This window comes from Neovison vison, chromosome 8, assembly GCF_020171115.1.
Source record: "Neovison vison isolate M4711 chromosome 8, ASM_NN_V1, whole genome shotgun sequence".
NCBI classification, from domain to species: domain Eukaryota; kingdom Metazoa; phylum Chordata; class Mammalia; order Carnivora; family Mustelidae; genus Neogale; species Neogale vison.
In genome coordinates, this window is record NC_058098.1 from 139,573,912 (window position 1) to 139,699,895 (window position 125,984).

Genomic DNA, 125,984 nt, shown 5'->3' on the forward strand with positions numbered 1-125,984 from the left:
AGGGAAACACAAATCAAAACCACAGCGAGATACCACCTCACACCAGTCAGAATGGCTGAAATTAACAAGTCAGGAAATGACAGATGCTGGCGAGGATGTGGAGAAAGGGGAACCCTCCTACACTATTGGTGGGAATGCAAGCTGGTGCAACCACTCTGGAAAACAGCATGGAGGTTCCTCAAAAGGTTGAAAATAGAGCGACCCTACGACCCAGCAACTGCACTACTGGGTATTTACCCTAAAGACATGAACATAGTGATCTGAAGGGGCACGTGCACCCGAATGTTTATAGCAACAATGTCCACAATAGCCAAACTATGGAAGGAACCCAGATGTCCATCAACAGATGAATGGATAAAGAAGATGTGGTATATATACAGTGGAATACTATGAGGCAATAAAAAATGAAATCTTGCCATTTGCAATGACATGGATGGAACTAGAGGGTATTACACTAAGCAAAAGAAGTCAATCACAGAAAGACAATTATCATATGATCTCCCTGATATGAGGAAGTTGAAAGGCAGGGCAAGGGGGTTTGGGGGGAAAGGGAGGGAAAAATGAAAAAAGATGAGATCAGGAGGGAGACAAACCATAACAGACTGTTAATCTCATGAAAGAAACTGAAGGTTTCTGGGGGGTGGGAGGTAGGGATAGGGTGGCTGGGTGATGGACATTGGGGACAGTATGTGCTATGGTGAGTGCTGTGAAATGTGTAAGCCTGATGATTCACAGACCTGTACCCCTGGGGCAAATAATACATTATATGTTAATAAAGAAAAATAATTCAGATCCTGCCAGTGTCCCTGTATTCTCAGGTAGGACGGTGGCTGGTTTACCCATAGATCCCATTAGATCTTGAGTCCCATGAGGACAGGGCCTAGGAAGCTCTGCATCTCCTGGTGTTCCTGTTATTGGTGACTTCCATAAAGCAGGTGTCCAGGGTAGGAGCAATAGCACCGTGTCTGTTGCGTTTCATCCATGACCTGCAAGTTCATACTTGGCCTTCGGCTACAGTGAATCTCTTCCAGAAGGTCCTGAGTAGCCTTTGTCAACATTTACATCTGTGGTTTTCAATTTCATCCTTGTTCCTCTTTTGATTCCATTTCATACCATGGGGAATGTCTATTTCCAAGGTGATCCTGTCCTAGGATGTACTTTACCATCCTAGAAGCCCACTTTGGAAAGTCCTCATGTTGTTGGGAATTCCTCTTGATCCCAGAAAGGTGGCCCTATTCCCCCATCTCTGAAACATTTTCTGAGGAGAGGTTCCCCTGCTCACCATGGGCCCTTGCCCTTGACATGGCTCTTGGGGTCTTGCTCAGGTCCTGATTTTCTTTCTATAAGACAGGAGGTGGGTCTCTGCTCCACAGTCTACTAGTCACTGTTATTGGGCCCATTCTTAACAAAAGCCTTAGTTTCCCTCACCTAATATTTTCTTTTCCAGGGTTGTTATGAGAATGAGTTTCAGCTGTCCACAATGTTGATCTGGAAGGAACAGGATCAGATCCAGAGACCCTGACAGGTCATGGTGTAATAAATGGGGGGTATTGGTGAGACAAGTTTTCTTCAGAGTATCTGAAAACATCTGAGACAGCCTATGTGCCTCTAGAGGAACTATTTCCCCCTTGAGATTCCCTGGGGCCCCTATTCTTCCTCACTGAGCAGAATAAATATCTGTAGGATCAGGATCTTCTGCCTTCAAATGCAATACTATCTTCAGACCCAGAGTTCCACCTCTCCAAGGGACAAGACAAAAAAAAAAAAAAAGCCCCCAAACACCTTGGAGGGATGTCACTGCACATTGACAAGGGCACACCTTGGAGGGATGTCTCTGCACATTGACAAGGGTGGGTCAGAAAAGGGAGGACTGGAGGGGCACCTGGGTGGCTCAGTTGTTAAGCATCTGCCTTCAGTTCGTCATGATCCCGGGGATCGAGGGATCATGTCATGATCCCGGGCATCGGGTTCCCTGCTCAGCAGGAAGTCTGTTTCTCTCTCTCCCACCCCCGCTTCTTGTGTTCCCTCTCTCACTGTGTCTCTGTCTGTCAAATAAATAAATTTAAAAAATATTTAAAAAAAAGAAAGAAAAGGGAGGACTGGAAAACAGTGTAGTGGGGGCATGCTGGCCCAGTAGGCAGCCCAGGGTCCCTCCCCATGTGGCTACTTCCTGTTGGTGTCACTTGTGATCATGACTCCCCAAGACCCCGTTTCTTCACTGTAATATGGAGACAATTGTCTTGGCAGGTCTGTGAGCATTCAAATTAACCAATGTAGGGCATAAGCAAAGTTCCTGGCTCATAAGAGGTTCTCAATTAATAACAGTGATTTTTTTACACCTTTAATGAAACATCTACTTCTAGACTGTCTATATACCTCTAGCTCAAATTTGATGGTTGATTTCTTTAACCAAGTGACCCCAAGTGATTGACCCTCCTTCCTCAAAAACACACACCCACACATGCACGCGCACGCGCACACACATGGCAACAGCTGAAACTCCCTTCATGGAACAAGCATTTAATAGATCCCTACTGTATGTCCCACCGTAGTAGGAGTTGTTGATACAAACATAAACACCTCCTATTAATAATGTTCATTTCCCAAATTCCTAGATAAAATGGAGTCCAATTGTCAGAGCCTCTCAAAATTTATTCTCCCTTACATTTTGAGCCTTTCATAAATGTTGTGATAAGTGGAGGTCCCAAGGAGTGGAAACAGACTATGCCCCGCAGGGTCCTTCGAGTGTGATGGGGAACACAATTATTTATATTCTGTATGGATTTTCTAAGTCAGGGACAAAAATGAGTTAATAGAACAAACAAAACTATATATTTAAAAAGACCCAAATAATTGCCTGGGGAAACAAGTGAATGACTTTTGAGTTTCCCATATGGAGAATTTTGCCCCATTTTCCTTCATGTTAACCAGAGCCCTGCATAGCCATGCATCAGTGTCCCAGGTAGTGTGAACCAGACGCAGGCAGGCAGGAAAGTGGTCAGACCCCATCTGAGTCATGAATTCAGGAAAGAGAACATTTGGGTGAGTGATGTTTTGCTGTTTGGGAGTTAGAAGAGGTGAGTGGGCTTTCCTGACAGGACCATCATCCCCATCACTGCTAGGACTCATTAATGGCTTCAGATCTTACCACTCTCCTGTGCAATTGACTTGACCCTCCCCATTTATCCTCAGAAGGATGCTGTGAGGTATTGTTACCTGCGTTTCCAAGTGAGGAAACGGATGCCTCAAGTGGTCACGTGCCCAGATCATAGCACGTCTGGGACTTGTTTCTGGCTGCTAGAGGCCGCACCCTGGAGTGGGGAAGAGGGGAGAGGGGGCTTCAGCAACAGAAGCTTCTGGACCCCACCTGGGCAATCCTTCACATTTTGTTCTCGTCTGCCTTCCCTGATTGACCTCGTCAGGGCAGGACGGTCTACACATGGGCCATGCTTCCTGTTATGGACTAAGTGGTGTCCCCAGAAAAGATGTTGGAGTCCTGGCCCCCAAGACCTGTGAATGTGAAATGAGGCCTTTGAAGATGATCATGTTAAGATGAGGACATCATGGACTAGGGTGGGCCCAGATACAATGACTGGTGTCCTCATAAAGAGGGAATTTGCACACAGACATGCACACAGAAAGGACACCAGGTGAGGATGAGAGAGATTGGGATGATGCATCTACAAGGCAAGGGACGTGAAGGATTGCCAGCCCACCAGGAGAAGCTGAGGAGAGGCCAGGAACAGATTGGTCCTCGCGGTCCTGCAACACTGCTGGCACTTTGGTCTTGGACTTCCAGCCTCCGAAACCACAAGAGAATAAATTTCTGTTGCTGAAGGCTTCCAGTCTTGACAGCCTTCTACCACACTCCCCACAGCTTTAGAATGAAGGCCAAGTCCCTGAGCTCTGCACACTGTGCCCTTGAGCTTGGTGGACTCCTGCTTGATGGACTGACCTTTCTTTCGAATACCCCTGCCCTGCGTTTGCTTAGCTGATATCTACTCGTCGGCAAGACCCAGGTCACATACGGGGTCCTCCCAACAGCCTCCTCTGATGGGCCCCCTTGACTGAGTGCTGTGCAAGTGCCCACCAGAGCACCTGCCACACCTTATTCTCCTCACTGTTCTGCAGATCTGCGTCCCCTCCAGACCGGGAGCTCCCAATGACTAGGAATAGTGTCTTTGTGGTCAGCCATGAGTCACGGGCTAACAAAACACACCTCCTCTGATCTGCACCTTAGGATTCTAAGGATGGTTTTGAACATGCAACCATAGGACCAGGACCAGGTGCCTGTTCCCAGCCTGCAGCTTCCTGCTAATGAATAAGGTATATATTCTCCCATGAAGTCTAAACGAAGGAATGAAAAAGAAGGTGAGTTATCAGAATTACTAGGAAAGCAAACAGCATCAGTGTCTGTTCTTCGTTCCCCCAGTAGTAAAAGGATGCCCACTGGTCGTCATGACGTGCCCATCAACTCTGATAGGGTTGTAAGTACTTGTCTTGGACTGGGAGGCAGCCAGGGTAGAGATGCTTTCCGATGCCATGTTACCAGGCTGACACCACGGGGAGGAAAGGAGGACGCATGCCCCTTCCCCAGCCACTCAGATCCATCTGGCACCAAGAGTTGAGAACACTCCCAGAAGAGGAAACCTCAGAACAGAAACGTGTTTCTGCCGGTGATGGGAGATCCCTCTCCCATGGCCCCTTCCGCTCCTGTCCCCTCCAATCATCGTATTATCAACCCCCCAGGCCAGGCATCAACCAAGAACATGCAAAAGATGGAGCCAGACAGGATTTACGAAAGTAACCTGTATTCCAGCCAAAATCTCTTTTAAAAAGAAATCCCTTCTAAAGGGGGACAAACTACATAAGACACAATACATTTAAAATATGTATTGAAATTACAAATCAAACTTTTCCATGGGATTCCAAAGTACAAAACACAACATTAAAAGGCATTCAAACAGTTCTTTTATACATCACAGTGTTAGTGGCACAGAGTGGACTGACGTTTCAAAAAACACAAACCGAACTTTTGTGTTTTACCACCGCTCGTCAAATATGTACTGTATACATGTGCGTGACCCGTTCATGCATAGGTTTATACAAGATTAAAATACACCCATGGTAAAGTGAGCAAAGAATGAAGGAAAGGCTGGGCGTGTGGCAGGCGCCTTGCCCTCGCCGAGGGCTCCCGAAGTGTGGAAGACAGGAGTACACAGACCAGAGGAAGGACGGAGCTCTCCTGGGACTGATGCTTTAGCAACTATATCTGAGTGCAGGCCCTTCCTTCCATTTGGCTATTTTGGCAACACCAGCCAGAATCTCTTCATGTCATGTATTTTCAAAAGGGCTTAGAGTAATTAGAAGGAACAAACAAGCTTTGGTATTTTTTTAAAGAGACCTTCATGAAGCTTTATACATGCAAAATGTTTTCCCTTGATGATTTTACTGTGATTTACATATATATATTTATATTTATATACAGGGGTATTTATTAATAAATGAAAATCTGAGAAATATACAAAAAGCCCTCCCTGGTTCTTTCCAACCCACTAAGTTTTAAAGACCACCAAGGGAAAAATGTCCTCTTCGAACTGGTTAAATAACTTTTAACTCTGCATTATAGACAAAAAAGATAGACTCATCTTGGAGTAAGTTTTGCGTAGCTGAGACTCCCTTTCTCCGTGGGCCCTGTGTTCTAATCAGGAATCGGCCTGGTTCCTAAACTGGTTTTATAAAATAGTATGTCATAAAGAGACTTTGTCCCCCTTTTAAAGGGTGTAACAAGGTGACTCCCCCAGTCTCTGGCAACTCCTGGAGGGGGAGGAAGAACGTATCTGGATGGCGGCTCGCGCAATTGAAGGATTTGATTATGGTCAGACCCGGACCCAGTCTCTGCTGCATGACCATCCGTGGGGCCTCCTCCTCTGAGGGCACCGGCCTCTGGCGACCAATGCAAAGCTCAAGGGCCGGGCTTCACAGTGCATGGACAGCCGGACCGAGAGACCAGGCACGTCCACTGAGACAGCATGACGGCTCAGGGGGACACAGAGGACCTAAGGTCAGCTGCCCCTCCAGCGACCCCAACCAGACACCAGTTGAGTCAGCCATGGTCTAACGTCTTCGCTCCCCTCCAGGGTTCCAAGGCCTCCAAAGGAATAAACATGCATGTGCTTTCAGAAGGCCAGCACGAAACCATCCGTGAAAGCGAATGCAATTTTCAACTAAGACAAGCCCTGCCATGGGACAGTCCCCCTACGAAGCATAGACACCCCCCCGCCCCGCCCAAGTTTCCCCTGGGAGCGATGGTAAGGTTAAAATCTAAGACACGGGCCTGCATCCCCATGAACGATGGGGATGGAGTTCCCTACCGAAAGTGAAGTAGTCAGCAGGGGAAATCCAAGTTTACGTAAGACCTCAATGCAGTCCTGCTGGTATCTTCCTAAGAACGGAGGAGTGTAGTTGTGTGACTATGAAAGCAAAGCAAGCGGACGGAAGCAAGGTTGGTGCAAAGACTCAGAGCAGGCAGGCGTGACTTTGGCTGCGGCCGGCCCCATCTCTGTGGTCCCCTCCTGGCTTGAAACATGCGTTTGGGAAACGTGTTGGAGGGGAAGGCACGAGGATGGCTGAGGCTATGGAGGAGTGTGATTTGCTTGTGGGTTTCTCCAGGCTACACGGAAGGCCCGATCCACTAAGACATCTGAGCTCCAGCCCAGAGAACGCCTCCTTTCCAAAGGGTCCAGTTCTACCCCCCATGGAGAGGGGTGCTACTACGGGCGGACTTGGAGAACGCACAGTGGGAGGCAGCTGGCACGGGAAAGAAAGGTGGACCAGGATGGGGCGAGGCTGGCCCGTGGACACTGGAAACAGAGCCACAAGCCTGCTGCTGTCTTTGATAGGCGTTTGAAAGGGTCTGGCTACACAAGTGCATCCATGGGTCCCGGTCTCGGCCGCCAACTCGATCCTAGGACTCCTGGAACACCACTGTCTCCAGAAAGCCATCTACCACCAGACCCTGTTGCAACAGTTGGAGCTGCAGAGAATCACTGCCCAGGCTCCCCTGAAAAGATGATCTTCTGTGCGTTCTTGTTTCGTCACTGAATTAAAAATTCAACCGTGGTCGTAAGGAGAATGTTCTGAATGTGATTTTGACACGGACTAGTTTCCTAACGGCTTCAGGTCATAAAGATAATAAACACTACAAGTGGAGGGTGAATGGATACTGTGTCTTCTCATCTATCAAATGTTAAGAAATAAGGAAGATGCTTCTATACAGGGAAGCAAACCGGGACCCGAGGCCAACGCACAAACATAGAAGTCAAACACGCCCGGAAAACCACTGCATTTTACAAATGTGCTTGCAATGAGCAAACTGGTCTGATTTTGTTTCCATTTCCCTCCTTTGTGGAATGTCTAGGAAGTTTTAAAAAGCGCCACTATAATAAATCTGCATTTGCCTTTCTATTAGTTCTGAAGTCCCAAGTTCAATGCAGTCAGTTTGTTCCTTAAAAGTGCAGGTGGCTTTGAACGTCCTATTCAAGCCCGCTCTCTCTAAAGAAGACGGTTTCTCCGCCTTTTAAACATCGACGGCTGCAGCGTGCGTCTTACCGACCCACCCATTCCGCTGCTGGGGGAACAGTCACCCCCAGTCCGGGAGGGGCTGAATGGTAAGATCTCCTAATCGAAATAAGTGAAATGGAAGGTTTTTTCCAGTGGGGCAAATGGTTAGCAACAGGGCTTGGAGCTGTGTCAGACACAGATTTCTCCAAAGTAACTTAGTCATTTAAAAAAATTGAAAATCAGGAAGCTTCTCCCCCAGCTCCCAGGGGTCCTCCAGTCTTGCCAGGAAGCCCTACTGGTGAGGACCAATAGCACTGCTCTCCTCCCGCTGTCTACACGAGGAGGCGGAGGCGAGCGGCCAAACCACTGTGACTCCCAGCAGAGCGAGTCCCGAGTAAAGCCCTTGGTTTCCAAAGACATTAAAAAGTATTTGCTCATACCTGCATGAGAAGAAAGAAGCCCCGAGAAAGAGGGAGAGGGAGAGAGGAGAGAGAGAGAAAACAAGAACAAAAAAGGAAAATGTAATGATGAAGATACTCCTCTTAAACACACTGGTATTTTCTAAGAAAAACAACAACAGAGGAACCCACGTTTACAACAGTATACCACTTGTCGTGTTCGAAACGTCGTTACAAGTTTCAAGAAAAACACAAAGAGCGCGTAAGGCTTTCTAAATCTCCTGAAAATTGGCCGAGCCAGAAAAGTCGTTTAACGATATCTTCCTAAAATGCACATTTCCAGAAAGGCATAGGATGGTGTAGATGCACCTTGTTGATTTTCCACTACTCAGTTGGAAGAAGGAAAAACAAAAAACAAAAAACAAACAAAAAAAAAAAGAACGCCTTCTAAAAAAGGATTTTACTAAATGCCATTAGTAATAAAAACAGTTGTCATAAACAGAGTGCTTTTCTCAAGTCAGAATTATCGGATTCTGTCTGAAGTGAGTTGCAATCCTCAAAAGAATTCTTCTCCCAGCAACATGGCACCATCTTGACGCCGAGGAGGAGACGGACACCAATTGCAGGAGAGGGTCTCTTAAGCAACCATCAGACACTCCTAGTCTATCCCCACTGGGAGAAAACCGCCCGGTACGCTCCGTGCCGCACCTCCCTTGTCAAGTCGGCAGAGACGGATTGTGGTGACGTGCCCTCCCCACGCCAGCCTGCCTTCCCCACACCTGGGTGATTGCCCCCAGGGCCTCAGCAGAAGTTCTGACATTAGTCCCTGAAATCACGGCATCCAGCGTGACACTGTGAAGCTCAATGGGGCACATAAGGCAAGAAAGATGTTTAGTGAGAGGGGACGGTGGGGCGGGGTGGGGGAGAGCCACGCTTCCCAGAGGCAGGGTCTTGTTCCAGCATCGCGCCTTCCTCTAGGTGGGTAATGGGTCGTCGTCACCTTTACTGCACTTGCACTTGCAGCAAAGTACAAATGGAGTGGCCAAGAGCAGGAAAGGCGAGGCCACCAAGAGCAGGAGCCCAAATCCAGCAAAAATGCCCACGACCTGCAAGAAGGAAACACAGGAGCAGAGGGTAAGGTGGTTCATCTGCAAGTTCCACAGCCGAAGCATAAGCCACACAACCGCCCACCCACCCATCCTCTACCCATCCATTGTCCGTTTATGTGCCTATCCGGCCACCCGTCTACTCATCTATCCGTTCATCCATCATCCATCATCCATCCATCCATGAACCCATCATCCAGCCATCCCTCACCTGCTATTCATCTACCACACATCCGTTCACCCAACCACACAGCTATCTACCCACTCAGCCACCCACCCATCCACTCAGCCACCCATGCATCACCCATCGCTCATCATCCATCCATCCATCATCCATCCATCCATCCATCATCTACCCATCCATCCATCCATCATCTACCCATCCATCCATCCATCCATCCAACCATATCTCACCCATCCATCCATCCATCCATCCATCCAACCATATCTCACCCATCCATCCATCCATCCATCCACACATGCATCCATCCCCCATCATCCTCCTATCCACCCATCTACCCACCCCCCCATCCATTCCTCTACCCATCCGTATCATCCATCCCGTCAAGCTCCCATCCGTTCCTCGACACCGCCACCCAACCGTATCACCCGTCCATCCTGCCGTCTACCCACACGTCATCCCCACGTCATCCACCCCCATCCTCCTCATACAACCATACGCCCCCCACCTACCTCCTACCTATCGTGCATCCATCAGTCACCCACTCACCTACCCGCCCATCCACCAATACTGCCTGCCCTTACTGCTTGCCCCTCACTCCTCCTGCCCTTTCTTTTTCTTCCTCTCTCCTCCCCCCTCCTTCTATCTAAGCACCCAGACCACTATCTATTTAATATCTAATTAGCCAACAAGTCTCCCTGGAGCCAGACACTGCGCTGGGTATTACAAATACAGAAACACATCAGACCATGGATCCTAGAGGAGCACCCAGTTCACTGGAAATACACTGAGATTTAACTGATTGCCAATACACTGCCATCACGTTCCAGGTATAAAGGGAGCCCAAGGGCCAGACATTTGCTAAGAGGAGGGAGGACTGAGATTACGAAGAGGAAGGGGTAGCTGATGGACCAGAAAGACTAGGATCGGACGTTCCAGATGGGAGAACAGGAGAGACCCAGGCGCAGTGCATCAGGGAGGAAGCAGACCCATGACACTTCCAGAGTTTGAACCCAGGACTGCTTTCTAAACTGTTACAAGTTCTGGCTCTGTTTTATAACGCATGCTTGTGCCAAGGGATGAGTAAATGTAGACATGTTGTCAGGGAAGTCGGGCAGTGTGGCTGGTCAAAAGAGCTGGGTGTTTCCTCTTTGAAAGCCTCTGGCCAGGGCGGCACACCCCCCCAGGCCGAGGGCAGCCCCAAGGGCCATCTGAGGGCAGAGTCAGACCGCCCCCTAGTGTTCACAATGATACATACACGACTGCCCAGGCACGCGGTTCTAAGCCAGACTCCCCTGTTGGTGCCTCATCACTCTCAAACACAAAATAAACCCTCGAGGTACAAGATCTCTAAGGGCCGTTATCGGCTCTGAAGCTGGATACCAGGCCAGGGCACCCAGATGTGTGGAAGAGAGGACACCTCCGCTTAGACCTCCGCCTGGAAACTGTCCTGCAGGCACCTCATGCTTCTGCAACCACACGGCTCACGCCAGGAGCCGGCTCTTCCGTCTGCGGACTCCGTCCGTCTGTCTGGAGGTAATGTTGATGGTGGGTTACGGGATGTGAAATCAGGTCAGGCTTTGTTAAAATCATGTGCACACCAATGCTTCAGAAGAGATGAAAATGCCAGCAAGGGGTTATTTCGAGGGCGCTCGCGCCATCCCCACCACTTGGAGCGCACGGCCAGCTCGCGGGCACAGCTCGCGGCCGCAAGCATACCAAAATCCTTGACCAAACGCTCCCATTCTTGGGCAATAACACGCCTTCGCTTTCACCCTCTCTTGCCTCTTACTCGGCCTGCCGTTTCGTAAGCAAGGACACCCATCTCTTGCCGATGTTGCCAGCAGGAAAACAGCCAGAGGTAAGGAGTGACATAGGGAGCAAATGTCGCAAAGCAAAACCAGCCAGCCAGTGAGCGGGTCACAAACGTGTGTCAGGCGCTGGGTCCGTCGCTGCAGGAGACACGGGGGTCCGGGGGTCCAGGCTCCGCGGGTGTCACTGCAGCTCAGCACCGCGCGTGCTGGTGATCTCGGGGCGTCCACGGCCCGGCGGGGCTTCTCTGACCGCACGCGGCCCCCTGCGTCTCCCACAGTAACACGTCATGGATGTTCAGGAGATGAGCCGGCTGCGGGGAAACCGGAAGGCTCTGAGTCACCTCCCCCGGAGAGTTCTACAAACCACACTCCGGTGCTGGGGGACAAGACGCCAAAATCAAAGCCATGTGAGGTGGATGCGCGGAACGTCTTTAATTCACTGATGCCGGGCACGTGCCCCCAGCATCAGTGCCTGCCCAGCACGGGCTAGATGCGGCAGAGGCTGGGTGACAGGGGTGAGGGACCCAGGGCTGTGGCCACTCACATGGCTCATCCCAGTTCCCCTGCAGGGACAGCACGGAGACAGCCTGAAAGAGCCACCGCGGGAGTATTTGCACCACGCAGCGCTGCAGACTGGGGAGTCCCCTGCCTGGGAGCCAGCAGTTAAATACCAACCATGGCACTGCTGGGGTGTGCGCTTGAGGTGAGGGATTCCAGGAGGTACGAGAGCCGGCAGTGACCGAGCCTACGCCGATGCCCACCAGGGGACAGCGCCCACCTCTCTCCTGCCTGCCTTCGGTAATAGCTCCTCTTTCCTCTGCTGGTGAATATTTTTTGCTCTAAACTCCTTAGGCTCCTCTCTGTTCTCTGAAAGAACGGGTTCTGGTGCGAGGACAGGAAGACACCAGTTGTGACAAAGGGGTGCAAACGGCCCAGACACAGATTTGAGATGCAGAAAACAGGTGCTGGGAAGCTCAGGGGGCTTCCCTGGGGAGGCCGCAGCTCCAGGCGGCGTGAGCCAGGTGCAGATGTGCTGAGGCGGCCGGACGAGAGCGTCTCAGACAGTCTGGCTGAGCAGAGGGAACACAGATAACCGGACGTGTGCAGGCAGGACACCGGGGCGGAGTCCGGCAGAGCCAAACCAGGGAGTGCAGGGTCACCGCTCGGAAGCTGACCGTTTGTCATGTTGAGAGACTAGGGAGCGGGTGAGTTCCAGGGCCTTTGTGGAGGATGGCCCACAGGAAGGAAGACGGAGCCAGGAGACCCTTCCGGGACTCCCAGCAGGCCAGGCAGGTGGAAGGGAGGAGGATGATGGGGAGGAGAGGCTCGGACCAGAAGACAGTTCAGAAAGCAAAGTCAGCAGGACGCGAAGGGATCCAAGAATGCTGCGCTCAGTTTTGGCCCGAGGGGACAGATATGCGACCTCCGTAATGGGAGAAGAACGGTGAGTTCCACTCGGATGTTCTGAGCGAGAGCGACCGGCGGGTCCCCACGTGAAGGTATCTATGAGGCAGTCGGTGTGTCCATGGGTCTCGAGCTCGGGGAGGAGCCAGCAGATTGCAGGACCATCAGCACACAGATGCTCATACGAGGGACTGCCTCCCAGGGAGGGAGCACAGATTGCAGAAAACAACCAAATTAAGCCATCCCACCATCTGTGTGCAGAAGAGAAGGCCATCTAGAAAGCTCTCATCAGCTCAGGCCACCAGAACCAAGCACCACAGACATCTGTCTTTTCACCATCTTTGGGGGCGCGGGGTCTGAGGCGAGTTGCACCCTCTGCACATGGCTGGCCCTTTGCACTGGTCTGTGCCCTCATCTTCTCAGAAGGGCACCGGTCACGCTGGATCAGGCCCACCCAGCAGCCCCCTGGTCACGTCATCCCCTTTCCGAGGGACCCACTTCCAGATACAGTTACGCTCGGAGGCACTGGGGCTTTGGGCTATAAGACGTGAATTCTGGGGGTGGGGGGCTAATTCAGCCCCTAACAAAGGAAGTCCCCTGGGAGGAGTATCTGTGTACGTGTATATGTACATGTATATGTGCTGCCAAAGTGAGCACAGGATTACAGGAGAGTCAGGTAAAGCTGAGCATCCGGGAAGCCCCCGGGTGGGGTGGAGTGGGATCGGGGGCTGACACAGGTATGACAGGGACGGACGCAGGGACTGATGGCACCCCTCTCCAGGAGACTTGGATCCCATGTGCTGGTTCTTGGGGGCCCCCAATGGGCTGCCCGCACCCTCTAGACGAACCTCTCCTTAACTCCCTCTACTCCTATCCAGGCTCCCGAGGACTCTGGGGCACCCACATTCCAACTCTGCACCACGAGTGCTCTGGGAACCCAGACAATGAGGTACCTGCAAGATGGGCTATGAGAGCCATGGGGCAGACGGCCGGCCTTGGCCGTGCAAACCACTGCATTTCCAAGAGGGTTGGGCAGTGGTGCTGCCTGAGGGGAAGCGGGAAAGGGAGCAAGGCCAGGAGTGGGGTTTAGGGCACACAAAGGAGATACACTGGCTGCAGGGCCGTGAGCCCGGGAGGAACTGGGGGGGTCTGGGTCACCCAGGCTTCTTGTCTGAGTGACACGGAGGCTGGAGAGGCACGTCCCCAAATGGGGGGCACGTGGAGGAGAAGGGGACCTCAAGGGAGAATCCAAGTCCCACTCATACATGTTCTGTCGCGCACACGGGGAGAACTAGTGGCAGCTGGGAGCCGAGGGGGGCTATGCGGCCACAGGAGGGACCGGGAGTGCACAAGGAGAGCTCCCCCATCACTGGGGTCACACGGGCTGGTCCCACCTCCCTATGAACAGAATAAGAAGTCATTGGTGACCCTCTGTCATAGTCCACTCCAGCATCCTTGTTTCACTGGCACAAAGTCTATGGCCCGAAAGCAACGCAGCTGTCTCGAGATCTGCTGCAGACCGAAGGCACGGGACACCCTGGGTTAGGACAAGAGACAGCGCTTGTGCCCGTCCCACGGAGCTCTGCGAGACACACCCTCGGGCGGGCTCCCGCATGGACGTCCAGGATGGGCTGCCTGGGGCACGCTCCCACCCTTCAGCCTGGCCCCGCGGGTGCTCGTGGACACAGGTCCAGGCACGGGTGTGCGTCCAGAGCCCGGTTATCCGCTGGAGCCCTTAAATGCCATCCTTTGGCTAAAAGGGAGCTCCCCCTTCACTGCGTGGGGGGACGGCCCGAGGGTTCCCTGCTCAGGAGCGAAGGAAGAGCCAGTGTGGAGCAGACCCTCGCCCACGGGGTAACGGAGTCCTCTGGGAGGAGACGGATCTAGGGCGGAGGCCATGGACCTCCACCCCTGACGCTGGACGCCGACGCTGGATGCCAACGCCGGACCCTGGGCCAGCACCAGAGACAGCGACCGCGTCTAAGAGACGGTGTCTAAGGGGGGGAGAGGGGCAGAGGACGCACAGACAGGTGAGCATCTCCTGCCCCCATTGAGCACTCTGTGCGGGGTCGGGGGACGGCAAGCTGGACAGCTCTCGCACCTGCAGCCAGAGCCTCCCAGACCTCCCTGCGACTGCTGCCTCCTGTTCGCAAGACCACGTGTCCACAGAGACTCTGTGACACCGGATAAACGAAGTGGCGTCACTCGGACAGAATGGAATTGTGCGAAACTTTTGCGTGACAGACCCTTCTGCTCACGGCAGGACACCTTGTGAGAAAACTCACAGCCGGGCTCTAGGTAGAATGTACTTGGCACGTGATATTTTTAGTCCCACAAAAATACGGGGAGCAGCCTACAAGGATCACGAGAACTCACGCTAAAATTCTCCAAAAAAAAATCTCCTAAAACAATCTTATCTAACTTCGCATCTAAAATTGGGAAAGCGAAGGCGCAGGGACTTTGTAACGTCAACAAATGACACACAGTGATCGATCACCACCCCTAGAAATGGGGAGTCACTGCGGGGCAGCTGCCGGAGGAGGACCTGACAGCCCTGCCGGGCACCTCAGCAACTCCACCACGCGGGCCGTAGAGATGTGCTTCAGGGCACTTCCGGGGCCTCTGCCCCAAGACCTGCTCTTCCAACCCCTCCCTGGGCAGCCCCACCCGCCTCAACCAGCCACACAGGGGCGGTGAGCCTGAGGGCAGATGCGCGCTGGCCTCTCATACCATCTCTGACTGCTCTGCTTCACCCCTGCTCTGTCCCCCCAGACCATCACCCCATGGTTCTACCCCCAACCCTCCCTGTTCCCTCTGCCTGTCTCCCCCCATCTGCCCCCCCGCCTGTCTCCCCCACCACCTGACTGACTGTCCCCCCTCGGACTGTCCCCCCTCTGCCTGACTGTCCCTTCTCTGTCTGACTTCCCCCTCTGCCCCATCCCCCACTGCCACAGCCAGCTCCTCCTTGTCACTGTGAAAATTACCCAAAGGAAACCTCATTTAAAATGGCATCAGGGGGTCAGCAGGTAGACCTCAGCTGTCCTCAGGGGGGATACTACTTTAGCGACTCCTTTGCTTCCTCAGCAGGAGGAAGGATGGTTTCCTCCTCCCCACTTCCCCCAGGAGCAGCCCAACCACGGAGAGACGCTCACAACTCAGCCAGGGAGAAGCCACTTATTCCAAAGGACTTCTGATGTTTGTAACAGCCTTCCCTACGGCTGCCTTTCTTCTATCAAAGGGACTTGCTCTCCTTTGCTCTCCAGACCTGCCTATGGTTTGGCTGTAGCTCGCTTGTCCCGAGTGGCATTCCTATGCTATTCCCCAGTACAGCCGTTTTTGCCAGGACAGCCGCTGGCCACTCAGCACCCCGCCGCGGACACCACTTCCCACGGCCCTTCCCGGCCAGGCTCTCCCGACCCATCTCCTCTCCCAATGACTCCTGGCACCTGTTATCCCTGTCCCTGCACGGAACGTGGGTCCCGCAAGACAGGGACACATCGGTCTCATCCCCTGGAGTATTTCCAGCCCCAGAAGAGGGCCTGGCGTGCGGGAGGAAATGAATGCGAGTTCCAAGTGTGAATGAACATGAATGCACAGGCCCTGCGGAAACCCCGCCGACCGCCTAGACACTCCCAGAGCGACTTTTTCCATTCTCTCTGTCCCCCTTTCCTGGGACTACCTTGCTTACCCCAAGGCAACTAGAGAAAGATCCGCATTAAGGGCCACGCAAGGATTAAGCCACCCAGAGGCTCACCATCAAAGCCGTGGGTCAGAGGAAGCCATTCTGACCTTAAGGAGCTCTCACGTGCTAAACACAATGCATACTTACTGCCACGTCAGGCCAGGGCTACCTTGGGGGTACCCTGCACACCTAACCCTTCGGTACCCTTAGGGCTATGGTAAGCATGATCTTAGACCAAGAAAGTGAGGTGGGACCCAGGCCGACCAGCTCTGCTTTTCCATACAGCGTGTCTCCAAGCCCCTGGCGCACCGGGTCTCTCTCCCGGAGACCAAAGTTCCAGGTGAGTCATCTCCTACCTGTGTCCGATGCCAGATGACAGACGCCCTGGAATGGCCCAGCTTATTCCGGCAGGGTCCTTTATCGTAATGGATCAGGAGGAAATCATCCTGTGAAGACGAGAGAGAGAGAAAGAGATCAGGGCTGATGGCAGGTTCCTCTCCGAACAGTGAGTGAGTCCTGCCAGGGCCGAGTTTCTTTCTTTAGTTCCAAAGCGAGTGGGGGTCTGAGAGGGAGTGGGTGGCTGAGGAAGGATACCCGCGGTGCTGGGCAGCCAGTGGGATCTCAGTCCTCATGGTCCCGGGAGCATCCCCGGAGGGAGGCGGCTGTGGGCACTAGAGGGAGCCCTGCCCCAGATTTCCGCCTCCTGCTTTTGCAGACAGATCATCTCTGGGATGCGGGGCTTATGAACAAGTAGGTCACAGGCTCCTGCTACCCCAGGAGCGGCTCGGGGGCCCTGGCTGTGTTTGATTCCACGGGAGCAAGTCGGCTTCACATCTTCCTGCCGCCTGCCTGCAGGATTACCCCTGGATTAGAGGATTCCCTTGATCTCTGGCTCGTCCTCCTCCATTACCGAGGGGCTTGTCACCTGTGAAGTGCCTCTTCCTTTCAGCTCAGACCACGAAAGCAGACTCATTACTCAGCACAACTGGGTCGGCAACCACCTGCCACCTACGGACCCTCCAATGGTCTGAAGTGAGTTCTGACTCACGGAGACATCCTGTTCCTGCTGCTCCCCACGCCCCCGAGCTCTCTCCTCCCATCCAACCTCCGGTCGCCCTCAGGCTCTACGAGTTGGGCCCCCCAGCTGAGGACAAGCCTGAACTATGTGCTCGCCTCTGTGCGTGGCATCCCAGCCCTGAGCAAGCCCCCGCTGAGCCTGCGGGAATGGGGTTTTCTACCCAAACCCTCTGCTCCCCGCCCTCTGAACAGGAAGTACCATTTTCTCTCCCGTTAAACAGACAAAGACACAGTTCCATAAACAGTACCCAGGAGGGGCTGACGGCTGTTTACTCACTCAACCAACGCCGTAAACAGACAGCCTCATCCTGAGAAAGGAATAAATAAGCGACCAGAACCAGTGTTACTGAAGGCAGGGAAGTCACTCTTCCAAGAGTCCCGGGCTGCTGCGCATACAGCCTCGAGTCTGGCCCTTAAAATCAGCCTGGCTTGAACCAGACTGGGGGACCGTGTTCAGCGAACCTGCCTCGCCTCCGGAGAACGGCGCCGGCCTGGAGTCTGTGGACCGTCCAGGGCCTCCTCCTGGGGCCAGGCTGCACCGTGTGCATCACAGAGCACTGGTCTCTCCAGGGTCGCAGTGGGAAGCCTTTGTGGGAGGCTGGAAGGCCCAGCCTGCCACCACCTGCCTCCCGCCCTTCCCTGAGTCCCTTGGACGGTGGGAGGAAGCCCGGACATAAATGAAGAGGAAGCCTCTTCCAGCCCGAGCTTCATTGTCTCTGAAACAATTTTTGACATCTGTCCACTGTGGACCTTGCTTCCTTGAATTTCTAATTAAGATTTTATTTATTTATTTATCTATCTATCTAGAGAGCATGTAAGTCGGGGGAGGGGCAGACGGAGAGGGAGGCTCGCCAACAGACGCCCCGCTAAGTGCAGAGGCCAACAGTTGAGCTCTATCCTGAGATCACGGCCTTGAGCGGAAGCCACGAGTCAGTCGCTTAACTGAGCCACCCAGGCGCCCCTCCTTGAATCCTCAGTTCCCTTTCCCTTCTGCTGACATCATCGTACGCTGAGGTTAGCGCATTCTCCGTGCCTGGGTCTTGTGCTCCCAGGCTGCCTATCACAAAGTTTCGCACCGTAGGCGAACAGGTAGCTTCTGAATTCGTTTTCAAAAACAAACTGGAAATGTGTCCGGGCGACCCCAGCGCCTCCTGATCGGGGGCGCTGCTGCTCCGAGTCCCGGGGCTGAACGGAAGCGCGTTCACACGGTACCTTCCACTCAAACACGCTTTTTACAAAATATAAATGATTTCCTCGTGACTTGAAGTATATTGGCAAAGGCCTTGGGCAGAACAGCCCCCGGGACCTGCCAGGAATCCAGGTGTATTTCTGTACGGAGACTGTTTGTCCTGACTACTGTTCAGGGAGGTCTCATGAAGCCCCTGGCTGGAAACAAAAACAATGCAACGCAGCAGAAAGCTGCCATCGCAGAGATCTTCAAAGATAAAAATAAATCCCCTCGGGCCTTTTGAGTCAAACTCTGGCCGGCGCTAGTCTAACCCCAAACTGTGGTATTTTTCAGAGACTGAAAGATGAAAGAGTGGATGCGGGTCATTCCTCACTCCTCCGGTGCCGGTGGGAAAGGCTGTTAAATCTTCCTGGGTTCCCCCTGGGAAAGGAAATACCTCCCACTCTCACAGAAAGAACGCACGGATCAAATACGATGGGTGTGTAGAGCCAATCGCACAGGGTGGGCACTAAACAATTACCCTCACAAAGATGATCTAGGTCCTCCCCGAAAAAACAGAAGAAAGAAAGAAAGTGCGAGGGTCCCTTGCTGGGAGGGCATCCCAGAGGGGATGTGGGGGAGCGCTACGGGCGGGCCCTTGAGGACCCGGGACAGGCACAGACCTGGGAATGAGGCACATATGCTGGGAGGAAGCAGCAGCACAGGATCTAGACCCCCCCGCCGAGTGGACAGGCGCAAGCAAGACAAGGGACAGGCGTTCCTGTTAGAAGCCCAGCCCGCCTCCAGCCAGGCGTTCGCACTTGTCTTAAATCATGGTGATGGCCCTGGGTGAACCGCTCCACAGCAGACTCCCTTTCCCTGACAATCTGCGTTCTAAGGCCACAGGGTCATTTCTCAGCAGCTCTTTGTTTACAAACAGGAAGCGCTTGGCCTTGGGGATGGATGACTTTCACGGTGGAAAAGGGCAAGGCGGTGCCTGAGTCCTTCGTTCAGGCAGAGTAGGGATGGCGGAGCTTCAGAACTCAGACAGACAGACAGACAGACAGGGTGCTTCTCCAGGGACCAGAGCAGGGTCGACAGCCTTGTGTTCCGTGAAGACTGCTCCCGTTCCTGTAGCTTCATCAACGCAGGGCAGTGATCACGCCCGAAACTATACCTCCTGCTCTGTCAGCCTGTTTCCAATACTTCCCCCCAAAATCTCTTCAAGGAGACTGGGCAACACAGAGTAAAATGGACACTTCCCTTCCACTCCCCTTTAGGAAAAGTCATAAGGAGTGGCAAATCACAGACCAGACACTAGATGATACATCCTAATTTAAAAATCAGTTTTCCCCATAAAATTGGAACATGGTATGATACAAAACTATATATATAATGTAGAGAAAGACCATATATATACACACACACACATATATTATATCATATATATACTGTATACATATGTAGTACACAGATCTGAAAACTTCAAGGCCCTAAGGACTTCTGAGCGCTTGAGACAGGCTTCTAGATGTCTCTTCCCACCACACAAGGTCACAGAACACACTTGCTTGGATCTAAGATAAAGAAGATTAATCTTGCCAAACTGATTTCTTAAACTTGACCTTGGATAAGATAATGAAGCCTCCAGGATAGCAAAAGGGTGTTATCTTCCCAAGATTTGTTGAGCTAAACATGGTTCTACTATTGCTTTAGTAATTTATAGTTAATAAAGGAAAAACAGACTTCTCAAAACAAACAAACCCAAAAGAAGCAATCTAGCTAACACCTTTAAAGGTGGCCTTCAGGTTATAGACCTTCTTTGAGATTCCATCTCAAACAGGCATTTACTTTCTTCCTGATAATCTGTAGACCCATCCTGAAGACAACAGGCAAAGTTTCAAAGTTACTCCACTTGACCCACTTTTAGGAACACTTCTTCCTTCACCTTGGCAGCCCTGAGATGCTGGCCCCTTCTTGGCCCTCAGGAGCTAAGCTGATTGCTCTGATGTGGGCCCTAGGAGGGACACTTCCCCTGAAAAGTGCTTTGATGTCACAGAGGGAGGGAAGCTGGGGTAGGCTGTGGACAAATTCCTAGAAAGGTAAAGCAGGGATCTGTGGCAACCCTCCTTTATTTCAGTTATATCTTAATGATTTTTAATACTATTTTTGGAAGAACTGGACGGAGTTGTCCTGCTGTACAGGACAGACATATATAAATACATAGGACACATGACTTGATGTGCTTTGACAGTCATTAAGCACAGTCATTTTAACAGATGACCATCTCTGCTACTTAACTGTGGTTTTAAAAACCTATGTACAGGGGCACTTGGGTGGTGCAGTCGGTTAAGCGTCTGACTCTAGGTTTTGCCTCAGGTCATGATCTCAGGGTTGTGAGATGGAGCCTGGTGCCTGGTTCACACAGAGCATGGAGCCTGCTTAAGATTCTTTCTCTCTCTCCCTCTGCCCCTCCCCACAGCATGCACTCTCTCTTTTTACACTAAATAAGTAAATCTTAAAACAAAAACAAAAACCTAGGTACAAATAAACTCTTGTAAAACTAAAGTCAGAATGTCATCACTTTGGCAAAATGCCCATTTCCCTAAGAGGAGTGAGGAAGGAGACTATGGAACTGAAAAGAAGTGTTCTTTGCATCTGGCCTTGAAACTCCAGAAAAACAAACAAACAAACAAAAAAACAACCAACCAACCAACCAAACAAAGAAAAACAAACCAGGTGCTTCAAGAGGGGAGAGCCAGGCACTCCCAGCAGGAAGTGCAGAGATCCTGGGGTACAGAGTGTTCCGGAAGCACTCAGCACAGGGCACACTTGCGACGAGGTGGCCCTATGAGGTTGGGAACTTCCACTCTGCCAGATGGCTCAGAGTGTGTGTTTTTCTGTCGTGAAGGTGACAGAAGGTCCGCAGAGCAGCTGTGTCCCCACCACCCCAGTTCCCGGTCCCCTGCCTCTGTTTACCCTTCCCAGTGCACTGACAGCCCCTGCTGTGCTCTCTGCTGTGCACTACACATTTGCATCCCCCCAGACTCCTAGGTTGAAGCCAAGCCCCGCCCCCCACCGTCCCATCCCCTGGGATGCTATCTAAAGTGGGATCTTTGGGAGGTGATTAGGCTCAAATGAGGTAATGAGATGGGCAGATGCCCCATGACGGGATTAGTGCCCTTGTACAATGAGGGTGAGACACCCATCTCTCTCTCTGCCACATGAAAGTGGCCATCTGTAAACCAAGAGAAAGCTTCCCTTGTCTCTCTTGGTACTGGGTCCGATGCCAAGAACCGAATCTGCTCGGATCCTAATCTTGGGCTACCCAGCTCTGGAGCATGAGCAATAAATGTCCTGTTTCAGCTCCCAGTCTCTGGTGTTCTGTGACAGCAGGCGGAGCCAAGACCGTCCCCACAGACCAAACCTGCAGCCCGAAGACCCCATCCACCTGGGCTGAATCCCAAGCGTGAGCTGACCTTCTGTTTCAGGGAACTCCTCCCATCACGGCACTGATGAATCCGCATTTCCATAAGCACAGAGAAACACCCGACCTTCCTTCTGTTCCCAGACGCACTCCCGAAGCTCTTTAGGAAATGGCTGGTGTGTTCCCCCCCTCCCAGGCTGAAGTGCAAAGCGGAGCTCGGAGCTGTACTCACGTCCAGAGACTCGAGGCAGTACCAGCAGAAGGCGTGTTTGCAGTTCTTACACATCATCTGGGCGCACCCCTCGTCCCGCTCGATGTAGACCTTGCACTTGGGGCAGCGTTTGATGGGTGCGTCGTCCTCCTCCAGTTTGAAAGCAGAGCTGCGGGGGGAGAGTCCATCAGTGGGAGGCTCCGCAGGGCTGGGTGGGGTGGGGGGTGCCGTCAGGATCAGCGAGGCTGCCACCATTAGTGTGACTATAGGGGCCCAGGTGACTTGTAATTAAATGTTATAAAATGAAACTAAGACTCCGTAAAGCATTTACCGAACAAACATGAGGATCAGCCAGTTGGATTTAAAAGCAATTATCAGTGTGTACTTAGGTCTAGATGTGTGCAGACAAAAGAAATTGTGGCAGAGGTTTATAAGGAAGGTGTCGGCATCATGGGATGATGGTGAGATTTTATGTCTTTATTCATGTATTTGTCTAATTTCCAAAGGATCGAGGAGAATTTTTTACGTACTTTGCTATTATCAGGAAAAAAATAATAAATGTCAAAAATCCGTGCTCATCGATGAGTTAGATCGACTGGGCCTGTCTTGACAGAGTCACTTTCCTGACAAGTCTGCTGAGGTCTGCAGTGGTTGGCGTGACGGGCCATAAGCTCGGGGTCACGGCTGGCGTGACACAGACCGGCTGTAACAGCCGCACCGGGCCTCGGGCCTCTCCGGGTGGGCACACGCTGGAAAAACACATGGGACGGGAACACACGGTCGCATCGAGCACGGGTGAACCTGGCCATAAACGACATCAGTCATTCTATGTTGCCAGTAAAGAGAGGACAGAGACATTTTGCTGTGACCCCAGAAGAATGTTCATCCCGTGCCATTAAATTTAAAGAGAAAGCTAACAAAACGTGCATGGAAACGTCTGGAAGAAAAAGTGGTCAGCAGCTACAAGCAGTTATCACCGACCGTGGGAACGATTTGTTGTATTATTTGAGCTCACTGCATCAGTCCAACATCTGCAGGAGAAAAATGATCTCCCACTGGAGTGAGCCGCCTTCCAGAAAGTAATGCTTTCTGGAGCATATGCTCACGGACAGGGAGCAGATTCTAGCATTTGGAGTACATTCTGGAGGAAGAACCTTCCACAAGCATCAGAGTAAACATAACGATTCAAATCATTTTTCTATAGGATAATTAGGAGGGGCTCCTCCTCAGTGGGATCCCGCTGAATGTGGTTCTGTGCTGGTCAGGCGGATGTTCAGCGGGACAGCCCCGCAGGCGGCAGCGTGTCCTCAAAGTGAGGAGCACGGGGTCTAGAGACAGGTCCTGACCATGTGGCTTGGGTATCAGCAGACTGTCCCCTGCTCCTGGCGAGGCTATCGGCCTCCACCTCGGGGTGCAGCGAGGCCGGAAAGGGTTTCTGTGCACGTGGTACACACACCCAGAGCCCGGCGGGCAGGCAGTGGGCACTCAGTGAGCGGCAGCTGTTATTCCAGTCCCCCTGAATGGTAACAGCCTCTCCTGCTCTGATTCTTGTCCAATGTGAAGACAAAACACACAGCAACCGGGCTGCACAGGACGGGCTCGAACTGAGCCAGGGCGGTCACACTCAAGGGCCTCCAGCGGGCCCAGGGAACACAGTCAGCTCTGCGCAAACACGAGCTGTGCCCTCCGGATTGCTGCAACGTGCCCAACAGTCACGGGCACCAAACCCAGAGACCGAGGCTGCCTATCGGGTTAGATAACACTGCTTCGGTCTGAAAGCCAGTTGTGACCCTAAAGTAATGGAACTAATTTCCTCATGTAATTCATAAGCTCATTTGGAGGGAAATTCCATGAACGGGGACAACATTATCAGTGGAGAATGAAGACTATGTCTCAGGGAAACTTTTAAATGGGAACAGTTGAAATATGTAAGTTCTAGTGTGGCGCGGGTGCCTAGAAATTCACGTGGTATGGACGATGGTTTCCAAACACCTCCAGGCACCTGAATTACATTTCAAATTATTATCGATAACAACCGTTACTATTATAAACTCAAATTTATGAAAGTAGATGGGCATCTTCGAACGCTTCCTCGCCATCTGCCCAGGGGAAACACGCCGCAGTCATCGGAGCTGGTCAGGTGCTGGACGGGAACATGGGCTGAGGGAAGAAAGAATGTAACGCAACCCTACTGCATGGAAAAGGAGGAAGCGGTTCATTCCAGCATCCGAGTGCCGGCTGGATGCCAAGATCTGGGGTGACAAAGGCCCAGCAAGCCCAGGCCATGAGGTGGGGAGCTCAGCTTAGTGGGAGAATCAGCTACACATGCAGGTGAGCTCCAGCAGAAGGCGCCTGGCGTTCCCATCAATATAGTATCTGGTGGGGGCACACAGGTGTGGTCAGCAGCCCTGCCCCGGGAATGGGGTAGATTGATGCAGGAGGGATGTGAGCCCACCTTCACCTGTGGCGAGGGGTCTCCAGGGAAAGAGGGGGCTGGGGGGCACGCAGGCACAGGTACAAACGTGCTGACCCGGGAGAGGAAGGATGGGCCGAGAGGTTCTCCGTGCAGGTGCAGCTGTGGGCAGTGGGGGAGCGGCGGCAGACTGGGGAGAGGAAAACAGGGAGCAGCTGGTGACCACACCTTTGGGTGGCCAGTGGGAGCCCCTCGATCAAGAACACAGCCTCAACAGGCACAGTGCCAACACCATCTTGGGGAACCATCTGTGCTACAGACTTTACAGGACATCAATCGCTGACTATTACCAACTGCTTATGACTCATCCGACTTAATTTCAGGGTATATACACTGATGCTGCCGTGTCTCTCTGGGCTTCGGCCTCAGGGTCTGACCAGGGGACAAGAGGGGGGAGATGCAGTCTGCTTCCCCGCCCCCCCATCTTCCCGTCAGCCCGCTCTGCTAGGGAAGTGCAGCCCCTTGCTCCCAGACGCCTGGAAACCCATTTTTGGCAATCCCTTTGGTATCTGCAACTGCTGACTACCTACCCTTGTCACTGTGCCCCTGTCTCAGATCACCTTACACGCGGAGGGGAGGTCTTGGACAACTTTAGGTACCATAGGACTTCAAACTCCTCATGGTAATAAACTGTCCATACGTTTGTCCTTCCAGACAGGCTGCGTGTGTCTGCTTCCTGGGCAGACAGTGCTGGCTTACTGCACCACTGCTTCGCACGGTATCTGACACATAGTCAGTTCTCAGAAATAATCAACCCACTCACCCACCCACCCAGGTTTATTAAACGAGGCTCAAGAGGAAGAGACTGATCCAGAAGCAGTCACATCTTCTGGACCCCCATTCAAGGAGATGTGGCTTCCTTCTCGTCCTTCTCCCCAGCCCTCTGCCCAGGCCTCCCACTGTAACTGGGCAGAGGGTACCTGGTCTCTCCTGGAAGGAAGGTGATTGGCATGGTCTCTGGGCAGCCTTGTCCAGGGTGCCAGCTGGCTTTGCAGGCAGAGCAGAATTCCATGGCACAGGCTTTGCACTGCACCAGCTGTGGGCTCTGCAGGCCCATGTCCTGGAGCTGGCACACAGCCTGGCAGGTGGACGCCGGGCACCAAGTCCGACAGGGGTCCAGGAGCACTTCTGGCACAGGGAGACAAAAACGGGCAAGTCAACATCTGCACACAGAGGCTCTCGGGGGTGTTTGGACTGAGGGATCACAGCAGCGTGTGGCTTCACATTTTTAATAGGGAGGGAACGTCCAGACCCTGTAGTTTTTCCATGTCCCTCATGACCCGGTGCCTGTCTGGCTCTTGGTCCACCCCTTCAGACGCTTCCCACTTCCAACCCCTCCCAAAACACACCCAGAGGCCTTTAGTAATGCTGCTGCCTGTGGCTCCTGGGTAGCACCCCCCCACCACACACACACCAACGGTTGGTCTGGGTTCTCTCTGAGTGCCCACAGGCCACGGTCCACTTCCTGGTCCACCTCCCCAGGATGCAGCTTCCTGAAGTCAGGCCTGTGTCTTTGGTTTTACGGCCTCACAACCTGGCCCAGGGCAAGGTGGGCAGCGGGTCCTTGGGCAACATTTGGTAAGGAGCACAGAAAGAAAGGAGGGAAGGAACATGGCCAAATTCTTCTCATCAAAGGGCTCATTTGCCTAAGGCTGTCCCTTCTCCCAAATTTAAATCTAAGCCATGAACTACTGTGTGAAATGGCCAGGTTGCCTCTCCAACGGGAGACCAAGATGTTAAGAAGCCCCATTACAGTGACAGATTTTTTCTGAAAAGCAGGAGACCCTCCTGTTTCCACTCCCGATCAGGCCCAAGCTACCCTTCCTCGCGAACCTGGGTGATTGCTTCATCCACAGCCTGTCGGGGTAACGCCGAGTCCTCAGGGAGGGGCAGCGGCAGTGAGGACCTGACAGGAAACCACACAGAACGCTGAGGCTCTGCCAAAAACCTATCACGGGCCGGAGGGCGATTTTCAAAGGCCTTCAAGTAGGCCACTGGTTTCTAAGCTTTCCAGCCACAGCTCTGGGGAAGTAACCGGAGACCACTGGGTTCTGCCAGGGAAACTTGGAAGGCAATGAAAGGACTTGGGAGCTTCCTGGCCGTGTGAGTGACCGACAGCCAGGGGTGGGTTAAGTTCACCTGCATCGCGGACAGGACGTGCGCACACTGGAACCTACAGCCGCCTGGGGGCTGGCCGGGGCTGGAAGTGCGCCCAGACTTCACCTACACAGGCTGCCACAGGACACGCGTAGGTGTGCCATGTTCCCCAATTAAACGAGAAGCCGGATTCAGCCCTCTAGGAATAAGCTGTGTCAGGTACAACCCTGAAAACGGTCTTCTATTCCAGGAATGAGCAGACATTCTCTGCAAAGGAGCAGACAGTGAGTATATTTTAGTCTTTGAGAGTCGTGCGGTCTGTCTCCACCGACTCTGCTCTGCTACTGTAGCCAAAAGCAGCCATGCTGATCCGCAAATGGCTGTTCCAATAAAACTTTATTTACAACGCCAGGCTGTGGGCCGGGCCACTCTGGGCCACTGGTCATGGCTGGCCCACTCCCGCTCTAACCTAACTCCTCCCCTGACCTGTTATTTAGAAGGGAGAATTAATCAATAGCAGGAAACTATCCAGTTGGTAAGTCTAGGGAGGATATAGTAGAACCTGCTAATATGAAGGGACTCTGGAATCCAGGAAAATGTGCTACTTTTTAGCTGAACTTCATTATAGTAATGTACACTCTTCAAGAGGTTCCTAATGGTGAGTGAATGAGGAGAACTGGTTCCTGTCATCAGCTGCTTTTCTAGAAATGTCTGTGGCCATGAGATCAGGACGGGGAGTGGTTCTGTGGGGCAACGTAGTGGTCACCTCCGAGGCACATGTGTGCCGAGCTCCCCTGAGCTGAGGGGACAGGAAGGAGGAGGAGGGAGAGTTGCCCCCCCACGGAGGTCCCCACCCTGGGGGATGAAGGCGAGGCAGGGGACCCCTCCCCTCCCCAGCCCTCCCCTCCCCAGTCTCACTGAGCTCCTCTTGACGGTCCCCACAAGACTCCCTGTCTTTGGCGCTAGTGAGTAGTCTGGCGGGGGCAGCTCCACCCCAGCTAGATTCTGGGGTCCCCTATGAGCAGAGCACCTGCAGAAGGGCCACGCGGGTCACTTAGCACACGAACCACCCCAGGGCACGTGGGGAGAGCGCCTGCGCCTGCTCTGCTCCTCCCCCCGGGACCCTGTGCTTGGTGCTGGTCCGGCCGGCCGGGAGCGTCAGTGCACCTGCTGCCTCCCACACAGCCTGCGGTTCCCACGGCTCTCGCCCCGCCTCTGCTGTGAGGGGTCCGGGGGCGTCCGGGCGGGCTGCGGGCCCTCACACACCTCGTGGCCGTGCCCAGCCTCCCAGTTACTCTCCTCACACAGCAAACACAGCTGCGAGGCGGCCGCATCGTCAGAGACCCAATTATACAGCGGAGCAGAGGCCAAGGAGACCCAGTGAAGGTTTCCATGGTCATGGCTTCAGTTGTGTGACTTTTGTCCTCATGGAGCTGTGACAGGAACTGCCTGTTCCTGGGGGAGAGATTCCCTATCAGAGAGGGAAAGGGCAAAGCGTCTGTCCCCGCCTGCCGAAGGCAAACACCTTTCCCGTGCCGCCAGGACCCCTCAAACCCCGCGAATACAGCCGGGGGCTCTTCTCGCGGCCTGGCACCGACACTCCCATTGCCGTGCCGTGTTCCGCCAGCCGGTGTACAAGACAGGAATCGATCAGGAAGAAAATCCTCACTGGGAAAAGAGAGCTCTTCTTTTGGGGAAGCATGTCAGTACTGACACCGAAGGCTATGGATCACATACATATATGTAATATACATGAGGCACACTATCTCTCTGATACACCGTATCTAATGTTTTACACACACATGTCTGTGTACAGCACAGGCTTTCAAGCAAGGCCAGTGGCCTACTTTCTTGCATAGCTGAAGAAAATATTCTCAGCTCCCATCTCCCAGAGACACATTAACCCTAGATAAAGGATGCAGGTCCCCAGTAGCTCTGCTTATAAAAAAGCCCAAGACTTTTTAAAAAAGGCACTTTTTTTTTTAAACATGGTGCTCCTGGAGAAGCATGCAAGAGAGTCAGGGTTCCGGCTTCCACCACGCGCCTGTCCAGGCTCGCGCTCCAGCCACACCCCGGCAGCAGCACATCCCGTCCGTTGCAGAGTCCTTGGCCCGGGTCAGGTCTGCCTACTGATGGGTCAGCTCAGCAAGTGGGTTCATCTGTCTGGGCTTTACTCTGGCAGAAAGCACCAACGCCACACAGGTCAAGACCTGACTTCAGCATTCATCGGACCTGTTGTCCCAAGGATAAAGAACCTAGGAGGTCACAGATCCTGCCCCTGGATGGCAAGAACTTCAGGAGCGAGGAACGGGGAGAGAAACACCTGCCTTCTGACTCAGTGGCTTAGCCAGAAGCACGGGTGTAGCACTGTGGGGTGTGCAAGGGGGGCAGCCCCCTGCAGTGGCGGCCCCCATTGGCCTCTGGAGTCTCCGACATGGAAAAGTGGGCAGTCAGAAAGAAAAACAAGCCCGCAGTCTCCTTGGCAAAGATCCCAACTGGAGGAGTGGCAGAGGAGATGAAAATCAAGCTTGCGATGCCTGAAACTAACGTAACATTGTGTCAGCTGCTTCCACTTCAATGAAAGATCAAGGCTGGAATGTGAGAGGACCCGTTCTAAGACACAACAGAGACAATGCCTACAACTTAGACTGATTAGGAACGAGGTGCTGTCAGAGGACCAGGGAGCTGGGTCCTCCTCCTGGGCGTCCTCGCTGAATGCATTTCAAAACGACAAACGAGGCCGGAAACTCCCCTTCTGATCGTATCTCAAAACTTGTTCGCTGCCGTACTAGCTAGAAGCTCCAACATTTTAACATTTCACTCAGACACGTCTTTGGTCACAGTAAGTCTGAGCTCATTGTGTGTTCTCACGTAATGCTAGCAAAATGTTCTCAAGTAATAGCCTTGAGAGATTTTGTTAACATAAGTCAACTTGGCTTCCTTTTTATGCAAGGTTAAAAAAAAAAAATCCTTGGCTTATCCAAAGCACTTGAAATTACAAAGTATTTGAAAGTACAAAGCTGAAATTATTAGGTAGGAAAGTTTATCCAGCCGCATTTTTACATGAAATTCAAGGTCAGAGAAAGTTAATTTTCTTAAAACCCAAAGAACTACCAGTTTCTGTCAAGATTCTCTCTGGAAAATATTTTCAGACAAGACTGAAAGTTTCAGAAATCCAAATTAATCAGTTGTACAGCTCCACACGCTGACTTCTATATCGCATGGTGTTACATTTAAACTATAAACCCAAAGGAAATGATATATGCCATTTAAATAAACAAGCTCTCGCAAACCATTTCAATGCCATCAGAATCCTGTTTGATTAAAAAAAAAAAATTTAACTTGGCCTCCCACTGCCTTTTTTCTTCCCCCAGAAGTAAGCCCCAAGAGGAAATGCAACTACCTTTAACATTTCTTAAAGAAAGAAAGACCTCTCCACACTTGGCTAAGCTAGCAATCGCTTGATTTTTTTCCTCTGCTCTACTCTGCTTTCTTCCCATCTCGAGTGTTTTCCTGTAAACACGCAGCCCAGGACTGCCTCTCAGTAATGCGCATCTGATGCAGAGGAGGCTCTCTCTGTACAGAGCAGGAAGAGGGGAGAGCACCCTTGAACAATTACAGTCTGAGCTGAAAAGGTCAGAGTTGGATGCACGGCAAAATCGTGCATAAGAAGCATCATCTAAACGTGTCTGTTACTCTGCTTCTTTTCTGGTGCGCCCAAGGTCCAGGACACATGAGAATGAAGCCAAACGGAAGGCACAGACTCTTGAGAACATAATTTTATGACCTTGGCACACTGCAGCGAGCCAAGCCAAAGGCCAGTCCTGGACATCCAACACATTTCAATGCTTGGCAAGGCCATCGTGGAAATGATGTCATCTCCGCTCTGCACGTGCCACACGATGCTCCTGGGAAACCCTGAGGTCTGTGGCAAGGCCTGGCTCCTGCCAAGTGGGTGTGCAGGACACAGATCTGGTCCACACTGCACCCTACGACGCATGAGAGCTGGAAGTCTGGGCAGGTCTGTCAGCCTCTGCAGGGGCCATGTTTACAGAAGGGAGCAAGCTGGCAGGGCCATCAGAATACTTACGGAGACAAGGGACGCAGGCCTGGCGCCCGCCTTTCCAGACCGGCCCCAGGGCAAAGGGACAGACTACACTCTCTGTCAAGATGCTGGTTGCCACATTTCCACCTATGGTGACCTCCCAACTTCCTTCTGCGCCTTTGGAACTTTTAAATTCTGCACCGTCTAAGAATTTAGTTCCGGTACTCTTAGCCCTAACCTGGCTGAGGAATAATCATGCCCCATGAGGGTCAGATCTGTTTAAACCATCCCCTGCACCCAAATCTCCCTAACGAGGTGTGTTTTAGGATTCCTTCTCATTACCACGCAGAACCCCAACAAAGACTTTTCACCTAGGGAGCACTGCAGAGAACTCAAAACGACGCAGACATTTCAGGAATCTAACTTACTTTGACGCTTTCCTTCCAATATGGCCAAACCAGGCACAAGGCTATCCACCGGACACACCGCCCCCGCCGCCCCCGCTCTCCGCCCCGGGAACCATGACCCCCTACCACGCCGGGCACCTACCTCTTTCAAACTGCAGCTTTTTGTATCTTTGCATAATTTCGGCGGCAACCATGCACTCAATCTAAGAAGAGAAAGAACACAAACAAGACCTTTAGTGGCTGTGGGCTGGAACAGAGCCCGGCCGGCCTGCGCAGAGCCCACGGCCCCCCGTGCAGCAGGGCACCCGGCCCACGTGCAAAACCCCGTCTGCTCAGGCGCTCGTGCCTCGTCCTCCCGCAGGCGGCCCTGTTTAGGGCAGGCGGCATCGGGGCAGCTGATTGCCGTTTCTAGTCCTTCCTTGATCAAGAGCTCGACGTACTGTTTCAGGCACTGAAAAGAAAAAGAACAGAGAAGCGTCTTTCAACACCTTGACCTCCTTCAGGGCGAAGACCCGTTGACGCTTAACCCGGCGCGCTGCCCCGCCGCGGCTCCCTGTCTTCACCGTGCGGCTCACAGCGACCGCCAAATCGGAGGTTCTGATCACTGGACAAAGATTTACGGGGCGCCCCCCCCCACATTCCAGGCCACAGAACGAAGGCGGCACGTGGGATCCGCATACACAACCTTGGCCAACACCACGCCGGAGGGTCTCAGGGTAGGAAGAGAAGCAGAGAGGAAGGTCGGAATCAGACCTCAGGCACTGTACCCAGTTCTTCCTACTCCACTGTTTCCTGCCCTGCTTAGATCATTCTTACAAGAAGGGGAGGACAGTTTCACCTTTTGGGTGTGAACACTGAGTCCCCACAGAAGGGGCCTGTTAGCGGACCCCGACAGCAAGGGCAGAGAGCCCTGCGTCAAGCCCGGCCTGGCTCGACTCGGAAATGCCCCGGCACCCCCCAACCATAACCTGTACATAGATGCCGACCCTCACCCCCGAACCCCACTTCCCCAGCAGTCACCGACTCCCACTGCACCCACAGAAGGACTGCTGAAAGTCACAGCCAGACAGATAAAGGGGGAGACACCGCAGACTTCTATGGAGGAGGAGGCCGTACACAGTGCCCATGCGCTCCCGTCCCGTCGATGAGCCTGGGAAGCCCTCCCTCCCCGGAAGAGCACAGTTAGAAGAAGGATGCGGCCTCCCGGGGTAGGCTCGTCACCGAAAGCAGCAAGAGAGACTGAAAGGTTCACAGGAGAACCGGCAGAGCACCGACACTGGGGCCTCTACGGGCAGAGGAACCAGCGGCAACCATCTCAACAGCCTCCCCACGTCAACTTCAATCACAGCCCAGTCCAGTATTTGGGGTTCATGATGCCGACACCACTGTCACAGTAATACCATTAAACGTTACCATGATTCGGAGCACCTGGGTGGCTCAGTTAAGTGTCTGCCTTTGGCTCGGGCCGTGATCTCAGGGTCCTGGGCAGGGAGCCTGCTTCTCCCTCTCCCTCTGCTGCTCCCCCTGCTTGTGCTCTCTCGTGCTCTCTCTCAAATAAATAAATAAAATCTATTAAAAAAAACAGTGTGTGTATGTATAATAATGCGACCTAAATGGGTAAGTTTCACCCTTCTGGCACATCAGAATATTTCATCCACCGGAGATGCAAGGCAGCCGTTTTGGCAATCCTCAAAAAGAGCCATTTCCCACAGAATGCAAGGCTTCGTGCGTCAGCAGCACGACGGGTGCCCGGAGCCCAGCCCAAGGTCAGCTTGCTATCCTCAGCCCTGCCCGGGCTGCCCGTGAGTGCAGAGGCTCCATGAACTTCCATGATGCCCAGACCTCTGACATCTCACCAGGGCGATGGTTATGAAGAGCTCCCAGAGGCCTGCGTTTGTGGTCTCAAAGGTACGCCATCAAAACCCACACCAGGACGAGGCCGGGCAGCAGAGGGGGGGGCTTTCCCACAGAGCCGCAGGCAGGCCTGGCTCCCACCCCCCACTCTGGCTGTGAGTGCCACGGCAGCTCTCTTGGGGAGACAGCCACACTATGGAGTGGTGGCCTGAGACCCTTGTGACTATGCTGTGTTTCCAGTCGGGAGCCACCTGGAATGTACCGGGGATGGCTGGACGACTGTGAGGAGGGAGGGAGACCACAGGCTTTGAAGCTAGACAGACTCATGGAACCGCTGTAGGCAGAGGCCACAGAAGGGCTCCCCAGTGAGTTCAGGCCACAGCTCCCTCGACCATAAAACAGGGATGGCCAACTTGCTGGGCTTCCGCGATTCTAAGGAAGAACGTAAAAGCACCCAGCGCAACGTCCATGACCCTAGCGACTGTTGGCGCCTCTAGTGTGTCTGTCTGCGTGGTAGGATTCCTAGAGTCAGACGCATAAAAATCTACAGGAACCTTAGCCACAAGATGATGATTTTACTTTTTCTCATCAGTTTGCCTATCTGGGATCTCTGGAGAATGATCCAATGCCCTCAACTCTCTCTTGAGAACGGTCCAATGCCTTCAACTCTCCCAGCACTGTGCGGGGCCGTGCACCACAGCACCCTCTGGGCTCCCCGAGAAGCACACCACCTAACGCCTGTGGGAAACTGCACGAGGGCCTCTCAACGCCCCCGAACATCACTGCTCGGAACGGGCCTGCAGCCCAACAGTGAGCGCGTCACGTCCGGCCGGATCGCTGGGAGGCTCCGCACGCGCACGGTGCGCGCAGCGACTGCGTTCTGGGAGCGCCCGTGTGTTCACCCTCTAAGAAGACATGCGGATCCAAGCGTCTGGCCGGCCCTCCCCGGAACACCAGCCCAGTCTCCTTCCAGATGTGAAGCGATCATGACTGCAAGCCTTGTTTCTCCATCTAATCGCAAGAAGAGATCTCAAAAGGAGGGCGAAAGAATGGGCTGAGGAACTTCTCTCAGAATAGAGGCACAGGGGCGCCTGGGTGGCTCAGTGGGTTGAGCCTCTGCCTCCGGCTCAGGTCATGATCTCAGGGTCCTGGGATCGAGTCCCACATCGGGCTCTCTGCTCAGCGGGGAGCCTGCTTCCTCCTCTCTCTCTGCCTGTCTGCCTACTTGTGATCTCTCTCTCTCTGTCAAATAAATAAATAAAAACTTTAAAAAAAAATTAAAACAAGAATAGCGACACCGTGCAAAGGCCGATGGATGGGTTTCCTGCTGCTCTCGGGGATCCAGTGGCCTCCCTGCGGCAAGAATCCAGCGAGGCCTCAGGGCTCCCAGCTTGCAGATGAGAAAACAAAGACTCGGGGAAGTGACGGATGGACCCAAAGACACAGTCCGTAAGTGCTGGAGCCGGGGCTCACTTGTGCCTGACTCCAAAGGGGGGGGGTGTGTTCTTTGTTTTTGTTTTTAATTTCTGCCTTCTTCCTCAATGAAGAACACTTTCATGGGCAATCATTTAGTATGAACTTCCAGCTCCCTCTTACTTTTTGTTTTTTAGTTGGACATAGAATTGTAGGTACTTTTTTTTTTTTTTTTTTTTTTTTGAGTAGGTTCCACACCCAGCATGGGGCCCAATGCAGGACTTGATCTCACACCCTGAGATCAAGACCTGAGCTGAAATCAAGTTAGACCATTGACTGACTGAGCCACTCAGGAACCCTGTTGGATGTACTTTAAGCTGGTGAAGTCCCAGTCACCCTTCAATGCATCTGTACACGTCCCTGATGCTTGGAGGCTATGACACCAAGCCTCCCACCGCCACTGCGGGGAAAGATGCTCCTGCAGGTTGGGATGGTGCCGTGTTCCTGATACCCTAATGGGGAGTAGGGCCCCCCAGGGGGTGGTCAGGAAGGCTTCCCAGAGGGGACACACTGGCCAGAGGGACAAGGACATCCCAGGAAAGGGGGCATCCGCCGCACAAAGGGCAGAAGGAAGGAGGGGGAGCGTCAAGAGCCACAGAATGTTCCAGGCATTTCATTTTCCGTTTTGTCTTCCAACTCTTGGAACCCAGTTCCAAGAGGAGACGGCGCTGCAGATTTATTTCAGTTTCCTGCCAAGGAGAAGTGGGCCACAGAGAACCAGCAGCCTTGCCTGAGATACAGCAAGTCTCTGCGCTGTTTTCTCACGGGAAGGTCTGCGGGCTGCTGCAGACCCAGAGAGCAGGAGAAAACCGCTCAGAAACTGTGCTTCAAGGAGCCGGAGTAGCTTACAATCCTGGGGGATCCACTCCTTAGGAACAGGTAGGACAAGAGATTGCAGTGCGACCCCAGCGGTGGGAGCCCAGCAGACACCATCTGAAGACCAGGGGCCCGAGAAGCACAGCCCTGGGTCTGACTCCCAGCCTACCCAGCTCCCAGCTGTGCACGAGGGACCACACCTCCCGGGGCCCCATGCCACGTGCTATGGGAGGAGCAAAGCCGCCCACCACTACCAAGCCTGTTCCAACCGCGAGGCCAACCCAAGGTGGCCACAGTCACATGCCCAGGCATGCACTGTGCGCCTTCTGTGGGTGTCAGCACGGCAGCCCCTATGGCTATGGCTGCCCCGAATATTAGTGCACGGTGGGCCGTGCACGCAGGTCAGGACCCAGGGAACGCACACCCCTCTGCAGGCTTGTGATTACAGATGCCCAGTAAGGATGGGGAGCCCCAGACCTGGCGTGAAACACTCTCTTTGAAGAGCACCAAGTCGGAAGTCCACACGTGTGAGTTTGTCGCCTGTTTGGGGTTTCTAGATTGGTTCAGCAGGCAGAACCTGCTTTTGAGAGAGGGCGTGCTGGAACCGTACCAGAGGCGGCAACTCTTGGGGGGGCTTCCTTCAGCACAGTCAAAGCAAAGAGAGAGACAAGTCAGCTATGGGTTACGTGAGGACAGGACTGGACGGGGGCGTGCCCGTTCAAGGAAGGCAGAGCACAGGGTGCTTACTCCCACATCAGGCCCACACAAAGCACAGCGACCCCAGAAGGGCCGGCTTGACCATAGGTGTGCCCAACAACGCAGCTGGTACCGGAGAGGCAGGAGGGGGCCCGGGCCACATGCAGCAGTGGGGGGCTTCGTGTGGGAGGTGGTGGGGACTCCTCCCAGTGTGGCTGGAGTGGATTTACCCCAGCAGAGACTGAATTCAAGAACTCAGCCTCAGCGGGGTGGGGTAAACCTGAGTGGGGCAAGGAGACCAGGTAAGCGGCTCAGGCCAACTGTCCCCATCAGGGCAGTGTGCCGCCCCGGCTTTGGGAAGTAACAGTGAGGACAGCTCATCGGGGGAACTGGACACATCCCACCGCCTGGCCTGGAGCCAGCAGGGACTGGAAAAATCGATCATTAAAATGAGGCGTCCCCCATGGAGTCCTGCAGGGGTCCCCGGCCCTTCTGACAGAGCGCAGGAGGACTGTTCTGAGAACCCGGCTGCGGCCAGTAACCGGCAGGCTCTGATGAGGCGGGACCAGAGCGGGGCGCAGGGTGAGGCTGAGGGAGATCTGGAGGCGACGGTTAGGACGGTCTGAAGAGGACTCAGTCCCGCTCTGAGAACTTGGGGGCTTTTCTGGGGACTCAGAGGCTTGGCACCACTGCTCTACACGGAATGAAGAGTCTGGAGTTGAAGCTGGTCTGCGCCTGCACAGAGACCAGGGAATCCTGGACCCCCTTCTCCTGGGGCCGGGGCTGCACTCGCTGGCTGGGGCAGGGGTGGGAGGAAATCCCAGAGTGTGAACCCCTCCTCCGAAGGGGGCACAAGCCCCTCCCTGGAGTGGGGGGCACGGCCTCCTCTTTGGGGGCCGATGGTCCTCCCTGGGGTGTGGGAAACACAGCCTAGCCTCCTCTGTGGGTTGGGGAGGCAGCCTCCTCTGCAGGGCGGCGGGGGGAGGAGGCCAGCACAGCCCCCCACCCCACCACACCTGGAAGCAGCAAATGCGGACAAGGCTTGCAATCAGCTGATGTGAAAAACCAAAGTCACAGAGCAGCAAAGATGAGTCTTGAAGCAAACCTCACCTTCACTGCAAAGACCTCCCAGCGGAAGGCAAGTCAGAGGCATTGTGGTGGGAGGGCGCTGACACAGACGTCAGAGGCAGAAACACGGAGAAGCCGTCATGTCACACCCTCAACAGATACCGATTTGCTCTGCACCCAAAGTGTAGGAGCCAACACTGTGGAAGGCAGAGAAGTCTCGGGGGAACTCGTGCTTATGGGAGAGTCAGTGCATTTCTGTGTGCGGCTCTGTGGGGTCTCTGTGTGTGCAGACAGAAGGGGACACAGATATGTGACTCTGAGGCCCAAGTGGCGGACAACATGAGTCCGCGCACGGCTGCTCAGAATCGGGACACCTGAGGGTTCCTTCTGTAGAGGGAGGCTCCACTCACTTCCCCTCAGTGCCCTAGGCTGTCTCGACTGTCCACAGAGCTGAGGACTATTCCAGCAAATGGAGAAACCAACGACGTGCTTGCTCGTGGATAAGAAGGGGCGGGGGCACTGCTAAGGACCTCCATCGGGGGACCTTGCCGACGACGGGGCAGGGGTCCAGGGCCCTAACTGCAAGAGACTTGGATGGGTCTCCTGGGTGAGAACAGGGAGGGGGGCTTTGGGATGGAGGGTCAGGTGCCCATAACAGGGAGAAAGACCCTGCGTGTCCTTCCTCGGTTGGAAGGTGCCAAGACCCAGGGGTGTATGGAGGACGGCTCCTGCCCCTGACCTGGAGTGGCCCACAAATGACTCCAGGGTAGCCCCCAGGCCTGTGTGTAGCTTCCCAGCAGAACAGATGCCAGGGGTCAGAGTTTTCTTAGGGGCCGCTAATAGACACGCTTCAGATCAGGACGCAAGTGCCAAGTGAGGGAGGCAACCAGAGAGCATTCTGGAGCAGGGCATTTCATCTCTCTGAGCTGCTGTGTCTCTTCATGAGATGGGGGAATTCTGCTCACTTCACAGGATTTTATGACAAGTGAGATGAATGTGGTATGTCACCAGCAATTAACAAACGTTATTCCCCCTCCTGTTCTACCCACAAGGCAGAGTTTGATGGAACTTGGAAGCCAGGAATAAAGACAAAAATGACTGTGGCGTGCCTCTGAGCAGTGGGGCAGAGAATCCGAGGGCCTGGGTGATGGCTTGAGACCATGCACATCAGGGAGCAGGTCTGCACAGGGACACAGAAAGGCCTTGCTGAGCTACGTGTCCATATGGCTGCCATCTTGGCAGCGGGAAGTCCCAGGCCGCTGGTCCATTCTCAGCCCTGGACCACAAGGTATGCCTTTCCCCATCGTGAGACCCAAGACTAGGACAAGACCCTCTACAGCACCGGGCCCCAGCCCAGAGAACAGAAACTGGGGAGCTGTGCCCCACAGAGGCCTAGGGCACTCAGAGCCCCCAGGAGCCAACGTGCAGGACAGATGACCCACCTGTGGTGCGCAAACCCTACACTGACAGAGAGGCCTGCTTTAACCACTTGACATAGTCTCCCCTGGAGACTTCATCTGAATGGACCCTGAGCTGAAGGACACTTTGAATACCAGCCCCCCGGCATTCCCTCTTACCGTGTGGTGAGCCCCAGCTGGCTTCCTCTTAACCTGAAGACACCAGGATTTCTTAGACACGGCTCAGATTAGAGGGAGAGGCGGAGGGAGAGCAGTTGCGATCGTGAAAGTAAGAAAAGTAAGTGTAGCATCTTCCTCACGCAACACAAGCTGTTGAGAACTCAAGCTCCGACCATTCCAGTGACAGACACTTTTTTGAGCGTCACTGTGTGCCAAGGCTTAGGGAACAATGAAACAAAATTCCTGCTCCTCCAGTGGGGGATATCGGTAAGGGGATGTTACAACACAGTGGGGCAGAAGGAACCAGATACAGTAAGAGGAGCTGGAAGCGTCCAGTAGTTCGGAGCAGTTGCGTGCAGGAACTGAGGATGGGGGAGGGAATAGGGAACAGGAGCTCTGAGTCTGGATGAAGGCAGGGACCCAATTACATGGTGGCATTTCCACCCCAAGGGCCCGAACTACAGAGGGTCATCTGAGCTAGCTATCGGAGCAAGTGTGAGCGGGTAGAGCCACGTGGACACACAAGCACAAGTGGGACTGTCACGGGGCTGAACTGGGAGGGTTTTGCTAGGAAAGGTTTCCACTGTGTTCTAAAGTGGCCCCTCGGAGCCAGCCTTGGGTCGTCAGCTGCCCTGCCAAGCCAGAGCCACCCAGGGGGCAGTAAGCTTAGGGGCTGGACCGTGGGTACATTTTCCAGTGAAAATGTAGGGCACCGCCCACCTCAGGAGCCACAGCGTGGCCATGGTGGAAAGAGCCCTTGACTACAAACCACCAGTCTCAGCTTCCCCCACCGTTAGCTACTGGGGGACCCGACATACAGAAGAGGCCTCGGAGGCCGTCGAGGTCAGAAACAGCGCCTGCATTTCAAGGCAGAGATGCCTGACCTCCCCGTCCTGGATTCCCCTTGGGCCCCTCCCTCTTTGAGGTCAACATCCCTCGGAACCTAACAATAATCGTCCCGTGATTAGAAGAGGGCTTCCTTCCTTCCAGACAACTTTCTCTCTTTTCTCTTTCCCACCTTCTCCTGTCTGTCCCCCAGGAAAGGGGCAGTTACGACGCCTCTGGCCGCGGCCCGTGGTGGCGTGCTGGGGTGACTTGAGGCCCCCACACAGGGAAGACATGGGGCGCGGGCACCTCCCCGACTCTCAGTCTGTCAACACACAGGTGCTTCCTCTGTTCTTGCTGCAGAAACAAGTGCAACTGTTTTTTCAACATTTTCATGTTTAATACCCGGTTGTAGAAAAAAAAAAATCTCCACTGTCCTGCTATCTCTTAGCACTGCAGACGCCCCTCTTCGCGGGGACCGCGCTCTCCCCCCTCCTTCAAAGTCGGCCCCCTTACATTAAGCACTTGATGTGTTAGAGTTGCTTAAGGTTTTCACTACAATTCTCTAGGAATAGAAAACCAAGACAACAACAAAGAAATGAGGAAAGGTGGGGGAGGGGAAGAGCCGGTGACTGAGAACCAGCAAGGTCGCCCAAGGGCACCGGACAGGTAGGACTGACTCCACCCCTGGAGGCCCCGGAAGACTCTCCCTCAGGCAAGAGGGAGGCAACCTACAGAAAGGAAACCTTTACTCTGTCCTGACTGCTCCCCCTCGCCAGCTCTTCCCATTGCCGGTGCGCATGGGCTGGGGGTCCCCACCTCTGCCTCCCCCGCTCCCCTCTCCCTCCCAACCTTTCCAGTCTCAGGAAAATGTCAAAAGCAATTTCCTGCCCTCCAGGCTGAAGTGACTTTCCTGAGGCTTTAAGGAGCTGCATTTCTCGCAGATCAACACCGAGGCAGACCCCCTGTGGTGTGGTCTAGTGAATTTTTAGTGCCGAGCAGCGGTGAGTCCTGGGTGGACAAGGTGTTTAAGGGGTACGGAATCCCGTCCCCCAGAAAGGCAGCGTCAGAAGATGGAGAAGTGAAGGTCAGCAAAGTTCATCTCCCCATCTCTGCAAGAGACGCGCCGTCGATCCTGCCCACGTCCCAGGGACATCAGGAGACATGAAGTCAAGTCTACGCAACAAGGGCAGGGAGGGAGGCCGCGGCTCCTGCAAAAGGGTAGGGAAGGCTGTCTGGTGACAGATTTTAACCTAGACATTTGAAAAATATACCGGCAGGCCACCCAGATGGTCCATTTATAACACGGTTAAATTCAGAAGCAACTTTTTGGGGTTTTTTATAGTTGGAAGAAAACATTCCTTTTTTTTTTTTTTTTTTTTCTGGACTTTCTTTTTTATTCCTTGAATGGGAAGAGAAATCAAGTAGAATTCAAGAAGATGAACTGAAAATAAACCCCATATCCTCATTTTCCCTTTCTGAGGGGTGACAGGCTGGGTATGAGTGAGGCCTGAAGGAGAGAGGTCCCTGGGTCCCTGTGGTCACTAAGAGCAGATCACTGGGCCCCAATAATGTTGGCTAAGGCACACGGAAATTTAAATGCGATTTCAGCATCCTCGGGAGCGTGGCGCAGAGCAAGCTGAGGGGAGTAGCCAGTATCCTACACGGTGTCCTCCGTGTGCACTCACTAGCTTAGCACCTTGAGTTACAATCTCAAAAATGCAATCATTAAATTTAAAATGAGGTATGGTAAAGCTTTTTCTTTTTGGAAAGGAAAGCACACGTCATGATCAGCTTTCCTCAGCTGCAATTCCAGCTTCTACAACTCTGTTTAATCTCTAACTTTTGCATCGCGAGCTCCTGAGCTGGAAATCTACTGGGGTGCCTGACGGATTCCAAGGCGAATTCTTCCAGGAACTGCATGAGAGACTCTGTCCCTGGCAAAGGTGGGGTCTACGGTCATGAAAAACGAACGCAAAGGCTCCTCCTGGAAGTATTTAACCACTGCTTTCTCCCCAAGGGACCAACCAGAGTGCAGAAGATGCACTGGCACTGGGCGATGGTCGTCATCTGCTCCACTGGATACTCCCCGAGACACAGCTTGCACGACACCAGCGGGTCGAGGGCCAGGTCCCACGTGGGCCGGTACCGCGCCGTGGTCATGGCAGAGCAGTCTGAAATGAGAGAAGCATGGGCCGTCAGACCCCCTTGTGCGAACTCACCGGCAGAACCGAGGCGGGGATCCCTTCCGGCTGCAGCGAGATCCCTGGGAAGGGGCCCACGGTTCTAGACAACACATTTGGGCCCCCTGGGTTGTAACCAGGGGTTCCTGACTTGGATCTGTGGGGGACCCCTTTCCCACACAGCCGGTATGATTGTGTCGACCCTCGAAATGGCAGATGACCCATCCCAGCCCTCCATCCGTCCATCCATCCATCCGTCCCTCTTTCCTCTGGGCACTGAGTAAGTCCTCTCCCGCCGACCAAGCACCTGGCCCAGGAGACCAAAACCTTCGCAAGCATGAAAAGGAAGCTTCTGCTGAAACTGTCTGGTACGATGAAGCTTCTCTCCGGTCTCTGTGTTGAACCATCCCGGGGGAGCAGTGGGTGAAGTCCCCTCCCCACGCTCACGGCTCTCCAAGCGGAAGGCACCTTTCCTCACGGGCTTCCAGCCATGCTGCCAGGTGTCACCTCACCCTCGAGGGTCAGCATGACACCTCCACCTCCTTACACACGCGCAGGTTTCCTAATATGTGAGCTTGAGGCCGGCAAGGGCCTTAGAGCAGACTTGCTCACGTGCGTGGGCCAGGTGCGCCTCACAGTGCCTGGTGTCTAGCAGATTCTCCCTACACACGAAGAAAAGCCCCCTTCACTTCCCCATCCTCCCCAAAGCCTCCCAACCTGCCACAGCCTGCCTCCTGACAGCATGTTCATATTTATCACACCGATTCCCACCGCTTGCTGCTTGGGGAAGGCAAGCCTCCGGTTGGTAGCTCAGCACCTGATCCACAGTGGCCTCTCCGCACCTGCTGGTTGAGTGAACGGACACATGCTTGCCTTTAGGCAGGCACATTCTCACCCTGAACTCCTGGAGCCTGACTGAAGCCAGTGAGGGCCAGTGTGCTCCTGCAATCAGTAAGCATGTTCCTTGCTCCCCAAACTCAGAACGGAGTCAGGTTTGCTAAAATCTCGGACACGGTCCAGGGCCATCTGAATGCTGAGAGGGAGCTCCAGCTACCCAGCTCTCAGGGTTCAAATGGACTTAGACAATGGGTGCCCTTCTCTGTCCAACCCCGCTTTTGAACTGGGGGACAGAAAGCAAAAGATAGCAAGAGACACCTGCTTTCCTTGCTAGTTGGCAAGGCCATGGCATCGGGATTTGTCTTGTCCAGTTTTCTACTTACAGCAAAGGCAGGTGTATGTTACAACAAAGATATAACACAGGAAGAAAAAACAAATCAAAACAACAACCAACGACTGGAAGGGACACAAAATGATTCTAGCATCTTAGAAAGACTCAGAGACGTAGGAGACACAATTTCCCGCCTTCGGGTCTTCAGATTCAATTCGGGAACTCTCTCTGCCACATAAAAAGCTAACTGATAATATAAAGGCAGGATGTGGTCGATGTGAGAAATCAGTGCTCTAGGTACGTGGTAAAGATGCAAGGAAGTCTGGGTAGAATCGTTAAAATAGCTTCATGAGGAGGATGAAGTTTGAGTTTCGAAGGGAGGTGCCATTTCACACGGGTCAAAGAGAGCAGCTATCAAAACGGAAGAGAAGATACGCTAACATCTTTCTGGCAGCCCATGGTAGGAAGAAAAGGAGCTCTCTGCTCTGAGACAAAGAAGACACCCAGAACCAGTATGGGCAGCTCTGTGCCCATTACTGGCCTTGGTGCACTCGTGGGGGGGTGGGGCTGATGAGCCCGTGCCCTGGGGATGCTGTGAGGACCTGGCATATACAGGAAATGCTCAGGAAAGACCAGGGAAGACCCCTACTCCCCCTCCCGAGAGGTCTCATTCAGCCATCCTTTTATGGATCTGCGAGAAAGACTCGGAGGTATCAGACATTTCCGTCATCTGTACCAGTTATCTCTAGGGACAAGGAACTGTCATGAGAACTTCTGAAAATGTATTTATATCCCTTTCTCAGGTTCTGTCAGTCGTAGCTCACTAGGTATCACTAAGCCAGTGTTCGGGCAGGACTCAGCTCTGTGGACTCTAAGCTGGGTGTCCGGATGGGGGAGAAGCTACAATCTTGAACACAGTCTGAGGAGATAAGACACAGTGACAAAGAACACAGGAACTTCAGTGGTGTGAACTAACAGATAAGCAGGGGAGAGCCTGACCTTCAAGAGCTAGGCAGATGAGGGCAGCTACTAAAGGCCGGCAGGAATCCCTGTGGGGAGGAAGGGCAGAGATCAGCATTCAGGGCAGGAAAGGGACAGTGGCCACGAGGATCCGGACTCCTCCCAAGACTTCTAACAACCAGGAACACCTTAATCTAAGGTGTACTTCCTGTTGTTAGAAAAGAACTCTTTGACACAAATTCAAATAACTTTTGGATTGGTTGGAGTCTTCGACGTAATTTAAGCAAGTTGTCCTTTGGCCAGACACCTAGGGGGCCAGCACTCACAATCTGGGGTCACTCAGCTATCTGGGGGTGCAGAGGGAACCAGATGTGCATTCCCCTAAGTTCATTTTAATTTGGAACATTCCTCCACACCCTGAATCTATCCATACTAGCATTATTATTACTAATTATTATTATAACATTGTTATTATTACTTTAGATGTTCACAAGCATTTTCTAGATCCTGGGCTCATGATTCAAGGTTTTTGTTTTGTTTTGTTTTGTTTTTCCTTCATATTCCTCTGTATCTTTTTTTGTTTGACTCCCTAAGGATTTTTTTTTTTTTCAAGTAACATTGCTTAAACTCACTCTTTAGAGTGAGGATTAGGTTTTGACTATGAATGTTAGCTGGCCCTATAAGGGATCAAAACCTATATAAGAGGAATGGCAGGCCTGGGCCAAAGGCTGTTGACTGGCTTGTCCCTCCCAGAGAGCACAGGGCAGGTGGCTGCGAGCTATGGCCCAGGCTCAGATTCTAGAGGGCACTGTAGCAGCAGTCTCAGGGGAAAGAGCTCCCCACTTTGGAAGGGAGCAGACCTGTGTTCAAACACTTGTTCTGCCACTTGATCACTAACTTTGGAGAAACATCATAACTTCTAGTAACTTTAGTGTTTTGACTTCTTAAAACTAAACACCACAACCTCCCTTGCTTGTTGTAAAGAGTGAGAAGAAATATATTTAAGATTCCTGGGTCTTTTTACCTGTTTGGTAGGTGGAAGTCACTATCATACTTCAGGTTCAAGACCCTGGACATGAACCCATGTGGGCTAATGGAAGAGACAAGCTGCTGAGCAGAGAAACTGTAGGATAAATTCAGTCTTTCAGGAAGCCCCCCGTGCTGGTGGAAATCTTTGGAAGAAGCAAACCAAAATGAAAGTGTCCTGTCTTTTTTTTTCCCTTAAAGATTTATTTATTTTAGAAAGAGAGAAAGAGAGAGAGAGCGAGCACACACACCTGGGGGCAGAGAGAGGAGAGGGATCTCAAGCAGACTCCATGCTGAGCACAGAGCCTGAGGCAGGTTTCAATCTCACAACCTGGGATTAGTGCCTGAGCTGAAACCAAGAGTCAGTTGCCTAATCAACTGAGCCCCCCAGGCACCCCTGAAGCCTCCTGCTTTATGGTCCACTGTCAGTATGGTCCAAATTTGGACCACACTCCAGGATGTGGCAAAAAAGCCGACATCTAGGGACAAACCTTCCTACAGTCCTCACAGCCCCAACCGCACATCCTGGGCAGACCGCGCATCACGGGAGCACTCGCCTGCCCCAGAAACCGCCTCTGCCTCCACACTAGACCACTTGTCCTCTCCTGGCTGTTCGCTCCCCGACACTCCTTGCTCTCCCCAGCCTCTGGGTTTGGCTCTGTTTCCCGTTTACAGCATCTCGGAAGACATGACCCTTTGCACAACTGCAGTCTTGACCCCTCACTTCCTTTCTTCCTGAACCACGAGTTCCACTTGACCTCAAGACAGTGCGGCTGCCCGCTTCCCTGTGCACATGTCAACCATGGCCCCTCACTTCCCTCCCTGAGAGCTGCTCTCGAAGCAGGTCAAATTCCGACTTCCTGGCTCCATGTCAGTATTCTTTCCCCTCGAGATTAGAGACTCTCCGAGTGCCCCAAATCAGGATTTAAAGGTATATAACAATGGAACATAATTTCAAAAAAAAGAAAGAAAGAAAGAAACACTGTTTAAGCCCGTCATGGGCCACCCCTGCACACAGGATGCACTGAATATGATTTTACAAACACTGAACAGCTGCAAAGCTGAAATAGGAATTTGCTAAGAAAATCACAATGCACAATAAAAGAAAAAAACAGTCTTTGTTTTCCTAATGGGAAGGTCAAGTCACATGAAGCCAACTATTTTAAGAACATCTGGTCAATTATGAGTATTACTCAATGTAAGGAATTCAAACTGTTTCTGAGGGAAGCGACTTGTCACTCACTGCTGGGTCACGCAGAGCGGCACGTGGTCTAAGAGGCGTGGCCTGAGGAGGACGAAGGCTGGAAGGGAAGGCAGGCTGCATGTTAACCCAAGCCAACCCTGGGGATGGGCCAGAGCCATCCCACCCCTGCGCTCGTGTCTGTGCTCGTCTGTGGGTCCCTATCCTCCCCACCTTCACCCTTGAAAAGATGGCCAAGGAAGGCAGGGTATCTGTTGGCCACTCACTGCCCACCTGTCCCTCTCCTAAGGACTCCAACAAGCTCACCTAAGCTGGCTGAGTCTCACCCATTTCCTCCCATCCTCACGCCTTCCCTGCCCCATCACATGTCTGACTCCTCCGAGCCCTCCATGCACACCATCAGCCCCTGGTGTTATGAGGGCTCCCTCAGTTCTCTCATTCTTTCGGCTGTCCCCCCTTCTTGGAGTCTCTGCTGCCTGCGGTCAATTGATTCTGAAAACCTGCTCCCCAAAACATCAGCCCCGGCATTGCCAGAGACTTGCTAATATGGGACTCCTTGGGTCCTGACCCAGACCTACAAAATCACAAACTCATGGAGGCAGGGGTGGGGCAGGGGGAGCAGGGAGAGACCCAGCAATCTATGTCCCCATGAACCTCCCAGGGATTCTCATCCACAGGGAGGTCTGAGAGCCGCTGTTCTGTGACACTCCGCCTCCTGCACTCCCCACCCAGGGCCACATGAGCTGAAGCTCCAGGAAGTTATCGTCCCTCAAACACCACAGCACAGCACCGGTGTGTGCCAGGCACCGGGCTAGACTCTGCATACTGACTTTCATCTATTTGTTTTTATGTCTCTCTCTGCGTGAGTGAGGCTCTCCAGGTCTGCTGCATGTTTCAGCTTATCTCACCAACTTGTGAATTTTTTTTTTTAAGATTTTATTTATTTGACAGAGAGAGATCACAAGTAGGCAGAGAGGCAGGCAGAGAGAGAGAGAGAGGAGGAAGCAGGCTTCCCGCGGAGAAGAGAGCCCGACGTGGGGCTCGATCCCAGGACCCTGGGATCATGACCCGAGCCGAAGGCAGAGGCCCTAACCCACTGAGCCACCCAGGTGCCCCATCACCAACTTGCGAATTTATTATCCAGGGCTGCATGCTGTTTTCTCTCCTCTCACCAGTGCCGGTCACAGGCAGATCTTCCTATTATATGTATGTGTGTGTGTCTACATGTATGTGTATATAAATACACACACATCTTGATTGCTTCATGACATCACGCATTTTGCGAATCCCTCCCATGTATCATTTCATTTATCTGCACAATGACTTTGAGACTTTAAAAGTTGCCATCATTCCACTTTTACAAATGAGGAAGTCAAGGCACAGAGATCGGGTAAGCCGGGTTACCCAGGGTGGGGTCACGCACAGCCACCGACCAGCACACTAGCCGTGTGTGCAAGACAGGAAGGCCCAGGCATTGAATGACCTTGCTCAAGCTCATTTTGATCTCCTTCCAGGAGACAGGAGAATGGGCCTCCTCGGTCTGCAAAGATACAAGAGAAAGGAATTTCAGTTCTGCCTCTGAGCTTCCCGGGCCTTATTCATTTTGGCGGTGGTGGTGGAAAGTTGCGGCCTCGTAATTTGGGGCCGTCATGGTAGCAGAAACACGAGAATGGTAGCTGAGTAGAAAGTTAACTGTAGAGATGCCGACTTATTCAAGCGCACGGTTTCCTGATCCCTCAGGAAGACACGCAGATGTTACTCCCTCCGGAGGAGAGGGCCACAGCTCAAGGGCAGACATTCACGATTTCCAGCCAACTGGGCTGCCAGGAATTTACACGAGTGACCTGAAAACCGCAGTCCCGGGAAAACCTGCACATGCACGTATAGAGAAGTTTCACGCACAAATGCCAACACTTGGAAGCACCCAAGGAGACGTCCTTCAGTGAGTGAATGAAATACACCAGTTTCTTCAGCTGGTGGGATGCCCAGACAATAAACTGTTATTCAGAGCTAAACAGAAATGAGTCAGGAAGCCATGAAAAGACACGGGGGATACGTAAATGCATATTCCTGGGGAAAGAAACTGATCTGAGGAGCCTGCATTCGGTGTGATTCAGACTACAGGATATTCAGGAACGCGCAGAGTTAGGAGACCCGTGATCGTGTGTGGGGGGAAGATAGCCGAGCTACGGAGGTTGTTTCAGGACAGTGAAATTACTCAGAACGATACTGCAATGGTGAATACTGTCTTCGTACCTTTATGGAAACCCAAATGATATGCAACAGCAGGTGTGAGCCCTACCGTCCGTGTTATGGACAGAACTGTGTCCTCCTCCCCAAATTCCAAAGTTGTAGCCCTAACGCTCCATGTGACTCTCCGTCTTTAGGAGGTCCTTCAGGATGCATGAGGTCATACAGGGCAGGGCTTACAGGGGAGGACCATCTGGGTCTCTCCCTCCCGCACTGTCTCTCATCTGCCTGTGAGGACACAGGGAAAAGGCGGCCATCTGTGAGCCAGACAGGGGCTCTCTCCAGAACCTGCCCACGTGGCACCTGATCGCAGACTTCCAGCTCCGAACTGTGGGAAAGACAGTCCTGCTGTTTAAGCCCTCCGCCCCCTCCCTCAGTCTGCGGTGTTTTTTGATGGAAACCTGAGCTGACAGGGTACATGACGGTCTTCGGGTGATTCTCATGTGTCCATACATGTTCATCCTGGGAACAGATGCCCTTCCTGGGGCGGGATGTCAACAGTGAAGGTGGAGGACGTTGTGCACGTGTGGGAACTCTGTACTTTGAGCTTGAAACCCGGAGAAAAAAGCTCTTCTTCTTCTTCTTCTTCCTCCTTTTAAAGGCTACATCCTATATGGTTCTAATTATACGACATACTGGAACTGGCAAACTGCAGATCAGCAAACAGATCAGCAATCCCAGGGGACAGGAAGGAGGAGGAGGACGGCTGACTAGGTGGGAGCAGGGGGTGTTTTAGGGCATGGGGATATGCCGCATAAAGCTGCAGTGATATAGTCATGTCACTGTGCATTTACCAAAACTTCACAGCACAGAGAATGAGCCTGGATGCATGCACATTTAAAATCAAAAAACACAAAAAAACTTTAGGAAGCCAGGGCATCCTGAGACAGGGGAGAGCGAGTCTAATTCTACCACAAACACACAAAATGACCTCACTGCAGGGGCGGGGCTGGTGCTGAGCCGACTAAGTCTGGGAAAGAGTCGAGTCTGGAAGACCGCAGGCACAGGGAACCGTCTACAGGCCCCGAGCCCCCACCGACAGAGCCCGTCTCCCCGGGAGGGTGGGTCAGCAGTGCTGAGAAGACCATCCGTGTTCACTGGAATCAACAAACAAGCAGGCGACGGCAGTGGGCAGGAGCCAGGTTTCTCACTGTTGGGAGTGGAAGGTCCAGGCGAGCCGCGGGAGGGGGCCCGTATGACCCGCGTGGTCCCGATCAGAGTGGGAGTCAGCAGCGGGAACTTGCAACACGCCTCACGCAGGTGCAGACAGCTGCCTACAGGACCACTTATGGACACGTGTGCGCGCGGGCTCCCAGGCACACAGCTGTCTCCACGCTCTGCCGGCTGATGGGGCCCAGACGCAGGTCACACGTACAGGCAAGGACACCCCTGCCTGCAGCAGGCACACCACGTTCCCAGACCCGGGCTCCTAAGGGCACACTCCAACCAAAGCAATGAGGATACGAAGGAGGCAGATTGAAGGACCTGCGCGGGAAATGTTCCCGCTGATTCTGGAACGTCCTGTAATGCCACAAAGCAAGAAGTCCTCGAGCGGGGCAGCCGGCCACAGTGCTGGGGTAAGTCACCGCAACACAGGAGCCAAACGCACCGGCCCTCAGGGCCTGACACAAAGTGTACGGATTACTACACAAAATAGAAAATAAAGGTCCATAAGCTCACACTGACATAAATTTGTGGCTGAATGAATGAATGAATGGATGAATAAATGAGAGAGAAAAGATACTTCTCTCATGCAGAAAATAACCCAAGAACTCTTGGAGGCTTCCCCACCAGAAGCAGGAGCCTAAGTCCAACTCCACGTGTGGCTGTGCAGGGTGGCTTCCTGCGGAGAGGACAGCGTGGACGTGGAGTGGGAAGTCACCGTGCGGTGGAGAAAGCGGCCGCACACCCGAGCCAGGCGACCCAGGCAGCCTGTGCCGTGGTGAGTCACGGCGACCGCGTGAACCCTCGAGTGTATGAGACAGACACGGCACCTGTGTCTCCGTGGTCCTCTTCCCCAAACCCACAAGCCAGCATCAGACAAACCCCCACAAGCCTCAGGGTCTTCCGAAGCAAGGAGAGTCAGAGAAACTGCCGGAGGCGCGGGAAGCCGGAGGAGAAAGGAGAAAGGAGGGCCCTGGGTGTCCGGAGGGGACGGGCTTCGGGACAGAGGAAGGACACTGGGGGACGAGTATGGGTGTGGGAATGAGGTGTGGACTTCCATCGCTCACGTTCCAGGGCCGGGTCACAAGCTGTGACAAGTGCAGCGGCCCCTGCGGACGTCACTAGTCAGGGGAGCGGGTGCGGGCGAGCTCCCAGTCCTTCCCGTCTGCGTCATTTTCCTAAACTGAAATCCAAATCTGCTAACTGAATCTAATCTAAGTCTGTACATCTAAATCTGAATGCACGAAAATAAAACGCTTATTAGCAAAAAAAAAAAAAAAAAAAAAATACACCGCCTTAACTTTTCCACTTAAACCCAAATAAGCCTCCTGAAATGCAGATTCTACTGGAAAGGGTAACATTTTAAGCCATTGCTTTCCCAAATGGCCTTATCAAGGGTGACACTAAAAACCTGAGAAATACATTTATTTTCATAAATGTCACCTGAGAAATATTGCGTGAAGTCTAGTTGGAGGGTTTGTTGCTTATTTTTACCCATTAGACTGTGTGGTTTCCACCTTTCTGGGCAGCCCAGTGACGCTGCAAGAAGGGTTCGAGTCCGAGTGGCCCCGACCCCACGCACTCACTCAGAGGCCACCACAGATCATCAGTGTGCAGCGGGCGGGGGACAGGGAGCTGCTCTTAGTTCTTTATCTGAAGCAGGCTTCCCGCCCTCGGAGTCTGCAGGGGATGGGGAAGGGCAGACGCCATCGACAGAGGAGGAGCCAGAGAGCGGAGACCCGTCCGGGTTGGGGCCGTGCAAAGCCCCCGTTCTTAACGGATCCACGCGAGAGACTGCCACGGACTGGCTGCGTGCAGCTTGGGTGGGCTTGGTGAGGACGGAGAGGGCTCCGCCGTTTGGAGCAGCCACCGCGGGACACTGAGGGCCCATGTCACGGGAGACATCTCCTGCCCCGAAATGCCACCCCGCATCCGTCCCGTCACAGCACACGGAACAAAACACAGGGTTTGAGCAGAGGCTGCTAGTCTGATGCCTTCTGTAGCGAGGCCCCTGGGAAGCCCACGCAAACAGGACAGATTCCTACAGAAAACCCCCCAGAGACATTTCCAGTGATGTCGGGGGCTGGGACTTGGAGACTCTTGCTCCCTGGCTGGGCGGATCTGCAGACTTGCACACCTGCTTCCAGAAGGTGCGACTCCGGTGGGCAGCTTGGCTTGGGACACGGTCGCGGCAGGGCACTCACTCTCACTGCTCAGGGGGATAAAATACTTTGCAGGCAAGCTGCAAATGAGCTGGTAGCTTCCATGGCCCAGCCAGCTTCCCACGGACGGCCCAGACAAGCCTGTGCCCTGCCCTCCGTCCAGGAAGGAAATGCAGAGGAGACACGAAGCACTTACTGTTTCAGCTCCAATTTGCAAATGCTACACTGTGGCTACCAGCAAGGGTCGCTTTAAAAGTCAAACACAGAACACCATTACTTAGGCTGGAGGAGGTCTCTGGATTATTTGTCCTCTTTTGCAAAATTTCTTTTTTTTTAAATTATTTAACAGAAAGAGAGTGAGAAAGCACAAGCAAGGGGAGTGCCAGAGGGAGAGGGAGAAGCAGGCTCCTTGCTGAGCAGAGATCCTGATGCGGGGCTCAGTCCCAGGACCCTGGGATCATGACTGAGCGGAAGGCAGACGCCTCACCGACTGAGCCACCTGGGCATCCCTGACTGTCTGTCCTCTCAGAGAGGAATTCCTCACTCTGAGCCATTCAGGGATTTGGTAAGAAGTCACACAAACCCCCACCGCCCCACCCCACTTCCTTCCACCCGAAGATGAACTCCCTAAAGCATTCTTGCCAAACCCCGCCAGTGATACCGTCATTATGTCCCATCTGATTTTTCCGGATACGGATACAGAGATGAGCTGCAGACTATACAGTCGTCCGTGATGAAGCCTGAACTGATCCTAACCACACTCTGACCCTAAGCGATCCTAACCGCCCTCGGGCAGACAAGGGACAGTGTGTGGGCAGTAGGAGGCCAGTCCACGCCGTGGTCTCCCTGCCCCTGTAAGTCGCTGCTGGGTGCCAGCACGTGTCTGGCCAGCTCACGGGGGTGGCAGGTCCGACACAGTGTTGCTTTCTTTGAGGCACCGGCAGAAGCCTTGTTGCTAGGACGACAAGCCTGGGAAATTCCTGTACTTGGGGCTTTGCCAACCCCTTGAGTTCATGCGTTAAGACATAATGGAATAAGGAGCAGGCAGGGGGGTGGGAGCAGGCCTCTGGGAAGAGTCAAGAAACCAGCTCTGTTGCTCACTGACCACGCGACCCTCACAGCCCGTCACCAGCCCTCCATGGACCCATGGCCTCGCCCCCACTTGGGCCGCGAGAGCTGGCCCCCAGGGTTCCTGAGTCCACGAGCCCGTGCTGCTCCGACACAGCGGAGCAGGGTAGCTCGGCTCCCGTGAGAGGCCTCCCTGCGGCGCTGCTGCCCCAGCAGCGAAGGTCTTCCCAGAGGTGGGCAACGGGCCTCAAGGAGAGAGAGCAGCTCCTGGATGCAGCCCTGCTACTACGGGTCTGTCTCCGAGCCTACGCTGTGCCTGCGTCCCTGAGTCCTGTTCCGTCAGACCCTGTAAACACTCGGCACCCTCCCGTCCTACCAACAAGTCCACCTCAGGAGGCCCTCCCCCTCCCATTCCCGCACCTGCACACCCCGACCCTTTCACTGGCGTCAGGGAGTTAGCCAGTGTTGGTAGGTTCCCACGAGTCTGAAGCACCGATCTAGACACGGGATGGAGAGAGTCAGACGTGCCACGCTGAGCACCGTCGGGTAACCAGAACCTTCCTTCCCTGGCTGAAGCACCTTCCCCAGGAGATCTCAGCCTGAAGGAAAAGGGATCAAATAAAGGCAGAAAATGACAAGGATTCTGTTAAAAGAACCTTCGGGGAAGGTGAGAGGAATCCTCTTTCATTATGCTGAGGTTTTAACATATTTGATCTACTCCAGCCAGAAAACTGAGTAAAATCTGCACCTTCCAGAGACATTTCACTGTACGGATATTCCAAGTTCGGTTATGTCTGGAGTGTGTCTTTGCCTTCTGTCCAGGAGCGGATGGGGAGGGTGATGGGGGGCCGGGGGCACTGGAAACACAGGACAAGGCAGGCACCGGCCCTCCTGGCAGCCAGAGGAGGCGAGGGGCTTGGGGCAGGGAAGCAGGCACCGAACTGGCAGGACCGGGACCCACTCGTGTGTCTCAAATAAGCAAGCAGCCTAAACGGCCCAGCCTGAGGTCCCGGTGGTGCATGGGCAGGCCAGGACCAAGAACACTCCAGAGGTCAGCAACATACGGGGTCTCCACACCTGGGCACGGTACATGCTGTTCACAAAAAGAAAGAAGCCCCAAATGGAGTCACGGGTCCCCAGCAGCCTCTCTCAGGAACATGACCTTTTGAAAGCCCTCCTAAAAGGTCCTGATGAGCTCTGGGGAAGCCATCTGCAGGATAAAATCCTGACTGCCAGGGCAGCTGGATGGCTCTGTGGGTCAAGCATCTGCCTTCGGCTCAGGTCTGTGATCCCAGGTCCGAGGATCGAGCCCCATGTCGGCCTTCTTGCGCAGCAGGGAACCTGCTTCTCCCTCTCCCTCTGCCTGCCTCCCCCCCACCCCGCTTGTGCTCTCTCTCTGTCAAATAAATAAATAAAATCTTAAAAAACAAAACAGAACAGCCCTGCTCTTCTTTCTTCCCTGAAAAGAAGACGCCCTGGCCTGAAACAAGCCCTTCTTTCCTGCTGCTGCTGCTGGCTTCTTGCCCACCGTCCCTGCCACCAACAGCCTCTCCTGTGACGCCCACCAGAACTGCTGCCCCTTGCTGGATGGGGATGCTGCCCAGCTCAGGAGCTGCTCAGGGAAGCCAGCGAGGTCTTCAAATTTACTTGGTTGGATTTCATTTTTTAACACGTGTACACACCCACTGGAATTTCTGAAATGCAGGTCGATGTTGCTGGGGTGGAGAAAATGTTACTCAGCTCACACAGGCTGCCACAGAGGGTGGGGACTCCCACCCACCCCGTTACTAACCGAAGGGGACCCCAGAGTGCCGGGCTCCAACACGGCTCCAGGCACCAGGAAGGTCAGCCCTGAGCAGATGGACAGATGGTCCCGCCCTCGGGGAGCTTACGCTCCATGGGGAGTGGCCGCAGCAACCCAAGTCAGAGGTCGGGACCCGCTGGCAGGACATGGTGACAAATAGGGCCGATGACAAGTGCCCACTTTCTGGACACCGAAGGAGAAGCTGCTGGGACGGCTGATGGTCGGGCGTGGGTATGAGCAAGGGCAGTCGGGGGCCCGGGCTCTGACCCAGCAGACAGGACAGAAGCCAGGGGAGGAGCTGGTCTGGGGGGTCTGAGTTTCTCCAGCACCTGCCCACTGGCTGCGGGAACATCCGTGAGACCCCCTGAGCCGCCCCCTCCTCCCCCATGAGGCAGAGAGTATTCTGGGAGTGGCAGACGAGGCAGTGCTGGGCCAGGCCGAGCTCCCCAGAGCCTTTATGGAGCCGGGTTTGTGGACCAAGGGCCAGGCCCTCTCCTCGGACGGCCTTCAAACTCAGAATACTTTTTTTACCCTTTTGAAGATCATAAAACCACCAAATCACAAGCCAACAAAGAAATGTAGGCCATCAAAACCTAAAATACTCACTCTCGGGCTCTCCCCAGAAAAGTCTGCTGACCCCCGCCCTATCGGTGGGCATCTCCGCTCCACACAGGGCCAACCCAGGCTTCCTGAACAAAGCTCACAAAGACCCTGAGAGTTGGTTCCAGGTCACGACCACAGCGAGGACTGGAGCAGCCGGAGTCCTGAAAACGCCAGGTGCGTGAGCAGAAGTGCTGGCCTGCACACTGCTCCCTGCACACTGCTCCCCAGTACGGGACCTGAGGGGGACTCGTGACAGCTTGTGAAGGACACGTCTCTGCTTCCCTGCACTGGTGCCCCAGACCACTGAGACCCTCAGGATCCCAGGATGTGTTCTGGAAAGAGTTCAGCACAGGCCAAAGGGCCCAACCCACACCCTTGAGCCAGGGGACACTTTCGTGGGAAAGCCCACAGGAGGCCTCACTGCTCTCGGGAGCGTGGCCAGGAGCTCTTCTCACTGGGCCCCCATGCAAGCCCTGCAGCCCACGGGGGAGTCAGGCCACACTCAGGCTCCACGTCTCTAGATCTGGAAGCCGTACCGTGGGCCGTCTGCCGATCCTGGCAGGGGACCAACAGGCGAGTCCCACCTGAAGAACAGGACTGGTTCTCCCTGACCTGGAACTCACCGTACCCATGACAGATCCTTCCTATGACATCTCCACGCAGATCTCTAACTGTGGCTATCATCAGAACTCACTGTTACCGACTAATAAATAGTGACCCGCTGTGCACGGGGCTGGGCAGAATCCACAGCGTTCTGGTCCAGGGACCTCAACTATCTTTCCAGTGTCATAAGAGTTTGAGAACCACCGTCCAAGGGCTCTCTTGTTAGAAAACAAGCAGGACAAGCCTTAAGAACGGTGTGTCATCCCCAGCGGTATGACGACTGGGTCAACCACGCTACTAACCTTTATGTTTTCCCAAACACAACGGCCCGCGGCTCATTACAGCCCCCTCTTCCTCAACCCTCTGATCCCCCACATGAAACCGCCCACACCCCAGCCGCCCACACCCATCACGCCCTGTCACCTTCCCCTCTCTGGCCCCCACGGCCATGTTCTGACGTGTGCAATGAACGCATCTTGATTTCTTTGCTCTCTTCCCCCTCAAGAATGCAGCTCCACGAGGAGGTCAGTATTACCATTTAACTGAAAAAAACCCACTCAAAGGAAAAAACGCCAAATTGTGATTTTGTTCTCTCCCTTACTGCCTCGTTAACTAGGTAGGAAAAGACCTGTCTCCTTGGGGCAATGTGGGCTTCCCTGGGGCGGAGAGGACAATTCCCTTCCCCAAGAGCCAAGAAGACAAGCCAGCGGGTCTCACTCTCCCTGCACAGACAGAATAGAGGCGGTTCCCCCAGAACTATCTTCTGATCGGAACAGCATCTCTTGTGCTCTTAGGAGAAGTGGCCTTGATTTCTGCCATCTCTGCCCCACCGCTGTTCTGTACTCCATCAACCAACACTGCAGGGGCAGGAAGTCGGCTCAATGATCTTCACTTAACACATTAAGAAGCAGGGCTGGGGAAGATCGGGGATTTGCCCGAAGTCGCACAGTAACAAGTGGCCACTCCCGGATTCTTCCCCTGCCATGGGAAACCCACGTTCCCTTCCCGTATCACACACCTGGGCTGCACCAGGTCCCAACGGTCACCCCACTGCCCTGCCTGCTGCAACCTGGGAGGGCTCCTTTCCCCACCAGGTCACCCCCTCCACAACACACAGGGGCAACTGCTCACCCAGTTGTCCTAGCTTCTAGAAAATGGAAGAGGCTGCCCTCTGAGGGCAGGTACTCCTGGTACTTTAAGTTTTCCCACCTGAGAAGAATATTTTTCATCACAGAGAACCTTCCGGTTGTTCCATTTGCATCTTGCTTCATCATGCGAACAATATGACTATTCAGTGGGCTACAGTGCAGGAGCGGACCCAGCACTCCACTTCCCCAATGAGAAGACGGTTCATCCCCCCATGAAGGCTCTTCTGTCTTGCCCAAAGTCAACGCCAAAGACTGTACTGCTAATATCTGGAGGGGAAAATCTCTCCTCTCACTGAGCCTCCCAAGCTCTCCATGAAGAAGGCTGGCCCTCGTTTGCCCTCACACAGGATCGCCCGTAGGTCTGGAAGCGCCCGCCCGCCGCAGCCCCGTCCCCCCACGTCAGAGACTGGTCCCAACGGTCCTGGCACATCCAGACCCTAGCCACCCCTCCAGAACTCACATTCCGGCAGGGCCTCCCCATCTCCCCCAGTCCCGGCCCTGGGTGGGGAGACCCGAAGTGCTGATGAGCTCACAGGACGGACACGGAGCCACCAAGTCACGACAGAGAGAGGTGACGGGGGCCGTGCTGGAAACCCCTTCCCGCCCCCCCGTTCCCGATGCCTCGCCCGCCCCCACGCTGCGGCCTCCAGCCAGACCACGCTGGGAGCTGTACCAGATGTTAAAAACAAACGGCAGAACTTACTCAAAATTAGCTCTGACATGGTGGCGTGGGTCCGCGGGACACCGGCAGACCTCTCACTCCAAGAGAAGAAAAGCCCTGGACGACCAGGGTCGGTGCTGTACCCGCCGCCCGCTGCTTCCTGAGCCCGGAGCTTCGTTTACAGCCCACCCCCGGGGACCGAGCATAATCAAATAAACTGATGCAACCTTTCCTGACGGGAGACGGAGACGCGAACTTCTGATTATTCCCAGGAAAACACCAGCCACAAGCTGGGAGCGGGCTTCCAAGGGGAAGCATTCCTGCTGGGAATGCCCAGAATAACACACGTCTCTGAACCGTATTCGCTTCCAGCGCGGCCTGACAGCCTGGGTGTTTCCTCCCAGGACCCGGGCGCGGAGCGCTTGGCCACGGAGAGCAGGCGTCGGTGTCGGGGAAGGACGGCGCTGCCGCAGCGTTAATGGGTCTAATGGGACCAGCTTCTCTTAGGGACGTAAAACTCTGGTCACTGGAGAATCATTAGCGTAGTCTGGCAGCACCAAAAATAACAGAACCCACTCTGTCCACCACTGTTTTCCTCACTCGCAAGTTAGCACCGGGCTCAGACACATCCACCGCGGTGCACGGATTTCCTGGCGTTCCAGAAGGAAGCAGGTCCAAGCTCTGCAGGGTTGCGTAAGGCCGAGTCTCCCCTCCTCTCCTGGCCAGCTCACCCCGCCCACCGCCCCCCGTGCCCCCTGGAAGAACAAAGGGATGGGCTGGGTGCTTTCTCGGGGTCCCTGCCAGCTGGGCACCTGGCACCACCATGACCACAGCCAGTTTCTCCCCCTAGAAATGGAGGGTCTTCTCAAGAGCCTCCCCACACACACATCCTCACGCCTCTCTGGGCTCCCCTCTGCTCCCCAGCACTCCTCACCATCTCGTTTACTTTACTTACGTGTGGACTCTGTCCCCGCTCCAGAGTGTGCTGTCGCGGACGCAGCAGTCTCCATGTGGTCCGCTCAACCCTCTGTCCAGAGACCCCACAGCAGCACTCCCGCGGCAGACCCACACCACGAGAGGAGGTCGGCACACTCACACGCCAGACAGCGCCTGGCCGGGGGCACGCGGGGACAGGGCGCTAAAAGGACCGCCCCGTCTATTACCTGAGGAGCTCCCCGAGTGACAGGGAGAATCCGACGCCCGTGGAGCATTGACTGCCTGATACAACGTTCGGCGTCACACCTGGTTCGATGTGCTCTACACGGAAAGTCAATATTTGCTGAGTGGATGGCTCAGTAACTGTTAGCAATTAAGGGTGATTTTCTCTACAGTGAAATAATAAAAAAAAAAAAAAAACCACTCATTTTGGCCCAATAAATTTATGTGGAAATTGCCCAAAGGACCATGGTGTGAACATGCAGAAAATCTGCCAAGCTTCTCTTCCTGGGAACCAGGGTGCTGGCTCCCGGCCCCAGCTCTGCCCTCAGCCAGCTCCGTGACCTTGGCAGATCTCAAGTGCTTGGAGCCCCAATGCACGCACGTAGAAAAGGATAGGGTTCATTTTCCACCTGTAAAAAATCAACTGCACATTTCCTAAATTACAGTAAGTTGGTTAGAGTTAAAGAGACACCCATCAATTGCATCATTGCAAGTGCAACAAGAGGCCTTTGGACTAGCAACAGGCAATATTCACTGACGTCCTTAACAGTGTTTAAATCCTTTGATCAGGAAGTCCCGTGTCTAGGAATCCACAGAATTGAAAACATTAGGGGCACGAAAATGCTCATTACGGTATTTCCCGTAACGTGGTTAAACGTATAGTACGAGGATAGGATTTTTTAAAAGACTGTCAAAACCAGGGACGCCTGGGTGGCGCAGTTGGTTAAACGACTGCCTCTGGCTCAGGGCGTGATCCTGGAGTCCCGGGATCGAGTCCCACATCAGGCTCCCAGCTCCATGGGGAGTCTGCTTCTCCCTCTGACCTTCTCCTCGCTCATGCTCTCTCTCACTGTCTCTCTCTCTCAAATAAATAAAATAAAATCTTAAAAAAAAAAATTAAAATTAAAAAAAAAAAAGACTGTCAAAACCAGCAGAAGCAGAAAAATGGAAAAGTGCAGACGCACGGGTTGAGGTTCAAAATGACACGGCAGGTGGAAAGAGGTTTAGGTCAAAATCTGCAAACTGTACCTACGTTGACCCACTGACCCAGAAACCCCACTTCTGGCCACAGGAACAGTATGTAAAGTCAGTCATGGGCGTCCTGTTTGAAACACCAAAAGATGGAAAACGATCCACGTCGGACACTGGTGGAATAAGCCGTGGGGCGTCCACGCCGTGGACACTGGGCCGCTGCGGACAGCGCGGACGGCTTGCTAGGCATGAGAATGGGAAGGTCTGCAGACACGTTAAGCAAAGAGAAAGCACACAGCGTACGTCCTGTACCCTGAACACTGTGAGCTTCATGTATGCTTGCACTTATGTTTACCTGCATGAAGAGACAGGGTGTGAGTACCCTGGATCTTAATTAAAACAGCCTCCTAACGCAGTGGACAAGGCTTGACGGTGGAGGGAATGGCCAGGCACAGAGGCAAAGAGAACTTCTCAATATTTATGCTTAAATAAGTCTGTTTGCAAACAATATGGACATCCCTATTTTAAAATCACAAGGTTTGGGGGGCACCCAGGGGTCTCAGTCGCTAAGCGTCTGCCTTTGGTGAGGGTCATGATCCCAGAGTCCTGGGATCCGGCTCCACACTCAGTGGGAAGCTGGCTTCTCCCTCTGCCACTCCCCTATTTGTGTTCTCTCTTCACTCCCTCTCTTTGCCAAATAAATAAAATCTTAAAATAAAATAAAATAAAAGTAAAATGTTTTGGGCTTCCTTCAGCAGCACATATATTAAGATTGTGATGTTCTAATAAACTGAATTCGAATGTTATACTCATGGTAGTTCAGGATAAAGAAAGGGTCTCCCTCCTGGTCTTCAGGCAGTGAAGGGTTAGCGCCTTTCCACGCGGCACACCTGCTGCCTACCTAGAGTTACGAAACATACATCACTATTACATAAATTGAGAGAAAAGTTCCCAATGATATTTAATAGCATTTTTCTCCTCTGGGCTGGCTTAGAGTTCCAAAAATGTCAGTGCATCTCTGCTCTCCTACGTGTCTCTTTCGATTTCAAGATCTGACATTTAATTTATCATTGACGGGTTTAACATCCTTCAACGGGCTGCCTGTCAGAGCCGAGATTTTGGACGAGCGCCTGTCAGCTTGAGGAGAAAGGCGTTCACAGGGCCAGGCTTCCCCACAAGGGGAAAAAAAAGAAAAGAAAAGAAAAGGAAAAAAGTGACATTAATTCAAATAAGAATTTTAAAAAATAATAATAATAGCTACTGTTTATTAAGACCTCCTGGGCCACCTGCCCTTGTCATGCATCTGGCAGAGGGGCCCAGGCACAGGGAGCCCGGCCACCAGTCCAGGCCCGCTCTCCTACCCACAGGGATCTCTCTTCTGAAATGACACTAGACTGTGAGAAGCCACAGGTGTCACAAGGCGGCGACCCCTCTGGCCACGTGTGGAACCGCGCTTCAAACCCGGTCAAACAACACCCGTGGAGAACAGGTGTGAGTGAGCTTCTGCCCCCCCTTCCGCAGGGTAGGATCTGAGAGGGAGCCGGTGACCGAGCCGTCCGTGATCCACGTGTGACCGAGCCGTCCGTGATCCACGTGAGACCGAGCCGTCCGTGATCCACGTGAGACCGAGCCGTCCGTGATCCACGTGTGACCGAGCCGTCCGTGATCCACGTGTGACCGAGACGTCCGTGATCCACGTGTGACCGAGACGTCCGTGATCCACGTGTGACCGAGCCGTCCGTGATCCACGTGTGACCGAGCCGTCCGTGATCCACGTGTGACCGAGCCGTCCGTGATCCACGTGAGACCGAGCCGTCCGTGATCCACGTGTGACCGAGCCGTCCGTGATCCACGTGTGACCGAGCCGTCCGTGATCCACGTGTGACCGAGCCGTCTGTGACCCACGTGAGACCCGGCAGAGCGCACGCGGCGGGCCGAGATCCCGCCGGCCAGCCCAGCCCCTCCCCTTCTCCACACGGTTCACTCACGTGACAAAGGTGCATCCCCCTAAAATTTCATTTCCACTCCAGAATGCCTGCGCCTGCTGGGAAGACATGTCCCAACCTCATCCTCGGCCCCCACACCGCCCTCGTGGCCTCCCAGGACTCGGACCCCCTCGGCATCGAGAAAGAACATTCCCTCTCGGCCACGCGCCCTAGTGCTTTTTGCCTGAAGAAGTTCTGGGCCTTCCCGCACACGGCCCTCGCTGGCCCCGTTTCAGCCGCACAAACACCTTCCCCTCTCCTTCTCCACGAGCCAATCTGCGTCCCTCCCTCACGAGCCTGCTGGTGGCATCGCCCAAGACCCCCCAGACAAGCAAGAGGACCCCGTGTGAATCTCGGGGGCCCGTGTCCGAGGCACCTCCCCCCAAGTTAACCTCCACAGCAAGTGGACAAGCGTCTCGGGGTCGAAGCGGGGCCACCTGGCCTCTCGCTTCTGACTCTCTGTAGCTTTTGTTCTGCAGGTTTGACGACAACATGGCGCCTTCCTACACCCACATCCTCACAGAGGCCCAGGACATGCCACAGGACGAACCCAGCCAGCCTGCGGTTAAACAGGGGATGTAATTCTGAGGAAGGAGCCTCAGTCCCTTTTATGCATGGAGTACGAGACACCATGTGAGCCTCACACAAACAATGTCCTTCATGGAAGGTGTATGTGGTCTCTGGGATCAGAGACTGGGTTTGGATCCCACTCAGCTGCCACGTTACCACGTCAGCCACGCTGTTACGGCAAGTTCTGCAAGGCCCATGGTTCCTGCGGCGCCAGATTGAACACGACACACATACCGCTTCACTTAACCTTCTCGCTGGCTGTGATGCACACTCGTATCCCCACTTTACAGATAAGAAGACTGAGATGTTCAAGTCCCACAAAGTCTCCCTGTTAAATATCGGAGCCCAGTGTCACCAAGGTAATGCAGCTCTCTCGGCTCCAGCTGGAACTCAGGGCCTTGTGGGCACCGCTGGCGGCAGGGTCTTCCTGCCTCTGATCATTCAGCATGTGCCTTTGGGATCTTCTGCCCCCGTGAGTAGAAGATGGGCACAGTCCAGCTAAGGTGAGCTGGAGAACTGATCTCACTACCTCTGTCCTGCCTGATCACCTGCCTTACAGCGGCAAGTGTCTATAAAACGTTTCCTCTGGAAGTTCCAGCCAGGACACAGCCCATGAATGGGACCTTGACCTTGGCCTGTACAGGAGCATGCACAGGTTGGACACATCCCAGAGACACAGCTGGTGCCTTGTCAGCCACGGTCATAAGAAACATCTGTAGCCAGTCTCTCAGACAGGGGTGTTTATAAGCTAGAGGGGCCAGGAACCAGGGGACCTAGAAAGGGAAAGGGGTGCCAACAGGAGTCTAACCCTACTTTTCCACCCCAAAAACTCACTATTAGCCCATAGAAGACACCACCTGGGGCTGCTTCTGCTCAGCCCAACCCACTCGAAAAATTCTTCTAAAGGTCAAAATAAGTTGCAGGCATACGAAGCTGTGCGGTTTAAGAAGACGAGTGGGGGTGAACGCCACAAGTTATATAATACCCCGGCTGTACGTCGGGCGAGTTCTCTCCCCAAGGTTGACAAACGAGCGAAGGGGCACGGCAGCATTTCAGACTGTCACTCAATCGCCCACAGAACCGCCCCGCACATGAGCGAGCTTGTGCCCACAAACCCTGCCTGGGACAAGGAGGTGGGGCGGCCGAGGAGGAGGGGGACCAGTTAAAATTAGAGTCTGCTCAGGGGGGTGCCACTGCTCGGACTTCCAAGGAAGAGGGTGGGAGCCGCTGGCTCCAACCTGGCCACCCGGTTGGCTTGTACTTGTACGAGGCGGTGGGCATAGGGTGGGGGAGGAGCCATCCCTGCCAGACCTCACTCATGACCCGGGCTGCCATCCCCCGACCCTTCTGCAAACCAGCGAGAAGAGATCAGAAGGAAAACCACATTCAGCTCAAAAGCAGCAAGGCAGGAAGCTAGAAACAGCTCTTCTGTACTCTGTTCATTTGCAGTAGGAAAGCATTCCCGGCCTCACTTCAAAGGTGGAGGTCCAGGGGCGGGTCAGACAATCGGGAGTTGAATCCACGCCAAAAATACAGTAAAAGAGCAAGGGAGAGCCTTGGGCATCCTATTGTCCACACTCTCGTTCTCTACCTCACTCAGAGATAAGTGACTTCCTCTGCAGAGGACCCAAGCGGCAGAATCAAACCAGGAGACAGGACGCCTGATGCCCAGATCATCGGTGTTGCCGGGCCGCCCCACTGAGACGCCAGGGCTGCCTACACTTCCTCTCCAGATTGACTGGCGGCCCCTTCCTTGCGAGCTATTCCCCGGGGCTGAAATACTGGGCTGAAGGCAGGAAGTCGGCCAGAGCGAAGGGTCAGGGAAAACACACCATCACCCTAAAACTACCCTGTCCTCAGCCAGACCCCACCTAAGAACCCCGTTTGTTTTTCAGTCATAACCATCCCATCCCAAAAGCTGCTGTGTTTATTTTGCAGCATTCTGGATCTTTCTGGTACCTGTGCCAAACGAGATCAGGAGTATCCCGTAGGGCAAACGGGCCGCGCAGCGGGGCCCTCCCCACTCCGTGCAAGTCTCACGGTGCCCAAGGAATCAGGCCGGCTTGAGAAACCAGACAACTGAAGGCCACTCCTCACAGCCTCTTAGACATCGAGGGAATGGAGAGAACTCCCGTCTGCACAGCCCTCCCAAAGGTCCCAAGTAACTTCCGGGCTGGGGCCAGCCTCAAGCCAGCTGGAGTTTCTAGAACAAGGACCGCACAGCGGGGCGGCAGGAAGCCCGCAGACAACAGCAGTAAAGCAAAATGAAACGGTGATCAGTGCTTCTGGCTTTCTACAGCCGCCTGATACTCAACAAGGTGTGTGCTCACCCTCCCTCATAATCAAACAGGTAAGAAAATGCGGCGATGGAAAAAGACGGAGAAGAATCCATGAAACAAGATGGGATAGGGAGGGAGACAAACCATAAGTGACTGTTAATCTCACAAAACAAACTGTGGGTTGCTGGGGGGAGGGGGGATGGGAGAAGGGGGGTAGGGTTATGGACATTGGGGAGGGTATGTGCTTTTGGGTAAATTGGAAGGGGAGGCGAACCATGAGAGACTATGGACTCTGAAAAACAATCTGAGGGGTTTGAAGTGGCGGGGGGTGGGAGGTTGGGGTACCAGGTGGTGGGTATTATAGAGGGCACGGATTGCATGGAGCACTGGGTGTGGTGAAAAAATAATGAATACTGTTTTTCTGAAAATAAATAAATTGGAAAAAAAAAAAAAGAAAAAGACACGTTTAGGAAAATCATGTGGAGCCAGGAGTGATTTCAGTGCACAAAAATCCAGATCCTTGAGGTTTACTTTCTTTAAGAAACATGTCTGTGCCCTCAGTTTTATGCAGGCCATGGCTTTGGGGGCATAAATGTAGCTCAAAATTTCCAGTGAGGATGAGGGTCTGGGAGGAAGCACCAGGCCACTGAGAGGTCACTGCAGGAAAGTTGTACATAAAGAAGGCTCACGTCACCCACATTCCAGGCCTGGACACCGAGTGCTGACCCCAGGGGCATCACATCACCTGGTCACAGAGGCCTGCAGCTCTCCAGGGGAACCTCGGCAAGTCACTCAATCAAGCCAGGCCTCAGTTTCCACATCTACAAAAGGAGGGTGACTCCTGTAGCTTGTGAGTTTGCCAGAACCAAGGACGGCAGACTGGGTGGCACACGCGATTTACTGTGGGCAGTTGTGGGGGCTGAAGTCTGAGATCAGGTGTCCCAGGGCTGGTTCCTTCAGCGGCTCCAAGGACAATGTGTTCCAGGCCTCTCTCTCCCCTGGCTCACAGGTGGCTGACTTCCTCCTCTGTCTCTTCCCACTGTCTTCCCTTCTGATGTGTCCGTCTCCAAACTTCCCCTTTTTAGGAGGACACCTGTGGTGCTAGTGCACAGCCCACCCCAGTGTCCTTGTTTCTATCAGATTCTCTCTAGAAAGACATTGTCTCCCCATAATAGCACATTCCAAGGTCCTGGGGACAGGACTCGGCATGGGAATCTGGGGGCACACAGCCTACAGCAGTACTCAGGGCCGTCGTGAGGACCAGACCCATGAACAGACATGACACACTGCTATGGGGCCTGAACTACGTCAGGGCTCTGCCAGGAAGGGCAGTTGCTGTGGTCGTGATGACGCGTGCTCTATCACAGATGATGGGCTGTCACCACGGCCACAGCCATGGACCAGGAGGCAGGGGAGCCGAGATGCCTGAGGCCATGGCCACCGTGTCCCTGAACCTGAGACCTCATCTGACCAACATGCTCCGCCAACCTCCTATTGTCACTGCCAGGGAATGGGACGGCTCTCGGAGGATGTGGCATGACAGTCACTGCCCGTTCCTATGTTTGAGGACAGTGCTTCTCTGAGGTGGTTGGCAGCTGCCCCACCGGGTCCGAAAGTGCATCCTTTGTCCTGATGAAGAGTTACTTTGTTTCTCCCCAGAGAAACTGGCTCAACTGATTTGTAATTGACAAATCTATAGGTAATTCTGGCTGCTACATTGTATGGCTGGAGAAAAGGACCAAGTTACCAAGGTGGGTTTATCTGCTGTGAGGAGACCAGGCTGGCCCTGAGGAGCGGAGGGGGTCCTCTGGCCCCAGAGTCCTGCTGGGAAGCCCAGAGCCTCATTCCCGCCGGGGCCACAGGCCACACTGTAATTACTGGACACTGTACCATGTTCCCAGAATAAACCCTTGGTTTGCCCTGGCCAAGGATATGACTAGCAATTGGCTAAGTTGGATATTGCCAACTAGAAGTTTGTTCTGGCATTAATTCTGACCTGCCTGCCTCCTGTGCCCTAAACGTTCACTGTCCTCCTCCTTCAACCAAAAAAAAGTACAAATGCCTTCTGCCAACATATTTTAACTCGTGAGTCATCCCAGAGGATATTCTCATTCTGTATTTTCTAATGCAAATAAGGAAAGCCAGAAGGTTCTAGAATGCATCTGCAGAGCGGCTGCCCGAGGAGACACTTGACAAAGGGACCCAGGCAAGGCTGGGCAGGCTGGCCCCACCGCTGTCCCCGTCAGCCTGGGCCCTGCGGTCTTAGCCTCCCAGGGATGGCACAGCGCCCTCCCCACAAGTCCCCTCTGTTCCACGTCACAGCTGCAGGGCCCCCGGCGACCAGCGTGGTAGAGCAGGAGGGGCCCACATTTAAAAGCAGCGAACAACAAGTCCCGGAGAATGCAGGTTCCTTTCAAGAGGAAACCATTTCCCTTACAGATGTCTGCGTCTCATTGCATGCAGTGACCCGTTTCTGGAAACCATCCGTGTTCCTTGAAATGCTAATAAGAGGCGCCCCCAAAATACAGGTTCCAAAAGCAAACAGATTTGTGCTTTGAGTTTAAAAGTATGTTCATGTCCTTCAACTGACCTGATTCTCCCAGCAAGCTCCTGGGTTTTTCCCTATTTCCACACATAGGGAAATGGAAATCTACGGGAGAAACGCACCTTGCTTCCCCCAGAAGCAGACCCTGAGACACTGATCGAGTCAAGTAGCTTATTTAGGAAGAGATGCCAGGAGCAGGGCCGTCGCTGCGGGGAACTGAGGTAGGCTGGGAAAGGCGAGCGGTAAGGATCTGTTCGCCAGCAATGGCCAGGGCGGTGAATGGAAGCTCTTCCCTCTGGGGAAGGTGGGGGGCCTCTGTCACTCCCTGCTCATCGTCACCCCATCCTAGAGGCAAAGGAAGCAGCTCTCCGTGGGCAGGGGCTGCTCCAGGCGGGGCTGGTGTGCTCGTCTCCACACCTGCAGCCCCCACAGGGGCAGGTCAAGGGGGCTCCTGATACTAAGTCCTCAGGCAAGGAGATGCAGGTGCCCACAGCCAGGCCAAAGGGCACTGGGGGGCAGGGGCAGGTCCTTGCAGGCCCCAGGTCTCCTGTCCTTCCCCTGGCTGGGTGTGCCTGAGCCCTGTGCTTCTGGGAAGCTCTCCTGTGGACAGTGATCAGGAGCCCGGCCCTTCTGTGGATGAGGAATTCCGTGTTCCACGTACAGAGCCTGGTTTGCGGCATCTGTCAGGCACAGTAGACTCTGACTAGAGGAGGAACAACTCAATGGCGCAGAGATGGGTTAGAATGTGTTCCGCTCCGCATGTGAACTGCTAAGAGCCTCTGGTCCTGGAGCGAACAATGGACCATTGGGGAGTCCCAGGAGGGTTGGGGACTGGGGGCATGCACGAGGACATGAGGATGGAGGGGCTCCCAAAATGCCCTGCAGATGGCTATAAACTCAGGACCCCATTAGCAGAAACCAGGCAGGAACTCAAGGGTCGATTTGGGGAAAGGCGTCTGTGCAGTGTAGACACATGCCCATGCAAGAACAGAGGCCTCCCAGGGGGCAGTGTCCAGGAGGTGGAATCCCAGGGTTGGCGGTGGGGAAGTGGGCCCTGTGCCTGCTGGGGATCAGGGCCCCTGCAGAATCCCAGCGCTCACCCACCCGTGGGCTCCCTCTGCATCCTGCGCACACAACGCCCCCCACGGTTCTTATTCTACTGAAGGAACGAGCTTCCTCAGACCAAGGGACCAGCTCCCCGAAACTATTTACTGTGCTGCGGGATGCCGGGGGAGGAGGCCCTCCCGGAGAGGGCATCGAGCGACGATGGACCTCTACCTTAGAATGTTCTTTTTATAACAGGCTGCTAGGGATATTTTGGGGATTGGGAATTTCAACAGTGGCAATTTTTCCTTCTCCCAAAACAAACCTCAAAGCACAGGCTTGCAGGTTCTGGGAAGCCGCTCCTGCCGACCAGAGAAGGCCCCCGTCTGCATCTCTGTTGTTTTGCATTCTGCTCCCTGGAAGGACAACATCCCCCACGTGGGGGGTAAGCCCAACGCTGCAATCTTCCAGAAACGTCAAGGCTAGCGTGTCATGGTGACACTCACAGGGCCGACCAAAGCACCTCTTTTCTTACTAAATACAGGACTTCAGAAACAAGGCAAACACAGGGCCTCACAAACAATTGTTTGCTGAGTGAATGCCTTCTCTTGGACTGAATGTGTGACTGTGGTGTTTGGAGTGTGTTTTCCTCTCTTTCTTGTTTCTTTCTTTCTTTTTATTTTTTTCTTTATTAAATTACACTAAATGTTTAACTCTCAAGACTAGAATGGACATCCTGTTTCAAGATGGGAAACAATACAGGAAAACCCCAGTGAACCTGTACTGACTGTCAAAATAGGCATTTCCTTTTACTATTATAAAATTAATTAGCAAAAATTAAAAAAAAATAAATATCATGCTTCTTTCACTGTTCACCCGGAAAGGACAGGGAAATGGCTTCATCTATGGAGCCCTGAAGACGCAGCCCTGTAATGTTCCCCAGAACCCGGGGCACGGGCCACCCGCCCTGCACCTCCTGTGAAGTCATACCCACGTGCACCTACTGTGGATGCGAGATGTTCACGCCCATGTCCAAGGGTGTAAGAGGGTACCCAACTCCTTGTAATGATCCCCCAAACTCATCAAACCCTAAACATACAGACCTTTCTGTAACTGGGTAATTGCAAGAAAATGCGTTCCCTGTAAGAGGGGGCCCAGGGCTGCCAACCCGCTGACCAAGTCCTCCCCCCAGACCCCACGAGCACGGCTCTGCACACACACCACTGAGCAGCTCAGCCTCCCGCCACGGCCACCAACACACCCCTTTGCAGCCACCAAGGATGTGTCCCATCTCCCCTCCCGGACACATCACAAACCACTCCGGGCAGAGTGTTTTATGCATCCTGTGATGCCCCCTCCCGGCAGTGCCCGGCCCGCAGAGCTGAGGGAAGCTCTTGTCCACGCACCCCTCCAAGGACGCGTCCCGCAGAAGTCCTCGGAGGACTCCTCCTGACACAGTGATCCGGCTTCTGCACCCACACCCCCCACACCCTCCTCCATCTCAAGCCACAGGACGGGGACTCCACGGAAGGGGAATTCGCCCAGAGGGCGACATGCTCTCTGGCTGTCGGTTTTGTTGTCTGTTCCTTTACTAAAGTCTCTGCTCCACTTGCAATAGTTTCCTCTTGTGGGGCCCCTGTTAGTCCTGCGGCAGCGCTGCCTCCGAGCTGGTTGTGGGGGCCAGTCGGTGAGCCAGGAGGCCACGAGACTCGACAACCGGCTCCCAGCGCGCCCCCAGACGGACGGTTCTCCCGGGCAAACCCCTACCGCGGGCACGCCATGTGCCTCGCGTCTTCTTCTCGCGTGCGGCTGTCTGGGGGCAGAAAGTATATAAAATTCATCTTAAAAACCCCGAACTGTCATCCCGCGACGGCACATAAAGGACATCTAACCCAGAAACCCTGGGTTTTACCTCCAGATGTGTCCTGAACCAGCAAGAAGGCCCCCCCTTCGACGGAAAGGAAGGACAGAAGGGAGGGAAGGGAGGTACCCTCCCGGGTCCGTCCGAGCCCCTCCTCTGGCCGTGTTCTCTCCTTCTGTCCTTCTGGGTGGAGGCCCCCAGGGGAACGGCATCTATGCGGATTCGGTTACACAGATTTGTCTGAGCAGGGAATGAAGGGAGACAAAGGGGCTTCGCAGAGAACAAGAGCCAAGTGGCAGCTCAGCCCATGGCGAGGCACGTCGGGCACTGGGGGGCCCAGGCCTCCCGGCTGACAGCACCGAGGCCTCAGTGGGGACGAGGGAGCACACGGAACCCATCCGACCGGTGGGCTGCGTGTTAACTCCAAGGCCCCAACCACAAACTGGGCGGATGTTCTCTCACCCCTAAAATGCATGGACACGTGTCCACCTGAAGGCTCCTTGCCTGGCCCGTAAGAGCGAACATCTGCCCCACCAGGTCAGGCCTGCGTTCTGAAGGAGCGAACATTCCTTCCCCTGGGAAGTCTCGATGGCACCTTGCCCCCTCCTCTCCAGGCCCCAGTGTGTCTCTGTGGAAGGAGCAGTTCAGAAAGCAGCGTCCTCACATGTCCAAACCCAGACACCGGATCTCAGGAGTTGAACTCCTTCCCCGGACTTGAGAGCCCGAGTCCAGTCTACGTACAGCTCGTCCCCCCCAGTCCTCAGCTCCCGTGCGCAGGACAGTCCTCTTACTCATCCACCTTTTAAATTCACCAGTATGCTCGGGCTCCTGGATGGTCGGTCAAGCTTCCAACTCTTGATCTCAGCTCAGGTCGCAGTGTCAGGGTTGTGGGATCGAGCCCCATGTCAGCTTGGTGCTGAGCGTGGAGTCTGCTGAGGATTCCCCCCCCCCACTCTGTCCATCCCCGCTCTCTCTCTCCCTCCCTAAAGAAAATAATAAAATAAAATAAAATAAAATCATAACACTCATGTGGTCTCTCTTCCATGGCAACCCTACCACAGTTCAAAGACCCCCAAAAGTTCGGCACCAGCCTCATGATGGCCCAAGCCAGAGGAAGAGCATGGGGCTGTCCAGTCAGGAACTGAAGACATCCTCTGTGTGGGGGCTGGGCTGGGTGCCGGCTAAGGACACCCCACCTCAGGAAGCTTGCACACAGCGATGAAATAACTCACATGCATAATTAACCACGTAATTGACTGATTGACGGGTATGACCTCTCCCATTGATGTAGTTGTCGCCACAGCCCAAAGCGACATATACGAGGTACCCTGAGTTTACAGACGAGGACACTGAGCTAGAAGGTCAGAGCTCACACAAAATGTGACACGTGTTTATAGTAAGTGACGGGGAGTTCCCAGAGGCCAACAGACACGACCAGTCCCACGTCCACTCTGCCGTCCAGGGACAGCAGCTCCAGGAGGCGGTGGCATGTCCCGGCGGCCTCACGGGGAATGCTCCAGGGGAGAGGGCACTCTGGGATCGGGGGGATGTCGCTACATGAGAGCAAAGCACGCCGGGCAGGACCACAGACGAGACACGGGCCCAGCCACGCTGTCCTGACAGAGCCCCCCACGGCACGATGGGCCTCGCCAGGGTTCCCGTTTACGGAAACAAACGCTAATGGCCTCCTGGCTGAGCACATCTCATCTCTCCAAACCCATGAAGATCTCTTTCAAGGCCGGATCTACGTCTCTCTTTGGATCCCCAGAAGCTGTACTCACAGAGCCCTGAACAATGTCAGTGCTTAACACAGAACTTAATGAACAGTGAGCATCCTGAGACAGACAATGCACTTTTATAGGAGTCCAATCTCAAAAATAAAATGCCTCCAACCCACAGAAAAGAATTCGTTCCTTCCCGGTCGGATCTGGACTGCATACATCATTTTAACACCTGAGTAGAGCTAAAAGAAGAGAGTATAATCTGAATATAGATCAAATACCTGCAGAGCAACCAGCCTTTCCGTGATGGGATAAGGGGCAGCAAGAAACCCATGAACCGACTGAACATTCGACGTAGGAAAATAAAGGCATTTATTCCTTCTCGTCCACCTGCAGAAGCTCCCGGGTCTCCGCGTGTCATCCTTGCACGGCTGCCACGCTCATCTTCACTGTGTGGTTCCAAATTTTTAGTACGTGTGCATTAACCCATGATGTTTTAAAAGAGAAAATACAACAAAAGGCATACAGAAGAAAAATCATAAGTCCACAAATCAAGAAAGACAGCAAGGGGACCAGGTTTACTTCAAACACCAAAGCATCACACACACACACGCGCGCGCACACACACACACACACAGATACACACACACACACACACACCTTCAGCTGGGCATTACGCTGACCAGTGACCTCACACCATCCCTTTGCTGCCAAGTTCAAAACAACACGCAGGCCAGTTCTTTCTTCAGCAGAAGGAAGTGCAAAAAACCACTCGTGGACGCGCTTCTGGGAGCGGAGCCAGGACCTGTGACACTCGCCGGGCACACATCGGGACCCACGTGGGCACAGACATCACAGGCATGACCGTATCCTCTGTGGACGAGGACACTTGGAGGCACAGCCTGTCCGCACACCAGCATTCTCTCACGTACACCCAGCAGGAGTCACGATTGCTTTCTCGTCACTTCACAGACTGGGCCAAGTTCCTTTAGCTGCGCGTGTCGGTCCTCACCTTCTAGAACATAAGCCGGCTGCTCTCATCGCCCTGAGGAAGTAGCATCTGGGATCCTGGCCGCCCTCCCCCCCACGCCACTGTTCTAACAAAACAAAAGCAGAGGTTCCCTTCCTGGCCTGTCTTCCATGCATCAGAAGCAAACCTTCGCTAGGTCGCGTTTGCAAAAGTAAGAACGTAAGCCGGACTCGAAGCGCTGCTCCGGAAACTTCTGAGAGGCGCGGCTGGGCTTTAAAGGTGTCCTTCCAAAGGTACAGACGTCCGTGCGGCACCTCCCAGCCCACCCCAGGAGAGAAACAGAAGGAAATAAAATCAAAGGGTTTCAATGACGAAAAAAACACCAAAACTCTGCACAGTTTACATTCCTCCTCGCGTGTTTCCATGTCATTTTCCATCGACCAGACACTACCGGCAACGTATGCGTTTGTAAAGAATAAGTGATTCTCAGAATCCTGGGGTGCGAGGTCTGGGGTGGGGTGCTCAGCAGACAAAGGGTCAGAGCAAGGAAATACAGAGCGGACTGGGTAGGCCCCACGTGAGAGCAGGCACCGAGGTCGGAGACCTATGTCATGCCAGACAAGCCCTGAGTGGTCCCAGGGGTTGGGGCCCCCACCGGCTGCTCCCCACGAGTAGTCCCAGGCCCGGGCACCCTGCCGGCTGCTCGGGCCGCCTACACTTCCCCGGGATGTGAGCGACCAATGGACCCCAGGGTCTCCATGTTCTTAACCATCAAACTCCTTCACAGACGTTCTCGGTCCCCGTCCCACCTCCCAGTCCCTCTGCTTCTTTCCACCTTTGCCCCCTGCCCCGACAGTCGTGAGCTCATGGCAGAGCTGAAGGGGACAGAGCTCGGAAACTTATTCCCAAAAGACAGACACCAGCGCTCCCTAACACTTAATGTAAAGTGTTGCGTCCTAGCAGCGAGTGCTTCCGCCGAGCGGTCAGCGGGGGGACTGCCTGTCCCCCGCCACCGTGCGTGCAGACAGAGGTCGCCCTTCTGAGCACACAGGCAAAGGCCACGACCCCGAGGGGATGCAGGCCGGGCTCGGCTCCCTCACAGCTTCAAGTCCACAGGGCTCCGGCACGTGTGAGCTAGTGTACATGGAGATTAAGCAGCGCTCACACAAATGCTGCCCGTGACCCTGGCTTGCGGCTGGAGGCCGGGGGCGGCACAGACCCAGGCCCTGCAGCGCCAGCAGGTGCCAGCCTCGGGCAGGAAGGTCCGCTGCGCCACGCAGCCTCAGCGAGCAGAGAACAGGGTTCTGGGTCCTCCACCCCAGCTCATACCACACGCCGTAGGAAGTTTGGAAACAAGAGAAAGAGAATGTTCTGCTGCCTAAACAGGAGCGTTCTGTGAGCATGGGGCCTGCACATGCTTAGGCCCACGCGGGTCTGAGACACCCGGACGGCGACCCCACAGCCGAGCACAGCCTCGCCCTCGGGTGGCGCCGCCTCCCCAGCCCTGCACACGAGGCAGGCAAGGAGTGCGCAGCATGCGTGTGTCTCTGACTTCGGTGTCCTCAGGCACATGCAGCAGAAACGGAGAAGCGCTATCAGTGACCCTGCGCCAGGCCCCGCCCTGCACGTCCCCCTGCCCACGTTCCCAGGAACCACTGCCCTACTGGGAAGGATCCTTTGGGAAGTCAATTATGGTCACAGGGTCGCTCCCAGAATAGTGGACAATAAGGCTGTGGCCTGGCACAGAAGATCCACATCAAAGCGCCACGAACGTGCCCCTATGATTCAGGAAAGGGTCAGCTGCGTGGCGGCTGAAGGCGCGGGTCACGGCTGCCTTCTGCCACTTCCCAGAGCACCTGCTGCTCCACTAGCCACGGGCTTCTGAGGGGGTGTCACACAGGTCACTCTCTGCAGATGTACACTCTCTCCGGTACACACAACTGGGCGTTTGAGCCTGGAACTTTCTCTTTAATAGGCTGCTCTACTAAAACTTTTCTTTCCTTCCAAACCAGGTGATAGCTAGAGGGATGGGGAATAAGCAAGGAGGGCTTGTCCTCTCTTCTGTCCGTTTGTCTGGGCCGTCTCTGTCGCAGCAGTTAGCAAGCCAGCGGGCTTGTCGTGAAACAGCCCTTTGACTCTCTGGACGTCTGGCCAGCCTTGCGAGGGGCCAGCAGGTCAGAGCAGTGAGGACGCAAAGGGAAGGCTAGGGCGAGGCTCAGCGGGACCGGTTCCAGCACCCCACGGGAGGCGCACGTGACCGCCTTCCATCTGTCACCTCCCAGAACAACGTGACAGGAACCCTGCGGTGGTCCATACGTTCCCTCCATCCTGACCACCCACTGGAATCCGTTATGGCCTCACGGGGCACTTCCTGGATCAGGGGGCCTCGGCGGCAGCCTCCGCACCCTGAGAGCCCCGTACCAAGCTGCTAAAACCCAGGCACACTGGGACCGGGCCGAACGGGGTGGGGTGAGGGGTCGAGACGCCCACAGCACTGACAAGGGGTTGTCGGGTTCAGAGACTGAGGAAGGGGTGCAGCACACAGGACGTGTCTTCTCCTTACGGACTTTGCAGGGCTGGATCTCCGATTGTACCCTTAGGGGTGCTCTAGGGTCTCAGAAGCCCAGAGCAGAAGCCCCAGTCAGTCTCGGTGTTTGGAGACATGACAGTGTGACTCGCAAAGATGCCTGGAAGAGCACGTGGTCGACCGCACAGGATCACCACCCCGGGGACTCCAGGGCACCCCGTGCGTCAGCCATGCGGGCCGGGACCGCGCCACGGCGAGCAGACCAGCCCCCCCCCCCCCACCGGCAGTCACGGCGTCGCAGTTTCAAGGGGACACAAATGGGGCTTGCGTCTCGGCGGCTCCTTCGCTCAGCAGCACTCCCGCGTGCGGCTGACCTCCGGGGCCTCTCAAAGCCCAGCAGACGCCAGGCCTTCCTGCGGAGCTCGCAGCGCACACCCGTCCAGCAGATCCGTGACCGCCGCCCCCGGGGCTCGGGTAGGGCGGGGAGGGGCTGCCACAGAAGCTCCGGCCGGAGAAGGGGCTTCTGCACCAGCCGCGGCCCAGCCCCAGCGTCCTGCAGGCGCCTGACGGAGGGGAGGGGGACGCCGTGAAAAGCGTCCGGCGGTCACCGGGCCCTGAGAGCAGGAGGCAGCAGCAGGCCAGGCGCAGAGTCTGACCGTGGCGGCCGAGGCCCGGGAGCCGCGGATGGAGTTCCGCACAGTGTCTTCACGTTTGTCCCTTTACACCCATCACTCCAGAGCCCGAGGGCGGAGAAACCAGCAATAATGTGGAACGGCCTCCGAGTCTTCTGTAGCACGTGGACGCTACCCGATACTAAGCAAGGGAGTGGAAGACACGCGACCGAGCCTTCCAGAAGTGACACGCTGAGCGAGGCCGCACACCGGCCCCAGATGCCGGAGACCCGAAACCAGCCGCTCCGGGGACCTGCCTGGAGACAGCGGAGAGACGGAGCGCGCGTCCGTGTACGGCCCAGCAGACCCGGCCTCCGGAGTCAACGGCCCGCGGGCCCCGGAGCTCTCGGACACTCCGTCCCCTCCCGACCCGCGGTCGTGCCTCCACCCGTCCAGGTGGTCATGGAGACGGTGAGACTCCGCGCGCCCGCGGCGGGGAAAACACCAGAGGCGCTCGGACGACAGCGGGGACGGGGAGGCTCTGAACACCTCTGGCCGCGGCCCGGCCGCCCACCGCTGTGCCAGGTACACGCGCGCCACCCACGGGCACACGGGGGACACGCGGACAGTTACGGAAGGTGCTGTCCTCAGGGACTTTACAGGAAAATAAACAGCTCCGCCTGCGTGTCTTACCTCAGGGAAACAGAAACCCGCAATCGGCCAGCGGGCAGCCGAGACTCGGTGGTACCAGACACGGTTCTCTGGGAATCAGAGCCCCCTCGCGTGTCCTCTGGGCTCTCCTGGAACAGCCACGAACCGTAACCAGGCTTGCAGGGACCACCTCACTGTCCACGGCCTCGGAGCATCCGCCACCCCGTGGTATTTTTACAGCTTCTTTTGGATCCAGGAGCTGCAGGGATCGTGTACTCGGAATTTAACTGGTCTTTAGTGCGCCCATTATAGCTGCAAACACAGCCTGTTCCCGCGTGCGGTTGGAGAGGTGGCCGGGAAGGAGCCCTGGAAAGTCACAGCACAGAAATAGCATGTGACCTGTCTGCTTGAAAGAACCAGTCCTCTGTGGCCAGCAGTGAGAAGCCAAGTGAGAGCCTGAAGCAGACAGAAGACAGGGACGAGACGAGTCCCCACTACAGGACACTCCGCAGGCTGCTCGGCCTCCCCAGGAAGCCCACGGCAGGCCCAGGGCTGCGGTTGAGGAGATGCGGCAAGTCTGGCTGGAAACCTGGGGTTCCCCAAGCAAAAGGGCAGGACAGACAGGAGCTGGCATTGAAGAAGTCATTCATGGTGGAAATGTGACCTCAAGTCCTGGCTGACTCCACAGGGAGCGGCTACGCTAGCTGTTTGGAGGAATGAGCTGGTGACGGCAGAAGGAGCCGTGTAGACCTCCTCCAGCCACCAGGCGAGCTGTGACCCCCTTGGAGCCCCTGGTTTCTCTTCTGCTGAGAGGGAGGGTTAAAGGCACAGGAGTGTTGGTGGGCTCTGCCGCTCCGCAGCTCTACCAGAGGACAGGGTCAGGAAGCCTGAGCTAGTGTGGGGTCAGGTGCCCCAAATTTGTTCCAGTCTGAGTCAGCTCTGACTTTTATTTCCATTTATTTTTAAGACATTGGCCTACCATGAGACTTATTGGAAGAAAGGGCCACCGCACCACCACCTCCCTAAAATAATTTTGGAAACTGCTACAGCACGGAGCTCCATGACTTCCTTTGAGCTGAAGGTTCTACGAGGTTACATCCAGACACCCGGGTGCTGCCATACAGGGAAACGTTCAGGAGGAAAGGCCCATCTGATGGGCCCTAACAGGGTCTGGCTCAGTGCCACAGACCTAATAAACACTTTGGAGAATGAAACCCCGGTGGGTCCCAGAAGTTCAAGTCCCTGAGAAAAACAGGGGACAAAGAGGTTTCTTTTAAAAATCTCTTTTAAAAGTCTCTATATACCATTGGCCTTTTCTTTTGCGCCCGGTCATGGTGTGAGCCCCCTTATATACATGTTGATTCTCTATAGAAAATAAAAGTAGAATGAAATCATAGAACTAAAAAGTCTACAATACCTTGCTGAAAATAACTAGTTTTGACAACGTCCTGTCCTTTCTTTATGTTTATGGTTGGACATTAATGGAGGAAGGAGCTTCTCTGCTTGCACTCAGGTTGGACCCGGATCATTCACTCAGTCCAAACTGACTGACGACCGGGCCTCCCAGTAACACTCGCTCGCTGTCCACTGACAGTCCGCACGGAGGCAGCAGCACCTTCCGGACTGAAGGTCAGCGCCCTCCGGGACACTCCCAATACAGAAATGGGTCTAGGACTCAGGAGACCACACCTTTAGTACCAACGGAGATGTGATGACCTTAACACCAAAAGGGGAGACGGCTACTCTTCTCAGCAGGATGAATTATTCCCTATGAAGGTCCCTCACACTAGAAAATAACCAAAGCCCAGTTAAAATATTGAACCAAGAAAAAGCGCACATAGCTTATAAATTTAAGTCAGTCGCAGTGCTCTCCAGCTTTGCGTATTTTAAAAACCAAGGAGTTACAATATTTGTCTTGGACTTTATGTATAGTATATGGTAGAATTTCAGCAACATCCACTAGGAGAAAAGGAATAGAATGTATAACTGTCCAATTATAAAAGGAAAAAATAACAGTAAGACTACAAAGAAATGAACATGTATTTAAAAAAAAAAAAAAAAGGAAGACGGGTGCCTGGATGGCTCAGTGGGTTAAGCCTCTGCCTTTAGCTCAGGTCATGATCTCAGGGTCCTGGGATCGAGTCCCGCATCGGGCTCTCTGCTCAGCAGGGAGCCTGCTTACTCTTCTCTCTCTGCCTGCCTCTGCCTACTTGTGATCTTTCTCTCTCTCTCTCTCTGTCAAATAAATAAATAAAATCTTTAGAAATATATAAATAGATAAATAAACAAAAGGAAGAAAGAAAATAGTATAAAATAACTTGGGAGATGAAATCCAAATATATTAAAGATCATAAGAAATAGATAGGTTATGAACTTGATAGCCAAAAGAAAAAAAAATGATAAAACTGACCTGTAAAGAGAGAGGGAGATGCAGAAAACCTTAAGAAATTGAAAAGATTGGAAGTCAAAGGGCAGAGAAAAGTGATCCAGGGAAATGCTAACTAAAAGAAAGCTATCACAAAAATTAGCATTTAAACCAAAAAACATAACTAGAAAAAAGAAATCAACTACATAAAAACAAAAGGTCCACTTCATTATTATTACTGAAATGTAGAATTTGTACATTTCTACAAATGTAGAATTTGTATCGCTTCATGTATTTGTATACATTGAATAGCTTCAAAACATAAAAAGCGAAATTGATAGAGTCGCTGAAAAAATGGCAGCTACACCATCATAGGGGAAATTCATTAGACATTACATAATACAACAAACATAGAAAATTTGTAAAACTATGGGAGATATAAGAAGCAGTATCAATGTAAATTTAATAAATACATAAACCTCATAATCAACAAAGTGAGAATTCATAAACTTCTCGAAACTATACAGAACTTACAAAACCTGAGACCACACAGGGGCATAAAAAAAAATGACCCAGCAAATTTCAAATCATAATATCACATGGACCAGGCATTCTGCATTCAGTGCAGTCGAGACAGACGTCAATGATGTGAAGAGTCCCCAGCTGTGAGAACTATAAAAGACTTCATAACTCACGGGTTCAGAAGAAAGTACAGAACAATGATAAGAATATTATTTAACCAAAGTTGAGATGCCATTAAAGCAGTACTAAGAGACAAACTGATTATCTTAATGCCTTTATTAGAAAAGAAGCCTAAAAGGGGTTGAGTTGTCTGAGGCTTAAGAAGTTAGGAAAGCAACGACAGAATAAACACAGAGTAGAAGGAAAGACCCATTACAGATAAAAATGAAAATAAATCACAAATAAATCTAAAGAGAATCAACAAAGCCAAAAGTGTTCTTCTTTGAAAATAATAATAAAACGGACACTCTTTGGCAAGTTGGTCAAGAAAAAAAAGAAAAGAAACTATATATGTAGTGAAACCTAAATAGCAGAGACTTAAAATTAAATGAGTAATTTTGCACTGATTTTAACTTGAAAAGGGGAATATTAAATAGACTCCTAGAAAAATATAATTTAAGAAAACTGTCTCAAAAAGAAAGGAGTTCAGAGAGCATGGATGGCTCATTCGGATCAGCCTCTGCCTTCAGCTCAGGTCATGATCTTGGGGTCCTGGGATTTGGTCCTGCATCAGGCTCCCTGCTCAGCAGCGAATCTGCTTCTCCTCCCCTCCCCACAACCCTCTGCTCTCCCTTTCACTCTCTCTCACAAAAGTAAATAAATAAAATCTTTTTAAAAAATGAAAGGACTTCAAATAATGTTATAAGCCTTGAAAAAAAACTGAGCAGATAGAAATCTCCCAACAAGGAAAGCGCTAGGTCTTGTTTTCAGTTGAGTGCAACCGAAATTTCAAGATAATTTAAATCATACACAACATCTTGCAAGGAATAGGAACAAAAGGAAAAAAAAATAAACCTCTTTCACAATCAGACAAAACCAGTTAGAGTACACAAAAATATAGGCAGACTCACTCATGAGTAAAGAAACAAAAATTAAACAAAGTAAGACCAAAGAGAATCCAGATGTGTATCAGAATTGTATTTAGGGGAGAAAAGCCATAAAGTTGAATGAGCTGGATTTACCTTAGAAGTACGAGAGACTTTGCCATTGGAATAACACCTGTAATACAGCACAATAAGAGGAAAACAGAGGAAACTACATGGTCATCCTAACAGATGCAGAACAGACTTTGATAAAACTCAATATGTATTTATGATTAAGAACATAAAACACAGCTCTGCGAAACAGAAGCATACAGGAACTTCCTTAACCTAACAAGAAACATTAAAAAAAAAAAAAAAAGCAACAATAACATCATTCTTAATTAACTTAGAACATTACTTAAAAAAAAAATCAGGAACAAGGAAAAGACATCTTCTATTATATCAATGAAACATTGTATTAATGGGCCAAACTCGACAGGAGAACAAGAAAAGAGGAGAACTGAAAAGGAATAAACAATATTTAGTCACACATGACTTTCTATATATGAAGATCTATGGACAAAATATTAGAAATACTGAAGGCTTAGTAAAACGGCTAAATGCAAGATCAACATACAAATGTCAACCACATTTTTATCCTCCAGCAAAGATGGAAAACCAGCCTAGACTAAGGAGCCTAGGACAAAATGTATGTACCTAGGAGAACATAGAAGATGGAAGACCTAGCTACAGAGAAGCATAAAACTACCAAAAAAAAATTTGTGAAGACAAATGTAAAGACAGTGATAGATACAATGTTCATGAATAAGACTCAGAAAAAAAAAAAAAAACACCCTAAATTCTTTATAAACTGACATACAGAACTAATGAAATTCTGCATTAGTTTTTACCTTAACAATGGCTGTCCTGTTGTTTCATAAATTAACTTTAAAATTTCTAAAGAAAAGCAAAGGTCGGAGTACAGCCAAATATCACTCAATAAGAGAAAAAAAGGTGAGGGGACCAAATCTCAAGTCTTAGTAGAGGCTACAATAATTAAGAGAATGATGGGGCCCCTGGGTGACTCGGTCAGTTAAGCATGTGCCTTCGGCTCAGGTCATGATTTCAAAGTCATGGGATCAAGTCCCGCCTCAGGCTCCCAGCTCAGCGGTGGAGGGGGGGGGAGTGTTCCTGCTTCTCCCTCTTCCCCTCCCCCCACTCATGCACACACTCTGTCCCTCTGTGTCTAAAGTAAATAAGTAAAATAAAATAATTTTTAAAAAGAGCATGCTGCAGGATGCCTGGGTGGCTCAGTGGGTTAAGCCGCTGCCTTCAGCTCAGGTCATAATCTCAGGGTTCTGGGATCGAGTCCTGCATCGGGCTCCTTGCTTGGCAGGGAGCCTGCCTCTCTCTCTGCCTCGGCCTGTCTCTCTGCCCGCTTGTGTCCCTTCTCTCTCTCTCTTTCTGACAAATAAATAAATAATAAATAAAATCTTAAAAAAAAAAAAAAAAGATCATGCTGCACTGATACAGAGGTGGGGAAATGCATGAACATGTAAATACAGAAGACCCGGGAAGAAACCCATGCACATATGGAAACCAGAATGCACGACGGAATGCATATTTCAGATCATTATTACTCAATAAATGGTTCTCAGTAAATTATTTTTCCTATGGATAAAGATCATATTGGATTCCTACATCACACACCAAAATTAACTCCACGTAATGTTAAAACTGGCAAAGGAAAATACAGAAGTAACTTCAGACCTCAAGATACAGAATAGCGTCTTAAATGAAAGGTCCCAGTGATAAACGGGCAAGGTTGGCACTTTATCAAATATGCTAAAATCCAGAAGGTCTATTTATCAAAAGACACACCTTGTAAAAATATATGGCGCAAACGGGGAGGTAGTAGTTTAACGCATGAAATGTACATTACTCTTCAGAATATATTAAGGATGTTTTTAATGAGAGGAACATACCCAATCCAACAGAAAATGAGACCAAAGAGAGGAACGTGTAGGGAATGTCCTGGGAATGTTCCTGAGAGGAACGAGGAAGCAGGTGGTGAGTAAGTGTGCAGAAAGCTCTGTGCTCCGGGCACTTCTGCTCGCTCGACTCGGAGCCGGGCAGAACTTAAGGAGCCCATGGACACGAGTGATGGGGTACGTCAGGCAGGGTCTTCCAAGAAACCTATTCAGTGCTGACGACGGCGCCAACGGGTACAATCACTTCGCAAATCACTGCGTTTTCTCCTGAAGTTGGTCATGAATTAGCCTTTCTTCAGGCCCAGAAGCTCCTCCTAACTATATAATCAAGAAAAAAATGCAAAGACCTGGGCCCGAAAATCAACAGTCGAATGTTCTAGGCCAGACAGTGAGATCACCCAACGCCCCCGGCAGAGAGACGCAGGGATTGCCGGGGGTCGACACCGTCTAGTACCCAGACCGGGAGGTCGGATCAATTCATGCACAGAGAGCCACAGAGAGCCACGCGGTGAAACCGCAGCAACAGCACTGAGCACACAGGTCTCCTCACAGCCGGAGCCCGTTTCTCAGAGTCAAATTCTACAGGGTTTAGCGAGATACACACCGCCCAGACTCACAAGGGAGTGTTAGAAGGTGGGGGGCGGGGGGTGGGGGGTGAGGGTGGACAGACGGGGGAAGAGCGTTCATAGGATGCCACGGTACTGACATCTTTGCATAGGACCCAGGACATCCCCTGCACGTGCTCCGTAACTCCCGTAACTCGCACACGCGAGGACATCTGTGTATCACATCCTACTTGACACTTCCTTAAAAGCCCTCTTTGGAAGGGTTCCAACGGCTTACCCGGTTTACATTTAAAAAGGTATCTTTTGGGGCGCCTGGTGGCTCAGTTGGTTAAGCAGCCGACTCTCTATCTCAGCTCAGGTCATGATCTCAGGGTCCTGGGCACAGCCCGGTGTCTTTAGGCTCTGCACTCAGCAAGGAGTCTGCTTGTGATTCTGTCTCTCCATCTCCCTCTGCCCCTCCTCACCCCACCCCTGCCACGCGCTTGCTTATACGCTCTCTCTCTAAAGTTAATAAATCAATCGTTAAAAGATAAAATAAAGATCAAAAGAGTATCTTTTCATTAGTACTACATTTTTCTAGATGAGTAAACAAAAAAAAAATCATACTGGTTTTCTCTGGGGAAATCAAAGAGACCATTTAAATTGGTATTTATTATCTTCTTTGTAGTTTTATTTTCATGATTTTACTATGTGTGTGTACTTATTTAAAAATTAAGGAACCAGCTTATCTGGCAAACTTTCAAAGTGCAAGTCTGAGGTTAAGAGCAAAGACAGATCCTGGATGGATTCAGAAAGCCCACTGTTGCCTCGCCAGCTCTGAACTTAAAGAGAACAGGATGCTCTAGCTGAGCCGGTGGCCGGATCTCTGAATGGAAATCTTGGAAGATACCCACGCCCTCCCCCACCTCCATCTCCATCACCAGAGATGCATCTCTGGGCTACAGAGGTCCAGATTCAACACCGGCACCAGCTCTTAACATCTGTGATGTCACGATCCTTAGTACAGAGGACATCCTTCATGTCCTGTCCGCTAACGGAACAAGAATCTTGCTCAGAACATGCACTTTTGATTTATTCTCTGTTCTATAGAAAACTTCTTGAGTCCTTTACAAAAGAAAGAATTTTGTGAAATGTTTTCTCTAGGCTAGCACCCTCTTCAAAGATTATGAAATATGATTTTTCCCCATCTTGAAACAATTTATACACAAAACACCCTGTTTCTGGTTGAACCTCACATTCACTTACCCATACAGTGGAAAAATCACAAAATGTTCCCCATTCCAATTTTTCAAAACCCCACATTGCCTTTGATCTCCTTGCTGGGGGGTTGAGAAGGTTATATTCTCTGGTGCTCTCTCCAACTCACACCACGGTGCTGCACAAAGAGGACCCAGAACAAAACTGCACGGGACTGGGTGGCCATCTTGCATGGCCTACACTTCCAGGGATAAATCCCCAAAGCCCCACTGGCACCCCTCCTTGCCTACACACCAACCCTGCCCATCCATGGTCTCCACAGTGATAGTCCCAAACTGCAAATAATGCCTGGGATTGCAGGACCTGTGGCCGCCCCCCTCGCTGGGCGTGGCTCCTCACAGAACTCCCATAAAGCACCAGTTCAAGGTCATGTTGTTCCTAAGGACATATATGGGAACGGATCATGTGTCTAAAAAAATGAAACTTCTTCCATATATATGCCAAAAATCACATAATAATCAAATAAAAACTAGCTTTAGTGATCCACCAATAATTTAATCACTGGATCTTCCTACAAAAGAAAACCTTGGGAAGCCACCTGATCTGTGAGAAAACGAATTACCACAACATCAGTCATGCAAGGCCCAATTTCTGGGAAGTACATCAATACAGTGGACGAAGGCTGTAGAAATGCTTTAATCGTACTCATTACTTTTCTCCTGGGGCACCTTGTTTCAAACAACATACCCAGAAAGAATTTGAAAAAAATATAAATTTTAATGTGCCCTTCCATGTAAAAGACTCTATTATAACAATGATTCAGTTATATATTTGTGCTTATTACTTGCATTTTTAGTTTGTTCTAATATCTTAAGAGACAAAGATCCTTTTCACTGCCAAACCAGTCAGCCAATGAGATGCCCTTTCTATCACCTTTGTATTTAATTCAAATAAATGTGTGGATAGATAGATAGACACTTTTTAAAATACGAGAAATAAATTATGGAACACACTTGTAAAATAAATTATTAAAATCAGTAAAGTCAGAATGAAAATGAGTTGAGGTAATTGAATTATGTTATCCATTTGACAATAAATTATAATGACCCAATACTAATGGTTTCCTCATTGATATTTAATCAAGCAATGTTAAATGTAGCTAAGGTCCTAAGTTATTTATGCAACTCCAAGTACAGGAGAAGGCATGAGATTTCTTTGGTAACTTTGTAAATGCAGGAGTCTATGAAGCTCTGTTGTTAGGCTTTTGGGCGCCTGGGTGGCTCAGTGGGTTAAGCTGCTGCCTTCGGCTCAGGTCATGATCTCAGGGTCCTGGGATCGAGTCCCGCATCGGGCTCTCTGCTCAGCAGGGAGCCTGCTTCCTCCTCTCTCTCTGCCTGCCTCTCTGCCTGTTTGTGATCTCTCTCTGTCAAATAAATAAATAAAATCTTTAAAAAAAAAAAAAAGAATAACCAAAGAAACTACTATATATATATATATAAAATTTTATTTATTTATTTGACAGAGAGATCACAAGTAGACAGAGAGGCAGGCAGAGAGGGGGAAGCAGGCTCCGATGCGCCGCTCGCCGAAGGCAGAGGCTTAACCCACTGAGGCACCCAGGCACCCTGATACTATTACACTTTTAAAATCAGGGAAAGTCCCTTGATTTTGTTAGGTCACAGGATCCAACTTTCCCGTCTGACTCTTTTCGCTGCTTCCAATCTTCTCTTCATATCGGAAGCACGATGGCCTCCAACGAATCTGCCCAGAACACTTCTTTTCTTTTTAATCCTATCATTACCTTTCACAAATTTTAGTGGCTCTCCATCAGCCACGGATTGATTCTGACTCCCAATATGCAGGGTCCAGCACAGGTGGCTGCTGAGACCTCTGTCCTCTCTCTCTGTCCCCGTCCCCGCCCCAGAGCCGTGCACAGGGTCTCAGTTCTAGGCATCCTCCCGGCCTCAGTGCCCACCCCTCATCACCTCCGTTGTGGAAACCGGAGCTGTACGCGGCCAGCTTGTAAACATCAGTCAAAGAGAAACATTAAGGCGAAACACCTGACCTCCCTGGTCCCTCCCAGCCCCACGCACGGCCTTGCACGTGACCGATGCCCACGGAGGTGAGCGGCTGACCCGTCCAGAGAGGCCCGCAGTCCCAGGGCTGGGTCCTCTCTCTCTCTCTCTCTCTCTCTGCCACTCACACCCTCCAACCCGGCAGATGGAAACCCGGTGCTTGTGGAGGCCAAGGCCAGCCTCACAGCGGCCGGCAGCAAGAGCAGCCCAGAGACCAAAGCTGCCCAAAGCTCTCCCACAAACAGAAAAGACACAAAAAGAAATAAAAAGAAACTGCAACTGAGTGACACACGGAAAATGTGCCTGTTAGGATTTATCTGAACAGAGCCTTCGGCCATGGAAACTCACAACAGCATCTCTAACTGTTCTCATTTCTAAAAATACCGCCCGCTTAACCCCCGCAGGCACTCGGAAACCGAGGGCACTACTGACGTTTTTTGCTGCTAGTTAGTGTTTTCAAGGACCTTTGCCCTAAAGCTTCACTAGCCCAGAGCAGAGGTAATGGGGGGCGGGGGGCCTCAGGGTGGGCCCTTCCTGGTGCTGGGTCACGGCCAAGGCCGGGCCGCAGCTGCTCAGCCCAAGACATCTTTTTTCACCAATGACATTCTCCACTTGACGAGAAAAGCAAACCAGAATTATCTTTCAGATTTAGCTACTTCAATCCCCAAAGTGTGAACTGGGGGGGTGGTTCGTAGTCCATGAAGACTGTTTCTCTTTCTAAATCCTAAACATTTAAAAATAGCTCTCTGCTTGGGCTGGAATGTCATGTTCTGGTATTTTGGCCTCTTCAACGTGGCTCTTTTGTGATTCTGAAGCCATTTCACCGCTCCTGGAATTTGCTGGAGACAGACTCGCAAACAGAACGTCCTGGGAGGTGGGTGTGGGCAGGAAAACAGGCCAGTCCACCCGGCCCCAAGGCATTTTCTCTAGGGAGCTTCCCTGCCTCCCTCACACCTGCAGACCCGCTCTCCATCTCCGCGCAGTACACGCACTGCTCAGAAAGATGCCACCACCCGAGAAAGTTTAAGTTTAGGTTAAAAAGCAAAAGGTTGGCAAGCACATAGCCTCCAAGGCACGTGAGGAATGGGAAGAAGCAGCCGCAAATGTCAACGTACGCATTTCCTCTTTCTTTCCAGGGTGCTGAGGTCCTGCCCACCTGCCCACACCTTCCTCTGCTGCACGAAGCACCGTGTGCTCCCAGCCCCACTCCAGGGGCCAGTCAGCTACATGGGCTTGCCCATCGGAGTTTGGGTGATGGTAGGGGTAGGCCCTGGGAAGTCAGGCAGCGGAAACCGGGCCTCAACAGGGAGGAACACTGGAGTTCAGGCACCTGCCAAGGCCCCAGATCCCTGGTTCCCTGCACAGCTGCAGCCCAGCTCTGGTGTTCCTCACCCAGTCCCACCAGGGGCCCAAAGTGGACAGCGGTGACCCTCCTCTGTGCCCCCCCACCCATCGTCCATCCAGCCCAAGCTCTTCCTCCCACACGCCTGCCTCACCATCTGCAGTTCCACAGGCCCGTCTCCCTCCTGCAGACACAGCCGACTCAGGTCACCCTCTCACTCTGCACCCTCTGCTCGGCCAAACAAGAATTCGATTCTTGACCTACTGGGTGCCTCTGCTCCCCAGCTGAGCTAAGGAAACACACAATCTCCCTGATAGGGGTTTTGCTCCAGGGGCACTCCCAATGCACCACGTGACCGCTCTTTCTCGAGGACTTGTCATTCCTTCCCCGGTCTCCCCAAACTCACAACCCCTCCTCCACCATGGCTGCCTCCGCTGGCCACCTTGCTTCCTATTTCGCAAGGAAAATAGAAGCAATCAGAAGAAAACTGCCGAGTGAGCACCACACCTGGGTCCCCACACATCTGTCACGAGCCTACCCTCCCCCCACTTACCTGCATGTTTCTTGAAGCAAGAACTGCTTGTACACAGAGGCACCTCTCGCCCGCTCCAGAAATGACGGCCACAGCCCCCGTCCCACATTATCAATCTTCCACTCTCTACTAACTTGCCACCAGCCTGTAAGTATAATGTTAATTTTTCCAACCGAAAATTAATGCTCTCAGCCTTATTTACCCTAAACACCACCCCATATTCTGCTCCCTTTGTGGCAAAGCTTCTCAGGGCGGCTGTCAACAGAATGCCTCCAACTCCTCCCCTCCATCCTTCCCGCTGAATTCACTCCAATGGCACTTCTGGTTCCCAAAGTCACCAGGCCCACCTGCCATTTTTCTGTTCTTCCCAAAGCCACCAATGACCTGCCCGGCGCTGACCCAAGACAACTCTCAGCCTCACGTCACCGCCCGTAGCTTCTGACTCCCTTCTTCTGAGGTGATCTCATGTGGCCTCCAACCTCTCTGGCGGCTCCTGCTTGGTCTCCTTTGCTGCCTCTTCCTTCTCTCTCGCTCTTCACAGAGCTAGAAATGTCGCAGGGCCCAGGCCTCACAACTGGCCTTTCCCTGGGGTCTCATCTGATCGTGCTCCTTGAAACACCATCCACAGGCCCCAGACTGCCACTGCGCCCCAGCTCCCGTCCCAGTCCTCACTAGGGGAACGTGCAGAACTGTCCGCTCACCGTCTGTCCCCCAGCCGCTCCGCGTCTCAGCCTGAGCTCCCAACCCTCCCGTGGCCCAGCTTTCTCGCTCCGCAGACTTCCTGTCTCAGAGGGGACGACTCAGTCTACTTACAGCAGCTGAAATCCCCGACGTACTTAGCTGTGACCCTTCCTCTCGCACCCCACACCCATTCTCCTGGGACATTTTAGGGACTCTGTCTTCAGACTAAGCAGAAGATGACCACGTTCACTACTTCCACTGCCACCAGCAGGGCAAGCCACCATTATCTCCTGTCTGAATTACTGTAACAGATTTCTCTGTGGACCTTTAAATGGTCTCTTCATCTACCCTCCGCCTCCACCCCTACATTCTGTATCAATACAGAGGCCAAATGGGTCTATCAAAATGGATGCAGGGGCCCCTGGGGTGGCTCAGTCAGTAAGTGTCTGCATTTGGCTCCGCTCATGATCCCAGGGTCCTGCGATCCCGCCCCTCGTCCCACCCCCTCTGCCACTCACCCTGCTTCTGCCCTCTCTGTCACACAAATAAATAAAATCTTAAAATAAAAATAAAGATAAAATGGAATGCAGACCGTGTCTCTCCTCTTTAACACCCTGCACTGATTTCCCATCATGAATTCCCCGATGTCTGCGTCGTCAGCTTCCTGTCACCTCCTGACCAATCCCTGCCCCAACTCGCTTCCCTCTGCTGGTTCCCCTCCAGCCACCCTGCCTCCTTGGTGTTCCTCCAAGACGCAAGGGAACCTCTGCAACCACCTTTTCTTCTAACTACAGCGCTCTTGTCCCAGACGCCAAGCAGTTAGTTAGCACAACTCCTTAAATGCATGTTCACATGTCCACTTTTTAATGACACCTTTCTAACCACGCCCTTTAAAACTGCAAGCTACCCCACCCTCCTAAATTTGGTCTGCTCTTTGTTTTCTCCACGACACGCAGGCCTTGCAACGAAACATGCAATTCCGTTCTTCGCGCCGTCAGCTGCCTGTGGTCTGTCCCGGTCCCCGGCCCGACTCCATCCTGTGAGTGGGTGCTCACACCCCCACTAAACTAGGATCCCCAGGAGAGCGGCGGTTCGCATCTGTTGTGTTCACTGTGGGTCCCGAGTTAGCACAGGGCCCGGGAGCACAGCCCTCTGGTTCTCCATGAATGAATAAATCAGTGAGACCCTGGCCACACTTTCAAGACCTGTTTCCCGATCTACCAAACAAGACCAGCAAGCTCAACCTCACAGCTTGTTAAAAGCAGTAAATGAGGACCCATGTGGAACTCTTCATAAAATATTAATTACTATAACAGCTGAACATAATATGTTGAGAAACATCCTTAAAATTAATTCAGGAGCACTGTAGTAGGTAATTGCTTACATGATGTAGCTTAAGAGGTACAGAAAAATCTACCCAGGCAGGATTACAGTCTCCCCAGTGGCCGAGATTCTACTAAGACATAAATGAAGGTTTTTAAGCCTTCATTTTCCAATTTCAAAATTACCTCCGAGAAGTCCTGAGGGGAGGTGAGGAACTGTCTTCTGCCAAAATCCCGGGGCCCCGACGGGCTTCCGCGCATTCAGCTGGTTCCTCCCTTCATGACAGGATGTCCATGCGGAGCCGTGGGAGGTGGTCTCGGGCACCGGGGTCCCTCCAGACCTGGGGACCAGGAGGGTACCAGACTCAGCAGAGGGCTGGCCACCTGGGGAACAAGAGGAGAGCACAGGAGCTCAGAGAACAGGTTGCAGGAGGACGAAGCAAGACCCACCAGGCTGACTTCCAGCCAAGCCAGCACTGGCCTCTTACATCTCCAAGCCAGGAGGGAAGGCGACGGACGGACCCACCAAAAACTGGACGGAATCAAACATATGAGAAGTATCACGGTTCACTGGAGAGGTCTGTGGTATAAACAGCCCAATTCCACCCAGAAGTTAACAGATAAATCCACCCACACAGATCATTCTCAGATAATAAACTATCCCTCGGCGTGAGCCTCTGGCCACTCCCTTTCCAGTCACAGCCACCAGAGTTCTCCCGATTGGATTCCTACAGGGACAGATTCAGGTCCAAGGAAAAGCGAAAAATAAGACAAGATGATGTTCACTGTAATCCCTAAGGCAACCACTCATAAAATAATTTAAAAACACATTTTAAAAAATGAATAATGGAGGGGCACCTGGGTGGCTCAGTGGGTTAAAGCCTCTGCCTTCGGCTCAGGTCATGATCCCGGGGTCCTGGGATGCGGGGTCCCCGCATCAGGCTCTCTGCTCAGCAGGAGGCCTGCTTCCTCCTCTCTCTCTGCCTGCCTCTCTGCCTACTTGTGACCTCTGTCTGTCCAATAAATAAATAAAATCTTTAAAATTAAAAAAAAAAAGAATTCAAAGACCTAAATAAATGGAAGGACATCCTGTGCACGAGGGTCAGACGACAATGTTGTTAAGACAGCAACACTCCCTGATCTCATCTTTGGATTCAGTGTCCTGTCCACTCAAATCCCAGGTTCTCTTTTTTTGTTGTTAGTTTAAAATTGACAAGCTGATTCTAAAATTCATATGGGAATGAAAGAGACTTTGAATAGCCAAAAGAACCTTGAAAGAGAAGGGAACTTGGAGTCATACTTCCGGACGTAAAAAAAAAAAAAAAACAAAGCCAAAGTAATCAAGATGTTGTGGGCTCGGCATAGGGACAGACACACAGATCACGGGATTAGAACGGACAGTCTAGAAATAAACCCATACATCAACGGGTAACTGGTTGTTGACAAGAATGTCATGGCATTTTAAAGGGTAAGTGACGGTCTTTTTGGCGCCTGGAATGAATCACAAGACAAACTTTATACCTCTCACAAAAATTAACCCACAACAGGCTTGACCTCAATGTAAGAGAGAAAATCATAAAACTCTTCAAAGAAAACATAGGAGTTAAATCCTTGTGACCCTACATTAGGTACCAGTTTCTTAGGTATGCTGTCAAAAGCACACACAATTAAAAAAAAAAAAAAAAGAAATTTTAAAATTTCAGGTGTCAAAAAAACATCATCGATAAAGTTAAAAAAAAACCAAATCACAGAAGGGAAGAAAATACATACAAAACATCCAACTGACAGGGGCCTAGTATCTATCCAGATTATATAAAGGACCAACTCAACTCAAGAGTAAAGAAGAGAAAAATAACCCAAATAAAAAATGGGCAAAAGTCTGAAGAGACATTTCCCTAAGGAAGTTACTGAAATGTCCAATAAGCACATAAAATTTTCACCATTTGATTCACACATATTTTGTATGTTAGAGGTACTGTATACTGTGTTCTTATGATAAAGTAACGTAAAGGAAAGGAAATGTTAAGAAAATCATTAAGGAAGAGAAAGTACGTTGACAGAACTGTACTGTATTTATTAAACGAAATCTGTGTATAAGCGGACCACGCGTTTCAAACCCGTGTTGCCTGAGGGTCAGCTGTACTTTAAAATGGTCAGTTGTACCTCGTGAAACTATTAATAAAAAAGAAACAGCAGGGGCGCCTGGGTGACTCCGCTGGTAGAACATTTGGCTGTTCATCTTGGGGCCATGAGTTCGATTCCCACATCGGGTGTAAAGATCGCTGAAATAAACACACTTAGAAACAAACAAACAAACATCAACTGAAAACGCTGGAGTAAGGCCAGATCGCCCCCGGATCTCCTACTCTCCTCTCAAGCGCGGTGCCTGCGCAGGAGTAACACCAACATCTGAACTTGGCTTATTTTTAGGCGTGTCTGCTCAGGGAGTAAAGAACAAAATCAATTCCGTCTTTCTAGTCACTTCAAAGAGGGGCATCCGAGAGCAGCAAATGTTTAAATGTGACGAGACACGAGACACGCCCCGGTGCCCAGACCCACAGCGACTCCTTCCTCGTGCTCTGTGGCTAAAAGGACAAGCGTTCTCACGCGCAGCCTGAGCCCTGCATCGCCCCAGACCCGCTCCTGGCTGGGAAGCCTCCCCGGGAAGGTGGGGGGGGGGGGTTCCACCTGCCGCCGGCATCGCCCGGCACAGGCCCAGCCTCTTCACCTGTGGAAAGGGGCCCCTCTTTGGTCCTGACACATCAAGATATGACTCCAGAAAACCTGACCGCATTTTTTGCAAATTTATTCTCTGCCTTTACTTGGCAATAAATTCAGACCCTTCCAACAAAACACAATACGATACCGTCTCTGACTGGCTGCTTGCGCCACTTCCCCCAGGGAAGAAGAGCCGGGCGACAGAATTAGCATCTTGAGCAGGAAAGAGAAGCTCTCTGCTCAGCTGGCGCACGGCCACAGGAGACTTTTCCAGCTGCCTTTTAAAAAGATGTATAAAGGGAAGCCACCTACAGAGCTCTGGACACAGAGGGCTGTGCCGGGAGCCCGTGTGGCTTTCAGGCTGTTGGCAGGTTGCAATGACCCTTGACCCCTCCTTTCCGGAGCCCCAGGGCCAGGGAGCTGCCCACTCCGCACTGCCCCAGCCCAACAACTGGGATGCAGCTAAAGTGTGGCAGCGTTTCCCGCCGGGCCTTTGCCATCCATGTGGAGTAAGAGCGGCGGCCTGCAGCCACGACCCGCCGGCCTGGCTACCCGGCGCTGCTCTCAGCACTGGCCGGCCTCTGAAGCCGCAGGGCACGGGAGCGGTCAGTCCCTGTCCTGACATTTCCCCACAAGCCCCGCTATTGTTAGCGCGCAGCTCTGCAGAGCGCCAGGAATGCACAGATGGCGGTGGAGCCCAAGGCCAGTGGGACGCGCTCGGCTGTCAACCTTTTCTGCCCTCCTCCAGCCACGGAGACCCCGGGTAGGAGTGACACAAAGATGGATGGAATGTGGGGCGCCCGGCTGGCTCAGCCAGAGAAGCATGTGACTCTCCATGGGCTTGATGTCAAGGTCGTGAGGTCGAGCCCTGTGTTGGGAGTGGAGATTACAAAAAAAAAAAAAAAAAGGACTAAATTGATAACCAGGAGTGGGAAAGGCCTTTCAAAGTAAACCTCAAAACTAAAGAAGAAAAAAGATGCCATCAGACCAGCAATGATTGAAAATTCAACACGGCCGGATAAAAGTCAATACTGTTGAGTGTGGTGTAATAGGAAATTTCATTTATTATTTTAGGAGAACAATAATGGGTGCCATTTTTAAAATGACTTGGAAATGGATCCAAATATAAAACATGCCGGGGCACTTGATGGCTCAGTTGGTTAAGGCTCTGACTTCATTTCAGCTCTGACTCATGACCTCAGGATCGTGGAATTGAGCCCCACATCGGGCTCTTCCCTGGGCATGAAGTCTGCTTGAGATTCTCTCCCGCTGCCCATGCCCCTGCTCACTCTCTCTCTCTCTCTCAAATAAATACATAAATCTTTAAATATATATATTTAAAAAATGCACACCTTTGGCCCACACATGCCACCCTATTTATTCTACAGATAGACTGGCAAAAATATCTCCTATATATGTAAAAACATAGTCTTGGTAGCATTCTTTGAAAGAGGAAACACTGAAAAGCTACTTCAATGTCCAGCAAGAGGGACAAAATGAATAAAGGACATGGTGTCATCCACGCGAGTCATGAATGAGCCAGCCCTGCATGGGTTGGAATGAAGAGATGTCTAAGACATAACAGCAAATAAAAAGACATAGTACAAGGCAGTTTATACAACAATCCAATATGTGAACATAAATTTAAGTAATACATTCACACATAATTTTTCTAGAAGAATGTAGAAAAAGGGAAAACCCACTGATAATCATTTTAGGCTAAAGGGAATTTTACTTTTCATTTTATTCCCAACTGAACTTTTTTTTTAAATTTCTGCATTTATAACTCTAAGGCTTTAGAGATAAAGATTTTTTTTTTTGAGCTAAAGATTTTTGATGTAGTATATTGCCCATGAAATAATACACACTGAGGAAAAAAAATTTTTTTTGTTTGGTCTCACAAAAGATCACATTAAGTGCAAAATATTGCAATTCTGAATTAAAATCCCACAAAAATGCCCCCTTGCTTTGCATTCTCAGGTCCCTGAAGTAAATCCTCAGTGTGGGGCCTGTTCTCCTTTCTAAACTAGGACTGGTTAGTGAAGACTCCTCCTCCTCCTCCTCGTCTCTCTCTCCTCTCCATGGTGAACACACTTTTAGTTTGGTGTCTAATGATGACCAGTCACCAGCACAGAACTTTGCTCATGAAGAAAAAGCGCCCCACTTCTCCCCCAATCTTTCAGTTTCCACATTGAGGACTTCTTTTAGCTGCTGCCCAACGTGCAAGCTTCTATTCCCCAAGTCAACACAGTTCTATGCATTTCAGCCTGAGCAGCCATGGTAAGTGGAGGTTTTCACATATGCGATTCGTTTGACTTTAATATGAATAGAGGTCTTGTCCAGAGTCAAGAAAGCAATCTCTGTCTACAGGCGTTGTGCACTAATGGTCATGCATGCTGGGGGACAGAGGGCCCCACGGGCTTCCCTTTAGAGCTGTCCTGCAGTTAGTTGTTCCACATTTGTCTTCTCTGGGGGAAAATGAAATACTTTCTCCAGTAATGAAGACATTTGTGAAATTAGCTATGGAACAAATTCATTGGCTCATTGACTATCAATTAATTAAATGAGTTGTTTTTTTTAATTCTCTTGCTATGATAAAAGGCATTTGGCTAATTCCACCATCACTCCTGATTCTGAGAAATGACTCATAAAAAATGAAGGTGATTCTTAGCTTTAAACCTCCCCATACAAAGAGCTGACTGATTTACCCAACTGGATACTGAATTAGACACAAAACAAGAAGCTTGTTAAAGGAGAAGCATTACCAAAGGGGGGGGGGCAGAGATTGAAATCGTGAGATAAAGCATACACCAACTTTAAAGAACTTGGAAAGTAATCCCTTTGACTATATAGTTTGAAGGTAGATTTTTATGTGCTGATAAGGGGGAAAAAATCTCCAGATTAAGTAGCAAAAAGCAATACGCAGTATTTCCCACTTACAAAGGGAGGTAAGGGGGGCAGGTGGGCAAGTATATGGAAGAAACTGATTAGAGGCTAAAGGCCTGGGACAGCAGAAAGAATTGCATTGCACTGTAAAAGTTTTTGTACTGCTAGATTTTTAAATTTTTAATGTAATATATATTTTTTGACGTGAAATTCACATGACATAAAATTAACCATTTTAAAGTAAACGATTCAGTGGCATGGATTACATTCACAATGCGCAATCAGCACCTCTAGTTCCAAAACACTTCCATCTCCCCAAAACAAAACACATCACTCATTAAACAGGGATTGCCCATCCCACCCCCCACCACCCAGTTCCTGAAAAACAGCAATCTGCATTCCATCTCTATGGTTTTACCTATTCTGGATATTTCATAGAAAAGGGATAATATACTAAGTCACCTTTTGTACTTCACTTTTAAAGACTACCATTTACATCAAATATTTCCTGGAAATATTTTATCCAAGTCACTCATTGTAATTTTTTTTTCAAAAATATTTGAAGGCCTAATATCTGTAAACCAATTATATCATGGTCCACAGATGACAGAGAAATGAAACAATCCATGCAAAGATTACCCAGATAATCATTTTCTGCTTACTAGGGCAAAGGTTATCAGTAGACTGAAAATTCTGAACACACAATGGCTACAGAATATCCTGCAAGCTTTTGTAAGTCATCTAGAAGAAAATGTTGGAGCCAAAGCTGGAAGGGACTGGACATGGTGTCATCCACGCAAGTCAAGAATGAGCCATTACATTTTACTCATTACATTTTACTTACAGGTTAGAAAGTCAAAGCCTACATGCACAGAATTGGCCTGCTTCATGCTATAGAGACAGCCTATGTCCACTACCATGGCTAGGCCTCCACAGGGCTCATAAGTGGACAAGAGCAAGGAAGAAGAGCACACATGGGTATAAAACGCAGGGTGGGAGGGGCCCCTGGGTGGCTCAGTGGGTTAAAGCCTCTGCCTTCAGCTCAGGTCATGATCTCAGGGTCCTGGGATCGAGTCCCGCATCAGGCTTTCTGCTCATCAGGTAGCCTGCCTCCCTCCCTCTCTGTGCCTATCTCTCTGCTTACTTGTGATCTCTGTCTGTGAAACAAATAAATAAATATCTTAAAATAAAATAATAGGGTGGGAGCTACAGGTTTCAGCACCAGCATGTCGCGTGGGGAAGCTAACTGGTCATCTCCTCATCATAAAATGCTGGACAAACCAACAACCCAGCCCTTCAAGTCACCATCAGGAAATGGGTCACAGGGCAATCCAACCCCCAAAATCCGGAGAGAGGTGAGACAGAGAGTAATAGCCAAGACCCATTCACGAGGAAGAGAATCTACCAGGGCCACACATGGGAGGAACACTTGCGTGGTAGTCTGCATGAGTTGCTGGAGCCACAGCCTTGAGGGCACCCCTACATGTTCATGGGTTTGACACCCCCTGTTCCCAGGGAATCCCACATGAGGTTCTCATAGCAAAGAGCCAAGAAAATCCCATTCCCAGTTGGGCCAGGGGAAGAGTAACCAAATGAAAGATGCCTAGAACGGTTCACAGGACAGAGACTCATCCTGCAGGCCTCTCCTAACCTGAGGAAGGGCAGTGGCCTGACTCTAGCCCTGCATCCTCCTCGCTCACCCAAGGAGAAACAAAATAGTTCAGAAATTCTGGAGAGGGCTGGGTACAGAGGCCTGTTGGGAGACAGAAGTTTCATCCTTCTGATGAAGAGAATACGGATATACCCCCTCTCAACTTACTGCCCATGAAGGGGCTCCCATACAATCACAGTGATTGACAGTTAGAGATCTGCAAGAGATGGACACAACTCAACAAGGAGAAAATGCTAAAGACCACAGGGCCCTAGAGGAACTGAAGCCTTGGGCACCTCCATATTCAGCACAAAATGAACACAATTCTGCTCCTAGCCAGATGATCCTAAAACTGCACCCTAATGGCCCTTTACCTTAGTTCCTAGACCAAATACCAACAACAACAAAAAATCCACACAGCATGCCAAAAGAAAAATCAGAATATGAAAGGACAACAAGTATCACAACAAAACTAAGAGAGGACACATACACTGGAATTATCAGACAATTTACAATAATCATGATGAATGTGTTAAAGACACTAATGAAAAAATAGAAAAAACGCAAGAACACATGGGTTCTATCAGCAGAGAGATGGAATTTTAAAGAACTAACCAAGGAAAATGGTAGAATAAAAACCCTACTAAAGAATGAAGAATGCCAGGGAGCCTGGGTGGCTCAGGTCATGATCCCAGAGTCCTGGGATCAAGCTCCACATCGGGCTCTCTGCTTGGCGGGGACCCTGATTCCCTTTCTCTCTCTCTCTGCCTACTTGTGATCTCTGTCTGTCAAATAAATAAATAAATAATCTTAAAAAAAAAAAAAAAAGAATGAAGAATGCTTTTGTCAGGCTTACCAGAAGACTGAGCACACCTGATGGAAAAAGCAGTGAGCCTGAAGAGAGTTCAACAGAAAGTTCCCAAACTAAAAGACGAACAGACCAGAACATCCAAGAACTGTAGGATAATTTCAAAATACATAACATATGCATAATGGGAATGCTACAATAAGAGAGAACAGGGGGATTTTTTTTTTTTGAAGTGAGAATCATGGTTGAGAATGTTCCAAAATCAATGACAGACATCAAACTGTGGATTCAGGAAGCTCAGAGAACATAAAGCAGAATAAATAACAAAAGAAAAAGAAAAAGTACACCTACTCATACAGCAGGGAGTTGGAAAAATTGAAGACAGAGTGCAATTCTTTAAAAAAGCCAGAGCAGGGGTGGGTGGAGGGTAGAACACTGTACCAAGACAGGAGCAAGAAAAAGAATCAGGTCTGATTTCCCTTCAGAAACCATACAAGCAAGAAGAGAGCAGAGTGAAATAGTTAAAAATTGAAAGAAAAATACCAACCTAAAATTCTATTTCCAGCGAAACTATCCTTCAAAACTGAGATAGAAAAACACTCCCAGATAAGCAAAAACTGAGGCAGTGTGTTACCAGCTGTTCTGCACTGCAAGAAATATTAAAAGTTCTTCAGAGAGAAAAACGATTTGTCAAAAATGCAGATCAATGTAAACACATGAAAAGAAAGAAGGAATAAATGAAGTTAAAATAAAATATTTTGGGGGCACTTGGCTGCCCCCAAGTAGGAAGAGAATGGGACTTTCGATCTCAAGGTCATGGGGTTCAAGCCCCATGTTGATTGTAGAGATCATTATAAATAAATGAATGAATAAATAAATAAACTTAGAAAAATAAAATAAATACTTTATTTTTCTTATTTTTAATTGATCTAAAAGAAAATTGTTTAAACACTAACAACAGCAATGTATTGGGTAATTATAGCATACTGATAAGAGAAATGAGCAAAGTCATAAGGGAACAGAGAGAAGACCCCACAATACTGTCTAAAGATAACATCATTACATATCAAGTGATGCAGTATTATTTGAAAGTGTGCTCAGTTTACTTAACAAACATCTATTGCAAGCTCTAGGGCAACCACCAAAAATGTTAGAAAGTTAGAAAAATGTTAGAAACTACCAAAAATGTGTAACTGCTATGTTAACAGAGGAGATGAAAAGGATTTATATACAATATTAAGAAGCAAAGAAGTCAGTGAAAGAAGGAGAAAAAAGACCAGATGTAACGACCAAAACCAATTATGGGACACCTGGCTGGCTCAGGGGATGGAATCTGTGACTCTTTACTTAAAGATAAAATCTTTATGGTACCTGACTCAGTCAGCGGTAGAACATGTGACTCTTGATCTCAGAGTTGTAAGTTCGAGTTCCACTTTGGGTGTAGAGTCCTGGGATCGAACCCAGAGTCAGGGTCCCTGCTCAGTGGTAAGTCTGCTTCTCCCTTTCTCTCTGCCCCACTTCCCTACTCATACTCTCTCTCTCTCTCTCTCTCTCTCAAATAGATAAAAAAAGGTCTAAAGAAAAATAAAATAAAATCTTAAGATTAATAAACACATAAAAATAAAATCTTAGGGACGCCTGCCTGGGTGGCTAAGTCAGTTAAGCAACTGCATTCAGCTCAGGTCATGATCCCGGGGTCCTGGGATCAAGCCCCACATCTCATTTCTCCCTCTCCCTCTCCCTCTGCCTGCCACTCTGCCTACTTGTACTCTTTCTCTCTGTGTCAAATAAATAAATAAAATATTATAAATAAATAAATAGATAGATAAATAAAATCTTAAACAATTATGAGCACTATGGATATTAATTCAACTATATCAGAATCACTTTAAATGTAAATAGTCCGAAAATGTTGGATAAAAGTTAAAAGAGGGGATTTTCAAGGTGAATAAATAAGCCAGACTCAACTATGTTGTTTAAAGAAGTCCACAGTAAATAAAAAGTCTCCATTTAAAAGTGAGAGCTGGAGAAGGATACAGCATGCTAATGCTAATCCAACGAAAGAGAGAGTAGCTATGTTAATTTCAGACAACACTAACTTCTGAACAAGGAAAATCACTGCAGATAAAGAGGGACATTACATAAGGATACAGGGGTTGGTTCTCTAAGACATAGTAACACTAAATGTATATGCAACTAACAACAGAGTATCAAAATACAGAAGCACAAACTGGCAGACCCACAAGGAAGAAATACACAAATCCAGAGTCCTATCAGACACACCATTCCGTTCAGGAACTGACAGATCCAGCAGGCAGGCAATCAGTCAAGACACAGCTGAGCAAAGCAGCACCAGCAAACAACTTTATTTATCTGACACATAGATTATTCCAAGAATAACAGAATATACTTTCCTCTAGCTAACAGGGAATGTTCTAGACCATTAAACCCACCTTAACAAACAAACAAAAATAAATAAATAAAATCAAAATCATTAAGCTATGCTTTCACATCACAATGGTCCTAAATTACAAGTCACTGACAGAAAATTGGAACATCCCCAAATATCTGCAGATTAAACAGCACACTTTTAGATAACATTTGGTGCAAGGAAGAAGTTTCCAAATAAATAAATAAATAAATAAATAAATTAAAAAAAAAACAAACATTTGAAATGAATGAAAATAAAAGTTACCAGATGAGTACAATATAGCAAAAGGAGCACTTATATGGAAATTTATAACATTAAATGCATAGATTAGAAAAGCAGAAAGATCTAAAGTCAGCCCTCCAAGCTGCCTCTTTAGGAAATGAGAATTAGAAAAGCCAATTTAAGCCCAAAGCAAGCAGAGAAAAAAAAAAAAAAAAAAGGACACAGTAAAATACTGGTGCAGAAATCAATGAAATCATAAACAGGAAAACAATAGAGAAAAACAACAAAACCCCTGGGCTGGTTCTTCAGAAGATCCATAAAATTGATAAACATCCAGTCAGGCTAAAATCGTAAGAGTAAGATGGGTCCAGATGTCCTGTGCCTACCGGCAATGTCACGTGGTTGGGCATCACCACCGAAAACATACAGCAAAACAATTAAAAGAGGAAAGATAGCGAAAGGAGGAAATACGGCATTATTTCATTTAGGTTGTCCTCATTTTAGCTGAAAAGTTAAAGAGTAGACATCCTGATAGATCTGATGGCTTTGGTTTTCGAAGACCAGAAGGGCAATATTTTATTCGACCAGGATGTGTTTTCCCGAGGGAACTTGGGTTCAGCAGGCAGCATTCCTCACTCCCTCATGCCTCACTCCCGTGAAATGTCAAGGGGTTACTTGTGAATCTGCCTTTTGGTTAGGCCTTCCACCGTTTCTCTAAGTTTTCTTATTCAGGATCTATTCAATCCCGAAAAGGAAGGAATCTGAGTACTGTTCCCTCTCTAGATGAACAAAAGGAGAAATTTACAGAGTCTCGAGGTTTGCAGAAGACCTAGTGGGATCTGAAGCCTGGAGCAGGATTTGGAGCCCCCACCCTGCAGTTTTGCAACCCTGCCCCCAAGCTGGGACCACACTTGCTCCGGGGTAAGGTGCTCGGCGGTAAGGTGCTCTGCGGGCCCCGCGGTCCATCATGCTCCTGACGTTAACTGCCCGTGGTCAGATGGGCAGGGCTGGGACATAAAAGCGCCCTGAAAGAGGGCCCTGCAGGAAAAACGTGGCAGTTTGGATGGCTTGTGTTATTTATCAGTAACAGGAGCCTTCTCCGTGTTCATTACCCATTCCTCTTCGAGCCCCCAGCAGCCATCAGCCGCTGCAGACACGGTTCATTTATCTGCTGGAAGATACCTTCGTCGTGTATGCATATACACGGGATCATGACCTGATTATATAAATAATAAAATGTGTGTGTGTTACTGGGCAAAATTTACAATTAAATGAATTTTAGAATGAAAATCATTTAGTTCACTGTAAAATATAACCACAATTTAAAAAAAAAGTAGGGGCACCAGGGTGGCTCAGTCAGTTAAACGTCTGACTTTGGATCTCAGCTCAGGTTACAGTCTCGGGGTCTAGGGACTGAACCCCATGTCGGGCTCCATGCTGGACCTACAGCCTGCTTAAGAGTCCCTCGCTCCCTCTGTCTGTCCCTCCTCTCTCTATGTCCCTCTCTATTAAAAAAAAAAAAATCAAAAACATTAATTGCCACAATCCTTAGGACTTAGGATCCCTTTTCCTCAGCATATTTTCTAGGTTTGAACCATTTGGCATATGACAACTGGGTCTCACAGTTGTTTTCACTTGATGATATATTATAAACATTTTCCCATGTCCACAATCTCCAAAAATCTTATCTAATTAGAGCAGGATATTTACTTAACCATACTTAGATGTTTTCCATTTGGGACTGTGTAGATGTTTTTCCATTTTACACACACACACACACACACACACACACACACGAGAGGCATTTGTTCAAAGCTTATTTAAATGCTATTTCCTTCTTTTTCCCTACACTGAATATCATATCCTTGAGCTAGATTCCCCCAGCTCAGCTGTCAGCAGGATCTGTGGTTGCAAATAAAAATCCAGCATTTATGCATCTGTCCTTAAGCCATCCCTCCTCCTCAGCCGGCCCCGGTCAGGCCTACAAACGTTTTCCTTCTGCGGAGCCAACGTGATTTACCCTTGACCACTTCCTGTTCTGCTGGAGCCTTCATCAGATTAGCCGTCCTATTAGCCAATGTTCCTTTAACCTAATTCCTCTTAGAAATCCTTTCAAATAACAATGTCATGTTTACCGAGAAAAATCTTTCTTAACTAACCAAGGTACTTATTATGGTGTCATGGTAGTTACATTGTAACCAGACTGACTGGAGATAAACAGAATGATATTGATAATGTACAGAGGGCCCGTACAAGGAGAGAGCCATACACAATTTAAACTAATATCATACAAGCCACGTTTGCAGCTTCCAGATGCTTATTCTGTCAGCAGCTCATTTAAGGCATTTACCATTTGGGATCAGCTTATAGATGTCATCGGGTTTAAAAAACACCCTGTGGGGATGCTTCAGAAAGAAGAACACATAACACTTCAGGCAGATCTGAAAGTCCTGTATTTATTTATTTTTTTAAAAGAATTGCGTTGAGTTAATGTTTAACACCCTGAAGCGGCGGGTACCAGGTCCTGTGCTGGGGACAGGAGGAAGATGTGTCCTTCCTCCAGGAACCCAGCCCGCTACAATTCACCCTAAGAAAGTGTGACAAACAGACGTGGACATCTCAGCCTCTGCTCTATGGCCCAGGAGAGCGACAAAGAGGACAGAAGCATGGAGGACAGTACTTCAGTCAGAGAGGTTTTACTTCCCGGAAAACAATGCCATCTTTTCAGGTTAAATGTTATTTCTATAAAATTGTGCCTTGAGTTTCTTTTGACTAAATGGCAGTTATATTTTGTTGACATAATAGGACACGTGTGTCAACATCAGTCCTCTGGGTTTTGGGGGGTATTTTCCTTTTAACACTCTGGAGCTAATACTGGCTTCCAAGATTTAAAAATATTTCATTTTGCAAAGCTCATAGGCCAGAGGCTCAGGGCCTGCTCTGTCCGGTGAGTAGAAGGATGCTCTCTCCGCACCACGTCATCCACAAAATGCCAGAGCAGCTCAGGGACTCCATGAGGCCTGAGGGGCCATGCGGAGCTCCCAGGAAGTGGCAGAGGGGGACTGGCAGGGTGCCTGGCAGAGAAGGAAGCAGGATGTGGGAGAAAACAGGTGATGTGGGGGCATGGGTACCCTGGGATGCCCTGGACCATGGGGGCATGTCAGGTGACAGCCGGAAATGCAGCCGGCCAGGGACAACAGGCCAGAGAATGGAACCGGCCAGCAAAAGACACAGGCTTCCAAGATGCAGGAGAAAACACGAAGCAGCTATGAAAGCAGGGGTTCAAGGATGAAGGCCCCCGTCCAACAGCCTTCACTGGGCCTGAACGTGTGGGACATGCGGTGGCACACTTGACGTGATCCCATCAGGCTGGTAGGGAGAGTGCCTGTGTATGGGGAAAATCACCGGTGAGGGCGGTGGGAGGGGGGCGGCTGGGAGACAGACAGGGGCAGCTGGGGGAGGGGGATGAGGAGGACCTATAGCAATTCATGCGATGTCAAGGTGAGAGTCAAGGCAAATCTCAAAGATCAAGATGTTGTTTGTCCAACCCGACCTCCTCACTTCATACACTGAAAAAAGCACAGTCCAAGGAGATTTCTAACTGAATTGATACCGAATTGAGCTCAGTCCCTTGAAGAGTCGACGCCGAGTAACACAGGCCACAGAGAGGGGTGTAGGGATGGGCGGGAACCTCAAGCATCAGGCCTCAGCTCCGGACACCCAGGGGGGCGTGACACCGAGACCACGGCCGGAGCAGCACCAGACGCGCTACTGAGCGGCCGCCAGTGGGTGACCCCTGCCGAGGCCTCTACCCGGGGGTGCGGAGGCTCGAAAGCCCAGTGAACCACCAAAGAAACATGTGGGGACCAGTCCCTCCAGACCAATGCTACAGCAAGGAAACAGATACAGCAAGGAGATACAATGCGGGCTGCTCCTGTGATTTTACATTTTCTGGCACTTTTTTTTTCTTTTTAAGATTTATTTATTTGAGAGAGAGAGAGAAAGCAGGGGGAGGAGCCGAGGGAGAGAGAGAATCTCAAGCAGACTCCCCAGTACGCAGGCGGCCAGACACAGGGCTCGATCTCAGGACCCTGACATCATGACCTGAGCCAAAATGAAGAGTCGGAAGCTTCAAGGACAGCGCCACCCAGGTGCCCCGCGCTACATTTTTTTAAAAAGTAAAAATAAGCAAGGGAAATTAACATTAGTAACATTTTATTTAAATAAATAATATCACATCAACAAGCAATCAATATTAAAGTTATTACTGAGGTATTTATTCTGCGTTTCTACTCTGTGTTTCACACGAGATCCCAGAAACCTGGTGTGCTTTCTACATGCACAGAAAGCTCCCTCGGGACTGGTCACAGGCTCAGGAGCCCAGGTAGCCAGATATTATGGGCTGGACAGTCCCGAACCCCCCCACCCCCCGGTGCTCTCCCCCTTCTGCCCGGGCTTGCTTCTGCCGCACCAGGAAGAGGTCCTGCCTTCCCCAGATAAACCCAGTCTTGTAGACAGCAGCCTTCCCTGCCGGGCTGGCAGGACACAGCCCAAGCCGGTCCTGAGCTGGTCCCCAGGAGAAAGCCTGTGCCCACAAGCCTGCACGTGGCCAGGAACTGAGAGAAAACAAGGTCACTGTCACGGAAGCAGGGCACTGGGCCAAAGGAGAAGGAGTCGGGGAGTGATTAAAGTATTAACAGATAAGAACTGTCCCCTCGGCCACTCTGTGGCAAGGGGACTGCTCATTGAAGAAGAAGGAACTGAAAACATTTCCTTCTGAAACATGCTCACGTTTGCCTATTCCAGAGCCCAGTCCCTGGTGAGGACTCCGTGACAAGTCAGCATTAAAAACAAAAGAAAAAACATACACACCTTAAATTCTAAGCTATTGCACAAATGGGAAAAAGCAGAATATGAGTGTCACTACCACCGGATACGGGACTCCTGGGTGTCCCAACCAGCCTTTTTTTTCCTGGAGTGAAACCAGAATTTACAAAATTCCAAAAGTCTAAGAGGGTCACACCTGCCCACTGATTACAGAACCCCGTACCCTGTCTCGTTCTGGAAAGGCCTCCCCAGCCCCCTTCCCTCCCTCCCTCCTTGTCCTCGCCCTCACTGCATATCCCTTCCTCCACCTTGGAACCGAGGAGGTTTGCCGGAGGAAAGGGCAGACAGGACAAGAGGAGGGAAGGAGGAGCGGACGAGCTTGCTCCGGGACTCAAGCGTCTTCGGAGGGGAAAGAGGCCCACGCAGTTCGGCCAATACTCATGGAGCACCTACTCGGTGCCAGGCACCGGGCTGGCTGCCAAGGGGCACAGAGATGAGCAGGACAGGGCGGGGATTCCCTGCTCCTTGCCGCGCCCGGAACAACAAATAACTGGGAAGGTTCGGATGTGTGCCCACGACACGGGCAAGACCCCGAGACCACCTGAGCCACGGGCACACAGGCCCGACCTCGCCGTAAGGATTCCCGCCTTTCAAAGCAGAGCAGGTGAGCCAAGCAAGCGAGGGCAAACCCACATGGGCAGCGGGCTTTGGGCTCCGCGCTGTCCCCACCGCGCCAGGACCGTTGTCCCAGCCCCCGTGGCCTCTCCCTCCCCCAGCTCCCTGGTCACCTGCAGCCACGGTGTGCTCTGAAAAGCCCGTTCCTCTTGGACAGAAGGACAAGTGTCACCACCCTCCTGCCACCTTCTTGCCACCTGAACAGCGAAGGGAGCCTGCGGCATCCAGTGCCATCAGGACCCCGGGGAGCCCAGCAGGAGGGCCGAGGGTGCCGCGCCAAGGACAGAGGAGCCACAGAGCAGAATGTGGCCCTCGTGAGCAGCCCCGAGCCGCCGAGCCAGGACCAGCAACATCCCCGCCGCCACCACCAGAGGAAACAGGAGCCCGTTGCCCTAAGTCCTTGCTCCTGAGCCTTCCGCGTGAGCCCCACACACGGGAGCACACAAAGACACAAAATTAACATGTTACAGGTCAAATCGTGTCCCCAAAGGCATGCTGGGCTCCCAAGCCCCTAAATCTCTGGCTGTGACCTCACTAGGGTCTTTGACAATGGGGGGGCCGACACCGGGACAACGGGTGACCGGCCACTGCCGCCCACCTGCGTTCATCAGAACTGCCACAGTCACCGTCCCAGCGGGTGGAACTGCCACAGCCACCGTCCCAGCGAGTGGGTAGCTTCTAACCAACAGACGTCCGTTTCTCACAGCTGCGAAGCCGGGAAGCCCAGACTCAGGTGCTGGCAGACTCGGTGTCTGCCGAGAGCCCGGTGTCCTGCGCCATGGGCCGAGCGTCCACTCACTGTGCCCTCACCGCAGGGGCGCTCGGGGGGCCCTCCGGGGTCTGTTTCTTAGGACACCCACCCCATTCACGAGCGCTCCCCACTCCCACCTAAGCACCTCCCAAAGGCCCCACCTCCTCACCCGTCCCACTGGGGATGAGGTTCGGGGGCGTCCGCTGGCTGCAGAGACGGCCCCGTGCCCGGGGACGGGGGCGAGTCAGGAAGGCGTCAGTGCCCACGCCGGGGAGGCGGATGCTCCACCCCGACATGGAGCTGGTTTCTTAGGGTCCCGCCAGCGGAGGGAATACAGACACCTTTCTTCTTTCCTCCGCTACATCCGGCCCTCCCGGCCGCGCCGCGGGCCTCCCACAGCCACACTGTCCCTGTTCCCAGGGTCTCCGGCTGACGCTTCATTGAGACGCGGAGAAGAAAGAAGCGACTGTGATCTCCGCAACGCGCCCGGCCTGTGTCATCCACACCAGGCACCGGGCCGCCGCGCCTGCCAAGCCAGTAGGAAGGAGACACAGTTTTAGCCAATAAATCCGCACCCTGAGGCACCAGCTCCGAACATCCTCTTTCTGGAAGCTCTTTCTCTTCCACAGATACCGAGTGCCGCTGCGTGTGCTCCCAAGGACCACTGCGCGGCAAACGGGGCGTCGGGAAAAATCACTTTCTGGGACTGTTGGCTTCAGGGGCCCCCGAGCTCCCCATAAGCCTTCGCACTTCGCGAAGCTCCTGGAGCACGCGGCCTGAGTGACGCGCCTGAACGGGAACTGGAACCAGAGACCGAAGGAGAGCATAAGGCGCTCAAGAAACAGAATCCACTGGGTACGCGTTACCCCGCACACAGGCTCTGGGATCTTTGCAGCTGATCGTTCTGGTTCCTCTGTGGGGAGAACCGCGTGACTCAACGGCCCACAGTGTGTCTCCCCGACCCTCTTTCTAGGAACCCCGACCACCTCTCCACCCAGAGCGCCTCAGTCTCCCACTGGAAAAACCCAAACGGGTAAGGCGGAAGGAGCCCACCTCAGAGGGTCTGACCACCAGTCGGGAGCTCAGGATCCTCTAGAACAAATCCCGCTGGGCCCGACCACGCGCCCCTCAGCGTGCGGCACGGGGGCTGCCTGGTCAGCGCCGTCGGCCCTCCAAGTCTGCGCTCACTCATGCCCGTCTCCAGCGTTTGCGTGACCCACGCTAGGAGCCACACACTGTGGTCCTCGTGCACACCCACAGAGCAAGGCCCACGTCTGCCCCATGGTCCCCAGCGTGACAGAATGCCTCCAGGCAGCCCGGCGAGCCCTTGTCTGAAGCTGGAATGGACCTGGTCTGCTGTCAACACAACCACAGGGCCCAGGACTGGCCAGGCCTTCTGTGCTGCACCCCTGACGCACGGGGCCACCTGCTCCGGCCTTGCTCTCCCAGCCCAAACCAACACTCCCGCCTCCTTTGTGCTCAGCGTCTTACGGTCCTGCAGGGTGCTGTTTAGTGGACTCGGCTCCTAGAGAGAACCCTCTGGAGCGGCTCAGATCAGAACGTAAACTCGAATCCCATTTCTTCGTTTCCCTCGTGAGCCATGTTTCCCGATCTTGTTTTCAATCATTTAACACACATGGACTTAGCAAGTGCAGATATGCACTAGGGGCATGCAAAAACGAGTAAGCTGTTGCCCTTGTAGGGCTTATGATTTAGCAGAGGAAATCAAACAGTTACATAAACCACTAAAATTAGAGGAGAGAGTTTTAAGTGCAGTCACAGGTTGTGAAGGAGAAGTTGCTATGGAAGCACCTGGAGGAGAGAACGTTTCGGCACCTGACGGGAGAGGGACAGCCAGGGCTTGGGAGGGAAGGGGCTGGCCAGGACCCGAGGCCTGCAGTTCTGGCCCGTGCTCCGGACACGTCCAGTGGCCCATTGCAGGATGCCAGCACCCAGGGAGTGGACCCAGCTCTAGCCCCACGTCAATGATCCTACAGCTTTGAGAGAAAGGCGGTATGTGTTCCCAGACTGGAAGGACCCCTGGGAAGGGGGCACACGGAGATGGCAGGAGGACGCCCAGGACCCCCGTCGGAAGCCTGCTGGGAGAAGCACCCCGGAGAGATGGGCTGGGGCCGCGCAGTGAAGCATCCCAAAGGCTCCACCAGGAGGCACACTCGGTACCCAACAAGCCATGGCGGTAGCTGAGGTGGTCCCAGCAGCAACGTGACAAGAGGTCCACGGAGAGACAAGGAGGGACTCCACTGGGGTTGACAAAATGCTTCCCAAGAAAGTCAGAAAGTACCTGTGTAGACTCTGGCTTCGGAACAGCTGTTGAAGAGAATGTTTTACCTCAAGGAAGAAGAGGGTGCCTGATACAGAGGTCTACATGCTTCTGGGAAGGGGACCTTTTCCATCACCCACAAGCTGGGGGAGAGGGCCAGCCTCTCTGCCCCGCCGGCTGCCCTTCCTGCTGGAGAGACAGGCAAGCCTGACGGGGGAGGGGGCAGCGAGGAAGGCAAGTGATGGGGGGGCGGGACAGCCCGCAGACAACCCAGCCACGGGGGGGCAAAAGGGGAGGATCAGAGCGCACCCTGTCAGTAGCCGGTTAACACATGTCCCAGAGGAAGACCATAGAGGAAGGGCTCCCGCACGGTCCAGAGACCAGCAGGAGGGCAGTGGAAGTCTGGGAGGCATCCTCTCCATGCTAGAGGCAGCCTGCACGGGCCCACCTCCCTCCAGAGAGCCTTAAAATGCTGCCTCCCCCAAAGTCACACATGCCCTTTCCAAAGAACTGCTTGGAGCCTGACCCTTTGGCAGCCATAAAGGGTCCCAGGAAAATCACATAAGTAGGAGGTGTTCCCAGGACAGACACAAAACCTCATTTAGCCAATAACCCTGCTAGAGATAGAGTCAATGGGAAGCTCCCCTCTGTTCTACTGGGCCTGGGCACAGGCTCCCCACGCCCACCCCACAGAGCTGTGCCAGTTGGGGCAGAAGCTACGGGAGCCGGCAGCTGCACTGCTGGGCCCGACTCCCAGCTCTGAGGCCCTCTGCAGCAGGCCCTAGGCCACGACAGGCCTAGGGAATCACAGCGGCCTTGCTCAGGGTGCAGCAATGCAAGAGGACAGGTTTCCGGATTGTAAAAATGATGGCGGCCGCCGTGGTTCTGCTCACCTTCTCGGAACCCAATCTCCTCCAGCACGCAGACCTGGGGCCGGGGTGGGGGCGGGGTGTCGCGGGGAGGGAAATGAAAGGACAGAGGCTCCAAAACCAAACAAGGAAAACCCCACACTGGCAGGACCTTTTAGAAGACACCAGCCATGAAAGCTACCGTTGACACTCAGGAATCCCGGTGGGAACGGCGATCAGAGACAGGCAGCCTCCGGAGAACAGGCCTGTGGCAGTGCGGCCGACCCTCAGCTCCCGGCCCACCCTGGCTGTGGCTTGCGGTTCCCAGACCCAGAATCTGACCTTGACCCTCCCATGTGGTCCAGCTGACAGGGACTCTGGCATCCCCAGCTCCAGCAGACAAATCCCGCACTGTGGCCCACGGCACGCTACACACCAACCCCCCATAGAACAGTCTGAGAACATGCGGGCCTCCCCGCCCCCAGACTGGGGCCGCCATAAGGTCACAAGATATACATATGCTTTCCTGAGTCCCACATGGGCTTCAATAGTTACCATGTGCCTGGCCTTGGACAACCCAACCACTCTCTGTTTCACCTCCGTCCTCTGCAGGTAGGGACAGGTACAGTGTCCGTTGTGGAGGGCCCTAGAAGAACGGGGGCCACAGCCAGGGCCCCATCAGACAACAGGACCTGCCACGTGACTGCTAACTGCTGTGACTGCCGTGTCCTCTCTGTCCTAACTGCTGTGTCCTCTCTCTCCTGCGGCCAGTCCTAACTGCTGTGTCCTCTCTCTCCTGTGGCCAACATTAGGTGAACTCAGAAACGTTGGCTACTACACTACTTCCCACCCCCGACGAACTGATTTGTCCTGGTAACACTGCATCTACCTTGTCAACTTGCTTCTCCAGGGGAAGCCCGGATCTCGGAGTCCAGGCCATTGAGGAAATATGCTCCAATTCAGATTTTAGACTCCAGGAGGGAAGGCAGATGGACAGTCTCACCCCCAAGAAGCACCACCTCCAAAGCCTCTCTCTCAGCTGGGCAGCGGGGCGAAAACACTCTTCTTGAAAAATCCCTAAAATTGATTGCATTTGGTAAGTTATCCTGCAATGCTGATTCTCCTGGGAACCACCGTTAACACAGCACATCATTATTTCTGGATCTTGGAAATCACTTCAGCCAACACCTGAGTTTTACAGTGCAATATCTGGGGCCACGCGAGAAGGCTAAGACCTTGCCATTGGTCCCTGGCTGGGTCAGAGGCTGTACAAGCTCCGTCCTTCCGGACTAATCCCCAGCAAGTATGTGAACAGTTGCTGCAATTCAATTTCTTCCTCTAATTAAGAAAAGCTATTCATGTGTGTCAGCAACGCCGAAACAGAGGACAGAGGAAGCCGGTCCTGAGAATGATCACCTCAGATGACTTTCCTAGCCGTTAAGGAAAGGCACCTTCAACTTAGTTCTTGGATCTCCACGGTAGGAAGCTATCCAAGTGAATAGGGAGAGGGTCCGTCCTCCTCGGAAGCAATCCATTCTGCTCACAGCCTCCTGGCTCCCTCTGGCATGCCACACCCAGAGATCCAGGGGCAGGGGGCGGTCCCTGCATGGTCAGATGCCTTGCTAGTGTCTGAGGCCTCAGTATCCCCACGAGTGACTCGAGACCCCCAGACCCCCCGGAGCAGCTGACACATCCCCATTCTCACTAGCCCAAGCACAGAGCAGGAGAAAGAACAGCTTGCAGTCAGGATCGCTGAGGCCAGGCCCAGGCCCGCCACAGCCCTGTGTGGGGGTGCCCAAGCTGGGGTCTCTGACCTCTCTTCCCTCCAAATCCCAGTGAGCAGCTGGACTAGGGATCCGCGGTGACCATCTAGCTCTGTGATTCTCAGTCTGCAAGGACATGCCTCCTCCGGTCTCACCACCAGAGAGAAAGGCTCTCAAGAGGAGGGGGAATTTGAACAAAAGAAGGCAGCAGGGCCAAATTATGAACCACAATGGGAAAAACAAGCGACGTGGCTCCCAGCTTCTGGCCAAGCCCCAGATTTCCCCACTAAACGTCAGCAGTTTCGACTGAAGAGTGTGTGGGGTCCCGTCCAAGTCCCAAACCGCACCAAGTCCACAAGAGAAGCACCGGCCTCTAGGGCAGATCTGCACGCGGGAATGACGCACTATCAGACCAGGGGCACTCCGTGTGCTCCTAAAGCACACGCGTGTCAACGTGCTCTGCCGGTTGTCCACCCTCCCCCCTCCGTGCATGGTCTGTGGGTGCCCGCCCAGGCGCTCCTCTCTGTGGCTCCGCTCCCGGCCTCTGAGTTCCTAGCTCTCCCAGGCTACTGGCATTAGAATCAGGGCCCCTTTAAACGAGTAAACCTCCAAACTCCAACTGTGATGGATCTGGAAAATTCCCATCCCATTAAAATTAGGTTATTTGCATCCCATTTTCTCCTGGGATCTGCAAACCATGCCTGACCTCTGGTAAGTGGTACAGGAAGCACAGGTCCCAGTAGGTGGGAGACGGGGGAGGGGGTCGGGCTCTAGAGGCAGCACTCGGCACAGGGCAGGGCACCTCCTTCATGACACAAAGCAGGGTTCAGCTCACTCATTCTCCTCTACTCTTCCACGATCATCAAGGGCTGCCATGGCCACCGGATCAAGACCCGAGTCAGCCTGCAGTTCAAAGACCGTAATTTGTCCCCATCAGACGTCTCCACTCACATTTCCTTTGCACTCTTTACAAAATAATAAAAACAGACATTATAAAGTCACTCTAGAAAACCACAAGGGACCAGGTCCCTCATCTCAGTATTGGGGAAGCTCAGACCCACAGGAAAGGTCCCGGCCCCACACACCTCCTGTTCCCAAGCCCTCCTCCAGCACGCAGTTCCCAGGTGCCCTTACTACCACACCTCACCTGCCCCACCTTCCAGCTTGGACTCAGGAGCCTGCCCTCACAAAGCAGCCCTGACCCTGTGTCTGCATGGACTTACTTTGTGTCCTGCCCTTGACCTCAGAACACAGCTCCTCCGCTGGCTGATCTGGGGCAGCGGGGTGGGGGGGCACCCCCCATACACCCCCCTTCACTAGAATATCTCCTTACCTATCCCCAGGCCCCACTCCCAGGGAAGAAGCTTCCCAGCAGAACTGTGCCTCAGGGCACAACTGTGCATCGCGCGGCATGTCCAAGTCGGAGGTCTTCCTAGTGCAGGGGCCACACGCCCCTTCCCCGAGGCAGCGGCACCCGCTCCGGATATCCCTTGGGGACTTTCTCTAACCCTTTTCAGACACCCAGACTTCTTCCCGGCACAAGACAAGCACAGGGTATTTGTTGGACATTTTTTTTTTTTTAAATTCACTGAAAAGAAAGGCAGGGAGGGAACTTTTAAAGTGACCATCCTAGACCTGACCACGGAGATCATGAGGGTACAGTTAGTAGCCCCTTCCTCCCTGTGACCCAAGCCTTGCCCAAGTGACCAGCGCTGGGCGCCCAGGACGGTGCCGGGACCTGGGGCAGCGCCAGAGGGCGGATGCAGAAACCCCGCAGGAGCGGAGGGCTCCGAGGGAAGGCAGCGGCCGCGGCCACCGGGCTGCGGGGATGGGCAAAGCGGGGGACGCGCGGCACCTGGCCGGGCTGACCTTCCCGCAGCCTCCGCGTCCGGGCGGTTCGCGCTCTCCAGACCCCGCGGCCCGCGGGCCTGCGTTCGCCCCCCGCCCGAGAGACGCCTCCGCCCGCCCGGCCGGGGCGCCGGGGTCACAGCGCCGCAGAGCGGGAGCCGAGCTTCCCGAGCGGCCGCGGCGCTGGGGCGGCCGAGGGGCAGGGCAGGGCCGGGCCGGGGTGGCGCCCTCGGCCGGGAGCCCGCGCGTCCCCGCCCCGCCCCCAGCGCCCGGGACCCCGGCGCGGCCCCGTCCCTCCGTCCCCGCTCGGCCGCGCCCCGCTCCCGCGATGCCGACACAAAGCGACGCGCGTCACCCACCTGGTCCCGCGCGGCCGGGGCTCCGGGGACCGCCGCTCCCGCTCGGCCGCGGGCGGGGCTCCGAGCGCTGCGCCCAGGCCGGGTGTGCGGGGCCGCGTGCGGGGCGCCCTCCCTGCCCGCGCCGCGCCCGCCGGAGCCGCCTTTTCTGCCCAGCCCGGCCTCCAGCGGGGCGCGCCGCCGGCGGGGGACAGTGGGCGGCGGCGAGCGGCACAAAGACGCGGGCGCCCAGGCTCGGCCCGCGCCCCCGCCCGCCGCGCAGCGCCCCCTGCCGCCCGCCGCGCGCCCGGCCGCCGCCCTGCGCCCTCCGCCCTCCGCCCGCCCTGGGCGGCGCCTCTGCCCGCCCCGGGCGGGGGGCTGCGGGGTCGTCGCTCGGCGGGGCCGCGGGGACTCGGGCCGGGACGCCAGCCCTCGCCGTGCGGGAGGCGCCCGTCCGTGGCGCAGGAAGCGGGCGGCCCCGGCGCTCCCCGCCGGCCGATGGGGGAGCCCTGGGCCGGGCAGCGCGGCCGGGCTCGAGTCCCCGCGCGGCCCCGGCCTGACCCGAGCCCGCAGAAGCGCAGCCCGAGCCCGGCGGTCCGAGGACCTGGCTGCGGGGCTGTCAAGGCGTCCCGGAAGGCTCTTTCCATCCCAGCACCTGGCGGCTCTGATGGACGGAGGGGAGCCAGCCGGACGGTCCGGGATCGGGGATCCGGGCGCAGCAGCCCACCTCCTGTTCTAGGCTTCCCGGCTCGGTGCGGTCCGAGACTGTGGAAGGCAGAATTCCTGCAGGATTTATTTTTGCCACTCCCTCTAGGAGCTAGAAGTTGGCCAAGTGTTGAATTGTGCGCCTCTCGGGCTTGCACCCCTGAACAAAACTTGTTGGCATGTATGAAACAATGCCGCCTCCAACGCGTGGACTCCACTCCCGAGTGACGGGGACGCAGCCGGGAGATCGGCCTTCCTCAGCACCATCCCCTCCTCTGCGGGCTCTGAATTCTAGTGCCTCCACCTGCCAGACCCGCTTAAGCGAGTTATGGCCCTGGGCTGCCCTGTTTCTGGCTGGGAGACACGGGTGATAAGAGAGCGCGTGTCTTCACCATCTGGGGAGGGACCAAGTAGGTCAGACGCGCACAAAGCGACATCGACATGGCGGATCCACCAAACTCTCGGGACTCGGCAGTCCTTACCGATTATCCCTCCCATTTCCGTCCGTTATACAAGGTTCTCAACTACCTGGAGGCTCTGTCGGAGTTCGCTTCCTCTGCTACATACTCATCTTTCTTTAAAGCATAAATGTGTCTCATCTCCACTGAGAAGTTGTTCTGGTCAATATCTCCCCTCTTCAAAGACATGAACAGGCGCCTGACCTCGAAGGTCTCTCAAACTCTTCACAGAAGTGTTATTATTGAAGATAAAGGCACCATGAGGGGCACCTGGGTTATTCAGTTACTTATCCGGGAGTCCTGGGGTCCAGCCCCGGTCAGGCTCCCCGCTCAGCAGGGAGTCTGCTTCTCCTGCAACCCCTTCCACCCCCAGCTGGAGCGCGCACGCGCTCTCTCTCTTGCTCAGTCTCTCTCAAATAAATTTTATTTTTTTTTTAATGAAAGATAAAGGCACAGTGAGAAAAATCCCAATACTCAGTTGTTCTGACCTCTCAACAGGAGATGCGAGTGGTTCCTCAGAGAACCAGTATTCGCCCCTCCTGGAATGTGGTCAGGGCACCAGGCGGGACCCAGCGATGAATGGGCAGATGGACGTATGTCTGCAAATCCACCAGGGATGGAAACGAGCCCACGGACTCCATGCCGGATGGGTCCATACTGGGTACCATTTCTACCGCAAACAGGGGCATAGGGTTTCTAAGGGAGAGAAGCGACAGGAACCGGCAGGGAGAGCGCTCAGAAAAACCATGCTCTCCGCCAAGTGCATAACTGAGACCGGGGTGTGCTCACGAGTTGACCTGTGTCTGACTTCATTCCCACTCTGTCTTCACTAATGACGTCAGTCAGCGAGCGAGGACACCATGAATGATAATTAAATTTACATACAATACATCTCAAACAATTGTTTTCTATGATGACCTCATCCCCTACCTCCAGATCTCTGAACTTGTCAAACATTAAGCTTGTTTCTGTGTCGATCACGCCTTCTGTCACACTTTATGTTTTGGATATTTACTGTCTGGTTGTTAGACCTCAAGATTCCGTAGAAGAGTGATGAAGTCATTTTTCTATGTGTCTCGCATAGGGCCCTGGACAGGCCAAGCACTCAATAAATACAGAGTGAGATCATCTACTGTGAGCTTTGCCTTGGAGCGACCATCCTGGTTCTCCCCAGGGATGAGCTGCCTGTGTCTCTCCAGGTCATGCCCACTCCTCAGTGCATTGCCTTCGGAGGTCGTGAGCTGGGGCCATCTTCCCCAGAGGTCTTTCATGTCGAGCCCATTTTAAAAGATACCCATTGTTCCTGTTTGTGACTCGTCGTTCCCTCACGGAACAAGTGTCGTTTTGATTACCTCCTAGAGGCAAGGTTCTGTGCTCGGTGGTTAAACAGACTGCCACCGTACATGGTCCCAGACCAGAGAAATGGAATTCCATTCTCAAGTTTCTCCTCTCCACTGAAAATGGGGGGAAGCTCAAGCTTCACACTCATGGCCTAAAATAAAAACATTTTAGACAGTTTGTATGAATATATAATCACACGTTCTATAAGTACAGAACATTTGTCGTTCCTTTTATTTTTAAAGTCCGTTTAAAGCACCGGGTTGGCTCAGTCCGTTAACCGTTGGCCTCAGGTCATGATCTCAGCGTCTGCCCAGGCTGGAGCCCCAGTCGGGCGCTCTGCTTCTCCCCTGCTCGTCCTCCCTCCCTCCCTCCATCTCTCTCTTTCTCTCTCAAAATGGATAAATAAAATATTTCTACAAAATTCAAATAAAATCAACTTAGATGCAATCCCTTGTTTCTAGAGAGCCGCCAGCCACTAAATGCCGGTTATTGTTCAGACTCTCTTGGCTGGGATACCCAGGAATCAGGAGGGTTTCATGGTTCTGGCGATGAGGGATGTGACCTGTATTCACCCCCAGCATGTGGCCATGTCCTCTGGCAGTCTCCTCCAAGCCACGCTATCCCTTTTGTTCAGGCTGGCCACAGTTTCTCATCAAAGGGCTCAGTTCCCCAGGGGGCCCAGGGGGCCTGAGAGGGACAGGGCAAAGCCAAGTCTCTGCCACTCTCAGAACTTCGTGGGAAAGCTCCCCAGATCCGCACTCCTGCTTTCTGCTTCTCAAAGGCCTCCTTGGGGTGCCTGGGTAGCTCAGTAGGTTGGGTATCTTCCTTCAGTTCAGGTCATGATCCCAGGGTCCTGGGATCCAGTCCCATATAGGATTCCTTACTCAGCGGGAAGCCTGCTTCTCCCTCGTAATCTGTATCTCTCTCCCTCTGTTTTTCATGCATAAATAAATCATATGTATATATATAATCTCAAAGGCCTCCTCTTTCTTTCCCAGCCTACACATCCCAAATAATCCTATCCATGCACAGAACGTCCACATAAGACAGGATGAAGAAGGATTGTCCCCAGGCAGCTCTGCCATCAGCTCTGCAAACACCCCTGGAGCTGGAAAAAAATGCAAGGTTACAGCAATTTTCCTAGGCAGTCCAGAGAGAAGATGCAAAAAAGGAAACTTACATTACTATCACATGAAATATGTGGTCAAAACAACCAGAGTAATAGCTTGAGGAAGAAAAACAAAACTTCACGGAAGAAAATACAAGTGAAGAGAAAAAATTCAGCCCTGCTGTCGTTTCAGAGCACTGCTGTGGGTTGATTTGAGTGCCTCCAAAGTCTTAGGGTGAAGTTCTAACCACCTCATGGTACAACCTTCTATGGAAACGGGGTTGTTGCCGATGTCATTAATTCAGAAGAGGCCATCCTGGAGCACAGCGGGCCCTAATCCAATGTGATTTATAATAAGGGTAGACAGACATACACCTACAGAGGATGCTCTGGAAGCTTGAACCCAGGGGCTTGGTGATGCTTCCACCAACTGGGTCTCCCTGAAGTTTGCCCGCAAAGCACCGGAAGCTGGAAGAAGCCTGGGAAAGATGGTCACTCCCAGCCTCAGCAGGAGCCAACCCGGCCAAGCCCTTAATCTCAGACTTCCGGCCTCCAGAGCTGCGAGATGATCCATTTCTGTGGTCTAAGGCTTCTGGCCCTGGTTATTTTGTTTCGACTACTCTAGCTGACTGATACATGCAGCTAAAAACATGCCCATGTGTGACTACAATGTAGGGAATAGGTGTCATGACAAAATTAAAATGCAATATACAAAGGTGGTAAAATAAACAGTACTGTGAAAATTAATAAGGGGATACCTCACTGAAGGGGCGTCAGGAGGGAGTTCTCAGACCCTCTCACTCCTGGTCAGTCACAAATCCAGCAGGAAGAGAGAGACCTTGCAGGTGGAGGCTGCTCTACTGCACACACGGGAGGAAGGAAGGCTCTCCTCAAGGCCAACAGCCCAGCCCGTGAGAAAGGGCCACAGCTCAGCCAAGGAGGAGTCGCCACATTCCAGCTCTCAGTTTATGCCAATGGACCTTCTGTGGGTAAGAGCCTTCCAACCCTCCCGGTCTCCTTCACAAAAGAGTGTTCCTCTCCTTTGCTGGGGGGACTTGTCTGTGGTTTTTGCCATAGCTTCCTTGTCCCAGATCGCAATTCTCTGCTATTCCTAATAAACTCATTTTGCAGGTAAAATAACCAGCAGCCTTGTTTTTAAGATTAATTAATAGTCATAAAGAGGAACGTCACTATGCCAAGAACAAAGTTAGATCACTTTTCTTGGCATCTTTTCCAGAAGGTAGAGACATTTTCTGCCCTGTTCGCCACCACACTGCTCAGGCAGGACAAGTTCTGGGCACTCAAAGAGTATCTGTTGAGTGAAGTAAATGCATCGTGTCTTCCACGATTCTTGCAAAGTAGTTCTTCTCTCTGACTCAGACGGAAATGCCGTCGATCCTCAATAGATGTTTAGAGCAGAGAGAAGGCTGAGTTTAAGCTTTTTGTTGCACATATAGAAACACTGAAGTTTAAAGTGTCCTTTGACAATTCTAAGATCACCGCTAGGTAGTGGCGTAAGCACTGCTATTACTCAAGGTTCTTGGCAGATTCAGAGTTCTTCTGACATTTTATTACACTACCTTTCTATAGCAATCAATAGAATATGGCCCTTGTGGCTCAACAGAATTTAGAGAGCCCTTTTCAGTTCTTAAGGGATGATTAAATTATATTCAATGTTAGTTGGACTTAATTGTGGGCAGACATTTAATGCTCGCTAAATATCCACGCGTTTCTCCACATTTCCAAGCTCGTTTGCAGTTAGGCAGTGACATAAGACTCATTTTCTTCAACAGACTGTGGGTGGGGCGGGACATCACTTCGGGGCTGAGGCAGAGAAGAATTTCAGAACCTGACTCGGCCAGCCCTATCGTAGTGATTCTAGAGCCGCTCCCTGAGCTGTCTGGATCACAACATCAGCCTGGGTCTCTAAGTTGCCTCTCCGTAGGACAGTTCCCAAAAGAATAGAAAACCCAATGTGTCGAGCTCCCGAAATTGCTAGATGTACTTGTTACCGCAGCTTCATGGAGCCTCAGCCATCGAAGGCATTCATTTTAGACACGTTTCAAAGAGCAGGGAAGAGAGTCAGTGTGCATTGCCAAGTATGGGCTGGTTGTCGAGTGTTCGACATGAAAGCTCCCCTGAGGCAGGTGGCAAAGGGCCTGGAAAATAAGGGAACCTGGAAGGAATTCAGGTATCAGGGCAACAGAGAGGAAACACAGTGTGAAAACCAGGAGTGTGTCAGGACAGGAGGTGGGGAGCCCAGAGCACATTCATCATGGCCGCATGGTATCGTGGCTTAGAGGTAGAAAGGATGGTGGGGGCAGCGCATGGTACCGTATCCACTGACCAGGCACTCGGTGAGGCGTCACAGCTGTAATGAATGAAATGCCTCATGCAGACCCATCCACAGAGTCAAGGCTCTCCCTCCCCCAGCTGTTGGGAGTTTGGGATGCTGACAGCTCACCTCCCAGGAACTATCCTCTCCCAGAAGAAGTTCCTGCACCAAATTTCTACCCCCTTTCTAGAGGCAGCTGCTTCCAATAGCTGGTCTGTCGTCCAGGGTTAAAGACCAGCTCTGCCACCTTACCCGGAGCCAGACCTGAAGGGCCCCAGCCCATGGCTCCCCATCCACCGATGAGCCACGGTAAATACATCCCAGACCCCTGCTCGCCACTCTGGTCTGACAGCATCCTGGCCACCCAACAGCCACCTCAGAGCCTGCTTCCCAGGGCCCCAACCACTGTACCCGAAGACCAGAGAAGAGTTCTAGCCACCACGATGGGGAAAATCAGGTAACACCTTCCCCAGGACAGATTGTCTGGTTCGACAGAACAGAGGGTTTGTCTCTTAGAAATGAGGGTGACCACTGGGCCTGGGCCTCGGTTCCACCTGGGAGTGGAAAGGTCTGGGGGGACCATGGAGAGTAAGAAGGGAACTGGGTCTATGCAGACCGTTTATGGACGTAAACCGATATAAAGACCTCTTTGGAGACTGTTTTGTTTCTGTTTCTTTCTTTTTTTTTTTTTTTTTAAGATTTTATTTATTTGAGAGAGAGAGAGAGAGAACACAAAGGGAGAGGGAGAAGCCAACTCTCCACGGAGCACAGAGGCAGACACGGGCCTCGATCCCAGGACCCTGAGATCACAACCTGAGCCGAAGGCAGACCCTTAACCGACGGAGCCACCCAGGTGCCCTGTTTCTGTTTCTTTCTAAAAACTATTCTGATTGTATTTAACCTATTCTGGTATGATTTTCAATGTACTAGTCCTGGATTATTCAATCTCCTTAATTACAGACAATTCATAGAAATCTTTGTTTCTGGCTATGAACACACACACACACACACACACACCACACACACAACACCATCACCACCGCTAACATGGTGAGGCACACACAGGAATTCCCTCCTCACCTGGTAGCCTGGCAAGCCTCTGCTCGTATTTCAGACTCAGTTCCTGATGATGTCTTTGCTAACACTTCTAAGACTCCTTCGCATGTTTTTTTTTTTAAGACTTTATTTATTTGAGCGAGAGAGAGAACAAATGAGAGAGCACAAGCAGGAGAGAGGGAGAAGCAGGCTCCCCGCCAAGCAGGGAGAACCATGTGGGGCCGGATCCCAGGACTTAGGGATCACGACCTGAGCTGAAGGCAGAGGCTTCACCGGCTAAGCCACCCAGGCGCCCCCCACCCAGGCGCCCCCCACCCAACCCTTTGGATTCTTTAGTCTGCCTTGTGCCCCCTGCACTTCTGCAACTTTTTCTTTTTATCGGTGTGTCTGGCACTGGATGGGGCTGAGAGCAAATTTAGGCTGGAGAACGCGGCTTCTTTCCTTCTCCATCTGGCGTGCATCTGAAGATCTAGCCGTCCACCTTCCCCTCCCCACCTCCTCTCTCATAGCTGGTGTGAATGTTGGACCTCCTGGGCCACGTTTCTGAGAACTTACTCTTCTCCCAAGGAGGTAGTCTGGGGATGTTGGTGAGGTCGGGAGCCCATGGCCAAGAACAATTCTTGAGACATCTTTGGTGCAAAAATGTGGTCTTATTAGCGCACGGGGACAGGACCCGGGGGCAGAAAGAGCTGCTGCCTGGGGCTTGTGAGGAACGGCTGATGATGCTTTGGGGGCCGGGGCGGTGAGGAGAAGCGGTGGTGTCCAAGAGGGCTTTCATATGCTCCAGAAGACTAGCAGGATGCTGGGGGTGTGGCTACGGTCAAGCTTAGAGAGTTTTTCCCTCCATAAAGCGTTCGCGTTAAGGACTGTTATACGTTCCCTATCACGGGTGCTTGTCAATGGGCTGCAGGTCGTAAGGAAATTTGATTTTATTTATGTTCCCTTTTGCCTCTGTTTCCCACATCACTGTGGAGGCAAGGGTGACGTCAGCGCTCCAGGAAACTGAGCCATGGCTTCCCGGAAGGGAGGCTTTGTTACGAATGTGTTTTCCTTGTAAATCACGGGGATGCTGGTGACCTGACGCAGGCTCCTGTGGCGCAGGACTGTGATCCTGTCACCGTCAGTTAACCATCCTTCTTCCCTCCCTGCGTTTTAGGGCCGCCAGGGGTGCCTGGGGAATGTCACATGCATCCCACTCCAGAGCTGGGGGCTGGGGGTTGTGGGGTGGCCTCTGCTTGCCTCCTGTTCCCTCATCACCAGGACCACGAGCTAAGGACAGGACCCCCACCCCCACCCCCGTTTCTAACAGTCATGAGGCAGCTCTACAGCTCAGCATAAACAAACAAAACGTTTAGGCAGCTGTGAGTCTGGGTGTCCTGCAGTTGGGAAGGAAGAGGGAGCAGCTCTCTGCTCCTCTTGGCCCTGATGTGGTCTGAACTCGGAGCCGCCCGGAGGCTGCAGAGCAGCGGTCTCTGCCGCGTGAGGACAGACCAGTGGGGATTTTACCCATGTTAACAAACAAGGTTCACAGAGTGAATTTGAAGATCAAAGAGGCTTTCTTAAGTGATTCGTGAATCCGGTAGCACGTGGAGAGCCGCTAGGCCATGCACAGGGGAAGGTGTTTGGGGAAGGACGGTGGGCAAGAAGCCAGCAGCAGCAGCAGGAAGAAAGGCTTGTTTCAGGCCAGGACGTCTTCTTTTCAGGGGGAAACGACAGCAGGGGTTCATCCTGCAGATGGCCTCACCAGAGCCCATTAGGATCTTCCAGAAGGACGTGTAAAAAAAAGGTCACGTCCCAGGGAGAGGCTGAAACTATCCTCAGTCTTGTCGGCTGTACCGGGGACAAAATGCCTCCGTTTAGGGCTTGATCTTTCTTTCTTTCTTTCTTTCTTTTTTTTTTTTTTTTTTTTACACCCGGAACCAAATCAGCCAGCACCTTGATCTTGGATTTCCAGCCTCCAGAACTGGAAGAAACACAGGTGTGTGCTGGACCCAGTCTGTGGTGGTTTGTCGCCCGAGCTGAGTCGGGCCAGCTCCGTTCAGACAACACTGGGAGGCTTACCCTCTGCCAGGCTTCCTGGGAAAGGTGACAGCTCTGACTCAGGATGCGAGGGGCAGTAAGTTATCCCTCCTGTAAAGACATGCTTCTAACCTCACAAATTCTCCGTTTTTCTGACTCCTCAGTAACTACTTGCTTGTGGGAGAGAATGCTCAGGAAGTTGGTTACAGCTCAGACCTCGAGAGAGCACTGATTAGAGGTCAGAGGAGCTAAGGCGGGTCTCAGGGTGTGAGACTATGATTTGTAATGAGAAGTACATTTCGTCTTTGCTCCCCTTCCTGGCAGAGAACTCCAAAGACCCGTGGAATTTCCTAAGTGATAAGAGCAAGTGGATGTTGTTATGGTAAAAGGTGACTTTGGAAAAGCCCTCAGGATACAAACTCATTGCCAAGGGAGACAACCTGGTGATTTGAAGGTTGGAACTTGCATTCCTACCCCCAGACCTCTGGGAGGGGAGAGAGGCTGGAGATTTTCAATCACTAATGGCATATAATTTAGTCAATCACCCCTGTAATGGGTCCTCCATAAAAACCCAAAAGGATGGGGTTCAGAGTGTTCCCAGGTTGGGAAGACAAGATTTGGGGAGATCAGTGCCCCTGGAGTCAGCATGGCGCTCCTAAACTTTTCCCCACACCTGGCCCTACCCATCTCTTCCTTCTGGCTGTTTCTGAGCTCTATCCTTTTATAATAAACCTTGCTCTGTCCTTTTATAATAAACATCTAGAAAGTAAAATTTCTGAGTTCCATGAGCCTCTCTAGAGAATTAACTGAACCCCAGGAGGGGTTGTGGGAACCTCTCATCTATAGCTGGTCAGTCAGGAACCCAGGCGATGCCCTGGGCTTGGGACTGGCATGTGAGGGAGTGTGGGGCAGTCCTGTGGGCTGAACCCTTAGCCCGCGCACCCACCGCTATCTCAGGCACACCCATCAGAGTGAGGTGGATTATGGAGCACCCACAGGTCCTGGAGAATTACTCCGTGGTGGGAAGAAAGTTTGCATCGAATTAAGAGCAAAATCAGGGCCAAGTCAAGATGGCGTTGAATGAAAACATAAATCACTTTTGGGCCACTTCTCAGATCCTCCAGGAATGAGTTTGCACAGAGAAGCTTTATTATTAATTATATTATTATTATTATTTTTCTGGATAAAGTGGATTCCCAGAACATGAGATATAGTCACATTCATCAACAAATGTGTAAGCAACTCAAAAACCAATGCCAGTGATTTTTTTTTTTTTTTTTTCAAACCAACTGTGGTTTTTAGGAGGACATTGAATGTCTTCTCATCTATTCGCGTGAATCGTGAGGAACTGGCTGTTCTCATTAAAGTATAAGAAAGCTAATTGGCTTTAAAAACCTTCAGATGATTTTATGTGGGTAATAAAATTGAGAATGAACTCAATTCTCTTAAAAAATATGCCTGACCAGAAAGACGTGAAGTAAATTAACAGTTACCTCTGGGTGATACAATTATGGATAATTTTTATTTTTTTCATTTTGCTTTCCTCTGTTTTCCAAATGTATGCCAAAAATGTATTATTTTTAGAATCATGAAAAAAAAAAAACGTTAAAGTCTTTCAGGCTTTTCCAGCCCAACCCAGTAGCATCTGAGTTGGACTTGCTGCGTGGGCTTTCTTTGTAATTCACCCTCCCCCCGCCCCGACTGGATAGGGCACTTGGCAGCAGGGGTTGTGTACCCAAATGTGGCCCAGACACAATGATCAAGGACTCAAGCTGCCTCCTTAAGACCCTTTCCCTGTCCTCAAGGCCCTGGTTCTGACCCGTTCTCTGGGGCTGGCGCCCAGCACCGGCAGGCATCCAGGAGGATGAGGGTAGCTGGGGTCGCATCTCTCCCGGAGAGGTGAGTGCCCTAAGCAGAGGTCAGGTGAAGGGGCATGTCTGAAAGAATGCTGCATGCCCAAGGGGACCTAGCCAAGTCTGGAGGGCATGAGGTGGACACTGGGGCCAGGAATACAGAGCTCTTGGCTCTAGGAGCCAGTAACTGTGAGCAGAATCAGACAGGAACAAGTTGAGATGCTCTGAATGAACAAATAAATCAGTTATGGGAGGGATGAGAGGGAGGAGTATTCGATTGCAGCAGGGGAGGGCTCGCTGTTCCCACACTCGTGGGGCCCATCAGGACAGGTGGAAGGAGGTAAAGGAAGGGCTCAGGAACTGAACCCACATCTGGGAACCAGGGTGCCAGGGTGAGCTCTGCACCTCCTTGGACTCCAGTGCAAGGCACCTGCCTGCCCCTTGGACGTCTGACCAGTTCACACTCAGAGCGTGGAGCTAGGGCCCCCGGTATGGAGGCCAGTGCTATCTCAGGCATGACCAAGTTTTAGATACGTGGTCGCCAAGATGCTGGCTTTCATTTTAAAACAGAAAGGGCATTTTCCCCAGGGATTCATCTATACTCTATCTTGTTGCTGATTGGGTTGCTTAAATATACTTAATTATTGATAACCTTGATTTTTAAATTGTACTTGCCTTTGGCAATGGCATTTTGTAAAAACACACAATTGCTTTAATTATGCACGAAGGAGGGGCTTCATTACATCGACCCACTGAGAGAAAGGGTGTTGTACAAAAATATTTTAATATATTACAGCATCTTATGACACATCAGACCGGTATTCAGGAACATCACATAGGAAGAAGAAAATACATTTTTTCCCCCAAATTGGGACCTGTATACACTCAAGACAAAGACTTAAAATCTCACAGCATGGCGAGTTTCCCCCTAATCCCAGCTGATTAAATGGTCTTTCAACAAGTGGGCAGCCAAGAAGGAGAAGTATTGCCCGAGGGAGCCTCATCGAGACTTCTGCTGCTTTTACCATCACGGCTCTCTCTACCAATCCTACGGCTCGAGTCCAAACGCAAGGAGATAAAACAGGAGCCCGAGTTCCAGATGATTCAGCTGGATGACCTCGCCATCTTCAAACTTCAGAGAAAATAGGCAACTTTCATGTCCTTTATCACTAAATGACAGCGATGCTTCATGCTTT

General features: G+C 52.2%; 1 protein-coding gene across 2 annotated transcripts; it reads right to left on the minus strand.

Annotated features, from left to right (window-relative positions):
* Nucleotides 1–4,878: 4,878 nt before the first annotated feature.
* RNF144A (ring finger protein 144A) lies at nucleotides 4,879–90,253 on the minus strand. 2 transcript variants are annotated; one of them, XM_044262129.1, is made up of 8 exons: nucleotides 90,056–90,253; nucleotides 41,388–41,533; nucleotides 31,397–31,501; nucleotides 31,193–31,253; nucleotides 25,422–25,629; nucleotides 22,050–22,197; nucleotides 16,505–16,594; nucleotides 4,879–9,067 (listed from the first exon to the last, which is right to left on the minus strand). In XM_044262129.1, the coding sequence occupies exons 2-8, from the start codon at nucleotides 41,520–41,522 to the stop codon at nucleotides 8,936–8,938; spliced, it is 879 nt and encodes a 292-aa protein (XP_044118064.1). In that variant the 5' UTR covers nucleotides 41,523–41,533; nucleotides 90,056–90,253; the 3' UTR covers nucleotides 4,879–8,935. The 2 variants fall into 2 exon arrangements, with proteins under 2 accessions (XP_044118064.1, XP_044118063.1); XM_044262128.1 differs by lacking the exon at nucleotides 90,056–90,253 and adding an exon at nucleotides 87,888–87,976.
* Between the last annotated feature and the right edge of the window lie 35,731 nt (nucleotides 90,254–125,984).

Excerpts from the sequence above, each read along its gene's own strand:
- RNF144A (XM_044262128.1), bottom strand. The coding sequence starts at position 87,975 with ATGTGGGACGGGGGCTGTGGCCGTCATTTCTGGAGCGGGCGAGAGGTG. Across the intron at positions 31,502-41,387 it reads AGTGCATCTTCTGCACTCTG|TGCCTGAAACAGTACGTCGA; the intron begins GTTGGTCCCTTG and ends TTTTCTTTTCAG. Across the intron at positions 16,595-22,049 it reads ACTGCCTCGAGTCTCTGGAC|GATGATTTCCTCCTGATCCA; the intron begins GTGAGTACAGCT and ends TCGTCTTCACAG.